At 30.2% G+C, this 140,403-nt stretch overlaps 15 protein-coding genes and 1 non-coding gene across 23 annotated transcripts; 10 read left to right on the top strand and 6 right to left on the bottom strand.

The window, feature by feature from the left end:
* The first annotated feature begins 5,982 nt into the window (after nucleotides 1-5,982).
* Nucleotides 5,983-12,551, top strand: ORP1D (OSBP(oxysterol binding protein)-related protein 1D). Its single transcript, XM_020371420.3, has 8 exons — nucleotides 5,983-7,130; nucleotides 7,766-8,122; nucleotides 8,376-8,463; nucleotides 8,786-9,255; nucleotides 10,189-10,344; nucleotides 10,545-10,853; nucleotides 11,319-11,663; nucleotides 11,950-12,551. The coding sequence occupies exons 1-8, from the start codon at nucleotides 6,570-6,572 to the stop codon at nucleotides 12,130-12,132; spliced, it is 2,469 nt and encodes an 822-aa protein (XP_020227009.1). The 5' UTR covers nucleotides 5,983-6,569; the 3' UTR covers nucleotides 12,133-12,551.
* Nucleotides 12,552-13,102: 551 nt separating this feature from the next.
* On the bottom strand, nucleotides 13,103-18,758 carry LOC109800438 (ARM repeat superfamily protein). Its single transcript, XM_083071435.1, has 15 exons — nucleotides 18,293-18,758; nucleotides 17,374-17,550; nucleotides 17,131-17,255; nucleotides 16,901-17,036; nucleotides 16,199-16,348; nucleotides 16,047-16,100; nucleotides 15,813-15,908; nucleotides 15,669-15,728; nucleotides 15,467-15,541; nucleotides 15,330-15,383; nucleotides 14,930-15,031; nucleotides 14,187-14,822; nucleotides 13,984-14,100; nucleotides 13,732-13,839; nucleotides 13,103-13,561 (listed from the first exon to the last, which is right to left on the bottom strand). The coding sequence occupies exons 1-15, from the start codon at nucleotides 18,695-18,697 to the stop codon at nucleotides 13,409-13,411; spliced, it is 2,448 nt and encodes an 815-aa protein (XP_082927561.1). The 5' UTR covers nucleotides 18,698-18,758; the 3' UTR covers nucleotides 13,103-13,408.
* Nucleotides 18,759-19,969: 1,211 nt separating this feature from the next.
* LOC109799338 (Pyridoxal-5'-phosphate-dependent enzyme family protein) lies at nucleotides 19,970-23,916 on the top strand. 2 transcript variants are annotated; one of them, XM_083071434.1, is made up of 7 exons: nucleotides 19,970-20,095; nucleotides 20,179-20,454; nucleotides 20,729-20,771; nucleotides 21,341-21,688; nucleotides 22,289-22,418; nucleotides 22,542-22,712; nucleotides 23,366-23,916. In XM_083071434.1, exons 1-7 carry the CDS (start codon nucleotides 20,000-20,002, stop codon nucleotides 23,610-23,612), a joined length of 1,311 nt encoding a protein of 436 aa, XP_082927560.1. In that variant the 5' UTR covers nucleotides 19,970-19,999; the 3' UTR covers nucleotides 23,613-23,916. The 2 variants fall into 2 exon arrangements, with proteins under 2 accessions (XP_082927560.1, XP_082927559.1); XM_083071433.1 differs by having other exon boundaries at nucleotides 20,179-20,490.
* A 7,325-nt stretch (nucleotides 23,917-31,241) lies between these two features.
* On the top strand, nucleotides 31,242-34,629 carry LOC109797196 (protein terminal ear1 homolog). Its single transcript, XM_020357155.3, has 5 exons — nucleotides 31,242-31,824; nucleotides 31,942-32,380; nucleotides 32,580-32,699; nucleotides 32,786-32,927; nucleotides 33,860-34,629. Exons 1-5 carry the CDS (start codon nucleotides 31,368-31,370, stop codon nucleotides 34,127-34,129), a joined length of 1,428 nt encoding a protein of 475 aa, XP_020212744.2. The 5' UTR covers nucleotides 31,242-31,367; the 3' UTR covers nucleotides 34,130-34,629.
* An 11,419-nt stretch (nucleotides 34,630-46,048) lies between these two features.
* On the top strand, nucleotides 46,049-53,979 carry LOC109818629 (putative multidrug resistance protein). Its single transcript, XM_029268796.2, has 7 exons — nucleotides 46,049-46,710; nucleotides 47,856-47,910; nucleotides 48,236-48,420; nucleotides 49,086-49,543; nucleotides 49,975-50,515; nucleotides 50,713-52,649; nucleotides 52,969-53,979. Exons 1-7 carry the CDS (start codon nucleotides 46,519-46,521, stop codon nucleotides 53,336-53,338), a joined length of 3,738 nt encoding a protein of 1,245 aa, XP_029124629.1. The 5' UTR covers nucleotides 46,049-46,518; the 3' UTR covers nucleotides 53,339-53,979.
* A 43-nt stretch (nucleotides 53,980-54,022) lies between these two features.
* LOC109803446 (sieve element occlusion protein) lies at nucleotides 54,023-63,140 on the bottom strand. The gene is made up of 7 exons (XM_020365064.3): nucleotides 61,994-63,140; nucleotides 61,778-61,885; nucleotides 61,255-61,700; nucleotides 60,981-61,093; nucleotides 60,757-60,884; nucleotides 55,128-55,616; nucleotides 54,023-55,035 (listed from the first exon to the last, which is right to left on the bottom strand). Exons 1-7 carry the CDS (start codon nucleotides 62,114-62,116, stop codon nucleotides 54,433-54,435), a joined length of 2,010 nt encoding a protein of 669 aa, XP_020220653.1. The 5' UTR covers nucleotides 62,117-63,140; the 3' UTR covers nucleotides 54,023-54,432.
* Nucleotides 63,141-64,084: 944 nt separating this feature from the next.
* Nucleotides 64,085-70,547, bottom strand: LOC109803375 (glycosyl hydrolase 5 family protein). Its single transcript, XM_020364947.3, has 4 exons — nucleotides 70,087-70,547; nucleotides 69,463-69,710; nucleotides 65,187-65,707; nucleotides 64,085-64,615 (listed from the first exon to the last, which is right to left on the bottom strand). The coding sequence occupies exons 1-4, from the start codon at nucleotides 70,507-70,509 to the stop codon at nucleotides 64,179-64,181; spliced, it is 1,629 nt and encodes a 542-aa protein (XP_020220536.1). The 5' UTR covers nucleotides 70,510-70,547; the 3' UTR covers nucleotides 64,085-64,178.
* A 2,658-nt stretch (nucleotides 70,548-73,205) lies between these two features.
* Nucleotides 73,206-81,145, top strand: GLE1 (nucleoporin GLE1-like protein). 2 transcript variants are annotated; one of them, XM_020371608.3, is made up of 15 exons: nucleotides 73,206-73,432; nucleotides 73,530-73,709; nucleotides 73,788-73,940; nucleotides 74,288-74,408; nucleotides 74,560-74,708; nucleotides 75,172-75,334; nucleotides 76,035-76,275; nucleotides 77,612-77,721; nucleotides 78,015-78,085; nucleotides 78,362-78,443; nucleotides 79,499-79,573; nucleotides 79,680-79,763; nucleotides 80,322-80,453; nucleotides 80,546-80,668; nucleotides 80,740-81,145. In XM_020371608.3, coding segments are annotated over exons 1-15 (1,911 nt in total). In that variant the 5' UTR covers nucleotides 73,206-73,430; the 3' UTR covers nucleotides 80,965-81,145. The 2 variants fall into 2 exon arrangements, with proteins under 2 accessions (XP_020227197.1, XP_020227273.1); XM_020371684.3 differs by lacking the exons at nucleotides 73,206-73,432; nucleotides 73,530-73,709 and having other exon boundaries at nucleotides 74,326-74,408.
* Nucleotides 81,146-81,183: 38 nt separating this feature from the next.
* On the bottom strand, nucleotides 81,184-86,528 carry LOC109808675 (E3 ubiquitin-protein ligase RGLG5). 3 transcript variants are annotated; one of them, XM_020371965.3, is made up of 13 exons: nucleotides 86,410-86,528; nucleotides 84,759-85,052; nucleotides 83,672-83,756; nucleotides 83,451-83,591; nucleotides 83,233-83,346; nucleotides 83,063-83,160; nucleotides 82,649-82,728; nucleotides 82,469-82,574; nucleotides 82,260-82,387; nucleotides 81,946-82,129; nucleotides 81,759-81,815; nucleotides 81,509-81,644; nucleotides 81,184-81,417 (listed from the first exon to the last, which is right to left on the bottom strand). In XM_020371965.3, the coding sequence occupies exons 2-12, from the start codon at nucleotides 84,984-84,986 to the stop codon at nucleotides 81,564-81,566; spliced, it is 1,302 nt and encodes a 433-aa protein (XP_020227554.1). In that variant the 5' UTR covers nucleotides 84,987-85,052; nucleotides 86,410-86,528; the 3' UTR covers nucleotides 81,184-81,417; nucleotides 81,509-81,563. The 3 variants fall into 3 exon arrangements, with proteins under 3 accessions (XP_020227554.1, XP_020227402.1, XP_020227476.1); XM_020371813.3 differs by lacking the exon at nucleotides 86,410-86,528 and adding an exon at nucleotides 85,296-85,496; XM_020371887.2 differs by lacking the exon at nucleotides 86,410-86,528 and adding an exon at nucleotides 85,137-85,289.
* Nucleotides 86,529-90,024: 3,496 nt separating this feature from the next.
* LOC109799420 (protein-tyrosine-phosphatase MKP1) lies at nucleotides 90,025-95,207 on the top strand. Of its 4 annotated transcripts, none has more exons than XM_020360133.3 (2): nucleotides 90,025-92,459; nucleotides 94,763-95,207. In XM_020360133.3, exons 1-2 carry the CDS (start codon nucleotides 90,543-90,545, stop codon nucleotides 94,775-94,777), a joined length of 1,932 nt encoding a protein of 643 aa, XP_020215722.1. In that variant the 5' UTR covers nucleotides 90,025-90,542; the 3' UTR covers nucleotides 94,778-95,207. The 4 variants fall into 4 exon arrangements, with proteins under 4 accessions (XP_020215722.1, XP_020215665.1, XP_020215800.1 ...); XM_020360076.3 differs by lacking the exon at nucleotides 94,763-95,207 and adding an exon at nucleotides 92,587-92,818; XM_020360211.3 differs by lacking the exon at nucleotides 94,763-95,207 and adding an exon at nucleotides 92,582-92,818.
* On the bottom strand, nucleotides 94,426-101,651 carry LOC109799680 (sphere organelles protein-like protein). The gene is made up of 13 exons (XM_020360323.3): nucleotides 101,364-101,651; nucleotides 101,139-101,203; nucleotides 100,771-101,028; nucleotides 100,184-100,375; nucleotides 99,397-99,433; nucleotides 98,318-98,413; nucleotides 97,326-97,497; nucleotides 97,177-97,214; nucleotides 96,308-96,502; nucleotides 96,010-96,081; nucleotides 95,773-95,925; nucleotides 95,244-95,427; nucleotides 94,426-95,144 (listed from the first exon to the last, which is right to left on the bottom strand). Exons 1-13 carry the CDS (start codon nucleotides 101,553-101,555, stop codon nucleotides 94,957-94,959), a joined length of 1,842 nt encoding a protein of 613 aa, XP_020215912.1. The 5' UTR covers nucleotides 101,556-101,651; the 3' UTR covers nucleotides 94,426-94,956.
* Nucleotides 101,652-108,890: 7,239 nt separating this feature from the next.
* Nucleotides 108,891-115,502, top strand: LOC109797091 (O-fucosyltransferase family protein). Its single transcript, XM_020357009.3, has 11 exons — nucleotides 108,891-109,393; nucleotides 109,739-109,789; nucleotides 109,883-109,973; nucleotides 110,474-110,550; nucleotides 111,113-111,201; nucleotides 112,764-112,883; nucleotides 113,546-113,662; nucleotides 113,743-113,886; nucleotides 113,978-114,101; nucleotides 114,197-114,388; nucleotides 114,748-115,502. Exons 1-11 carry the CDS (start codon nucleotides 109,097-109,099, stop codon nucleotides 115,105-115,107), a joined length of 1,662 nt encoding a protein of 553 aa, XP_020212598.1. The 5' UTR covers nucleotides 108,891-109,096; the 3' UTR covers nucleotides 115,108-115,502.
* A 1,822-nt stretch (nucleotides 115,503-117,324) lies between these two features.
* LOC109803966 (uncharacterized) lies at nucleotides 117,325-123,683 on the top strand. The gene is made up of 14 exons (XM_020365685.3): nucleotides 117,325-117,483; nucleotides 118,227-118,386; nucleotides 118,489-118,746; nucleotides 118,953-119,127; nucleotides 119,435-119,496; nucleotides 119,600-119,763; nucleotides 120,356-120,453; nucleotides 120,796-120,854; nucleotides 120,937-121,071; nucleotides 121,157-121,404; nucleotides 121,499-121,658; nucleotides 121,923-121,998; nucleotides 122,117-122,167; nucleotides 123,197-123,683. Exons 1-14 carry the CDS (start codon nucleotides 117,362-117,364, stop codon nucleotides 123,409-123,411), a joined length of 1,983 nt encoding a protein of 660 aa, XP_020221274.1. The 5' UTR covers nucleotides 117,325-117,361; the 3' UTR covers nucleotides 123,412-123,683.
* Nucleotides 123,684-126,493: 2,810 nt separating this feature from the next.
* Nucleotides 126,494-130,087, top strand: LOC109800459 (large ribosomal subunit protein P3-like). Its single transcript, XM_020361265.3, has 2 exons — nucleotides 126,494-126,832; nucleotides 129,756-130,087. Exons 1-2 carry the CDS (start codon nucleotides 126,635-126,637, stop codon nucleotides 129,912-129,914), a joined length of 357 nt encoding a protein of 118 aa, XP_020216854.1. The 5' UTR covers nucleotides 126,494-126,634; the 3' UTR covers nucleotides 129,915-130,087.
* A 3,154-nt stretch (nucleotides 130,088-133,241) lies between these two features.
* On the top strand, nucleotides 133,242-134,142 carry SUFE2 (sulfur E2). Its single transcript, XM_020357807.3, has one exon. The coding sequence runs from the start codon at nucleotides 133,402-133,404 to the stop codon at nucleotides 133,921-133,923; it is 522 nt and encodes a 173-aa protein (XP_020213396.2). The 5' UTR covers nucleotides 133,242-133,401; the 3' UTR covers nucleotides 133,924-134,142.
* Nucleotides 134,143-134,798: 656 nt separating this feature from the next.
* On the bottom strand, nucleotides 134,799-134,871 carry TRNAR-ACG (transfer RNA arginine (anticodon ACG)). The gene has a single exon. It is a non-coding gene; the product is annotated as a tRNA-Arg (tRNA).
* Between the last annotated feature and the right edge of the window lie 5,532 nt (nucleotides 134,872-140,403).

The raw sequence follows: 140,403 nt of genomic DNA, 5'->3' as shown, positions 1-140,403 counted from the left end.
TTTGATATACTTATAGGGAACAAAGTGTTACATGCTTACATATAGGAGGTCTAATCACCTTAAGGTGATTGAATATTCAGATTTTGATTTTGTTGGATGTGTGGATTCAAAAAATCCACTATTGGCTATGTATTTCTTTTAGCTGGAGGAGAAATATCATGGAAAAGTGTAAAACTAACAATTGTTGCTTCATCGATTATGGAAGCTAAATTTGTAGCATGTTTTGAGGCTATAATTCAGACTAATTGGTTGCAGAACTTTATTTCAGGGCTTGAAATTATCGACAGTATTGTCAAGCCGCTGAAAATGTAATTTGATAATTCTGCAGCAGTATTTTTTTTTAAGAATGACAAGTACTCTAAGGGTGCTAAGCATATGAAATTAAAGTACTTTGTTGTGAAGGAAAAAGTTCATAAACAAAGAATGTCAATAGAACAAATTAGCACAAACCTTATGATAGTTGGTCCTTTAATAAAGGAATTACTGCCCAAAACATTTATTGAGCATGTTAAAAATATGGGCATTATTGTTACTAATGATTGTTGAGTATTATGTTTATTTGATATTAAGTGATTGACATTTTGAGCTCATTAATGATATGTTTCTGAGTACCTGTTTTTTTATGGTTTTATGCATATTTGTGTTAGAGTAATGTAAATAGGTGTTATCTTGAATAAAGATATAATGTTGGACCAATTATGTGCTCCTTATTAACGATCATATTAAGAAGAAGACTCGTTTGTAGTACATGGAAGGGACTATGTCGATTAAACTGATGTACAACCGCCATGACTCAAATTAGTTCATATTTTTAAATATGAAATTATGATGAACCCAATGTAAAAAATGATTTAGTCATTTTAATGCGCATTATGTTAATTTAATTAATTTATTTATTTGTCCATTGTGAGAAATGTCACATGAGTCAAGTGGGAGAATGTAAGATAATTATGTCTCATGTGAGAAATATGTAATATATAAAAGGACTAATAAATAAATAATTAAATAATTAAAGACTAAACCATAAATGAGTTTAATGGAGCATTTATGAGAATAATTGTTATTTGATGGAAATAACAATCTTTAGGGGTTATAAATATCCACTAATGTGAGACAAGGTCCACACCCTGACAGTATTCTCTCAAACCCTAGCCATCACGAAAGATAGAGAGTAGAAAGAAAAGTCAAAGGGAGTGAAAACTTGGTTCTCTTCAAAAAGATCAAAGTACTCTAAGGATCAAAGGAGTTTTCTACTATGGAGAAATGTACACACTTTCTTATTATTATGTGAGTATCATGAATTTCAAAGATCCTTTAATTTTCTATAATTGATGTATTAGAAAATCATAGAACTTACAAAGGTGTGAGAGCCTAATCGAGTACTTAATCAAGTACCCCACATATCATATTTCTAGAATAGGTCGACATTTATTTGACTCAAGACCTATATCTTGAAAAAAAAATACCTTGTCTTTAATAATCATGATCATACATCAAAATAAAGTACCTGATAAATGGGTAAAGATAAAAAAAATCATGAAATTCTCATAGCCCATGAAATCATAACGTTCAAGTATAAAATTTCAACCCTGGGGTAAAGATAAACATAATACATTTTTTTGATGTTGTCTTTAGATGAGTGACTATATTAACCATGGTATGTTCTTTAGACCAAAACAATTTTAAATAAATGTACGCATAAATCATTATACAAGTACAAAGAATGGTACAATGATCTATTAAAATGTAAAGATAAAAAATCATTACTAAAATAACTATTTGTTTTTTACAAATTCGATCATAGATTATGAGATATATTAACTAAGTTTATAAAAATCATAAATAACTTAGATATGTTGTGAATGAGATATATGAGTCTGTTAATGAGCTTTAACCTAGATGATGGGCATTGTTTTTTAGTGGTAACTTATCACATGATGATAAAGAATGAGGAAGCTTCAAGGGAAGATGAAGGTGACTTCAGGTGAAATGAATCACCCTTTGTATATTTTGGCTCATCAAGATCTTTTAATTTTGTTAGAGATTTATTGGCCTAGAGATAGATTTGTACTTGTCATCATTTTGTTTTGTAATTAATAATGTTTAGTTAGTAGACCTAATTATGTCTTGTCGTGTATTAACTAATTGTAGTTAGTTTATTTTGTTTGAATGGGGGCTTAATGAGACTAGTGAGCCTTATGTTTGTATGATTAGCTCGTAGATCACACTTTTGATCATTTTTTAAACTAGATAAAGCCAATCAAGAAAAAAAAATTAGTTTACTTTTTATTCTTTTTATGGAACTTACATCTCTATTGAATAATCCTTATTATTTGTGGTATCATCATCAACTTATTAATCTTTTAAGGGTTGTAACATTATTCTTTCATACTCCTTACCGCAGACAATTTTTTCTTTCATTTTCTCAATTTTTTTTGTGAATATTGCTCAACAAGTTTATGTGAGATTGATGCTAATATGTCCCAACAGAGTTTCGTTCCTCAAAATTGGGTATCAAGAGTTTGTTTTATAATCAATTTGAAAGCATTTGGCAATCACATAATTATATCTAGTTGAAGAAATCATTTGAAAAAAAAAGGATAATGCATAGTGATTGATTTTGAGAATTGATACGACAAATTGTAAATTTTTGTAGAATTAGAGATTCTCAATCTAGTGATAAAATATTCATCATACATGCACACGTTTTTTAATTGAAACTAAATTGAAATTGAAATCAACTTATTTTTTGGTTAAAGTATAAAGGATTTCTCAAATTGAGTATTGAGAGACAAGGAGAATTTTGCATTTTGAGTTACATTTATTCATATTTCAAGTGTTGGTCTAACATGCATCATTGTTCAAATATCCATTAGATCTCTACAAATTTGCTAAATCCTTCATTAGTTTCTAGGTGAATCCAAGGATGACTTGGGTCTTAGTAATAAAAAAAAATGTATGTGTTAGATCTTGATACTTTGAAAAAGTGCATATCTTGACACTTTGAAAAAGTGCATTTCGACAACACGTGATTATTACTTTATACTTAAATGTTACAATCAAGGTTGTCAAACTCTCAAGTTAACTATTAAATTCTTTTGAATTTACGATTTTAAATAGAGAAAATAAACTAGTTCTAAAATAAATTCTTATAAATTCTCGAGTCAATAAATGAGTCAACAAGTTTGAAATCAAATGTAACTTTTATTCCTATTGATTTAACAGTGACAATATTTTACTATGCCTCAAATGATTTGAGAAAATCAACTTCTTTTGGAAATAATTTCACTTTTGTAAACTATGTTTTTATAAAATTACTCATTTACATATTTTAATAATTAGTTTAGTACTTTTGACCTTTTATGAAATTGAAATGTTAAATTATTGTTGTATTAAGTGTATTATGATATGTATACATGCTAACAATAATTTTTTTAATATTATTTTTTATAATAAGTAAACTTTTACGCGTTTATAATTTGAGCCTATGAGTAAGTTTATAAAAGTTTCACAAGTTTATGTAAAATCTCAATTTTGACAACCTTAATTACAATAAGATAGATACTACTTATAAATTATAAAAAAAACAAATACTTAAAATATTCTGGAACAATATGCTTTAAAATAAAAAATCACCGTTTACCATATATAATATTGTGCCTTTAAAAATTACATCATAATTTTATGCATAAGAGTTTTATCACTGTGTAAAGAAAATAATATATAGACATTTAGTACAACTAAGTTGTCATTTTTTCCCCTAGGATGTGTTTAAATATATATATATATATATTATTTATTTGTGTTTCCTTTAAAGACAATGTTTAATGAGAGGAAAAAATATAACTTTTTATTCGTTCTTATTTAGTGAAACTAAAATATGTCATTTTTTTTTTAATTTTAAAATTCAAAAAAGAAGGAGTAAAAGCGTAACTCATTTCATTTATGTATCGTTTACCACATACCAAGCACTACCAAAGAATAGGAGTAATTATAATTAGAAACACATAAAAATGTTAATATAACTAGATTTTTTTTTATATAACTAAAAAATAATATTTCTTATAAGTTGTAAACAATATACCAGAATCTTAGCACAAGCATTACGTAATTTAAATATTTATTATATATAATTAAAATTTATAATAAATTATATATCAAAACAAAGAATATATTTTTATATAAATTATATTTAAAATTTATATAAATAATATTTTTAAACATATAAATTATATTTAAAGTTTATAATAACTAATATATATTTTGTCATAATCTCACGTTAGATTTAACAAAATCTCAGCGATAAAAATAATATTATTTTATTATCATTTCTCATAATTATTATTATTTTTAAGCATAATCGCAACAAAACTATAACCAAACCCTATGCATTCTCATAATCATTTTAACCAAACCCTATGCATTCTCATAATCATTTTTGCCATACATGTGCATTCCTCTTGAATATTAACTAATGTCTTGTAATAAAAAAAAGTATTGCTACACCCTCCGAAAATGGAAGCGGAAAAAACGTTCCGAATATTAAAAAAATATTATTTTATAATAAATTTATTAAAAAATAATTATTTTATAATAAATTTATTAAAAAATAATAAAATTTTAATTATTCAGACAATTTTTGGGCCTCCGTTTTCGGAGGATACAGCATTTTCCAATAAAAAAACAGTCAGAAGGTACAAATACGAATTTTTTACTGGAATAATATTTTTTTAAAAAAAATTTACAAGAATGATCACTATGCAGGATTATTTACCAAGATAGAACCATTTATTGTTCAAGCTCAGAATTCGGTTCCCAGGGAACCGAATTCTGAGCATCAAAATGTAATTTTTTTTGTTTTTTCAACTCAGAATTCGGTTCCCGGGGAACCGAATTCTGAGTTGGTTTTAAATTTTTTTTTTTTCGTGTCTGGGGTAAATGTGGGCTGATGTGGGAAGCGGAACGGCCCGTTCCAAAAGCAGAACGGGCCGTTCTGCTTAAAGAAATAGAGTGCAAATTCTTTAAGCAGAACGGGCCGTTTCACATTCAGAATTTGCACTTTGTTTCTTTAAGTAGAACTGCCCGTTCTGCTTTTGGAACGGGCCGTTCCGCTTCCCACATCAGCCCACATTTGCCCCATACACGAAAAAAAAAAAATTAAAACTAACTCAGAATTCGGTTCCTCGAGGACCGAATTCTGAGTTGAAAAAACAAAAAAAATTACATTTTGATGCTCAGAATTCGGTTTCCGGGGAACCGAATTCTGAGCTTGAATAGTAAATGGTTCTATCTTGGTAAATAATCCTGCACAGTGATCATTTTTGTAATATTTTTTAAAAAAAATATTATTCGAGTAAAAAATTCTACAAATACACAAAAGCAATGAGTATGAGTAGGTTTGGTTGAGTAAGTGACATGAGGTGGAGCAATTAAGGCCTCTTAATCTCCATCCACCGGTGCCCCTCTCTGGTCCCACCCAAAAGCAATTGCGCATTCAAAGTTCCAAAAAGCAATTGAATTTAATTGAAATATAGTACATTGTTTGGTCATTAAATCCAATGCCACTTATTAAATTTCAGACAGGTCAACGCAAAACAATGTCTAAGCTGCATGAATAATCGGGTATTATCCATTGAACAAACCCAAACACGACATTAGCCACGAGGTCTCAGCAGCATAGCACATAGCATGATGCATGATGCATGATGCATGATGCATGATGCATGATGCAGCATCAGGAATCACGATCTGTATATCTTTTTACGAGCACAAAAAGTTGGACCTCAAATTGACCCCAACGGATATTACCCCATGGTTCAACAATCGCTTTCGGTAACGCGTTATTACCCGGGCACCCTCGTTCCCATCGCTTTCAGAAAGAGAAGGCAAGGGTAAAATCGTCATTTGAGTATTCTCCCTTGCTCATCATGGCCATGGGCCTGGCCCAAAGAAAAAAGGAGGCGTTTTCCCCTCACCCAACGGACACAGGCTCCCCCACCCCCCCTCCTCCTGCGCACAAGTGCGCACGTTAGCTGTCTCCTCACACAATCATAGCCTCACTCTTTCTCTCATGAAAGGGAGAGTGAGCGAAACTTAAAAGAGTTTACGCAGGATTTTTGATCTCATTTGGCATGCATTTATTATGAAGCATGTTAGAGTTTAGAAAAGAGGACTTTGGTGGAAGTGAGAGAGGGTAAAGAGAAGAGAACACAACACAACACAACACTGGTGGCATGTACTGACTGACTAGTGCCATAAATGGATGTGTGTGGCCAGTGGTTCAGCTCTTTATAGCCTGCCACAACCACAACAACAACTGTACCTCACTCTCTTTCCATCTATATCACACCGCACTCATTAACTTCAAAACTATTGAAATTTGAATCTCCTTTATGCGTTCGTTCATGCTATTTACACCAAACCACGCTTCCTTTCGCTTTCAGTTTCCGTTTCAATTTCCAATCTCCCATCGCGTTTCGATCCGAATCGGATCCAGGCGGCGATTCGTTTCGTCTTCGCTCAGTTCTCGATCGATTATGTTGTTTTTCATTGAATCGTTTGCATAAACGATGAATCCTCTGTGCTGCATTGCTCCGGTTTCGATCGATCGGGACCGGCCGAACTCGGTCGTGGCGAAATCGCCGAGTCAGTGTCAGTTAGGGCTCGATGCGTCCGTCAGGACGGTGAACTGCGCCTCGAAGGCGAGTTTCTCCACGCAGGAGTCGTCGGTCGGCGCGGATTCCGCCGCGGCGGCGGCGAATCTGGAGGAGGAGGAGGAGGCGCGCGATTCGAAGGTGTTCGGCGGCGGGAACGGCGGCGGAGTGGCCGGGAGCGTGGCCGGGATACTGTACAAGTGGGTGAACTACGGGAAGGGGTGGAGGTCGAGGTGGTTCGTGCTGGAAGATGGCGTGCTTTCGTATTACAAGATTCACGGACCGGACAAGATCTTGATGAGTCCGGCGAGGGATAGGAGCGTGAGGGTGATCGGAGAGGAGTCGTCGAAGTACGTGAAGAAGGCGAATTGGAATCTGAATCTGAATCTGAATCGAGCACCTTCCGGAGGAGTTGGGGGTAACAGTAACAGTAACAACGGCAAGCAATGCAAGCCCTTCGGTGAGATACATTTGAAGGTTTGTTGTTCTTCTAATCAAATGCCGACAAAAGTTTGTATATATGTTTGGCTTCACTTACCTTAACCGTAACCTCCATGATAGATTATGCTCTTTGCACTCCTTTTTTTTCTGGTCCCAATTACTTGCACTAAAATATTGAGATGCCCTTTTTTTTGGTACTTTATGAATTTCCTGCTGTTTTGTGTATCACATCATATCATAGCATGCAACCGTTTTTTATTTTTATTTTATTTGCTTTCTTGTTTTAAATTGTATTTTAACGATTTCGTTTGGGAAGACTTCATCGAAGTTTAAATATGCGCTTTAGTCATGAAATGTACGTACGAAGGGAGTTTTATGGGTTTCTCCATGCTGTTTGGCGAAACATGCCGGAAATCTGCGAGAAGGGAGTGTGGGGAAAGGGTTACCTGGTTAGAAAACTAGGACATTGATTGTTTGTATGTCAATTGACGCACACATTGTAACTGACGCATACATTTGCATTTGCGTGCAAACAAGCATCCACTCTGAAATTTGTTTTAAAATGTGTATGTGTATTCTCCATGGTTGGATTTTTAATTGGTATATCAGCTTTCCTTGGTTGTCCTGTCTACTCCAGTGAGTGTTTAAGTCTAAACATGTCTTGTTCGCAGGTTTCATCTGTTCGTTCCAGCAAGTCTGATGACAAGCGGCTTTCCATATTTACTGGGACAAAAACTCTTCACTTGCGGTGTGTATCTAGAGAAGACAGAGCCATGTGGATTGAGGCCTTGCAGTCTGCAAAAGATCTTTTTCCTAGAGCTCTGACAAGTAGCGATCTTGCAACTTCAGAAGATATTGTGGTTTCAACAGAGAAGCTGCGATCACGATTGTCACAGGAAGGCATAAGTGAAGCAATCATTAATGATTGTGAGTCTATTATGCTTTCTGAAGTCTCTTATCTTCAAAGCAAGTTGAAGTTTCTTCAGCAGAAACATGTTATGTTGCTGGACACCTTAAAACAACTAGAGGTATCAGTCTTTCCTTTTGAAACACATTCTTTACTTTTATTATGGATAGTTAACACAATAATGGTTATATGTCCTGACCTTGGAAGCAGTTTTAAAGTTTTCGTAGCTCTTGTCTCAGTTGTCTGGTTTACGATTTTAAATACAATTGTAGGAATTAATAGCCTAATGATGGAAATGTTGGATGTTTACGCTTAGATGCTAAAATTCTTGCAAGTTGAGATTGATTTTCTCTTAAAAAAAATAATTCATGCAGACAGAGAAAATAGAGTTGGAAACTACTGTTGTGGATGAAACAAAGGAACGTGAATCATATTGTGGACAAGGAAATAGAAGGTTTAGTGGTGAGTATTAATGTCCACTACATGTCTTTTGCCTTGAATTACCATCATAATATGTACTTGCAAAGTAGGCAATACTCGATACGAATGTCATTTTGGAATGTTGTGTTAAATCTGATCATATATTTTAATTAAAATCAGATATTTCTATGATAATGTTATTCTGAGATTGAATAATTACCGATCATCTAAAGCATTTTTTTAAAACATTTATTAATGGTGGTTAATGAAGTAACTGTATCCTGTTTTACAAACTGGTTCTTTTGGTTAGAAGTTTTTCATTTTAGTGGCAGTCCACTTACTTGTTGACCCCTTCATGTCTCAGATTTCTATTCTGTCATGTCGGAGGGCAGTGCTACTGATTCAGTGGCCGATAATGAAAGTCAAGATGGAGCAGATGTTGAAACAGATGATGATGATAGAACATATTTTGACACAAATGAGTTTTTGTATTCTGATGCCCTAAGAAGTGCTTCCTATCGAGGTAGAGAAGGTATGGGCAATGCTAGTATATATGATAGAGATTATATTTGTTATGATGGTGTGCATGGGTTTGAGAAGGAGATCAAAGATGTAAGTTATCCATATGTCAAAAGAAGGGATAACTTACCAGAGCCAAAAGAAAAAGAGAAGCCTGTTGGCTTGTGGTCGATTATTAAAGACAATATTGGGAAGGATCTTTCTGGAGTTTGTCTCCCTGTTTATTTTAATGAACCACTATCTTCATTGCAAAAGTGTTTTGAAGACCTAGAGTATTCATACCTTGTTGATAGAGCATTGGAGTGGGGAAAGCAGGTCAGGTCCTCAGCTGTGCTTTCTTTTGTCACAAAGCAGTTTTAAAAGCATGATCTCCTAGGTTCATTTTATCAAGGTAGATAATATGCTTGGTTAATTTTAGGAAATTGCTGCTTATAAAGATTTCAGCACTTCAATAGCTTGATAGTTTGCACTTGATCAACATGTTCTAAGATAGTATAGTTGGAATTCATCCTATCTAGTATTTAGGCCTGAAAAGTACTTTTTTGTTCTGTATTTGTTGTAGGTTTTGACTGCCCATAAAATCTTTAGTTTCAATAAGAAAAATAAAAATAAATGTCATTCAATATAGTTTCAAAATTGTCCTCAGCTGCTATACAGCCATAACATTAGGAATTTAGGACTAATGGGTGTGGTTTAGGATTTTTCTCAGGTAAATTAATGGTATAAATGTGTTAATTATGGGTTATTTGTAGATGGGATGGGTATTGGTTAGCTTCTTGGCTGCGACCAGTGCCATCCAAATTATACTCTTGGCTTGATTGGTTTATGAAGAAAATTAAGCTCAGTTAATGATATAATAAAGTATTTTGAATATTACAACTAGGCCTGTAATCATAACTTATAAATAAGCCACAATGCTTGGACAATTGGATCTTTAAATTTCACAATGCCAATTCATCTTGCTAGATACTCATGTTAAAGTTACCTGTCGTTAGATTTTTATTTTTTATTTTTTTTATTTTATACCTTCAAGTAGCTCAAGCATGTGGAATAGGTTTGTAAGAAGCAAAATATACTTTTGTTGCATTGTGTTGGGTAATTAGATCCCCAGGAGAGTGCATCGATATGAAAAAGAAGCAAAAACATTAACCATATGCATGTATAATGTGGGGTTATAAACTGCTACTGAACCTAAAAGAACTTAAACAATTTCTGCAGCTTTTGAAAATCATGTTTTGCATTGTGCAGGGGAATGATTTGATGAGAATTCTAAATATTGCAGCTTTTGCTGTGTCTAGCTATGCATCAACTGAAGGTCGACAATGTAAACCTTTTAATCCTTTACTTGGGGAGACTTATGAAGCTGACTATCCAGATAAAGGACTTAGGTTTTTTTCTGAAAAGGTAACTGGAATTTTCCTTTAACTTTTCAATCAGGTTGGGTATGAGTCAAATTTACAGGCAAAGTGGCAAATGTAGCAATAAATAAACTTGTAATTTTGTTGATTCATTGTTACTATTTGTCACTGAATCTGAAAAATGGAAGTGTGATTTGTTTCTAATCTTATTCTTCTAATTTTTATCTAACAAGAAGCTTGCTCCAGGTTAGTCATCATCCAATGATTGTTGCTTGTCACTGTGAAGGAAAGGGATGGAAGTTTTGGGCAGATTCTAATTTGAAAGGAAAATTCTGGGGGCGATCAATCCAGTTAGATCCTGTGGGTGTCCTCACTCTTCAGTTTGATGATGGTGAAACATTTCAGTGGAGCAAGGTCACCACTTCCATATACAATATCATACTAGGTAAAATTTATTGTGACCACTATGGTACCATGCACGTCAAGGGCAGCGGCGATTATTCTTGCAAACTAAAATTCAAGGAGCAATCTATTATAGACAGAAACCCACATCAGGTAGGATTATGAATGCAACTAGGACATAGATACTGCATCATTGTTTGTTGTTTACATTTAAAAAAATGTAAAAGTTTATTTTCTTGAATTATATTATGTTTTCATAACATCACTTTATCCTTTTTTCTCCCCAACTTTTTCATTAAACAATTCACTATCAAAATTCTGTTTGTTCTTTGTGATTAAGTGGAAAATAAAGCAGTACCTTGTCAGTTGTCATCCTTAAGAACTAAATCTAGCAGGGTTTTCTTACCCGCCGCACTTTCCAATTCAGTTGGCACATTTACCTTGGCTAGTAGAATTCATATTACTTTTATTTTATCAGAGCAAAAATGTATTTCAATTTAAGTTTTGCCTATTTTGTGTATTAGAAAATAGGTTTATTTAGTAGTTTGGATTGATCAATCTGCTTTTCTTCTTCCGAGTGTTTCAAGACTGAGATAACTGTTAATCATATATTAACAGGTTCATGGGTTTGTTCAAGACAACAGAACTGGAGAGAAGGTAGCAATGTTAATTGGGAAGTGGGATGAAGCAATGTACTATGTACTTGGGGATCCAACCACCAAGCCAAAAGGTTATGATCCGATGACAGAAGCTGCATTATTGTGGGAAAGGGACAACCATGTATCCAAGACAAGATACAACCTCTCTCCTTTTGCAATTTCCTTGAATGAAATATTACCTGGTCTATTAGAGAAGTTGCCTCCAACTGACTCGAGGTTGAGACCAGATCAAAGACATCTAGAGAATGGAGAGTATGAGCTGGCAAATGCAGAGAAACTAAGACTTGAACAGTTGCAGAGACAGGTAAATCACCCACAACTCTCAATTTTTGCTCCATTGAATCTAGAGTGTATTGGAGACGATTTTTACATAGCCTTGTATTATATTTTCCCCACCATGATATAGTTGCCATTTGTTCGCAAATAATCACCTTTTACTTTCCATGTCTCCTTGGATCTCCCATACTTGTTTGGTTTAATTTTATCAGCAATCTGTTGGGAGAATTATGGGTGCCTAAGAATCATGATTTTTAGTACATGAGAAGCTTTTATTGAAAATTCTTGTAACTTATGGTTGATTCATAATTCAGGCAAGAAAAATGCAAGAAAGAGGATGGCAACCGAGATGGTTTAAGAAGGATGAGGATGGTTGTTATCGATATACTGGTGGCTATTGGGAAACAAGAGAAAAGAATAATTGGGATGGAATCCCGGATATATTTGGACAGAGTTGCGATTTACCTTCATGTTCGGAAGAGACTGTATCCTACTGAATACTGGTTTTCCTTTTCACAGCCCTTAAAAATCTCATGTTTTGTTAAATGTGAATTTGGTTGTAGGTTGTAAGTTATAAAAAGATCCCTTCCAAAAAGTGTCCATTCCTTTTCTGGCTGCCCGTTTTGGGCATTTGTCATTAATCTTCCCAAGTAATTTAAAGTTCTGAGAGTAAAATGTCTTTGTCGTTTCATCATCAAAGAATAGATGAGAAAGAATTGCACTCATCCTTTTTGTCACCAGGTAAATCACAGAACATGGCTAATCATCATGGGACAAGGGAACCGATTGATCTTAAGTGAGTTCCATTACAAATTGTGCGTGTCGTCTATATTTTTACAAATTTTAATGTAATTATTCTATCAAGAAAAGAGCTATTTTACATCGAGTTTAATTTGAATATATAGATTTTATCGGATATTTATATTATTATTCAAATTCAACTACAAATAGTAAAATTTGTTCTTTTATAATAGTTATTAAAGACTGCCATGATAATATAAAATTTGTTCTTTTATATTAATTATATAATGTTGTTGCTTTTTATCGCTGATAATAATTTTTTTTACACCAAATATGAAAGTTATATTATAATTATTTAAAGTAATGTTCAACGTTTTTTTCTTGCTAACAATATAAAAGTTTAGCAGAGATATTGATTTTATAAAATGTTACATAAATATAACATTTAATATAATTTTAACATTGGTATTTAACCAAACTATTATACATAATAAGTATGTTAATTTTATAATGACCAAATCAAAATTGATATATCTGATTAATCAATTTAAAAAGCTTTTTTAATTGATAATTTTCTCTATAATACTTGGTGATTTTCAACAACTAATCAATTTATTATATACATGAAAATAACTAAATATTTAGATTGTTAAGTACTTAAATTAACAAATTTATTCTAATTGATGGACAGAATTTTTTAATACTGATAATTATTTAATGCGTAAATAAAAAAACACAAGAAATTTTCAATTTAACAAACAAATACAATGGTGTGATTCGTACAAAATAAAATAAAGAAATAACCCTTAAAAGAGTAAAGTCAAGGTAGGCTAAAATCATTTTCCTGAATGCCCTGCTCAAATGCGTAATTATCGCCAAATCAATTTCTCCGATGAAGGGGGAGAAAAGAAACGAAACGCTGTAACAAAATTGATTATAAGGAATAAAAAGCAACCATGGATGAGGAGGGAAATGAGTTTAAGAAAAGAAAAGGGAGGTTAGGCTCATTCAAAATAAATAAAAACAACATATTTACTGCTTCCACGCTTTCCTCCCCCGGAACTGTTTGCCAGATCGCGAATTTTTCCTCTTTTTCTCAATCCGAGTTCTCGCTACCTTATCTCTCTTTGCAGCCAACGGCATTTTCTTCTTGTGTTCCTTTTGTCGGTTGCTTAGGCCACCCGTCTGTTCACACCAAACAATACACCTCCATTATATCATATACTCGTTCTTTCCACTTCATATTCACTCAAATCTATATATATTATATCAAGACCGTAGAATGCAGAGTCTACAATTAAAGTAAAATTCCATAACAGTTCAAAGATTGAAAAAATAAAAAGCAACTAACATACCTTTTTCTGTTTTACAGCAGTTCGAGCATAATATTTTCCTCTTTCCTCCCTCCCTGCTCTAACCAATGCCAACCTCTCATCCTTGTTCAACTTTTTCCTTATATGAGCCTACAAGTTGCATACATGAATGGATCAATTTCATTACTGACGTGTATAACAAATAATTTTTAGATCAGATCAAGAAATGCATCTCGTTTAATCAGAGGCTTGTATTTCTTCCTCTTGGTATGAATTGCAGACTGAGATACTTACTTCAAGCATGGCACCATCCACTCGCTTAAGACTTAGTTGATCAGAGCTTGGAACCTTAATTGTTGCTGACTTCCCTAGCCCTTGCTGAGCCAATGCATTTTTTGCCTCTCTTTTTGCCTATATAAATAACAAAAATTAATTCGACAGACAAAAAAGCCACAAATGTTAGAAATTCAACTTACTGAATAGTAAGCCAAACAAACCTTTAGTTCTTTGATCCTCTGGAAATCTTCATTAGAAAGAATTCCATCTTCAGGTTCTGGTAGGACATCCCCCATTTTTGTACCTGCCAATTTCTTCAAAGCTCGGAGACTTGTATCCGCAGCTATAAGTTGACCATTAAAATCAGTAAACTTCCTCTTTTTCCCCGAGTCTTCCAATGTATTTTTTAGCTTCACATTCCCATCATCATCTTCATGTTCTGAAACATCATCTTCTTCATCAGCTTGTTCACTATTTTCAATGTCATCGTTGTCATCATCATCATCACTAACACCAATTTCGTCTGAACTTCCCTCATTTTCATCTTCATCTCCTGATATAACATCATTATCTTCAGCTTCGTCATCACTTCCAGTATCATCACTGCATAACTGGTTCTCATTATCACTGTCATCATCATTTATACTCATCAGATCATTTTCCTGGTCATTGTCAGAGACGCTATATGCAGAATCATCAGATTGACCCATGTCTTGTTCATCATCATTGTCAACAATATGCAATAACTCAGCGCCAGGAACATCAGATGCAACATTGACCTCCCCAAAGGCTTTTGGTTTTGCCTTAGGGTCAATAGGCCGGCCACGGTCTTTCTTAACTAGGAGTGAGGGGCACACCTGCAAATGAACAACACTAATTAAATATTGTGGAAGATGTTTGAGCATGATCTTGTTCTTAAGCACACTAGGAGACACCGCTTCATAAAGGAGCCAGGGATAACCACCTCTCTGAATAACCCAATCAGAGATCGAGCTGCTACTGAAACTGCCTTCTCACGTGACTTCTTATATAGCGCAAGGTCTTGTAGTAAGTCTTCATTCATTAACTACAGTCCAAAATTAAAATATCAGAATAGCACAAAGGAAAAGGGTTTGGGAACATAACAAAAGCACAGGATACAGGTTATAAAAGTTTAGGATCAAAGGAGGTGGTCCCATTACAAGGTCCATGCCACAAGCCTATTATTAAATAAGGTGCAAACAAGGTGCTCACCGGTAGGAATCAAATTATATAGTTTGAATTTACTAGTTAACCAGCCTAAACGGTGGCACATGATACATTTTGTGGAAACATAAATCAGTAAGATGCAGATGTCCAAAGGATAATGAGATTGCAGTAGTTACCAACGGCATGCGCATGCATATCTCCCTGACTGCATTTATTCCAACCGTAATTGCCTAAAAATAACAATCAAATTCATTGAGATAGTCAGTTGAGTGCCATCTAAATAAAAATATAGTGAGACCCAAAACAAAAATACCTCTGGTCGTGAACGGTCATGCACAAATTGATTTACTATTTGTTTGAACAAGGGCTCAACTGCATCGGGAGGAACCTGAACCCAAAAACGCCTTGAATGAGATAGGGTAGAGAGAAAAACATAGTTTATATCTACTAAAGAATCAAATTTTGAAAGAAAAGCTATTTATTAATATTTAAAACAAATCACAATTATACTGTACCATATCATGGCAAGCCTGAACCGCTGCTGCAAGCAAATTTGTAATGTCACGCTGATGTGGCTGATAGCACAATGCATATATGACAATTGTCACTTCAGTTATAAACAGAATACCAAATTATACCAAACTTATCAAAAATGATACCTGAATATATTTCTGAAGAAAAGAATAGAATTCTAGCAAAATTAAATGGTGAAGTCCAACAGTTCGAGCAATCAATTTCAAGATCATCATCTTAACCTAAAAATTACAGAGGGTAATTGTAGAACCAAGTAAATATGTAATTCAGAATAACCATAAGAAGATTTTAAAAGGAAATGCAAGTCTTCATTTACAACATTATAGGACTGCTTCTTTAATTTTAATTAGAGTATGCACCTCAAATCGTTCATTACAATTCTTAAGACGTGCAAACAGCTTCTCAGCAAAACCCTGCAGATCATATGTGGAATCAAGACAATGATTTGATACATACAACAAATTTCTAACCCAAAATGTATCTATGACAGATGATAGAAAACTTTACAAACCTGAGCATCTTTCAGGTGGTTAAGTGGTGAATAATAACTGTTATTTGTCTTTTCAGTCGACAGGCGCTGCTTCCTTTTCATGCTGCGTATGGCACGTTCTAGTTTTGCTTTCTTTTTCTTTTTGCTCGCTGATGTACCTTGGTGGCTTGCCTAAAATTATGTAATAATGACCAGTAATTATAGACGAACTGCATGCAAACTTGAACAAGTACTACCCGAAACATGACAATGGATGCAGCTACAAAAGGTAGCTTAGACCATTGTATGGGAGTTTTATTAGTTAAGGAATGAAATGTTTAAGAACAAGATAAACTCAAACCACTTTATACTGATGAAACCTACCAATTTCTGTACCACCCAATTTGGTGGGATTAGTATGAATGTTAATTTACAATTTTAACCTTAAAGGTCTTTTGTTTGAGAAAATATCTTCATCTTCATTTCTAGATACAAAAATGCTACATTGTTTCCATGTTATTTTCTGTTTTCAAATAGTTGTAATGAAATAATTAAAAACAACGAGGCATTCCCTCACTAGTAACAGACTTCACTCCACTAGCTCCCATGTCATTTCCTATTCTACCCCTGTTCCTTTTTTCCCTTCTGTGATACACCTTGAAGGGATGCCCATCAAAATATATATGAAAGCCACTGATTAAAATGTTACACAATATCAATTAAAAGGTTATCATTTGACCTCACCTTATAAACTGTCTCCCTGCTAAGAACAACTTGAGGTGATTCAGTCCTTTCATCATCACTGCCTGAATCATCACTATCATCATCATCTTGAATCTTCTCATAATCAAGCAAAAATGATAAAGCTGCTATCATAATCCTGAGAGACACACAAAAAATCACAATTCTTAGGCCTATTATAAAATTTTGCAACGGTAACCCAACAAATACAAAAAAGGAAAGAAAAAAAAAACCTCGATGATTGATGGAAGGAAGCAGTGCAAATTGCATTTGCTGTTCTCTCGTCAAACCACACTTTTCTCCTGTGAAGCTCACATAGGGTAACGAGTGCCCTCTTGGCTGGCTCTTCATCGTCTTTCTGTTCAAAAACACAAAAATTCACTAACCAGTTAGAAGAATTTTGTATTTCAAAACCAAATAAACATGCAGACAGAAAACCTCAAATAATAAAACAAAGAATGAGAAAAGATTCAAACCAGAAGAATGTCAAACAAGATATTCTGAAGCACTCTGTTCTTGGCTTCGTTCTTATGCTTTTGGTTCATGCGTCTTATACTGTGAACCACATGATCAAACGCTAACTTCTTCAATGTCCTGTCACCTAGGGTTTGAAGCTCCATGAACAACGCCAGTGTTTCTCCAATATCAACAATCTACACAATGCAACATCAATCAAAACCACGACACAACTCTTACAAAACAACATTGACTCGAATTCAACGCTACACTACTCTCACAAAACGATGTTGAATTAAATTTTAAACTACTCTCACAAAACGACAATGAATCAAATTCGACACTACACTACACTCACAAATCAGCATTAACTCAAAATTGACACTACTCTAAAAGAAACAACAATCTACACAATAAAATTGAATGCAACATCCATCAAACTCCTTTAACAAAACGATATTGACTCAAATTCCACACTACTCTCCCTAAACAACATTGAATCCAATTCAACACTACTCTCACGAAATAGCGTTAACTCGAATTCAGCACTACTCTAAACGGAACGACAATCTACAATATAAAACCGAATGCAACATCAATCAAAACCACGACAGTACTCTAATGAAACGACATTGACTCGCTGAATCGAATTCCACACTACTCTCACGAAACAACATTGACTCGAATTCGACACTACTCTAAACGAAGCAATAATTTACATAATAAAACCGAATGCAACATCAATCAAGATTCAAAAACCACGACACTACTCTAACGAAACGACCTTGACTCGAATTCGACCCTACTCTCATGAAACGACACTAACTCGAATTCGACACTACTCTAAACGAAACAACAATCTACACAATAAAATCGAATGAAACATCCAACAAAACCACAACACGACTCTAACGAAACGACACCGAATCGAATTCGAACCTTCCGATTGGCGAGGAGTATGAGAGCTTGAGTAAGGTTGCAGCGCAGGCCCGAAGGCAGCGTGCGCGCGGCTCCGCGAAGCAAATCGGCGAGTTTGCGCGGGAAATCGGCGAGGTGTTTGGGGTAAAAAGGAGTGACGTGGGAGAGAAACGTGGCTCTGTCGCCGAGATCCTTGGAGACGGTGGGATCGCTGCCAATGCCGCTGACGGAGGCGAAGTTCATGTCGGCTTGTTTCTGAAATAGGTCGAGCGAGGAATTGAATTGGTTGTAGAGAAGGAGAAGCTCCGATTCGTAGCCTTCTGGATCGCACTTCATCTTTGATTGGAGCAATGGAAGGCTCAGCTTCTCGGAACTCCGTCCTGACGCCAGAAGCGCCTCCGCCGCCGCCGCGCCGTCGAGACCCATGCTGAGTCTTTTCGTTCGTTTAGTCTCTTTTCGTTTCCCACCACCGAGTAAGGGATGAAAGAAAAACCTACCATAAACCCTTATTATTTATTTGTTTTGAATTTAAAGATTAAAAAAAATAATGAAAAGTGTATATTTTATTTACTTTTTAAAACAACAAATTTAAGACAGACTTTAACAAAACTATTTTGTACTTATTTTTCAAAACATTTTTATTTTTACAGTAATTTGTTAGCTTAATTGTATTTTCCTCTCCTCATTATTGTTATTTTGCAAATTTAGTCCTTTCCTTCTATTTAGTTACCGCTGCTTTAATCGTGAAATTTTCATGAATTTATTAACTTGATATTTAATATATAATATTTAACAAAAATGTTGAATAATATTGTATTATTATTTTAGTTTTTTTTCATATATTAATATTTTAGTTTATATAATATACAAGATAACTTTTATTTTATATAACTAAAAAATTTATAATATATAATTATATTATAATTAAAATTTATAATAAAAATAAATATTTTGCTCATATAAGTTATGTGATAAATAACTTATATTTTGATATAAAGTTGTTACTGATATTTAAAATATCAAATTTCAATTCAAAATAAAAAAAATTAATAAATTAAAATATATAACACATCAAAAATAATTAATAATTACTTTTCTGACCTATGTTTAAGTTGACGTGAATTGTAAACAAACATACATTAATATATTGGTAAAAAATTTGGGTTAACTAAAATAAAATTGATGAACAATTTTTATCAAACACTTGATTTTGTTTTTATTATAAACATTAGATGTTAGAAGTTAAGTACTTGAATTAACACGTGAATTTATTTTTTTTAATAGTGGACAAATAGGTAAAAAAAAATATAATTAAGCTAATTCTTAACCAGAGTTAATTGGGATCTTAAATTACATTAAATATTCTAAACTTTTTTAATCCTACCCATTCAAACAAACAAAAATTATTAAAACATTAAAAATATGCATTTATTAAAACAATATATATTCATTAAATAGAAAATATAATAGGTACGTTTACTTAAATTAAAAATTAACAATTTTTTAATGAAGTAAGTAGTTTTCTACCTTTTTATGTATTATTTTAAAAAATTTAAAAAATAAATTTCTTTTTTTTAGTAAACAAATTTTTTCTACTTTATTTAAATTTTTTTTTATTGAAACACTTTTTAAATTTAATTTAAATTTTAATAAAATTTACTTTACGTTAATGTAAGATTCATATATGTGTGTAAAAAGAATCGTAAGTTCTTATATCTCTTGGGTTACATGTCAGTAAGAAACTCAAAGGATGTGTTTCTGATAATGAGGCTTCGACTTCCCAGTTCAGCCGCCATGATTCGTTGTAACTCACTTCACAACCAGGTTCTCTATTTTTACTTTTTTTTTTTTCTGTTGCCTTTTGCTCTTCATTTCAATCCATGTTAACTTACTTCAGTTTAACGTAGATTGTTTCAAACCTTGGAAGTGAAGAGTTTACACAGAAGGTACTCAACAGAAGATGGACACTGCCAAGCCCCGAAACAAAAATTCACCAACTAATCCACACACAAGCCCCTACTCTTTTATTGAACACCCATCCATCTTTTGGTGTCCATGATAAACAAAGCAAGTACTTTTACATCGTTCGGGATGATTTGTTGCACCCTCTTGTTAATGGCAACAAAGCAAGAAAACTCGATGCACTACTCCCTCTGCTTCACCATTCTTCTGTCACTGATGTGGTACAATACAACACAACATTCCACCAACTCATTACAGTAATGCTTTCACAAATAATAATTGTTGTTTGGTGTCTCACTTTATTGGCTTCTCTACACCAAGATTAGATTGTTGTTTCCTGCAGCCATATAGATATATAGGGTATTAATATTATTCACTTGCAATCTTCTTGAGTTGTTGCAAATTATTGTTTTGGTAGTACTTATTTTGTCACACAATTTTCTCAATTTTAGGATTTTCTGAGATTAAATAACATTCAACAGGGTCAATTTCTAGGTTACATGTGGAGGTTGTCAGAGTGCTCACACAGCTGCTATTGGTAGGTAGCTTTATTGGTTGTGGTTATAATTGTGCTGTGAGTTTTGAGAGGTGAAGTGTACTTTTAGTAGAGCTTTATTATATAGTGAGTGTTAAGTGTTGAGTCATCTAAAATCATGTTGAAATATTGGCTAATGTGATTTTAGATAAATGCTCGCATATTTGATATTTGGTTCACATGTTTGGTCTCACGTTAAAGAGTTGATTTAAATCCAGAGTTGATTCTGAACTGAAGTAATTTTGAGTAGCCTTCGTGTTAGATAAATTTTTTTATACCACTTATTACTAACTTGCTTCAAGAAAAAAGTAGCCAAACATAAATCATTTCACTGCAAAATAAATTCTAACCAAAGTGTGTGATAGGAAATTGGATTAGTTGTGACTTGCGAGTTAAACTCGCCATAATTTTTATAAGTAACAAATAGTTGCTTTTATGGTGAACTTACCATCATAGTTTTTTACCACCAAACCAAACAAACTAAAATCAAAGTCACTTTTGCAAATGCTCTTCCAAACACACATTTAATGGTAATACTATTCTTTCTAAACCATGATTTACTTATTTTGCAGCTGTTCTGTGTGCTGAGAGAGGAATTGTGTCACATCTGCTTCTACGAGGAGAGCAGCCTGAAATCTTGACTGGCTATAACTTGATGTCTACTATGTATGGAAATGTCACATATGTTCCAAGAACTGTTTATGCCAACAGGGAAGAGATGCTAAAGAGCTATGCTAATTCAGTGGCTGGTAACAATGGTTCTGTCCTATGGTTCAGTGATATCATTCAGGCTTCTTCAGCATCTGAATTGTCCACTTCTCCAAATTTTATGCAAATGGATGTAAGTAGAAGCGAGGGGAACCATCTACGAAAGATTTTAGTTGTCAATGAAGGTGCTGGTGATTCTGTTGCTCTACTAGGTAATAAAAAGATGGAGTTTGAAAAACAAAAATGAATATCTTCAGGAACATTCTCTTTTAACTAGGTAAAACTACAGATAGAATTGGGATTGAGCAATCAGAAGTCTTGCTTAGGTAGTACCTATATGTTTTCCTAGATAAAAATAATTTTGTTTGCCGATGTACATACTTCTGGATGTTTCATGAACATGTAATAAAGCCTTAAGATCAAACATCAAGTAAGGTCTGAATCCTATTATAATCACAAAGAAACAAGCATCTTATTTACACACCATATTCTTAAATAACAATAAATCGGTTTAAAAGGACAGCAAAATTCATATGCAATTATGCAAGTAATAATGTGAAACCTTTTTTCTGCCTGACATGTATTTTCATGTGATTTAGTTGTTCATAGCACTGTATTGTCTATACATGGCCATACTTTTTGAGAATTTACATATCGACATGTTTTCATGTTCATACTACTGGCTTTTGTTCTAAAAGGAAATATTTCTCACTTTTATTTGTTTCATTTTTCTCTAAGCTGGTGATTAAATTTAGTTAATTTTAATGGTTGGTTGTTCAATAACGTTATGAAAATATTTCTTCCCTGTGTAGGTGTTATTCGTTTAGTGCAATACTTATCACAGGATCATTTACTTGGAAAACAAAGGCCCATAAAATTTGTTGTAGATGCTGGTACAGGCACAACAGCTGTTGGTTTAGGACTTGCAGCTCATTGCTTAGGGTGCGGTTCAGCTTGTAGAATGCCATTTTAATTGAAAATATTTTTGAATAATTTTACCACAATTACTTATGTCTTGACTCTTGAGTTTAAATTATGGTAAAAGTATTTGTTGCTTCCATACAGACTCCCATGGGAGGTATATGCTGTCATGCTGGCTGACAAAATTGATGGGTATAGAAAACAGGAGGAGCGTTTGATTTCTGAATTCAAGAAACATTTTAACATTGAGTTTATTGACTTCAACAGAGAAGGTGCGGGGATAGTGAATTGGGTGGAACGTGGCCGTCCAAGAAAGTAAGATGTTACACACTTTTTTTATTGGTACAATGATGTTTTGGACTTTACTGGTACAATAATATTAGAGTTATAAAAAATAAATTTTGAATTATGTCATATAATATTAATAAACCGTTTGCATACAATTACAGACTATTGATAATGTCAAAGATTTAAATTTTACATTGTTTGTAATTTTGTATTTTGTATTTATGTCAGAATTTTACACACACAATCTTGAATTGGATGCAACACATTGTGCACTTCAAGAATGAACAGCTTGCACATAATCACATTCATGGGCCCTGCAAAAGTCATAGTATACATAAAATCTCAAATTAGACTTAAAAATCTTAAAAATAAATATATATAAATGCTAAAATATGCTAATTAGACTAAGCAGTAGGCACCCAGCAATATAAAGACAAACGGCTCCTTTTGTTAGCGGCTACATGACTACATCAATAGTTTATAAAATGTGCACTTATGCTCTCCTGTGAGTAACAATAGCCAGGTGACTTAATTCTTCTGCAGCCACATAACAGGAGTCATGGCCAATGCAAAATATCTTTATACAAGAGAGTGAAAATAGTTGTTGTAACTTGTAAGGAATCTTGTGATGAGAATTTATAGTTGGTGTCTCTGACTCTTGTTTTGTTTGCAAATTCTAGATTTGGCAATGTTTTGGAAGGGGAAGTGGAAGCATGTCAGCAAATTGCCCAACAAACTGGGATTCTGGTGGATCCTGTGTATACATTAGCTGCTTGGGAAACAGCAATGCTTCTCTCTAGCAAAGAAGCTGAAGAAGGACCAGAAGTTGTGTTGCTTCACACTGGAGGCACGTTGGGTATGTTTGGGTTGGCTCAGAGGTACACAAATTATTTTGGCATGCTCAAAAAAGGACCGGATCAATTTTAGAAACGTGAGGTTGTAGTTTAGATGACAGGGTCAGCTGCAATCTTGTTGCAATAGAAATGCATTGATAGCATTCCTATTCCTAGTGGCCAGAGCTTCAGCCTGACATAAATTTCTTTATTCGGAAGAAATTGAACTTCTATTGATGCTTCCAATTCATGGTGCTTATTCTAAGCTGACACTGATGATGTATTTTATTGTAGTTGGACGATGATAGTATGAAAAGTTGTTTTGTAGATTTTTTTTCGTTCATATATCCAACAAATAAACTACTTTTGTATCATTCAACATGGGGTTTATTATTGTATCTGTATGTTTCTGGTAATTGGTAACTTATTCAGCCAAGTGACAAGTCAATCTCCTCAGAATAATAATAAATATGGATAGCTGGGAAATCTTTTCACTTAAAGAAAAAACACTTTGTCAAGGGCACCGTTTTGTGCATGTTTGATTAAGTTTGTAAAAACAACTCTACTTTTTCTTCCATTTCAAATTAAGTTTGAAGACAAAAACTTGGTTTATAGTTGAACCAAATTGAAAAGCAAACGAGATTTTTTAGCTGTGTAAGTTGGAGCTTCGCAATTGAAAATGAAACATGACCTTCGTTATCTGGTCACATTGATTTTGCACAACCGTCATGTGCTACTTGGTTCTGTAAATAGAAAATCTGAGAAAATAAGAAAGTTGTGTTATATTGGGCCAAGAGAGGCAATTCTAGGAGAGTGGTTCTAATTGATAAAGGAACATTCTATATTGCGCAGCCTTTCCATAACAAGAAGAAGGGCCGTTGGCCCAATAAAGCAAGCAAACCTACCTTGAGCCCAAACCAAACCGGTAAAGTTATCGGGTCAGCTCACCATCTAATTAGCCAAATAAATTAGAATTTTCAGTTTAATTTTAACTCATTAACTCAGCAACTTAGTTATTGAATTATTAAGCAATTGAGTCAGTAATTAAATATTCGCATTAAAGCCATTGATGTTACATAATCGAGTCAGTAATTAAATATTTGAACCCATTGATGTTACATAGTTGCGTATCTATCTAAAAATTCATTGATGTTACATAATTTATTTGTCTTTGTTTTTGATTAAATGGTACAAAGAGCAGAGAAAGTGCAGGTGGGAGTTTAATTAGAATTTGGTAGTTAAAAGAGCTTTTAGGAACCCAACACGTACGTGGAGATTGCGAAACGATTTGCCACAGTGACCCGACAGACATGGCAATATCTTGGTCCGTGGTCCCGCATCACGCCAACACACCCCAAGGATCGTTGAGACTCGAGACTTGAGACTTGAGACTTGAAATCTACTACTATTACTATTACTCTATGGTTTTACTTGTTTTTATCATCTCATTACTATACAAGCTAAAATATATACTTTATAGACAAAAAAGATGGTTAATCACATTTTACTTATATATAATTTAGAGAAAAATTTTAAAAACATATATTGTCCCTTTAGACCTAATCTCATGATAAAATATATGTTTAAAGATGTTTCTAGTATTTTAAATAAGAACTAAATTTGTTTATCTATTAAATTTAAAATTAATTTTCCTTGTCTACAATTTAAAAAAGAAATACTAACAATACTCTCTTATACTTGAAATCACAAATTTTATAATTCTTACACCTTATTTAATGATTTTATAATTTAGAAATAAAATTTACTAAAATTTGTGATTTTAGTATAGAGACTATCTACAAGAAAGTGCTAGAAAATGTCTCACAAACATGTCTCTAACTTAAAAGAAATTCTATCAATCTCTTTATTTAAAGGTGGTAAGTGAATTTGGTTTTGAAGAGCAAATTTTTTTATACTTACATAGACTAAAATAAAAATATTTTCCATTTTCAAACACAATGTAGATATGATTGCATATTTACACACATTGTGCGAATTAAAATATAAACATGTTTGTAGTTGATTAAAATTGAATTCATGACATAAGCATTTGTCTTATTGTCACCACTTTTGGTTTCAAGTTATAGCCATACTTGGAGCAGTGAGTGGAGGTAGCAGCAAACATTCCTGGTAACAAGGTCCGGGGAGCAAAGAGGGATGGTTCCTTCCACAGCTGTTCAAATCCCACTTCCTTTTGTCTCTAATTAACTCTTCCTACTTTTCTTTTCATGCACTGAACTTCTTGTGCTAAGTGTAATATTGCCCAACCCTACCCTCACACACATTCTCTCTCTTCTTTAGGCTAAAATTGTCATTGTGCAAAGTTTATATTAAATAACATTTTTTTTATAATTACCATCAATTTGATGATGGGATAATCATTTAGATGATATAATTGGTAAATAACTTTTAAAAAAATATGTAATCAGATATTCGATCTCTGATTATTTTATATGAAAAAAAAATGTTAGAAAATGTCAAATTTCAAATACATCTCAATGTTTTAAAAGATTGATCTTTTAACTTTTGATTAAATAATACAATAGTATACCAAATTAAATAACAAATAGTTATGAGTTTATACCCACCATAGTTTATTACCTTCAAACCAATACACTTTATCACTCTCTTAAATATCACTTTATCTTCTATTTAGTTCTTAAATAATGAAATTATATAAGTAACCCCTTCAACATTTAGTATATATTAACTTAGTCTTCAAATTGGTATATTTCATTAGCATATATTCCAGAACCAATGTGATGAATTTTTTAATACTTGAAAAATTACTTTATATATATATATATATATATATATATATATATATATTAAGATAAGGTAATGCTTTGAAATGAATTTAAGATTTTACTCAATTTTTTATATAAAAAAAAAATCCACTCCAGTTAAATGTAATATTTAGTACTCCTACTCCCGCAGCTTAATTATGATAATTTGGTGTAAAATAATTTTCTTATCAATCTAATTATTAAATTATAACTATATTATTTTGATTGTAACGAATAATAAGTAATTTATTATTTGTATATATTAAAATATACTTGTTATGTTAATTTTAATGTATATTCATCTTATGACCATTTGGTTATTACGAGAAATAAAAACTATAAACATATTAACCTCAACCTTATTCCCCTTAATTTAAAGTAATGTCACTTCTTCTCACATTAACCTCAACTTTTATTAAGAGAATTTAACTGAATTAATTGGATAAAATGTTTGAATTGTTGTAATTTCTTAATACCAAGTTTAATTCACACAGATAAGATAAAATCTCAACCTTTTTACGATGGCAAAATATAACTTCTTGTAATAATTTAATTTATTATCTCTCACAATTTAACACATTGGAAAATCTAAACCTCATTTGTGAGAAAAATGTTGAGTTCTCAATATTAAACATTACATTTCAGTAACATATATATCACTTCACCTATACCGAAATGTTTCACCTTCAATCATTAAAATCAATTTAATAATAATAGAGTTTGAATAAATCATATGAAATCTTAAATTTTATCTTATAGTCGTTGTTATAATAAAAAAAATTACTTTAATTAGATGAATTTCATATTTAGGAATTTAAATCAATGTATAGAACAAAAAAAACACTAATCATTTGGGGCTGTAATGAATTGTAAAAGAATTTGGTGAAGTATATGTGGGTGTTCATACTTCATATAATGGTAGTGGTGTTAGGTGTACAAAATCGTTGTCATGCCTATCTAACATATGTGCCGGCAAGTGGAGAGGTCAAAGCTCGTACGAAGTACGACCACTGTGGAAAAAGAAAGACGAATCATATATCTTCCTAGATCATGCATTTTCAAAATTAATAAATTTAAATTCATCTATAATATTTTCTCACTTTTCTTTTATATGAAAGCTAATATATTCTTACTTTGTTTTATACGATAAATATTGAATTATATATATATATATATATATATATATATATAATATTAAAAATAAGTACTTATTTTTCGGATATGGTCACCTTGAGAAGAAAATAAACAAAAGACGCAGTGTACTTGAATTTAGCTGGAGTACTCTAAATGCTAAATTACACACTGTACAGAGATACCTTTCTTTTATTGGCAAAGGTTCAGTAATTGTTTAAATATCACTATTTGAATGAGTGGTGATAAACATGGTATACGAAGACAAATAAAAGAAAAAGAATGTAATAAATATGACAATTAACAGGATAAAAAAAATAAAAGTTATATATACATATTAACATGTCAAATATATTTATTTTTGACTAACATTTCAATTTTTTTTAGAGATGATCTATGTAGTATCACTCCTAATCAGTAAATATAATTTTTAACGATCAAATATTATTTTGTTATTTTATTTGTGTATAGAAACTAAAGAATATTTACTTATAATATTTTTTTAAATTTTATTATTTGACCATAAACTAATATATATATATATAATAAATTTGTTAATTTTGATACGAATAACTATCTAAAATTAACATCAAACTGATTATTAACTAGTTGATAGAATAAATTTTTTTACATTGACATATATATATATATATATCAAGTATTAACCTCTCTCCTCTTCCCCAAAACAGAAAAAGGAAATAATTTGCGCATTACAGAAAATAAATGTTTAGTTTTATATAAATAAAATTTATAAAATACAAATGTATATACCATATTATTATTAAAATTAAATTTTATAACAATAATAATATATTTAAATGTGTAAATTATATTTTAAATTCATAATGAATAATATAAATTATAATATAAGCTTATTATTATTCTAATTTATAGTACACATTTATTATAAAATATAAAGAAGACTTATAAGAAGACATGATATATGCAATATTATTATTTTTAATTATTGTATTTTATCAATTATCATGTTTAATTATTTTGAGGTAAAATATTGATAGATTTTAAAGATTAAAGAACTTTTGTAAAAATATTAAGATTTTTAAATAATTTTTCTAGACAAAAGTTCAATTTAATCTTAAAAGAAAAAGTATATAAAAAAAATTAAAATTAAGTTTCATAAATTCATATTTAAAAAATCACAAAGAGATAAAATAGAAAAAATTTCGAGTCTGTAAAAAAAAAATCTCTAGATTTTATCTTAAAAAGGTAATCTTTCCCTAAAAATCATTGATTTGATTGTGTTTTTGTTAATTCATATTTCATTAAAAATGTGATCATGTTGAAATTGCATTTTTCATACATACAAACGAAGCTTAACTTGTTGACAAAATTAAAGATGGAGGGAACAAGAAAGAATAAAGAGGTGGATCGATTGATGAATTGCAAAACAAATGAGAAAATGGTTTGCTATAACGTAGTCCCCTTCTTAAAAATGGTGAAGAAGAAGCATGCAAACATCGCTTTCACTTACTTTTTGTGGCACATGAAACGGGTTTTGTTTCGTTTTCGTGTCAACAAGAGAGAGAAAAGGGTAGAGAAGTCATGTAATGGTGGGCTACTATGCCCTGTGCATACGGTACATTTCTGAAATAACGAGGATATATTTAATTAATGTTGCAAATCTCTAAATTAACTATAAAACATGTATTAGGAAAAAAAATGTGTGACAAATTAATGAAGGAATAAGAAAAACTTGCATGGAGATTAGAAAAAAAGACAATGAAAGACGTGGAAGATGGAGACAGTGTCGTGCAAAGAATCAAATGCTCAGAATAAAATACCTCTGATGTAGAGGCAATGAGAGCTTAAACTATTGTACTAATTTTTTTAATTTTATTTTATTTTATTGAGATGAAATATTACAACAAAACAACTCATTTGGATAGGAGTACTATTTACTCAATTTGCATTTATATAATTTAATACAAATTATTGAGTATTTTATAAGGGTCAACAAATAATACAATAAAAATTAATGTTACTATTAATAATGAGAGGCAGGGTAAGTTATGGACTTTGTTTTGGGCCGAAATGAAGTGAATAAGGTGAGAGTGAAAATAGTTAAGAAAAAGAGTATGAAAAAATTCAGAGGGTGTAAGGAAATGTTGACAGATAAAGCATTATGAGCAGTGGAAAATACAAAAAAATATGAAATGGTACGGAACCCAAGCACAAACAGGCGTTGGAGCCATTTATTGCTGTCCGCTTTTGGCATATGTTGTTTTTATACTGCATTGTTATTTCAACGTTGAATGGAAAACAACCCAAATATTAATTATTCACTTTTGTTTTATAATGTGAATGAAAAGGTGTTATATATAGGGATATCATATTTGCAAAATTCAAATGGAAGATATGACCCAAGTCAAACACTTCATTTACTGGATTCTGATTTAACTATTCGACTTGTATAGGGAAAAAATATCTTTATAAAAATTAAACTTGAGAATAAACCAAATCTTAAACAAATATCTATTATCTATTTTCTTTAAATTTTAAATAACTTGATTAATAAAAAAGTTAAGATTAAATTTTTAAAATATTTATTTTATATAAAGGTTAGATTTAGACTTATAAAAAAATATTTTAAGATTTAGTTTAATTATTTATATAATAAAACAAAAATAATATATATATATATATTATCAAGATATAAATAAATAAATAAATTTATAAAATAAAAATAAATTATCAATATTTTATACATTTATTTTTTTTATTATAAGTTTATAAATTTATGATTTGTACATAAATGTACATGAATGAATTGTCCTTTCAATAAAAAATGATTCAATTTTTTTTAATATTTTTAATATTTTAAAATTTAATAATATTGATTAAATTAAATTTTAAAAATATTTTTTTGAATTTTAAAAATTAGATTTATTAATCTAATTAATATTAATAATTTAAATAAGTTAATTTAATAGATTATATTTTAAAAAGGTTAGATTATAATATATCAATCTGAAAAAGAAATATTAATTAAACATTTAATTCCTAAGATGTGTAATATTCTTAGTGAATCAAGTGATGTAAATGGATTTAAAGGATATTATCTCTCATGAAGAATATTGCTCATCAAGAATATGTGGTCAAAAGGAAAAATAATATTTAAAAATATAACATTGGATATTAATAACAAATGTATTAAAGACACTGGTCAAAAAATATTAAATACACCTCATTTAATGTTTGTATAAAATAGTCTAAATTATATAAAAAGAAATAATTATATCTCTTAAAAATGTCTTTTCAAAAGTTAACAACACTATAAACTTTCATGTTTTTTTTTTCTTTTCAAAATGAGGTAACGCTGAAAACATTGACTTTTTAAAAAATAAATAAACAAGTATTAAATATGATAAATTATTATTGCTGTTGCATTAAAATTATTTTTAAATTAAACGGGGATGATGGATGAAAACCGAAAAAGCAAAGCGAAAGTTATTTGTGGCGAAGCCAGCACAGCATGAGTGGCGAGCAACATGCAGATTGCTTAATTTAAAATTAAAGTAACGGAAAGCAAAGACAAACTTATTTTGGGTGAAGCAAACACAACAGGCAGTTAGATTTATGCCTGGGTAAGCTTTCTTTCTCTCTTTTATTTATTTATTTATTTAAATTAAAAATAGTATTGATTAGATTATTTAAAATATAAAATTATTTAAAAATATTGAAATTAAGTTATTAGGGTGATCTGTCTGATGCAGATTGCAGACAGAGAGGGGACGGGGGTAATAAGGTAATTTAGGTGGGAAAGTAGTACATTTTTAGCAACATGGGGTTGGCTAGGAAAGTAGAGAATGAGGAAAACAGCGGAGTGAGTCCCTGAGTGGTGAGTGGTAAGTAGTGTCTCCTTTGTCCTTCTTTTCTTCTTCTTCTCTCTCTCTCACCAGATAGTGGGAGTGATGGGAGTCCGGTTAGACCCCAGAGCGCAGGAGTTCAGACCCACCACCTCCATACAATGGTACCCTCTCCCCCCGCCGCCGCCGCACCTCTCCCTCTCCGCCACCTCCACCCGCTCCCTCCTCCTCACCCCGGTCCCCCCCGCCTCCGAGTCCGCCCTCCTAAGCCACCTCCAGCTGTTCGGCCAAGTCCGCGCCCTCCAAACCGAAGCCCTCCGCCACGGCATCCTCACCGTCCACTTCTTTGACCTCCGCCATGCAGAGTCCGCCTTCACCGCCATCCGCATGCACCACTGGCCCCAATTCCCGGCCCGGCCCATCTCGGCCCACTACGTCCTCCCCTCCTCCAACTCCATCCCCATCCCCATCCCCGACGCCCACAACCAAGGCACCCTCGTCCTCTTCAACTTAGACCCCTCTCTCTCCGCCCAACACCTCCGTCGCCTCTTCCAACCTTTCGGTATACACACACACACATATTCCCCTTTTTATTATTATAATAAGTTAATAACACATGACTTTTTCTATAATCCAAATAAATGTCTTTGTCTCGCCCTTTTTGTCTACCTTCTTTTAGGTCCCATAAAGGAATTGAGAGATACTCCATGGAAAAAGAACCAAAGATTCGTCGAGTTCTTCGACGTCAGAGACGCTGCCACCGCTTTGAAACAGATGAACGGTAAGGAAATTCACGGGAAGCCTCTCGTTATTGAGTTCAGCAGACCCGGTGGCCACACTCGCAGAGTCTTCACTCCTCCTCCTCCTCACAGTACCAACAAATCCTCCTCTTCCACCCGCCAACTTCAGCTTCAGGAGGAGCCTCAGCCTCAGCCTCAGCCTCAGCCTCAGCCTCAGCGGAGCCCCAAGCAACAGCTTCCTAGAACTAGGCACTGGAAGGGGAAACAAGCCAAGAAACACGAAACTCGCTTTCTAATCAAAGAGGACGCCATTGTAGAGTCTGCTCCCAAAGATACTAGAACTACTGTCATGATCAAAAACATTCCCAACAAGTACAGGTTAGCCTTTTCAATTTTCGTTTTTAATTTAATAAACCTCCATAGCTACCACAATCACCACCAATTCTGTTTCCCTTTCTCATTCAAAAAGTGTAAAAGCTAGCTTCAAGAGAGAGAAAGAGAGTATAATAATGTTTCTTTTTTTTTTAATATTTTTTTACAATTTTATATTGTGTGTTTTTGTTTTGACTTGTTGCAGTCAGAAGTTGCTATTAAACATGCTGGATAACCACTGCATACACTGCAACGAGCAGATTGCAGACGACGACGACCAGCCTCTATCCTCCTATGACTTCCTCTACCTTCCCATTGATTTCAAGTATTTTTCCATTTCCATGCACTAATTACCCCACAAATGCCTCAATTATTCTAGTATATTATTATTGTTGTTGCATTTTGAAACAGCAACAAGTGCAACGTGGGATATGGCTTCGTCAACATGACATCCCCGGAGGCAACACTCAGGCTCTATAAGGCTTTCCATCTCCAACATTGGGAGGTCTTTAATTCAAGAAAAATCTGCCAAGTCACCTATGCCAGAGTTCAGGTAAAATATATAATACCCATCTGAAATTTTCTCTTTTCAATAATCATAAAGTCATTTATTATATATACTAGTAGTCACCATCAACTGGAACCACTAGGATGTTTTAGTAGTGAGGGGTACATGCGATCTAACGTTTCATTTGGGGTTGTTGTAATTTATATCCATGAAGAAAAGTATGAGCCCTGGTATTGAAATTTCTATCGATAAAGAGAAGTATGAATTATGGTGTTTTCATTGTGATTTCTATTGATAAAGAAAAGTATTGTAATTTCACCAGGAAAAGCAGTTACTAAATTTAGTTTGAGTGACACTAGATTTGGTTTATTTGAATGAGTTATTCGGTTTGCTTCATCTGGGAAACTGGTGTGCAGATTGTAAATAATATAGATATAGATGTAAAAAAAATAGGGTTAAACATCTTTTTTTTTTTTCCACAAAAATGTGTAAATGTTTTTTTTTTCCCTTAATTTTAAAAAGTCTACTTTTGGTTCATTTAACCCAATTTAATGATTATCCTACGAATACGGGAACTCATTCTCCATGGTCGTTTCAAGCAAAAGAAATGTTGAATACTAATGCGACATGAATCAAATCAATAAGGAACCATTAGAAGAAGATTAGAAGAAGAGAAAGTATGGGAATAAAATCCCTTACATGTAAAGCAATGGAATGTTATGTTTTTGGGATTTAAAATATCATAAATGAGCCTTGGACCACTTAAGTATATATGGATTTCAAGTAGAACTGTGTAATGACATGTATTTTCTTGATTAAGATAATTGTTAAATGGAATTATATATTTAGAAGAACGAAAACGATCTTTAAACAAAAAAAAAAAAATACTAGTAGTGTGCCATGTATATGTTTGATTTTTATGGATAGAAGAAATGAATGATACGAGTAACATTAATAATGAATGGTTGTTTTTGTAGGGGTTGGAAGCATTGAAGGAGCACTTTAAGAACTCAAAGTTCCCATGCGAGATGGAGCATTACCTGCCAGTGGTGTTTTCACCTCCTCGAGATGGGAGGGAACTGACAGAGCCACTTCCGATAGTGGGGAACAAGCAAAACCATGCCGTTCCCATTATTCCAGATCCAAGTGGCGGTGCTGCTTCTGATGATGACGTGTCCAGCATCAAAACCGGCGGCGAGGGTGATCATGATCATGATGACACAAAGGAAGAAGTGGGTGGTAACTAGTGAGGAAGGGTAGTAGTGTTGTGATAGAGAATGTTAAATGATGATGATGACTATGATAATGTGAATGTGATTATTTACTACACCACACAACACAGCATTTAAGGTCGTTGAGCAACGAGCCACACCTGTGTTCTACCGTAACCAACCTACAACTGCAACCATTTCAATATCAACTGAATGAACCTCTTGCTGCTCACTGCTCACCTTTCCTCCAATATCTTTATTTATTTTTCTTTCTTATCTCTTTTTGTTACCTGCTTTTGCCTAGTGAGATGGAATTTGTAGGGTCTTTTTTTTTCTTTTTTCTTTCTTCTCTTTTTCTTTTTGTACCTTGGATCACTTGTAGACTTGTAGCTAGGTTCTGTCGCTTTTGGATGTAGTAGTGTTTAGCTCACCTTGGAATTTAATTTTCAAGAATTTCGATGTATCTTTTATAGCATAGAAAACTTGGAAAAGTAGAGAAAATATAAAGTTTAGGCTGCTCTTGGCAATAATTACTATATGCTGTGTTGTTGAATGACTGAGCTAATTAAGCGGAAGTGATTGTGTTGAGGCGCGGTTAACGAGTGCACTTCTCGAGGAGTTAATACTGCTAGATAGGATTTAATTAAAATGTATTGTTTGTTCTCAAAGTATATATTGGAATTTAAATCAGGTAAGGTCAAAAATTTTATGAAGGTTTCGTTGACCCGAAATAATAAACAAATGTACAGTCTTGTAAATAACATAAGGGATAAAATAAAATCTGAATGAAATGCTTATATTGATTTGAACTGAGTATTGAAGTTTTCCACAGTATCGTTAAACATAACAGATTTTATTTATATGCAACGGGTAAAGGTTAATTGTACTAGGGTCAGCTTAGTTCTGTTTTCTTTAAGGTGGAAAATGAGGGGAGAATTCTTTCATATAATTTTTCTCTTTTTTAATGGTTGACGAATTTAATTTTTTTATCTACATTCTTCTCTTCTTCGATATTTGAGGAATTTGGAATTGAAGCAATTCAAATATTGTTTAAGTATAATGTCTAAAATATGTTACTTATGCTTCGAAATTTAAAATTATAAGAATATAAAATAAATTAACCTTTTAAATTTCTTTCGTATACAAGGAAAAAAAAACTCTTCCTCCTTTCTTTCTTTTGAATAAAAAAGTCTGTAGGCTAATTGAAAATTGTCGAATGGTTGAGTGACCAAATTCTTAGTTTGATTATTGAGTATGTTTCTAAATTATTTAAGAATATTTAAATTTAATCTGGCACTTAATGAAATTGTAACAAAAGGATGTTTAAATAATTGTTTTTGTGTGAAAAAAGAAAGGAATTATGTGGCAGAAGTGTTAGGCGAATGCATGTAGTCATGTACCGTCTGAATTCCCAAAAGATGCAGAGAGGACAGTCACAAGTCACAACCTTTAGAATAACGATGAGTGATATAACAAATTAACAAGTGTACACTTTATTTTTAGTAGGCAGAGGAAGAGTGATCTCAAGTAGAATCAACATCTTTATCTAAAATTTCAAATATGAGAAATGTAAATAATATATATTTATAGTTTAGCAGGAATATTTTATTTTATTTTTTTTTAGTAAAAATCAATCATCACTAATTTGATATATATTTTATATCATTAGGATAACAAGAAAATGCAGAGAAAAAAAATGAGGTGATAGAGCATTTATTTATAAATAAAACTTATATATTGTTCATTAACAAGGTGCTTTCTATTAATCAGCAACTCCAATAAAAGTTGTTTGTCTTATAAAATAACTTAAGTCTCGATTTCTTGTCATTGAAGAACTCTGACGTGATAATATGAGTTGCTTGAAGAAGAGAGAGTTACTTCCTCAAGTAATTGTTTCTTATCAGATTTTAAGCAGATCTTATAAAACATATTTGGGAACGTTTTAGAAATAATAATAGTGAAAATTAATTTCGTATAATGTTTATGTATTTACTATTGTTTTATTTTATTTTTAATATCTATTTATTTTGTATTTTTTCTCGTAATTTATTTTCTTTCATTGTAGTGTAATTATCCTTTTTAATAAAAATTTAAATTTGATTCATAAATGATTAGAAAAAAAATTCTAAAAATTGAATTTTTTAAAATTTCTTATCATTAGAATAAATTTGTGTTTGAGTTGTTTAATGCTAACATGACACACTGATGACCACTTTTTTCATTTTTGAATACATGAAACAACTCAAATGAGTTTGCTTTCATTAGAGATGCCCTAATTAAAGTTTTTATTAGTAACATGCATGAAAAAAATTATTAAATGTGAATACGTGTTATTATTGAGCAAGTTATTTTCAATTTTAATATTATAAAATTGATTTATATCATAATAATTATTTTTTATTTATATAAATTAATATATTTATCTTATTAATCAATGTAAAATTTTCATTTTTAACACTCTTACGTCAAAGATTGAACAATTTAAATACAAGATTTACATAATCAACTAGATGTTAATAATTTAATAATAAGTAGTATGATAACCACAAAATAAGAATTGTTAGGAAGGATTTTAATAATCTTTTTTTATAAAAAGGTTCCAATTTATGTAAAGTTAACTTTTATTTATTTATAATGTATAGTAATTAAATAGAAGAGCATGGAGAATGTAAGTGAAGTTAGTGTTAGTGAGATTGGTTTTGTTGTGGACCATGATATTCTTTCACACCACACCTGTCTTCCTGCATTTAATGTAGTGCTGCTATTTCGTTCTGTAGCTTTCGGCTGTCACTGTGAGGACAACCCGCTTCACATCTCTGTCAGATCCATTTTCACCTGTTCTTTTCTTGATGCTCTGGGGTTTTGACACGTGGACCACCTGATGCTTCCCACCTCACCAACCCCAACCTCGTATACTCTCTATCACAACTCTAAATCTTCCCCATTCCCCTCTCTTTGCTTCGCCATTTTCTCACCCCCCCACTTTAACAAAAACAATATTTCCATCTTTTAAACTATATATACTTTTATTTATAATTAAATAAATTCAACTGCATAAACAAAAGTGACAAAACGCATACTACTTTATTTTTAATACTCTATCCTTTCTTTTGTCGGGTGAAGTAAATATTCAAGAAATATTTCCTAATATAAAACTAAATTTAATGATTAACTTTTTTAATTCCACCGATTATTGACAAGAGGTTTTAATGATGTCACAAGAATGAATACACTTCTGAAAAATTCTGTTAATCACAATCACATGGTTGGTGGGTGATGAAGAATTGCCTTGGTGAAGTGACACGCTTCAGGGAGTCTCATATCGAGTCATATACATGGGTCTGTTATATGCAGAGTCAACTTTTTTTTTTCTTTTCTTTCTTTCTAATTTTAGTTTTATATGATGTAATAGGGTGTGTTTTTCCAATTTGCTCACATGGAATGCGAAGTGCAAAATATCAGCATGAGTTGAACAGAATATTTTCTATGGTGAGTCCAAGGTCCTTGTAAATGCTACTTGATATAAGGGACCTTAGGGTCGAGGGAGAGGCAATTTTGCTCAAGGTTCAAATAACAGAAACTCTGAAAAGTGTGCAGCTACTTTTGAAAGTTTATGATTTAGGATTAAGGGTTTATGATTTTTTGCATTAATAGTGGGTTGTATATATCTGATTTTACCTTAATTTGGTTTTGTCTCTAATCTAATCTAATCTCTGCCTTGAATTGTGTTGTGACATTGAATGGGACAAAATGCCTTATACAGGAAGAGCAGAGCAGGAGGAGGATTGGTTTGGCTGAATGTTTTGAGGGGCTGTACTCCCTATTGGTTGGTGCCAAGGGAGCCTATGTTTCAACCACTCAAGCCATTGGATCAAATCTGCTGCCACAAGAACCTTTATGCCATTTCAAATTAGGACAGTTGTCCAATGATATGTGAGGAAAATTTTGATCATTATGACTATAAATAACCATAATAATTAAAATTAATTAATTTTAAAGTATTTAATCATTAAAGTTATAATGATCAAATTATTATATTTTTATTAAAATTAATATTAATTATATTTTAATATCATTAATTAATAAAATAATTATTTTAAATTTAAATTTTAAATAATTTTATGAATTAATCAAAATTTTGAAATATCTTAAAATATACAATATATATAGACTCAGACTTTAAATGTATATGCATGTGAGTCAATCAATTTCAACTATTGTTTGAGAACTCAACTATTATGTAAATAATGTATGTATCACAAGACTCAATATTTTATCACAATGCATAGATATTTTACATTATCATCTCATTTATTCATAGTATAAGAATCAGATTTTCTGCTGACATTTTCCCAATTGCATACACCCTTAATTTAATATTTTATAATTAAAATAAAAAATAATTAAAACCAGTAAATTATGATTGCACAACAATTGCTAGCTTTTCAGTTTTCAACATAAGTGTTGTAGTTGACGAGGTTCATGTCTTTATTTGCCATAAATTAATTAATTTGCCAAGTTTTTCTCTTTTGTTGGTGTGAACAGAAATTTGGAACCAAACAGTATGCAACAAACTGTATGCTCCCATGTTTGTAGAAGAAAAGATGATTACAAATAGAAGAATATTGAGACGTGTCACTTGCAATGCATTACCTCCCTTTAAAGCTCCTTCTCTTCTATATATATGCGTACGTACTTAATACCTATCAATGTATGCATTCTATCTATCCCATGCAATTTAATTTTATGCTTTGTCCACTAACTGTGATTGTTAAATTTCTCTTCACGTTGTGTTTTAACGAGTGAAATAGCGAAGAAAAAGAAGAAATAATGGATAAAAATAATAAATTTACTGAGTTAATAAATATGAATTTTGTTAGATAAAAAATTTATAGACGTGAATATTATATTTGTAAAATTTCTTCACGAACATAAGAAGAAATAGAAAAGAAAAACATGTGTCGTGTAATTTATTCAAATAATCAAGATTTTCATTCGTATAATGAAAGACTAATTACAGGTGATAATAAAAAATTATTTTTTAAAAAACATAAAAATCATCGAAGTATGTTTTGACTTGTTCTTTTAACAGTGTTTTTTTAATACAGTAAAAAATAAATAAAACTATTTTCATCATATTTAAAAAATGTCCAACTATATGTTAATTTTGTTTGAACTATTGATTAAATTCTATCAATTATAAGAGCAAATTGTTTAATTATGTAAAATAAAATAAAACTATTTTATTGAATTCTTTATTCTCATACCACCTTTAAGCAACCCATTAAATTTTTATTCAACACAAGTTTTTATCAAAAAAATTACTTGTCTCATAATTTATTTTTTCTCTTTCAATATCTCATATTTTCTCTCTTATATGAACACAAAAATAATAAGTAACTCATAATAAAGAATTGCTTAGAACATTCACAATGCTTAATTTTTTTTTTCTATATTGGAAACAATTTAAGTGATAACATGAATTATTTATTTTTAAGTATTATGTATCTCGTGTGTGTGTGTGAGAGATACGGTTGCTTAACTTTTTTTTTTTTTTTTTTTTTTTGTGTATCCAAAATCAAACAAAATTGTGTACGAATAAAAAAATATATAAAAATGAGAATATTTTATGAGTTGTTTAAAATTTTATTATTAAAGTGAAAGTGTAATGAATTACTTATAAGTTACTTAAATATAATATGGTAATATGGAACTCAATAAAATAATATAAAATACATGTAAGAGAAATATTAATTTTTAAAACATGAAGTGCTACAAAGTATCTATTTTTCTTATTAGTAACCTATAAAATAATTTCATTTTTATTATTTTTTATTAAATTATGCATATAACCAAGTCTTTTAATTATGTGGTTGTAAGACTGATATAATAATACACGAGAGTTTAATAAAGTATTTTCAAGATTTATTCTTATTAATATTAAAATAATATTTAATCAATAAAAATGTAAAATAATCATTACTTATGATTAATTTTAGTACACGGACGCGGATAATATGCGTAGAGAATAAAAACAAAGTTTCAGAAGAATTATGTACAATTAATATAAGACCTAAAGCTAAGAGCATAAACACACGTGAGATTTATATACAATTTTTGTGTCCATCATTTGTCGAACCAATAATAGAAGAATCCAGTCATATGCTGTTTTTCATAATCCATGTAAATCGTTCCTTCCATTGTCCAACATATCAAACACAGCCTAAATAAATTGATTAGTCATCATTGGATTCTTTGGGGATTCTTAACCAAAAGACAAGATGCTGATCAAAGTATGGAACTCCATAACTTCTCGAAAAACAGGTTTATAATTTCGGTAAAAGAATCATGACCCACAAAGTTAGACTTAGACTATCACATTAGTCTTGTAAAGAATAATTTTAAATCCTTTTATATTATTATTATTATTTTATTAATTTTCTTACTTAATTTTAAATATTTTTATATTTTCAAGACATCAAATTAAATGAATTTGGTTTTTAATAAAAATGAATACAAAAACCAAATAGGTGATGACTTTGGAAATAATTAACAGAATTAATAGAAAATATTTTCATTGAAAATTAAGATAAAAATGTTGGTAATATAATGTAAAAAACTAAAAAGGTTACTACACTTACTATTGTTGAGTAGTAAAGCAATGGAAAGGTAAAATTTACACAATTAAACTAGAGTTCTTATGTAATAATTGTCTAAATATTTATGCAATTAATACATATATAAAACATAAAAAATAATATTGAAAATCATAAAGTCCTCTCACATGATTATATACATAACATGTATATACAATTTACATCAAATACATAATTGTATACAAAATAAGACTCTACTCATTAACCAAATGTTTATATAAGACATTGCTGTATTGGAGTGGAAACAACACAAAAAGAGTCATCACCAGCATGATTTACTAGCATCTAGACAAGTCAACTTTACTAATTCTCTCTTATTTTCATACAAAGTATAATCATAACATTTTTTACCACAAGAAAAAGAAGGATAAGCCCGTGAAAAAAAAATACATTGTCAACATTAAGTAGAAATTAAAACAACTTAAATCAACATTCACTTCACCATGCAACCTTCAACTTGACAACACATTTATCAAATACTATATAATAACTTCAATATATTACAACTTATCAACTTCAATTTAACAACACATTCAACATAATCAACAATAACACAACTGTCTTTTCAATACTTAGTTAAGGACTAAGTCTTCGGCCTTGTACTTTACTTGTTTGTCACTTTATACATATATACATTGACCTTGTTCACATATGGGTTTCACATAAAGCATAGAGTAGACAACTTAAAACAACTACCTATTCCAAAATCAACTTACTCACGTAAGGATTCTCAACTGATCTTTCGAAGTAGCACAACTTATATCTTTAAAGATCAAATAATTACTCAATATTAGTGAAATTGAGAATATTTTAAATAAGTGTACACCAAAAATCATTTTATAATGTAGATCAAAGAAATTATTAAAATAATTATTTCATTTCAATATAATACCACATATAAGTGATTTTTTATGTGATTTAATCTAATATATTTTAAAATAAATAAATAAGAAAATAATACCTTTAAATTATTAATTTGAATATTTAATACTTTCATGGTTGCATAGGGAAGTGCATGTTCAATAGGTTTAAATAAATATTTAATTTTTTAAATTTAAAATAAATTTATTTTTTATCCCTTAAATTTTAAATTTTTTTTTTCGAGTTTTATAATTTTAAAAATCTTATTTTATCTTCCAAATTATTAATAACATAGTTAAAAATAATAAATTGAGACTATTATATCAATCAAATTTAATATGATATTTATACTAATAAAAATATTAATAAATTTTTTTTTGATAATATTTGATAAATTTTATAACAAAATTTGGATATAATGATTAAGATAAAATTTTTAAAAATTACATGACAAAAAAACTTATTAAATTTAAAATACTAAAAACAAATTAATTCAAATATTGGGATTAAAAAAATATATAACTTATTCATGTTTTTATACTTTGTAAATAAAAATATTAAATTTTGTTAGTTTTGTCTAAAACTTGTTTGATAAGATATTAAAAATCAATAAAATATTATAAGAAAAATAATATTATTTTAATAAAAATTCTTTAATTTATTATGACGTGTTATTATTTCCTCATCCACCGAATCTAACTCCATGACTATCAAATCAAACTAATAAGTAATAAGACATTTTGTTCATTCCCAAGAATTGGAACTGCGATAACTGTGACAATAAAAACAAAGAATATTTTCATAACCAATGTTCTCAATACTCCATTTTATTGTATACAATTTTGCCAATAAGAAACGGCTAGGATTCATTTAATTGAAAAATACCTTTTTTTTAATGCAAACAATTGTTATCAATAATTGTTTTTATTTATTTATTAAGGAGACTCAACTCTTTTATATTGGGTCGGTTTTTATAAAAATAAAATAATATTTTTATCATAACTTCATATTTAAGAAACATAAATGTTGAACAATTTTTAATTTGTTTATTTTTTTTCTTTTGCTTTTTAAAGTTTGCAACTTCTTCTAAGACATGATGAAATCACTATTTCTTCAATATTTAATATAGTTATATTATTCTATCTGTATTATTTGTTTGACATTTAAAATTTTGAGACGAGGCATGAAAAATATAATTAATATCTCAAATTTGTATAATTAAATTAATTGATGTATGATATGGGAAGTGTGAGTGAAGCATGCGTGGGTGTGCTTTTGATGCATTCAAGAGCACACGGTTGGCCACTTTGACCCATTCCTTAAAAAATAGGTTACTTTATAGAATCCCATAAAAATAGTAAGTTTAATTAAAGCTTTACATAGTTAGACATTCAACTACTTTGGAACACACATTTTGTACGGATACCCTGTCTCTTTTGTGCCCTCTTCCATTCCATGTCAAAAATTATGTATTCTATTTAATCATTTTCTATTATAATATTTGCAAAATGTCTCAAAATAAATAATTCTTTATTTTTCAATATGACATTAATTTTTTTTAAAAATTATTTAATTATCACAAAATAATGTATTTATTTAGATAATAAGTGATTTTAGTAAAATCATATTAAAAAGTAATATATATATATATATATATATATATATATATATATATATATATATATATTAGAGTTAATTATTCCTACACTGTCAACTAATCATATCTTTTATAGTTACTTATTTTATTATTATTTCATTAAATAAGCAACTGCCATATCACTATTAAAAGATATGATTGATTGCCAATGTAAAAAAACTTTACGCTGACAGTGTATAGATGATTAACTCTATATATTAATTTGCGTAGAAACTTAAATTATATTTATTGTGAAACGAAAGAACATTACAAGAAATATTACATATAGTGACATACAAAAAGTGTCACTATAGGTACAATATATGTAGGTATATTTCTATTTGACATATAGTTACACAATTTTAGTGTTGATTTTGAATAAGATTTAACAACATATTTCGTGTTTCACTATAACCTATACCTACACTTTTTTAATAATATACCAACATATATTATAGTTATTGTGTGGGTAAAAGTAATTTTTAGTGACATGTATAGTGTCACTATAGGGTGTGTGTCACTATAGGGTGTGTGTCACTATAGGGTGTGTGTCACTATATAACAATTTTCGTGTAGTAAAAGCATCATTTATGCTATGTTTTCAAGATTAAAAGTATTTGAAGGAAAAAAAAGGGAAATAAAAGAAAAATAAGAAATATAATAAAAAATATAAAGGAAAAATTGTAGTTGTTTATTATGATAAAATATAATAAAAACTATAAATGATAAAATTCAATAAAAAATTGAATAGAGATTGTACTTATTTATTATGATGATATTAGATGAGAAATATAAAGGAGTTAGAATTTTTAAATTGTATCTTAAAAAAATAAAATATTTAAGTAAAATTAAGTTATTTAAATAATCACATCTTTACCCTTTTCTCATTTTACGTATACATAAGTATTTTATTTTTAAAAATTATAGTTGTTATATATATAATATGTAATAAATTAATTATAAAAAGTATTTAAAATTTAAATTAATGCATAAAATTGTTATTTTGCAATATGTTATTAAAATGCATAAAAATGTTGATGGTGTACAAAAGTCGAATGAGAAGACAAGGTTGATGATGCTGAAAATTTAAAATAAAAAAATTGCACTCATCTTCCCTATACACACTTTCCCTTTAGTTTCTAAAAACCACTCACCTCTCTTGTGTCATAGTTAAGGTGAGAGAAGAAAAAAAAAGTAATTTATATTCAGCTAATTATATATGTGTTATCATTATTTTTGAATTATATATAGTGTTCTATATTTAAGTTATAATCTTAGAGTTAAAATTGAGTAAATGATTCAATGTCATTTAATTTTTAATACTTGCATTAATAATACACAAATGATGTTATCTTATATAAAGAATATTACGTATTACTTAAATAAATAAATAAAAGAGGTTAATGTTCACTTAAAAATTAGAGAAGAAGTTTGTGTCATTTAAATAAATCTCAGGAGAGATAAGTACAGTTTTTCCAAAATTAAATGTTCTAAATTTACACATTTTATCTAAAATTACTCTCTACAAACTAGTTTTTATGTCAATTAAATTGTTAATAATTAAATTTAAGTTTAATCTTCGTTACAATAATTTAAGTTAGCGAGAAGGGATTGTAATAGAGGCATGAAAATTTAAGTTTGATAATTATTGCAATAATTAAATTATTAATTGACATATTTTTATGCTTATTTTTAAAATAGTGTTTGATATCTGCCTTGTCTTAAAAATTAAAATATTGATAATATATATAAGTAAAAACCAATTTATTTAATTCAAAATAAATCACCAATTATTTTAATATTTAAATTAGATGACTTTTAAGCTGAAAATTAATCTATATTAATCGCATAATACTCCTCTCCCTTCTGTCAATATTTTTCTCCCCCACTTTTTCCCCATTTTCTAGTTTCTTCTACCTCAATCTGCACCATGGTTGGTTTTTTAGGTTAAGATTTGTTCTTTGTTTGGTTAAGATAAGATTTGTTGACTAAGTATAATTGTTTGGAGGAGGAGAATGATTTGAAAGGAATGCAAAAAATATAAATAATTTATAGAAAAATAAATAAAAAATGAAGTGAAAATTACAGTTTTTATAGAATGAAATTAAGCAAAAATGAATAGAAACCGATTTTTTCATTTATATAGTTAAATATTTATATAGAAACAAATTATTTAAATAATTATGTTTTTACTCCTTTTCCTCTTAAATAAATATATAAAATTGCTATTTTTTAATTTATTATTATAAATTAAAATTATATTTTTAAAATAAATAAATAAAATTTAAATATATGATTTATTTATTTAGTTTATAATAATAATTGTTTTTGTTTTATATTTTAAATTATCTATTTTTTAAATAAATAAATAAATATAAATAATATAAAACAATTATATATAATTTGGATTATTTTTAAAATAATTATATATATACATGTAACTTAAACTGACCCATGCAATACCTCTCATAATGGATTATGCGTTCTTTGATTTGAAGTGATAATCAATTATATCTTAAGGAGTTTGTTCTTCATAATTCATTATTGTTATATCTTAAGGAGTACTAACAACATATTTTCTAACACATCTTTCTTAATACACTTTTTTATTGGTTAAAATTTATTAAAAATTATAAAATTAGGAAAAAGAATCATTAAATAAAGTGTGAAATCCACAAAATTTTATATTGTTTTTGATTCATTTCAATCAAATAGAAAAAGTGTGTTTAAAAGAGTTTATTACTAACGTTTAAAAACAAACAAAAAGAGAGTCGTCATCGAGAGTGAGATTTTATTAGATTATTCATTAATGTTATTATATCCAATGTAGTAGTATCAAAATAATGTAGAGTACTACAAGGCACTTACATGTATGCACTTCGATGGGTTCACTGATCATGATTTTTGGTAGATTCCTTTTCTAACTTATCTTCCTCGTCGTTCATGTTTGGACATTATATTTGTTTCTGGTGATCAAAACTACACAAGAGTAACACCAAAATAACATATGCAAGAAGAGTGTCTTGTTCAAACTACAACGATGTCGCACATAGTGACAGGAATTGATGAGTCCACGATTAGGAAACAACAAGTGCCGGCAAATGTTAAAATCATGCGTTTAGTTCAATGCATTTGTCAATAATAATTCAGCTCCAAGTAGACGGTTATAATTAATGACTTAAAAGTTAAAACAAGAACATAGGTACATATTATAATAAGGTGTTCAAGACATTATATGAATTCTGTGGCATAGAAATTCTACCTGTGTTGATATGGGAAACAAAGGTGGTTTTTTCCGTTATGCAGATGGTGTTGACAAATTGCTATTACTGTTGGGGAGTTTGGGTTGCATTGGAGGTGGCCTACAAACCCCTATCACAATGCTTGTTCTTGGTAATTTGATAGATGATTATGCTGGTGGTGGTGGATCAGAACATTCTGTGCCAAACCATGTTATAGACAAGGTAATTAATTAGTGTTAATTAGTATTTGGGTTAACTTTTAAGTATACCAAAATCAATTATAAAACTAAGTTAAAGGCCAAAACAACTATTAGTTGTATTACATCATGTTTGGTTTAACGTTTAACCAGAATGAATATTTTGCCCTAGTTTGGAAACATCATGAAGTATGCTTGATTTGAATTTTGTGATGTGATTTTTCACATCAAGTGAAAATTATTCTTAATAACTTCTACGTGCCTGTTTGGGTTTGTGTTTGTAGAATTGATTTTCATCATTCATCAACGTTGGCCAAAATCAATTCTTCAAAACGCAGAAGTAATTTTCACTAATGTTAATCAAAATATAGAAATAATCTTCACTAGTGTTAACCAAAATTGATTTTTATCGGTAGAATCATGTGAAAATAAAAATTTCCAAACATGTATAAAGATGAAGAATCACGTTTTTTAAGGAAAAAACTTGCATTACCTTACTAAAACGTGTTTCCAAACACACGCTACATAAATTTAAATGCATGTTCAATTCTACATTCATAATCCACATTTGAATAAAAATCTCATCAAAATTGATGCAAAAGTAATCCAAGTCAACACCTGCATTTTCAAACATACTCTAAGTGCGTGTTTGATTTCACGTTTGAAACGTAAAAAATCACGTTTAACGTGGAACTTACAATGTGTAGCTTCACGTTAAACGTAATTTTTCACGTTTCAAACGTGAAACCAAACACATGCTAAGATTTGGAGGTGAAAAAATTGTGCAATCTGCTGCGTATAAAACGTCCAAACAAACACGCATATAGTGTAGATTTTACGTTTTTTTTTCAAATTTTTTATGTGAAAAAATTGGTATACAAACATAGAAGACCCTGTATATATACATGCACTCAACTTTTAAAATTTTTCACCATTATTTTGGAAGTTATAATTTAAGGAGTTATTCAAACATATTATTAGTTGTAAGGTCATCACGTACTGAAGCCATTCTAGATAGACGATGATAACAAAATAAACGCAAAATTTTCATCCTTTTCTGTTGACATGGTTTCTTATTTTTCTTGCCAGTAGTTATTATTATTCAACAATATAAATATAGTTTTTTATGTTCCAAAAGCATCTGACAAAGTTCTGTCATCATTCTTTCAGTACGCTCTAAGGCTGCTAGGTGTTGCCATTGTGGTTGCTTTATCGTCCTTTATAGGTAAAGATTGCTGCAATTCTGTCCTTTTTTCTGTCTCCTCTACCAAATCATGGATATGTGCAACATTATTAATGCATTTTTTCTTGGTGTAAATACATGGAAAAATTCCTTGTCCACCTAAAGTAATTATTCCCTTTTTAATTTTTTTTCTTTGGGTACATTGAAAAGAGGATATCATGACCTGACAATTGACTAAATTTGTGCCCCACCTTAACCAATTGAGATTTGCTCAGTTGGCACAATAATTACTTCTCGTGTAGTAGTAGTAGTAAGAGTTCAATATTGATTTCAAGAGAATGAATGCATGCATGACATTACCTTGCAGAAGGGGTATGTTGGACAAGAACTGCAGAAAGACAAACTTCTCGCATGAGAACTGAATATCTTAAGTCGGTCCTAAGGCAAGAAGTTGGTTTCTTCGACAACCAAACTGACTCTTCCACAACTTTCCAAGTTATTTCCACCATTACTTCTGATACTCAAACAATCCAAGATACCATGGCTGATAAGGTATGATATACGGTATATTTAATGATATAGATAATAGATTATATATTTGATAATATAAAAATTTTATATTATCATCTAATTACGTGCATGTCTGGATTCACATTTTCAATTCACGTTTTACAGATTTGACGCAGAAGTAAAAAATCATAGCGTCTTATTTTCGCGTCGTTTACGTGAATCAAGCCCGGGAAACGTGAAACCAAACACACCGTACAATTTATCATCCATGATAAATTTATTAACTTTTATTATGATAAATTTATTAACTTTTATTATAATTATTTTAAAAGTCATATTAATAATAATTTCTAATTATATGACACTGTCAGTATATGATCAATTAATAAATCTTTAATTATTAATAGAAGATTTAATTAATTATTTAATCTTATTATTTTAAGGTCAATTTTTTTGTTTAGTACTTGTGTTTCAATTTGACGGTTTTACACCGATAACATGGACTAAAATAAAAATAAAAAATAAAAAAATTGTTCATATAAAGACCATATAGAGTTATACAGTTGAGAGTTGTTAGGTAGAGGGACTAAAATGAAAAGTTAGCGTGGATATTTTGGAACCAAATGATTAATTAAGCCTTTATAGAATCTTCCCCCTTATTCTTTTGATTTCTTTGTGGTAAAATCATTTGTATGTGTTTTTTGCAGGTGCCAAATTGTCTGGTTCATCTCTCAGCATTTTTCTCTAGCTTTGTAGTGGCATTCTTCCTTTCTTGGAGGCTTGCATTAGCTGCTTTTCCATTTTCAGTCATGATGATCATGCCAGCAATCATATTTGGGAAGACCATGAAAGAACTGGGACATAAAATGAAGGATGCATACGGAGTTGCTGGTAGCATAGCTGAACAAGCAATCTCATCGATTCGCACTGTTTATTCATATGTTGGTGAGAAGCAAACACTAAAAGCCTTCAACTCAGGTCTTCAAAAAAGCATGGAGATTGGCATAAAACAAGGTCAAACAAAGGGAGTAATAATTGGTAGCATTGGTTTGCTATATGCTACATGGGCATTCCAATCATGGGTTGGTAGTGTTCTGGTCAGGACAAAAGGAGAAAGTGGTGGCCCTGTGTTTTGTGCTGAGATATGCATCATTTGGGGAGGACTGTGAGTACCATCAGAATTTTCCCCATTTCTGATTTTTTGGCTAAGTAATAAATATTTCAAGTTTCAAGATAAAGAGTGTGTTTGGATTCTCATCCACAAATCTCATACATGGATCAGAGAAGCTACTATTAATAACTTTTGGTGTGTTTTGATGTAAAAAATTGATAAACATGGATCAGTAGTGAGAATCCTAATACGCACAAAGGCTCTTGGGGGGAACATGTTGATATTACTAGGGAAATTGAGTTGAACACACTCAAATAGTCTAACAAGTTGTTGAATCCAACGTATTTTTATTTTTGAAGGAACCTGATTTTGTTCTTGTTTAGATATGAAATGAACTAGTATTGAATTGGTGCAAAATATGTGCTTCTTTTGTCCATGGGACTTCACACTAACTATGACTGTTAACTTCAATTTAAAATGCACAGGTCCCTGATGAGTGCACTTCCAAATCTTGGTTTCATATTAGAGGCAACAACAGCTACTACTCGGATTTTCGAGATGATTGATCGAGTGCCAGCCATAAATTCTTATAAAGAAAAAGGAAAGGTCTTAACACATACAAGAGGAGAGATCACATTTAACGATGTTGAGTTTAGTTACCCATCAAGGCCAGATCAACCGATTCTCCAAGGACTCAATCTGAAAGTGCAGGCTGGTAAAACAGTAGGCCTAGTTGGAGGGAGTGGTTCTGGCAAATCTACTATCATCTCTTTGCTTGAAAGATTTTATGATCCTGTGTATGGTGAGATATTGCTTGATGGATATGATATACAGACACTCCATCTTAAGTGGTTAAGGTCCCAAATGGGACTGGTAAATCAGGAGCCAATTCTCTTTGCAACATCCATAAGGGAGAACATTCTATTTGGCAAGGAAGGAGCTTCAATGGAAGCTGTTATAAGTGCGGCAAAGGCAGCAAATGCTCATGATTTCATTGTTAAACTTCCTGATGGATATGAAACTCAAGTAAGCTTTGAGTTCTGTCACATTCCATACTTCTTATTCCCCTAACTTTAATTAGCAAGATCCTAAACAGACAGTGATTTTGTTTGTGATTGGATAATGGTGTAAAAACTATTTGGACTATCAGTGTAAGGAGACTCTTTAGCCTAATTTTATATTGTACTATTAGATTTCTTACAAAATGGCAATTTGTTTTTTAGGTCGGACAATTTGGAGCTCAGTTGTCTGGAGGGCAAAAGCAAAGGATTGCTATTGCAAGGGCTTTAATAAGAGAACCTAAAATCCTACTACTTGATGAAGCCACAAGTGCTTTGGATTCACAGTCCGAAAGAATAGTGCAGGATGCCCTTGATAAGGCTTCTAGAGGGAGGACAACAATCATCATAGCACATCGCCTTTCCACAATTCGCAAGGCTGATTCAATAGTAGTTCTTAAATCAGGAAGAGTGATTGAATGTGGTTCCCATGATGAACTACTCCAACTGAACAATGGACAAGGAGGGACTTACAGAAAAATGCTGCAACTACAACAAGCAACAAATCAAAACGAAAATGCATTGCCACAAATAAACAAGAGCCCCTTAGCGATGGTAAATCTAACAGGTTCAAGTACAAGCCGGCAAAATAGCCCAATTCACCATGCATTTAGTTCAACACAAGCATTTAGTCCCATATATTCAATCAGTGTTGCAGGGTCTAGTTGTGATGACTACAGCAGCGAAAATTTGGAGAAATCTTCACATGCAAGTTTCTCCCAGTGGCGTTTACTAAGAATGAATGCCCCTGAGTGGAAACATGCTTTGCTTGGGTGTTTAGGGGCCATTGGCTCTGGAATATGTCAGCCAATTTACTCCTTTTGCTTAGGAATAGTTGCATCAGTTTACTTTATAAAAGATAACTCTGTCATCAAATCAGAAATAAGGTTGTACTCCTCCATCTTCTGCTGCATAGCTGTTGTCAACTTCATTTCAGGCCTCCTTCAACATTACAATTTTACCATTATGGGAGAGCACTTGCTAAAAAGGGTGCGAGAAAATTTGCTGGAGAAGGTGCTGACTTTTGAGATGGGATGGTTTGATCAAGAGGAGAACAGCAGTGCAGCAATTTGTGCTCGTTTGGCAACTGAAGCCAACTTGGTTCGATCTCTTGTCGCAGAAAGAATGTCACTGTTAGTTCAGGTTTCTGTTATGGCTTTGTTGGCTTTTGTACTCAGTTTAGTTGTCACATGGAGGGTGTCTATTGTCATGATTGCAATGCAGCCTTTGATCATTGCATGTTTCTACTCAAAAAACATTCTCATGAAAAGTATGGCAGGCAAAGCAAGAAGGGCTCAAAGAGAGGGTAGTCAACTAGCAATGGAAGCTACCACCAACCACAGGACTATTGCTGCATTCTCATCTGAGAAAAGGATTTTGAATTTGTTCAGAACTGCTATGGAAGGTCCCAAGAAGGAAAGCATCAAGCAATCATGGATTTCTGGTTTCATATTGTCAGCTTCATATTTTGTAACCACAGCATCTATAACTCTGACTTTTTGGTATGGAGGCCGGTTATTGAATCAAGGACTGGTGAAATCAAAACCTCTTTTGCAAGTTTTCCTCATTTTGATGGGCACTGGTAGACAAATTGCTGAGACAGCTAGCACAACTTCTGACATAGCTAAAAGTGGAAGAGCCATTAGTTCAGTATTTGCAATACTGGATAGGAAAACTCAGATTGAACCGGAAGATCCTAGACATAGAAAGTTCAAAAATACTATGAATGGCCATATAAAACTGAGAGATGTCTTTTTTTCGTACCCGGCAAGGCCAGATCAAATGATTCTCAAAGGCCTCAGTCTTGATATTGAAGCTGGCAAAACAGTTGCATTAGTGGGACAAAGTGGCTCGGGAAAATCCACCATCATTGGATTAATTGAAAGATTTTATGACCCCATGAAGGGATCCATATCCATAGACAATTGTGACATAAGGGAATTTAACTTGAGAAGTTTGAGATCACGTATTGCCTTGGTGAGTCAAGAGCCTACCCTCTTTGCAGGAACTATACGTGATAACATTGTGTATGGCAAAAAGGATGCATCAGAAGATGAGATAAGAAAGGCAGCACGTCTTTCAAATGCTCATGAGTTTATAAGGTACACTTTCTAGTCTCAAGATGTAAAAAATGGATTTAGTTCCTATATTTAAAAAAAAAAGGTGGTGGTTTTGGCCATTATATTTTCTAAAATGTGGTGAATTTCACCTTGGTCAAGTCAACATGAAGTATAGAGTTAGAGATCAAAGCCACAGCATTTCAGAAAGAGGAAGATTAAAATCATTAAAATGTAGAGACTAAAACAAATTTTGACCAAATCTTGAAGTACTTAAAACACATTTTTATCTTTTTTTAGTTCACTTTTGCAATAGGAACATAGAAAAGTTAGTTGCATTAGTAACACAACTTGTTTGATGTAGTTCAATGAAAGATGGTTATGATACTTACTGTGGAGAGAGAGGAGTGCAACTATCAGGAGGGCAGAAGCAGAGGATAGCAATTGCTCGAGCAGTGCTTAAGGACCCTTCAATCCTTCTGCTAGATGAGGCAACAAGTGCTTTAGACAGTGTGTCAGAGAATCTGGTGCAGGAAGCATTGGAGAAAATGATGGTTGGAAGAACGTGTGTAGTTATAGCTCACCGTTTGTCAACAATACAAAGTGTTGACACCATAGTCGTGATTAAAAATGGGAAGGTGGTGGAACAAGGCTCGCACAAAGAGTTATTGAGCATGGGATCAAACGGAGCTTATTACTCCTTGACTAGGCTACAACATGGCCACCTAACTTGAGGTGATATGTACAAATATGCGTATTATTTTTGGATTACAATATGCTATATCACCAATGTACCCAGCATTAAGCAATTTAAAATATCATAAACAATTTTGTACCCAAAATATATTAAAAAAATCAGTAGTTTAAGTTTAAAATAATGAATGCTTATTTGTTGATATGAGCTAAGGATATTTCTCCTAACAAATAGTCGAAGACTAATTCTTTTCAAAGTGTATAGATTATCAAATTGAATTTTGTCTTTTTCAATAAAAATTTTAGATTTCTCTACATGCACGAATCAAACTTCTGATAACATATTTAAGGAACTCAATTGTTTGATTAATGCTGAGGGTTATTCATTTGGAACAAATAGACATGCTTCTTATCAAGTGACTATTTTATTGGTCTTAGACTAGAAGCCCAAAATACTCCAATCGTATCAGATCTTTTACCTCTCTCCCTACCAAATGGCTTGACATTTTATATAGAATCTAAAATCTACATATATATATATATAATTTGAACGAAATACTATTAAAAGAGAAAAGTTAGATATATAGTTTATTTGCGAACAAATTTACAATAGTTGGCATAAATTCCAAAGGCCTGTTTTTTAAAATGTATCGTTGTTTATGAATAAAGGTCTTCACCAAATAGAAAAAACAACACAAGTAATAGGGGAAAATGCAAAATTGTAATGTTTTGTCTCGGTGCACACTTGGATTTCAGATGGAAGAGTTCCAGTATTTTTACTCTCGGAAACAATATATTCTTCGTTCTTCATTTTATGTATTTGAATTCACAACTTTGCAACAAAATTTGCGAAATTACTTTCCATCTTTATTCCAAAGACTGCCTCAATTGTTAGGATGTTTACATTGACATTCATACAATTCCCAGACTAAAGTACTCATCTATTAATATGAAAGGAAAGAAACAAAATTGATTCAAAATTTCAAATAAAACAAATTTGAGTTGGTTTTGTTTCTGATTAGAAGTTTCAATACGATTATTGGCCGATTTAAATACTTGACACTCAAAATAGGAGAGAAATTTGGTGGCAACTGGTTACACACACAGCTCAACTCATCTTTTGTATAGGTCCTACTCATGGCTGGTACACCACGAACTTCTTCATGGGACGCTTGCACTCTTGACAAATTACAGTTCCTTGACTTAGTCTTTCATTTTCTCTTGAGGGAACAAAGTAAGAGTGAGTGCAACTCCCTACAACAAAATCAGGGTCTAGTTGGAAGTTTCTTGGAGCACAAGAAAATCTCAAGTTGACTATATTTTCTCTCAAGAATTCCATCACCTGCTGCATCCCTTGAAGCCTGATAACATCAGTTGAACCCCCTCTTCCAATCACTGTCCAACCTTCCTCTCCGTCATCCATGTCAAGCAAGGCTGACAACTCAGCTAGTACATAATCAGAACTTGGTGTCTTCCCTAGTCTGAGTTTAGACCTTCTCATACTCTCCAACCGAAGCCAAAAGAATTGTACACTTGAGAAGGAAAGTGGATCACTCAGATTTATTTCACCACTTCTTGCAATTATTTGCTTAACATGTTCACCTATTTGACGATTACCAACATATATTGTTTCCATCTGCAGGCCTGCTCGTTTGAGCTCAGTTATCTTATCATTGAATTGTTGGATCCAAACCAAGTTTTCACTCCCATAAAGGCATATATTTTTGCCTTGTTCAACCTGGCACACAGTACAAGGTAAAATCTAGGCATGTTACTTGCAATTAAACTGCTAAAATCTGCATGAAAATATGCTATGAATCAGACTCCTACCCAATAAGCAAGGAGAGGATTGATATCACCCAGCAAAAGTTGCATTGTCAAATTCTGATCTTGCCACAGCTCTTTCTCTTTTGAAGATGAAAATGGATAAGCTTTGGCTCCCCAAATCTTGATCATATCAAGAGCATTGTAGTTTGTGATCTTCCCTTTTGAATCTAGAGCTACCATGATTGGCTCATCCTTATAGTTCCATTGTTCCCTTATGTACTTCACCACTGCTGTGGTAAGTAACATTGGTTTCCGAACAGCATGCCAAGGCAAGGAATCTGACAGAAAATTAAAGCTACTCTCTTCAGCCTCAGTCCATGTATCAGAAGATGGAAGGGGAATCCACACAATCTTATAACTCTCCCTCAACCTCTCATTCAGAGGATGATCACGTGTTTGCTGGAACAGTAAGAATATTTCTACCGGATTGAGCAGTTGCGGTTTTGAGATCAACAACAGAACTATATTATTTTTCAGTTCAGACACACCAACCTGTGGATGACAGAAGATTAAGTTTAGTGGATTGTCAAGGATGGAAATAATTTATAAACAAGTCTCATTTTTAAAAATATTTTAACAAATTTAACCTTATAACTACTGTCATACTTCTGGAAAACAACCGTGTATTAAAATATTCTATATACGTGTGATTTGTTCAAACCCTATAAAAAGTAAATATATAATTCTAACGTGTAATTATCTTAAGTAGGCTTAGTGGTGGGAATGGGGTAGTATATGTAGAATTTTAGGTTGGAACCTTTATGTACAATTATATGTTATAGAATTAAGTCTTACATGTTAGAATAGGAGGAGAAATAAATGTTTATAAAATATACATATTTTATTGATAAGAAATATTTTGAGTGAAATGATTAAAAATAAAATTATGAAAGACTTATTCTATTTAAGTATTTATAAGATGCTATCTTATTTTAAAAATTACAAATTAAATTTTGATTGAAAGTAAAATAAAATATAAGCAGTAATAAAATAATTTTTAAAAATTATATTATACATCACAATAATATTAAAAATGATAAAAAGAAAATACTAGTCATCATTCACCTAATTTTAATTTATAAAAAATAACATTAATAATAAAATATGATAAATCAATTATATATATAATCATGATTAAAAATTAGGATCCATAAATTTTAAAAATTAAAAAATCAATTCTATGTATTTTATAAAATAATGACTAAAAATTATTGTATGAATATCAGCAAAAAAATTATTCTAAATGTGCTATATTTTAGAGAAAAAATAAAGTTAAGAGTTTTTTTTAAAATAAGGGAATGTGAATTTAAGGGGGAAAGAGATAGAAAAAAAAATTGAAGAAGAAAGAGAAAAAATAAACAGAAACGAGAACTTTTGGAGACAAAAATGAAAACTTTTGGAGAGAATAATAAAAAATATAAAATTGGTTTTTAGTAAAAAAATGAAAAAATAAAAATAAAAATTATTTATGCTGATGGCATGATTCGAACTTAAGTATTTTTTAATAAGTTCTCATTTAAATTAAACAAACTTTGTCAAATAATTTATCAAAATAGACTCAAAACATCTTATGAATTACTCATAAGATATCTATCTATCTATTATATAAAAGTCAAGTTATACCTTATTACATTGACACATTATTATAAAATTAATCTCACATGTTATTATGTCAACATATTTGTATGTGTCCAACTCTCACTCTTATATTATTATGTTGACACATCATTATAAAATTAATTTCACACATAGCCATGTTAGCATATTTTCACGTGTTAATTTATTTACACTTTATCTTCTATTTTTATATTTTTCTTTTACCCTCTATATATTATTACATCTCTTCTATCCATTATCTTGTATTGTCTAAATTTCATCCCATTACAATCATCATCATCAGAAAACATCTTCCTTATACAATTTATTCAATCATAGTCTCACTCTTTTATTGTCTAACTTTCATCCCATTATAATTATCATCATCATAAAAAAATAGTATTTTTTTTTCATTTTTCTCGATTCACTCTTCTATTGTCTAATTTTCATCCTACTATAACCATCATCATTAGAAAGGTACTATTTTTTTCTTCATTTTTTTTCTTAATTTTGATTACTCATAACTTTCACTCCTTAATTGTCAAATTTTCATCCCACTATAGACATTATCATTATCATCAAAAAAGTACTATTTTTTTCTTCATCTCTTTCTCAATTTATTTTTATATTGTCTAATTTTTATCTCACTACAATCATCATTATCATCACAAAGATAATACTTTGCCATTTTTTTTTTCGCTCTCAATTTTGATTACACTCAACTCTAAATCCTCTATTGTTTAATTTTCATCCCACTACAATTATTATCATCAAAAAGGCACTATTTTTTTCATCCATTCCTATATTTTAATTACATATAATTTGATATTTGATGATCCATTTTACGTGTCAACTTTTCTCGATCTTTATCTTCTATTACATATTTCCTTTACCCTCTGTATATTATATCTTCACACTCTATCTAATTTATTTCTTATTCCCTTTGTTTAATTTTCATCTCACATGACAATCTTTGTCAGAAATAGAAGATACTATTTTTTCTTCCTTTATTTTCAGTATTCTCAATTTTTCACACTAATATAGGATTTGATACTCATTTATAACAAAATTGAGTTTATGATGTTTGTTTTCCAATGTGTGTTTTGTTTCTGTATGCACACGATCAACATATGAAGAGTGAAAATCTAATAAAGACATCAAAATTAAGTAAAAGAAGATATAAAGACAAATGCTTTAATTTTTGTAATTTCTTTCTTATCGTGGATTTGATATATTAAACATGAATTTTAAATTATTTTAATATAAAACCATTAATTTTACAGAAAAATGGTGGAAAAATAAATTACTAATGCTGAATTGGACTCTCACTTGCATGTTCATTATCAATATAACTATTTATAATATTTTCTTTAATATTAATTTTGTCATCTTTCTGTATCAAATCACTCAATATTTTCTGAATTTTTTATTTTTATTTCTTATTTTTCTTCTATTTTCTTCTTACACCACTCACATTTTTTTATTTTCATGGATATATATATAATTTCATAACTAAATAAACAACTTAGTTCTTCCTTTCCTTTTATATATTATTATTATTATTATTAAATATTAATAATTGTGATAAATTATATAAATCATTATAATTTGTATTAAATAACTAATAATTTTAAATTATATTCAATTAGTAATTATATATTAATAATCATATTAATTAATAATTAAGAGAATAAATTTGATTAAAATAGTTTTTATAAAAATTAAAGACAATAAATATAATGTAATTATTAATTATAAGAAAAAAACATTTTTGTTGGTCAAAATAATTTGAAATTATATTTAATTATTAATTATATATAAAATAATTAGTTTATTAATTAAGAATTAAATTTCATTAAATTCCCAGTTTCAAACAAATAATAAACAGTATAGTCATTAACATTAATTATAAAAAAAACAATGTAATATTAATTGTAAACTAAAGTATTTGTTAATTTAAAATTAATTTAATTAGTATATGTATCATTAATTTTATTATTTAAGGAGTTGAATTTAATTAAATTCTCTGTTTTTAAAAAAAGGAAATAAATATTATAGTAATTAATATTAATTTTAATTTTAATTATATACAATTGTTAAACAATTTCTTTTACCAAAACCCAATAATTATTAATTAAAATAATATAATATTATTACAATTAATATAGAGTAATTGATACTTTTATCAGTAATTATATATATTATTAATTACATCCAATAATCATAAATTAAGAGATTAAATTGGATTAGAATGTCAGTTATAGAAAATATTAAATAATAATTGATTATTGTTAATTATAAACATAAACATAAATAACATATAATTAATGATTATTAATAATTAATAATTATTACAGATAATCTCATTTATTAGATAAATATCATAATTAAAAATACTAGTATAACATTTTATTTAATAGTTTAAAAATAAAGTCAAAAAGATTTTATTAAAACTTTATAAATGTTAAAATAAGAAATGTACAATTATAAAATTTGCCCAATATAAGAAAAAATTGTTTATTAACAGTTTAGAAAAATGATTAAAAGTAAGTTTGATTTCCAATAACATTTTGTATTATACTTTTTTTCTCTACTTCTTTATTTATTTTTATTTTTACAAGTTAGTTTGAAAATGATAATCGAACTTCACACACAATAATATATAATTGAGTTTGAATTAAATAACTTTAATAAATATACTAATAAATATTATTCTATAAAAATTATTATATAATTAGTTTTGATTGAATTGTCTATAAATTGATGCAGGAAAATTGCATAATTACTAAAATTTAGCCACAAAAAGGATTAGAATGTCAATAACTAACATTTATCTTTGTTATTGTAAAAAAAAAATTCAGTTTTTTAAAAATATTTACTTAACTTTTATAAGAATATTTCTTAACTAACATTGTATAAGATTTCATATGATTGATAATAACATAATCCTATGTGGTAGTGAAAGGAGAAATTATTATACTAATTTTTATAAAATGTTATTTTAAAATAAATGGCTGAAAACTTATAATGTTGATTTTCATTGTTATTGTTATATATATAAAATCTAATAATTTTTTCTTTTAAATTTTCATTTTTATTGTATATATATATATATATATATATATATATATATATATATATATATATATATATATATATAATCTAATAATTTTTTCTGGTGTCAAAGTGACGATAGTTGTTTTAATTTTTTCTATTGTAATGTCAAATAACATGTTCATTAGTTATATCTATAATTTTGATTATCTTTTAATGTCTCTTATAATTCAATGATAATCAAGTTATTTAATTTGTCTAAAAAATCATGTTAACAATACAATGAACTTGAAAAACTAAAACCACAATAAAAATTCATATCTTACTATCTATATTTGTTATTTCAATTTTTTTTTTACATTTATTAAATATAATATAACAATTTTAATTTCTTTAAAATATATATATATATATATATATATATATATATATATATATATATATATATCTTTCTAATATGTGTAATGTACGAGTGAACATCTAATTTTATAAATATATTTAAACACTTATAAAATAAGATAAATATAAATAAGTTGTTCATAATTTTTTTTAAACAAATCCTTAATTTCAAAATAGACAATATCTTTTTATTATAAAATTATGTACAAAATCAATAAAAATAACAAAATATATTATCTTTCTTTTGGATAAATATTATCCCTCAAACAAATACAAAACTCCAATAATCCTAAAAGTTGGAAAGACTTTAAACTTGAATGATTTTTTTTATTTATAATATTTTTCTTTTAGTTTCTAATTTATCCGTGTGAGATTTATTCTTGTAATATATATTTGTGAATTTGTTAATATATACCACTTATTTTTTTTAAGAAATAGTATGGCAAAAAAATCTTTATTTTCGTAAAAGTAAGTGATTGTAGTTAAGTCATATGTGTGTAATATCTATTGATTCAACATTCTAAACTCTTCCAAATATAAAAAGGCAAAATATGTTTCCTAGCACAATATAAGGGTATATTACCTTTACTTCTGTCGAGCAATCCTTCAATGGCAAGTAATTCTTGGAAGAAAAAAATAAAGTGAGAATCTTCTGATTATCAATGTGCTCCTCACGAGCAAGGTTCAACAGCTTCTCATACAAGTTTTTCTCTGAAACATTATTATAAATCATTGATGTTAGTGCATAACTCAGAAGCCTTCAATAAGCCTATCATTCTAAGCACAATCATGAAGCCGAAAAGTAACCTATTTCTTGGTGACACTGATCCACCTGTCTTCTGAGATTGCTGCATATGTTACTTAATCTATACGCCAAACTTGAAAGCTCCCAAGCAGCAATTATTGTTGAATCAGAATACCTGAAATGACCGAATACATCAAAATGGCATTCCTAGTCAAAATTTTTACATGCATTTGAGACTAGCAATAATTTTAAGCCACTATGTCTAATAAATAATTTTTTTTATGAATTTATATGTGTTTGACATTATTAACAGGAGCCTTAAGGGAAGGAACATGCACTTGCTCATGTTTCTTGGTTGTGAAATCGGTGACTTGAGAAAAACATGCTAAACAGCTTCTGGTGATCCAGTATGCAGCTTCGTATATTTGAGACTTTGTGACAATGAGTACATCATTTCCGAGCTCTACATGTTGAAGGGGCAAGTTTTCAAACTTAATGATATACATAGCCACATCCATCATAATCTTAACCAACAAGCTCAATGCTTTGATTTGTAGCTTCAGTGGCTTTAAGTTGCATGGTAGCAGCTTAATACTTGAAATTAAAGCTGCCAAAGTATTACCACGATATAGCTGCATAAGTTGCCAGAATTCACCATATCTCACAGCAAAAGCAGCAAGCACTAGAACTACTTTTGCATCCCAACTATACTCCCCTATCAAATCAAACACACTCGTGATCCTTGAGTTAATATCACCTTCACCATAGCATTTGCATAGAATCTGCCAATAAAATAGATATGTTAACTATAAGTGTATGTGCATGCACCAAGATTGTCAAAACAAGGAATATGAAGTACCTTGCCTATTTTTGTGATGACGAATCCTACTGGTTCACTACAACCAAGCGTTTCTATTTCAGTTATGTCATTCTTCTGAAAGGAAGCAGAATATAAATTAGAAGCCACCTGAAACAAGCCAATAGAAATCATAATCTGAAAACTTCAGTGCAGGTGATATATGCCACATTCAGTTTAATGTATTTAAAAGATAGTATGAGACTGCATGAAGTTTACTATTATTGAGGAAGCATGAAACATAATGTTGCCAACAGCAAGAAGCATGGTTTCAGAATCCAGCCTGCGACCATCTGGATCGTGTGTGAGGAGGAGCTTCTTTATAAGAATATCATTTTGCATGTTTGGAACTTAGGAAGGAAATGGGGTGTTTCTTAAGGCTGAAAAAACTATGGTGAAATGCACCACATTAACATGTACGTCATGTACTCATGCTATAAAAATTACGTGGTTCTACACTACTACTTCTATCAGTGGATGATCCTGTTTCTATATTTATATTCTTTTGATCTGTGGAAGCAGATAGATGAAGCTACTACTTTGGTTCATCATCAATGGGGTCCATCAATTTGTCTCTGATATGCAAGTGAAGTATTCTTATGCTTATGCTAATTTATATTTATAATATGGTCTGAAAAAGGAACGTGCCTCGTTACTTTTTCTTTTTCTCTTTCTCTTTCTCTTTATTCTTTTTTAATTTAAATCCTGGACTTGTGATGTAAATGTAATTAATTAGCCTTATTAAGAGGAAAGGACGGTGCGAACCTGATAATTGACATTACATATCCCTCGGGGCCATATTTTCTCCGATGTTCATGTAAGATTATAAAATTTGAATTATGTAAACAAAGAAACAGCATTATCAAAAGGCAATATTCTACAATCTTCTTTTCTCTTTTTATGTGATAATAGAATAAACCATCAATTATTTGAAGTATCACCTGCTTTCATAAATAGTTTTAGAGAAAATAGAATAAATAGTTTTAATAATTAAGTATCTTTTCCCCTTAGAAACGCCCCTTCATCATTACAGAATCCTCTAAGCCCCAAAATTATGCTTTTCTCTGATCATAAGGCAAGTAAAAGTGCTTTGTCTGCTTTTCTGAAAGATTGATTCTGAAGTTCCTCACCACCACAAACTTAATTTACTCTTCGTGAAAAGGCATACATATTGGTGCACATGATATTAGTGCATTACCCGATTTCAGGATAAATATTTTTGGATTTATAAAACTTTCCATGCATAAAGCTGATTATTCTTCCATCCTCACTCTCGATTTCCTTTGAAATTTTTCCTTTCGTTTCTCCGATTTCCCATAAGGATCTTTCATCTTAGTATTGTAATAAAAATTTCAAAAATTGGTACTGTATTTAGTAAATTTAAATTTTCTGTGACACATTTAAAATTATTATAAAGGTCTGTTTTCCACTTTGTTGTTGACTTTGTCATTAGAAGATTATTATTAGGGAAATTACTGATTTGTTTTGTTGCAGTTATTTGTCCTATTATCCTTTAGACAGTTGCATAGAGGCGGTGTTAGTGGCACAGTTAATGGTTAGATAGATAAATGCAGTTTTATGTTTTTTTACATTTGACATCTGCAGCTTAATTTAATGCATGAACAGTTAGGGATGAGAAAAAAAAGTCATGACCGCTTCCTATAAAATCTATTATGAATTACTGGTGAAAAAAAAAGTCACTATCTTGTTAATGTTGTGAAGCGTGAAAATTACAAAATGGTTATGAGATATGTAATTTATTTTTGGTAAATAATATTTTTATTTAAATTAATAAAGTAGGGATATTGAATTACCTTACAATAAAAGAAAGAAATGTGCACTTACCATAATAAATAAAGAGTAAAAATATCTTAAAAATTATATAAGATCGTCTTTATGTATTGTTATAAATAAATAGATAATCAAATAAGTAATCAGTTAATAATTGTGCGTTGAGATAGTAAGTATTCGATACTGTAAGTACTTATATTTTAAAAATATTAAAAACATTTTTAATTATATGTAAAATAATTTAATTTAATTTATTTTTGCTATAAATAATGTGTCATGATTATTTAAACTAGTGGGGTTAAAATATTTTGTGTCTCTATATTTTATTTAATGAGAGTATTTAAAAATTAATTAATATTTAGTAGATCTATTAGTATTGCATTTGATCTTTAAACTTAAAAATTTTAAATTTGAATTTTATTTTTATAAAAATAATTAATTTTTAATATTATTTTTTATTATTTAAAAATTTAAAGATAAAATTGTTTATAAAAAAAATATGTATATCAAATAGGAGAATATAATAGATGGATACACACATTAAGAGAATGGGCAGAATGGGCAGAAGAAACCTCTTATTGACCCCATTGCCATCTTTATACACAACATAGTATTAATATAATAATGTTGATGTTGATTTTCTTGTGTTGTTAACAAGTTTGAACCATTGGCTAGTAGGGTCGCACCTCTTATCATCGCTCAAGCATTTGCATGCATTGGTGACAATGTTGTTGTTGGCATCTACATCCAGACACACATCAGAAGCATTGTTGATTTTACTTGAGAGGTGTAACTTGGAATCAGAGATCATTTCCCATATTGAATTGGGACCTAAACATTCATTTCCAACTTTTGCTTGCTTCCCTTCTCCATCTGCTAATAAACAAGTGCTATTTGCACCCTTGAGTGATAGCACCTTCTGGATTGTGTATTCCCATGCCTCAGAATTAGAACAGGATCCCAACACTAATTGTTGTGACTTTATTAATATGCAAAGACCTGTCAATGGGTGAAAAATCACTTTGTGTTCAGCTTCCAGTAATCCTGGCCCTGCAATATGTCAAGAGCAATACAATTACTTTGACAATGATAATATATATTTGCATGTGATATGAAATATGAAATATAGCATTATATATATAGAGTTTAATGTTGATTATATAGAGTTATCACTTTATGTTTATATGAGTTTATTCAAAGGAAATGAGTTATACCTCTCTCAAACCAAAAAAATATATTATTATTGGTACAATTTCTTACTTATTTATTAAAAAAGTCTATTTTTTACTATTAGTGTATCATTTATTTTGTGAGATTTTTAACATATTATTTTTGCGTCTAGACAGCTGAACTTAAAGTTTGCATGTAAGATTGATATATGTAGGTAGTTCAATAACAATTTGGTCATAAATGACACAATAGACTAAGAATAGATCGACTTTAATATTATCTTAAAAAATAATTATAAACCTAATTTAATCTTACGAAATCGACTTGTAAAATTAAGATCATTCCTTATTTATATACACTATTAAGATCATATCACTTATCTCCATCAAGAATGTAAATATATAATATTAAGAAAATACATGAAAGCATATCTTATTATGAATTGTCATACCTTGATAGGGAAGTTGAAGAGCAGCTATCCTTTGCAAGAAACTTGGGTCAGTAACTTGGGTTGTGTTAACATTAAGAATACCATAAACCTCGATTTCTCCTAAAATCCCTTCTCTTAAGTAATAACTCCCAATGAGTGTCCACAAGGCCCAATCAAAGTCAAGATCTGCTGCAACTGCCATGAAGCAGTTGAAGTACCTATTGTCATTATCATTTGTGCCTCTCAAGTCTCTCCCAAACTCACTCACAAACAGTGGATATCCTTGCTCCAAAAGGTATCCTGCTCTTTCTATCATGTTCTGTGTGACTTGGCCGCAAACTTGGTTTAGGTTCTTTAATATCCATGCTGAGCCGCTGAAGAAGGCATACCAGTGCAACTCAAATACTAGTTTTCTGTCAAAGCTGAGTTTCACTCCCTGGTTTCTAAGAAATGATAGGTCACTATCATAACTTAGGCCAGATAGAATTACAAGAACATCTGGATTTGCTGCATGCACGACTTCTGCTCCTCTTGGCATGTACCTATATGGTATATTTATATACATCATGACCATAGATTTATAAATCTTTAAACATTAATGTTGTAGGAAGTTTAAGTGACTAATATCCTTTAATAAAGTTATTCAAGATTCAAATTTTAATCTTAATGTGTGTCCATAATTCTCAATCAAAAATTACTTCAAACAATATGAAATATATTTCATATTAATATCTTAGTAAAAAAAGAAATGCTCTAGCAACACTAGGTAAAGGTGTCAAAAAAATGTCTAGATAATTTTTATCATACATTAATTACCAAAAAAAAAATAAAAGTCCAAATAAAATGGGTTAACTCTACGTTATATTTTGGGGGAAAAAAATTAGGTCACTTGGTTTTGGCCAATAGTCTAACGTTTGGTCACTAATCTCCAACTCTGAATTTTATTCAATCTATTTTGCATGATATTTTTATTATTTTTTGTCAATTTTAAATAAAAATAAAATAAAGTATAATGAACTAATTTAACCTAACCTAAAGAGTCCATAGACAAAGTTGAGCTACAAAATAAGTGGTCCATAAGAAGTTTATCATAAAATACTTAATAATTTCTCAATTATTAAGTAATGTTATCAACGTCTAGCAGTAGTCGTTGCAGTCATATGTTTAGCATCACGAAAATATCAGTAAGTGCACTGGACGTGTCTAGTGAATGGTGACTGTACTTGAAGATAATTAGTTTGCTATTTTTTATGAAGGTTTTTACGGTACTTTGCTAACAAGTTTCTTATATATTTTTCTACCTTGTACAGGCACTATACTTCTGTGTTCCATTTTGTGAACAATTACTAGATTATTATGGAAATAACAAAAAGCCTAGATGCACAAGAAAATCTTTTAACTAGCTTAGCAAACTTATTTTCGCGGGCAATCAATCTGTAGTTTGGAACTTTCTTGGCATTTTGCATGCTTGATGCCTCTAAGCTTGCTCGTATCTGATTAGGTCAAACATGATTCATCATTTGAATGTTGTATTGTCATAGTTAGTTGTGACTATATTGCTTGTCTTGGATTCTCATCAAAGAATAGCTGTTGATTTCCTAGCTTTATTTGATTCTTCGTTCATTTTATCATTTGAATGTCTCACTGTGGTTCTTGTTATCTTTAGTTTTGGACATATCCAAAGAATTTGAGAAATCCATGTTTTATACAGATCTAGCTTTCACCAAAGTTACTGAAGAATCTAGACCATGGTGTCTGGCATTGGGACTTAATAAAAATAAAAAATAATTGGTTACTTTATATCATGAAACAAGTTTTGATTACCAACTTAGTTATATGCAAGTAAACATTAATTATTATAACTTGTCATTGGATGCATTTTTTATGTGTGTGTGTGTTTATTGTCTTTGTAATTTTTTTCTGTTGTAATTCATGACAAAAGAAACTCATCATTTTTGTCAAATTATTTTTTTTCTTCAGGAAATAGAGAATAATTAAGTCACTCGAAGCCTTTGTACATTTAGATACTATATCAATGTATGATATATCGTAAATAGTTAATAACAATCAATTAGAAAATTGGATATGTACTTATTAACAATTTGCTGGTAGCAATTTGTTGATCTATTTTAGAATTGAATTGGCCAAAAAATTAAACTTAATTGCTAGAAATTTATTTAGATATAATATTTGTATTATTCCTTACTTTTTTTTTAATCTAAGTCAATTTTAGAGGATCTTGATTTATGTAGTTAGAAAATTCAAATTGAATATGCAATTAATTTTTTATTTTTATTTTGGAGAGATTTACCCCTATTTCAGTAAAAAAAAATAGTAAATAATTTTATGTTAAATAAATTACAAAAATACATTTTTAATTATTTTATCCAAATAATATAATTTATAAATATTTTTTTTTTGGTGATAATAAAAATAAATATTTTATAATGAATAACAATATCTTATAAATAAAATAAATTTAATTATTTTTCTCAAATATGAAGTTTTAAAAACAAAAGATTAGTTATTTATTCAAAATAAGAAATGAAGAAATATAGTTGTTTTGTCAAGAGAATATGAAAATGAAGGATTTTAATTGCTTCATAAAAAAATTTTGAGGATAGAGAAATGTTAATTAAAGCAACTGAATTTCTCAAATCCTTTATCCAAACACAACCCAAATCTTAAACTCTAGATCATAAGCCTAATAATTTATTGTTTTGAAAGCTCTATATGTTATCTGTTAAAAATTATCAAAAATCACAAAAAGCTTGTAGGTCCAACATGCTTTTTAATGACCCATGTAAATGAAACTTTTAATAAATTTTAATTAATAAAACAATACATTAGAACATATATATTAATATATGATTAAAAGAGGAGACCGTTAAAAATAATTAATAATTTTTTTAATAAAAAATAGTTATTAACAAAATTGATGAATACTTAATATAATAAATTTTTTAATAAAAATTAGTTATTAACAATTTTTTTCAATAAAAATTAGTTATTAACAAAATTAGTTATTATTATTATTAGAGAGAGTATATGCTTCTTCAGAGTTGATTGTAGGGGTGAGCATAAAATCGAGACCCGAACCGAACCTGAAAAACCCGATAAAAAATATTACTTTTGGGTGGGTTCGGACGGGTTTTACGGGTAAATCGGGTTAAAATTTTGATTTTATACAGGTTATATTGGGCGGGTTCGGTTTTAAATTTTTAAACCCGCTAAAAACCGAACCCAACCGAAAATGAGATAAGTTTATATTTTTATTATTTTTGTATAACTAAACAACAATGGTCCAAACTCAAAAGTCTTTATTTCAAGTATAATATAGCCATCAATTTGTAATTTTTTTTTCTTTTTCTCATAACCTAGATATTTCTTTTGTCTTCTCCTTCCTCATTCAATTTCTCAATACACTAGTCTACTTTTAGATTTTTCTTTTTGTTTCTTTCTTTATCTTTCTTTTCCATCTTCCTATCTCCATTTTGAGTACAACTTGTGTGACAGTGGTTTCTTATAGATTTTGTAATCTAACTTTAGATTTCTTTTGCATGTAACAATTATGAATTTTGTTATCTTTTATTTTTGCTTCTTTAGTTTGTAAATATTTTATTTACGAATCTACTTACATCATCTATTGTTACCTTCATTCTATTTTTGTACACTGTTTTAAAAATATTTTTTTACCGTTTTAAGCTTCACCTTCGTTAAAATAACTTGGTCCACAGAAAATCTAAAACTTGATTGTACCCACCCGCCCAAATCTGAATCCGTTGCAACTCGAGCAGCCTCAAACCGAAAGCTCAGTCGGTCGGATATGGGTCACATTTTTTCAAAGTCGATTTACAACGGGTTGAACATTTTTCACCCGAACCCGACCAAACCCGCCCGTTGCTCACCCCTAGTTGATTGAGCAAGGTGTCTAGGTTTTTATTTTAAACTCCTTTATAAAGTGTTGGATCTGGTATTTTTTGATGGGTTATTTTATGGTATTTGTTTGATGAAATATTTTATATAAGTTATTTTTTTATAAAGTTATTTTACACACAACTTCATAATTATGAGATATTATCTGCTTTGGACTTAAGCCTTCACGATTTTATTTTTGGTCATTACTCAATAGGTCTCTCTTTTATTGGAATATGAGTATGTTTTATAAGTTGTTATTTTTTTTATTTTATTTTATAAATGTGAGATTTGTTTGTATTTCAATATTTTTGGATTAAGTCCTTGAAATGAAATGAGATAAAACTTTAACATGAAATATTATAATTAATTAACTAATTACCTGAACCAGAGTTTGGCATTTTGTGTACGACCTCGTAGCTCGTTTCTCAAGCTCATGGCTACGACATTAGTGACTCCTTTGAAAAGGGTGGCCATGTTGGTAAGGCCCGTAGTCCATACCTCAGGGTCCAAATATTGGTCCCCAAAGAAGCCATTGCCGTCGTTGCCACTGCAGCACCACTGTGGCTTCGACACGTGGTTGTCCAAAACCACCATCACACCCTTCTCTCCTAAGCCTTTCACCACTGCCTGAGGACTCGCCACACACAAATTATCTTTCATCAATCTTTTTATTCTTTCAACTTTTAACAAGGACAATTAATTCTTAATTCAAGGATATATCATTCTTTCAAGATTCACTCTTTGTTTCATTTAATAATTTCAAGTTTAAAGTTAATCAAATATATATATTAGCAACAATCAATTAGGTAAGTTAGAGTAAGCAAATGATGCAGTGTATACCTGGACAGACGGACCCCAACTCATTAGAAAAAAAAATTTATATATTATATTAAATATATGATTATATTAAAAAAAAAACTATTTTTCAGACCATATTAAAAGATTTATTATTAAAAAATGCGAACCCTTTAATAGGGCTCTGATTTCATCCCTACATATATACCTGGTAAGCTTTGATGAGGGGAAGATCAATAATAGAGGGGTTGTTGGCTTGTACACCAACGATGGCTTGAAACAAGCCAAAATTTTTGAGAGATTGTCTCACAGTAAGAGAAGCAAGAGAGTTATTGGTGACCAAAAAAGTAGGCCATGTGAGTCTAACACAGTTGAAGCCCATGGATTTGATTTCATTGGCTATCACATCCAAAGGTCTCTCACCTAAGCCCTCAGCCACTATGGGTTCCAAATGTGACACCCAATTCACACATGCTAGCTTCACCCTTGACCCTTTTTCATCAACTATCCACCGATTTTGAGTGAATAATGGAAAAGATGTCACAACCATGGGCTTGGTTAGGAGTGTCACACCCAAGAGGAGCACTATTGTTGTTACTAGAGGGATATTCAATGGAAATGAACAACCCATAATGTGTTTGGTTCTTAGATGTGATTTTCTTGTTTTGATGGCTAGCAACAATGAAAACTTGAACACTATAGACACAACAAGCCTTCCATTTATAATATGATGTACACACCAAACCATGATTAATTAAGATCCGGTGAAGGAATTTAATTTTATATGGAATATTGTTATATTATATATGAAAACATTTAATTATATTAAATATTATTTAAGTGATATTCAACTTCCACTCATAAATAAACTCTCATATTCAAGTGTTATGATAAATAAAACACAATAAATAGGAGAGATTGCATTAAAGATAACTAGCTACATTTTATAGTAAAAATTAGTCATAAAAAATTGTTGAATACTTCGTAAACACACTATAATTATAAAAAATATATATATTAAATATTAAGCTGTATTAATGTACTAGTGTTTGAAAATATTATTTCTTTGAATTAATTGGAATTTGATAAGAAAGTTTTTTTTAAGGAAGAATTGATAAGAAAGTTATTTACAAAAATAATAAATATTGTATACATTTTTTTGACCACAACTATAATGTTGTTAGAGTCATTATTGAATAATTGATATTGATCATTTGAAATCATGTTTCTTTATTATGTATATGTACATTAGTGATTTTATTATAGAATTAAAATTGACTAAATTCTCAGCTAAAAGAATAATAAATAGTATAATAATAATTATTATTAATTATAAAAAACAATAAATTAATATTATTATTAATTGTAAAACAAAGTAACTGATAACTTGAAATTACATTTAATATATATATATATATATATTAATATTAATTAAGAGAATATATTTTATTAGACAGTTATAAAAAAATAATTAATTATATAGTAATTAATACTAACTATAAATAACAACAAAAAATTTTTTAGTTAAAAGTTTATAATTAATTATAAGGAAAAAAACAAATTTATTAGTTAAAACTATTATACAATGTTATTACTACAATTATAATTAGTACGTAATTTCCTTTTACGCATTAGGACGGAGTAGTTGATAATTTAAAATTTTATTTAATTAGTCTATATTTATATCTATACTAATATAAAGGAGATATTATTTTTAATAATTACTTTTAGTATATGAATTATTTTATTTTTTAATAACTATTATTTTTTATGAGTAACTTTTATTTTTTTATTTATATTTTTTTTAATATAATACAGGTACAGAGCCTTTCTCCAGCTAGTATTAATTAAGAGGATTATGATAATATGATATTTTAATGAAATAATATATTTTTAAAAATTAAATAGGATTGGATTATAATTTATTTGTATATGTGGCTGTTAAAAGAAAATAGTATACAATATGCTTCTAAATTTAATTTGTAATGCATGATGATAAAATAATATATAATAATTTCAACAATTCAATATTTACAAAATAAAAGATAAAAATAAAAGGTTAATTTAAATTATAGTTATAATTAAATATAAAGATAAAATAAAACTTAAAGTCACACAACACGTAAAATGATGAAGCAAAATGTTACTTTAAATTAATTCATTTATTTAAGTAATGATGTATTTATTTTTAAATAAATTATTGAGATAAATTTCGTTTTACCGTAACCAGTTAAATTAAAAGTTAATGAAAATAATATTGTTAAAGTTGTTGATTTGTTCGCAAACTTGATCCACCATTTTATTAATTTGTGAATATTTTATATTTTATTTTATATTTAATAAATATTTAATTTATAATTTAATAAATATAAATGTGATTGAGAGAGGTGATTTTACTAAAATGGTTAATTAAGTTTTGTGTCAGAAATTAATCTATATCTATTATAAATGAGATATATTTTGATAACCATCATTGGTCTCTACTTTTTAATAGATCATCATAAAAAAAATATTTTAAATAATTATCTACAACTTCTAATATTTATCTATATATATAATTATTAGAGGCACAAAATACCTCGATCTTTCTAATAATGAATAAAATTAATATATATTTCATTTTAATATATAATTATATATATAAAAAGGTCTTTTTCTTCTATAAATGAATAATTGAAAATAAACTACCGGAATATTCTTTAATTAAGTTATCTTATCTGTCTTAATTTTATTTCTTTAGCTTTAAAGTAAAACATCGAATATCTGTCTTAGTTTTTTTTTTTAAGTTTTATTAAGTCGTGCCATATGAAAATATATCTTTTCTATCTCAATTTCCATTTTTTTTCCCGTTTAAACTAAGACATCGAATGTTATAACACATTTTCTGAATTTTCCAAATCCTTTTAACAAATTCGGTCCAAAAAAAAACTTCTTACTGTCAAGAAAAATCTACATAAAAAAAAAAAAAACTTTCTTTTAAGAAGAAAATCTTCTCTTAAAAAAAGCTATAGATTAAAGAGAAGAAAAGAAAGTCCTGTCTAAGCCATTATATTATCTTAAAAATCTTCTTGCAATTTGCAAACTCTCTCAAAAAAAAAATCTTCTTAAAAACTTTCCCACTTTTTATTAAAAAAATATATTAAATAAAAAATAAAAATATTTAATATCTTAAAAATATAAAATATATTTAACGTTTAACTTGTGAAAAATTAAAAAAGGATATAAAAAATATATAATGTAAGTAGAAAAATTAATAGGAAGATATTAATGAATTTACAATTATTGACTAAAAAATATTGCAGCGACTGAATAGTCTCGATTATCTTAGATGGAACAGTCGTTTCCCAAAAATTTCAAAACCTATTCAGTAGAATCTCTCGTCATTTGCTGGAAAACGACGCCGTTTGCTATGTTCAGTTCCATTCCCGCGTTACCCTAAAGTGAAGGTCCCATTGCCGGAGTCGCTCTTCTTCCGGCGGACGGTGCGGTCCCTCTAACTCCCTCCGCTCAGAACACCGAACCCTAAAGCGTCGTCGTTTCAAGTAACGTACAATGTAAATTCTCTTTTCCTTGCGCTTTCACTAATTTGCGAACATTCTCACAAACGCGTGGTTGTGAGAGATGAATTTCAATTTGGTACGGTATTTGCAGGGGAGCGGTGAAATTGAACCTTCGTTGTTCGCAACGAGTGGATGGCATTGCTGATGATCCCGAACCTGATTGGAGCTTCGACGCTCTTGTTTCGGAGCTCAACGCTTTGGAGGCGAAGCTCGCTACCAACGCTTCTTCCACCTTCGAACGTTCTTCTCCTTACACTAAAACGATATCGCGGTACTTTCATTCCCTCTTTCAATTTTTCGTTGCTTCTGTTTTCAATTTGAATTGTGTTGATGTTTGAGGCATGTTTAGTGAGAAGAAAATTGAGAGAGGTAGAGCTTTCGTGCTGCGTGCCGATGAGTATGAGATGGAGGACACAGATAGTGAGGATGATTATGGTGATGACAAAGCTTTAGTAGCAGCTGGCAGTGGCAAACGGTTCACTTGCGATGAACTTTATCTCAGGTGCTCTTTCTTGAACCCTAGATTTATTTGCAAATTTGAATTTTTTAACTGGGAGAAAACTTAGATACAGTTGGTTGTACTGTTTTCCAAGAGGATATGGAATTTCACCTTGATAATCCGTATAATAAAGATTTATATATTAAAGGATTACTCAGATTACTGATGTGAAACTCCAATTCTGATTAGAGAATTGTACAAATAGTTCCTAAGGAACAGTATATAAGTTTTGTCCTTTGAATAATGAAAATGTCAATTTGGATCTCTTTTATTTTAGAAAAATTGAGGTTGTCTTTGTATTGGGTTTTTTGAGAGTAATCAGTAATGTTTGAATTCCTTTGGTGTTTCAGTGACAGTGATGATTCTGACATTGTCTCTGGTTTTGAAGTGAGACCCTACTTAATGGATGAATTGGGAGAGGTAGAAGGTGCCTTGTTTGAGTTGACACATGAACATCAACTTAGGGTTAAGGTGAGCCAGGTGTTGATGTCATTGTCAATGCACTTGTTATGTGTTTGACTTAGCAGTTACAAATTGAATAACTTGTAATAAGATTCAAATCAAACTGATAGTTTGCTTTATACTGTGTACTGGACTTGTTTCTAATCTTCTGGGTTGACAGGATGAAATTAGGAACAAGATTTCAGCCCTGGAGACAGCTCTGGTGAACGAAACTCAGAACTCTACTTCTTCCCTTCTTCGAGTTGAGAAGTATAAAGAAACAAGGCAGGAATTGGATAAAAAGTTTGACACTCAATATCAGCGTCGGATGTAAGATTTCATTGCCTCCCCTCCCCCTTTTTTCTTCCCAGGCGTTATGATTCTTTCTTTCACCTACATATCTGTTTTGTCAAACTTGGAAGCAGAAACTATGAATTTTAGGCCACAATAGTATTGTGTTTACATTTTTAATGTGTTGTGCGAGAGCTTTAAACAGGGGAATATTTGTATGACAATTTTTTTTTTAATTTGTTTGGAAGGGGGCATATAAATTCAAAGCATGGGAATCTGATTTTATTTAATGATAATTGAACTTAATTGTGCTTTGATATTAATGCTATTTCTTATTTATTGTTATTTAATAACCAAAATCCCCCCCCCCTCTTTGCCCCCAAACCACCAAAAAACCATTTTTCTCTGGTTCTTTTATACTTCTGTTAGATAATTGTTTGTTTGAAGTTGAACTATTTGAAAATAAAGAAACTGATTTTTGACATCTTGCAATTTTTTGTAGTGCAGAAGCACTTGATAATCACTTGACAGCTGTTCAACGGGACCGTGAACTAAGATCACAAATAGAAGAAAGGAAAATAAGAAGTGATGCAGCTTATGAAGAGGCCAAGAGAAAGGTTGCTTTTGAAAAGCAGCAGCAAGAAAAGGCTAAAGCTGAAGCAGAGGTACCATAACCTTTATAGTTTAGTTGATTGAGTCATTTGTGATAACATATACATATGTATGTACATACATACATACACACACACACACACATATATATATATATATATGTATGATTTCAAATTACATGTGACATTGTAGTCGAAAATGCTTAATGAGGTTAGTTATCACCTGTTTTCAACCTATTGCTAATTTTCTTGATAGAAACTTTGGCCTATATTGGGAAAAATCCAAGTCCCACATCGACTAGAGATTAGGCAATTGAATAGTATATAAGTGGAAAGCAACCCTCACCTTACAAGCCGGTTTTGTAGGGTTGAGTTAGGCTTAATCTACTATTCTAAGATGGTATCAGAGCCATTTAGATCCACTTTAAAAATGGGCCACCCACCATTGATGCATGCCTCATAGGCATGAGGGGGTGTATTGGAAAAAACTTAAGTCCCGCCAATCCTATAGATCATTAAAAAAGGGTCACCCACCATTTATCCACGTACCAAGCCCAATAGTGCTAGACGTGAGGGGGTGTATTGGGAAAAACCCAAGTCCCACATCGACTAGAGATTAGACAATTGAATAGTATATAAGTGGAAAGCAACCCTCACCTTACAAGCCGGTTTTGTAGGGTTGAGTTAGGCTTAATCCACTATTCTAAGAGCCCAAATGCCCATTCATTCTTTATTTTCAATTTTGTGGGTGCAGGCCAAACTTAGAGCTGAGGAAGCAAAACGAGCTGCATTGGAAGCGGAGAGAAAAGCAGAAATGGAAGCCAAAAAACAGGCAGCAATGGAAGCTGAAAAAAGAGCAGCAGAAGCTGAAAGGAGAGCCGAAAAGGAATCTACTGAAACTTCCAAAAGGGTTACTCCTGGAGGGACCCAACCATCTGCTGGGCATCCAACAGATACTGCATCAAACCTATCAAATGCTGAAAACAAGGAATCTGGTATTGCTTTTATTTTTTTGTAGTATATATTTCCAATGCCACTGCTAGTTGTTGTGGCTTTCTTGTTTTCCAAATCTAATATGCAAGAATACTTAGCCTTCTATTTTGACCATCAGTCTGTCACTTAGTTGGAAACTTGCTTTTTCTTTCTATATTTACTAATGAAATTAGTTTTCTTCGTCCTTGTCTTATCAAACATTGGTTTGATGAGGCTACGTGCTTAGTTTGGTTTGATTTAACTCATTTAAGACATTTGAATCTTCTATTTTATCTTCGGTCACCACCTTGTTAATTACAAAAGTTCCTTTTCATGCACTTTGTGATTCACCCCTCCCCTTTTTAATCCCTTGCTGTCTTTTGTTCTTGGTTTGATGCTTTACTGTGGGGGAAAAGAAAAAGTTGATGCATTGAACCACTTTGTAAAATTGTAAGGCTTTGGTGCCATCAGCGTTGCATGTCAGTGTATTCCCTTGCATGCAAAAGTACTATATATATAGCCTTTTAAGATGATTTATTTTTCTTAATAGAATACACAAATTTTAAGAAAACCTTAAACTATTTATTTATGTTTTCAAACATCATAACTTTTTTTTTTTAGTCATTGACTTGTTTATATCATCATTTATTTTGTGTCTTAAAAAGCATATTTAAAAGTTGTGAAACTTCCATAGCAACTAACATGACATCAATGATAATGAAAGCTAATATTTTGTACTCAAAAGGTTGAGAGATCATGTAAAATAAATGTTCCTTTTGTTGCAAAAATTATAATGAAGTTGTCACTCTTGCATTCTCTCATATCTTAAATATACATAAAACTATATCGAGCTTACACTTTTCAAACTCTAAATTTTTATATATTTATAAATTTGAAATTGTTGCATATCTCAAATATTGAATGGTCAAGCATAAGTCAATAATTTTGGTTATGTTGAATGAACGGACTTAAAAAGAGTAAAGACTAAAGCTAAGTTGATACGCGATTTCTTTATTAATATTCTATCTAGATATACAAGCAATTCAATGGCTCTGTTTACCTTTTTTTTTTCCTTTCTGTAAATCAAAAAGTTCACCTAATTATTGTTGTATTGTTTTTATTGTATCAAAAGTGTAGGGGCTAAAAATACTTTACGAAACTAAATATGAATTAAATAATAATTTTCATATACTGTTAATTAAATGTTGGATTGATTGGACAAGGGGGGCAAGGGGTGACAGGTTCTCCAGCTTGCCCCCAGTAGATCCTTACCTGCTTGATTGTTTAGATGTATGAATTATTATTTAGTTTTTACATGTTTTATCATCTGAAAATTCAACTGGCTTACACAATCTTTAGGTAATATGTATAGAGCTGCAACAAATGCTTTGAATCTAGAGCATGGGAGACTGCAGAAACTGAAAGAGCTATTTGAGAAAAACCAAGTGATAAGATCAAGTTATAATAAGGTATTTTTGAAATTAGTTGGGGATGTTTATCTTCAAAGTTTTTTTTATCTTAATGCAATAAGCCTACCAACACTTTTTGTTGATTTTGTCGTTATCATATTTTTAACTGAATATTATTTCAGATAATATAATGTTTATTTTTCATGATTTTTATGAGCACCTTCATATGTGAGGCTTGAAATTTCTTCAGCACAAGAAATTTGCTTGTCTTTCATCTCACTTTGACAGCTAACTCCTCCTCTAGCTTACTGTGATTTTAATGATGTGACTTGTTTGTGTCAACATCTGTTCAGGATTATACCCGCCATGAGGGTCATATTTCCCGGAATATTAGGCAAATAAGGGGCATAAGAGACAATGTTAGGTGAAGTGAATATTTTAATTTTGCTAATGCATAATTCTATTTATTAATTAATTATTGTTCCTTGTACCGTTGACATTTTTTAAAGGGACAAAATTTTATGTTCTATCTGTTTCTGTTACTACACTGTTCAAGAAATGTTTCAACCTGCCCTAAGAAATAAGAATATGTGTGCGAAATAGATTTTTTCCAAGGGTTTAATTTCAAATAAAGGAAATTGCTATCCTTAAACAGGATATTAGTAATGCGTGTATGTTTACTCTTTTGAATATTTTGTAGGTCAAAAGCAAGTGAACTCATTAAACTTTTGAATGATCCTCAATGTCCTCAATCAATCAGCATTGAGATATTTGCTAAAAAGGTAATTTCATATCATTGACCATTCTGTTACAGTTTCTTCTACTTTATTTGACTAGAACAAAGAGCATAACAAAAACAATTGAGTAATATTAAAATAGGTTTAGTCTATGTTATTTTCCCATCAATTAGTAGTATAAAGACGGTTAAAATATTACCTATTAAGTTATGATTACCATTTTTTTTAAATCCATATAAAATATATTTCTATTTTTTTTGTTGATATCATTTTCAGTATTAATCAAATTTGAGAATGATTAATGATAAAAGTAAATTAATATATGTAAAGTGCCAACTTTGTTGCTTTTACATTTTCTAAAATTTGATATTAAGCAAAATAGTGTACACCAATAAAAACCTTATCCTACTAGGTGAAATTGGCTACATGCATTACTAGACGTTATTTGACTCGATTAAAGACCAAACTTCGAGAGATATTATTGGCCATGAGATCCCTCTTAACAACTTCCCTCATTGTCCTTCTTGGTCTCTCTTTCTCCTTTTTCACATGACTAAATTTCATGCAATATACTTTCCTCACAAGCCTCTAATGACCTTTGTACGTGGCCAAACCACCTTAACCTGTTTTCTGTCATCTTTTTCTCAATTGGTGCTACACTGCTATCTCCTTGTATGCTATGGTTATCTTGTCTTATCTTAACATACATCCATCTTAACATACTCATTTTTGCTACACCTTTCTTTTTCTCTTGTCCCTTTAAAGCCAACATTCACTAATATATTGTATTAGCATACATATAGTAGTATGATAAAACTTGCCTATGAGCTTGGTAGGTACTTTGCAATTACAAATAACTCTGTTGCCTTTCTCCATTTTAGCCATCCCACTTGTATCCTTTATGTAACATCCTCATTAATTTTCTCATCATTTTATATTATTGATCCAAATATTTAAACTTTGACCTTTGGTTTGACATCTTATCCCATCTTTACTTCCAAGTTATATCCCTCTTGTCCCTTGCTAAATTTTCAATGCATAAACTCAGTCTTACTCCTACTTAACCCAAGTTAATTGGCAACTCACAAGATACTTTACAGGTTGTTTCATACTGTGAAAACCCCGGTAATGCTCCCTTTGCTAGTGCCTACGTCATTGTTCTCGTTACATCTCAGGTACATGTTTAATTCGTAGCCTCCAGGGAAGCATATAATGAATATAGATTTTTTTTCAGTAATTTATTTAAGTTTTGGGTTCAATTAATTATCATTTGTGAGGCAGGTCCCACATGCTATGGATATTTTTCTAGCTGAGCTTCACATGGCTTGCCTATATACCGTCCCAAAGCACCTGGTTTACAAGAAGGTAACTTGATAGAACTTGAAAACATTACTGAGCCGTTTATTCTTGTGTAGTTTCCTATTCTCGTTATAGAGATTATGGTATGGCTGTGTTGCTGAGGAAACAGTGAATTTTGTAAATTTGAACTGTCTTTAAAGTCAATTTGAAGGGGGGGAAAATTATTTTCTACGTAAAATTCGTTTGTTGGTCATTTAGATATCACAATTTGCCTAAATAATAGGCCTGAGCCCGATTTTTCTATATGAAAGAAGCAAAATGGTTATACTTTAACTGCTACGATGTAAAACATTAGCTATCCAATTTTTCTGACGTAACAATTACATTTTCACAGATAATGATTAGTTACTGCAGCCAGAAAGTATAATTTTGCAATGTTTGAGATAGATATAAAAATTATATCTTTTAATTCTTACCTGTCCTTATTCTTCACTGTCTCAAATATTTCAAACTCAAATTTTATAACATTAATCATTTATTCTTATAAATGATCAAACACGTGTTCTTCAAATATAATTTTAAATATTGGCGTTGAATCTGCATTGATAATTTTTCCCTGGTCAGTCCGCTTTCCAATCAAAAGAGGCATACTTCAAAAGTATTGGTTATCGAGAAGATGAAGGAAAGATAGAGAGTACAGAAGATTATTTAAAGCGGTTAGAGTCATACATGAAGGTGTATGGTGCACTGGTTCAGGTCTGTTATGAACATCAAATTTTGAGAGATTTACAATGTGTACATTACTTAACTGATTGACAGTTGAGAGTTGACCATGCTTGTTTCAACAGACTGAAACTACAAACGTTCAAAATTTGCACGGCTTGAAAGAAGGTTGGGCATGGCTTGCAAGGTTCTTGAACACACTCCCAGCAAATCAATACACAGCTGTTTCGCTCAATGCATTCTTGCAAGTAAGTAATGCAGACCGTTGAGATGCTTTCTATATAGATTTGTTAAGGTTAACAAATTTACTTTTTCTCAGATGGCTGGATTTGCTCTCTATAAAAGATATAAATTTCAATTCTTGAAGATGCTGAACGTTGTCTCGAAGAACTTTTTAGTTGATCTGAAATCACGGAATATACCAGAATTAACGAGGACGATTACGGAGATACAGACTTACATAGAAGATAAGAAGTTCCTTCAAGAGCCAGAAGGAAGGAGCCTGCAGTCTAATTTGTTATCAAATGTATATGTTAATTATTGAAAGTTGAAGAATTTTATTGCTTATTTTTTGGGTAAAAAATAAAAAGAAAAAAGTTCAGGGAGATTAGCGATTGTTTACTTTTCATTTTAAGGTCAGGCATTTGTTAAACTCACTAGTTGAGGCAACTTTCCATGTATTTTACTCTGATAAGTGAATAAAAAAAAAAATCCCTTTTTCCCAAGGAGTATACAGATTCATGCTTTGTAGAAAGACAATCTATAAGACCAAAACAATAAATGCTCTTCAGAACAATGTAAGCAATTTTTACAGAGTTTATTTTTTAACATGATGATGCCTTCACGACACACGAAGTACATATATACAAAGGTGTAAGGCCAATTCTTTCTGCAAACAACCCTTCCTTACTGGGCATACAAGCTTCGCCTCAAAATTGCCAAAGCTGTTTTTATGGACAAAAAAAATCCGTGGAACGTGCCAGACCTTTTTGCAGCCCTGCGTATGAATCAAGTTAATTCATGACTTAATGCATCAATAGAACATTGAGTTTCTAACGTTCAAATATTATCAAACTTTTATGACTAACCTTATTCTGGAAAGGAACGAAATTTCCATTGAAAGCACTTCTGCAGCCAAGCTAACTAGTAAAGCTTTATTTTAGTATGGATTGTGCTCCGGCAAATAGGACAGAATTGGAGGTCTTCTCCACACTCACAACAAGTCTGCCACGAGAGGAAATGCATGAGAGGGAAAACCTTAATATATGTTTGACCCTTTGCAACCTTAAATACTAGAATCAAGACTAGTAATTAGTAGCATGTAACTTAATTGGTTACCTGATGCCCACAACCAAAGGCCATATCCTTTCCATTGGTAAGACAAATGGGGCATACCTGCAGCCGACCAAGTCATATGTGATACAAAAATGATCATGAATCATTATGATGACATTAAGGGAGGAAAGCTAAACAGTGTTAATTTAATAAGAAAGACGTTTCTTACATTAAAGCATGGACTTAATACCTTATTATCATATAAAGAACTTGTAGATGGCTCTGTGTGAACGCCACTGTTATAGCCAGTATGTGTAGGTGCCCTCTGCTGAAAACTGTTTGACCCTGAAGATTTTGTGCTAATGCTGGAAGAAGTCCTATTATAAAGAGGTGGGGGTAGAGCAACCCTATTTGGTGAATGTCCCCTCCGTGCACTGCTCATATCAATGAAGACGAGATTTTCAAATTCAGTTTATGGTTATTGCACCAGAAAAACCCTCTTATAACAGGCTATAAATACCATATTTTAATGTAATGAAATGATATTGACTATTGAGTTAATACCCCAATATTCCAAGCTCAATGGTTGCCTTATATTGAGAAGGTATCTCCATCAAAGCTCCAAGGGCAAATTCAGTCTCTTTTCTCATTGAATCGACATTCCTTGCCATTATTTCAGTAAAATTCACAAACTACATCCATCCAAATAAAAATATCACATTTTAGTGATTTAAACATGCCAAGTAAAAAGGGCCAAGTGAAATACACCAAACCTGAAAATTGTCAAATGCCCGAGAAGGGATGTTATCATCAAATTCCCTCATCATATCCCATGGTCCATCTCCAACTCCCACCAAAACTATTGACAGTGGATACTCACTGCAATTTTAAAAGAATTTAAGAATGCAGAATGGTACTCCACATGAGAGAAAATCATATAACTAAAAAGTTACCTGGCTTTTACAATTGCATCTACTGTCTTCTGCTCCTGTGGACTAAAGTAGCCACGCTGTGTGTCAATGCTTCTAGTCACCTGTGACAACATGCCGAATATGAGTTTTTGAAGCCCTGGCACAGAGCAGAACAATGAATATCTACAACAAATATGAATCATTTAATTGAAAGTGTTTTTCACATGTAGTTTACTTTTACAATTGATCAGATGTAATGTGTGAGATAGTGAAACTTATGAGATAGTGGGATACAGTACATATTAGCATTTACAAGAAAAACCAAATGAAACTATGCTTGAATGTTACAACTAGAGCATTGCATTTCCTCATTTATGATATGATACTTAAGATGACTGATACAAAGTACTTAAAAGTATTCATCTCTACAGTGTGAAATATGAATTAAAGACTTACCTGTCCATCTGCAATTATTAGCAAGACATGATATTGGCCACCAGTTTGTTCAACAATAGTCATAGCCATTTCAATAACAGGAGCAAACGAAGTGGGTCCTGTCACATGAATGTAATGAGTTATAATGAGCCTAATTAAAAAAATTATAAGATAATAGTTAAAGGCAACACCTGCTAGTTTGAGGTAAGGAATAATTTGTCTGTATCGCGACAAAACTTCCTCAAACCCATTGCAGAACCTCTCTTCTGAATAGAAACTAAATACATCTTGATCATGTGTAGATGCTGAAAGAAAATGGACAAAAGAGAAACACAAATCATGATTGCAATCTGGAAAAAAACTAGAACAACTTCATTGGAAAAACAGTTAGTTTCATATTTGGCATTACCATCTCCAAATCCAAAACAAGGAATCATGTTATCTTCATCGAAAGCAGATAACGTTTTCCCAATAATAGAAATTGCTTGTTCATAAGGGTTTTGCCCACTTCCAATGTCATGTAAACTTTTTCGATTGAATGACCTCTTCCCTGATTTCCAAATTAACATATATATTTAGCATTATAACCTATTACAAATGATTCAAGCATCAAATTGTAAGAGATAACACCTGTCCACTCATTGCTCTTTGTGAAATCAATGCCAACAATGAGATTAGAAGATTCCAGCCCAGCATTAGCAAGTGCAGCAGTAACCTGTATTCATTACTTCATTATTTCATTATTGGACAAGTATTGAGTATTGTCTCTCTGGAGTTGTAAAGCTTACATCAATTTTAACAGTAGCTAGTATGAGACATCTATAATTCTTTATGGGTTACTTGTACAATCAGTAGTGAATATTAAAAACTGATATATTGAAACTTGAGAAAAGAAAAAAGTATAAAGAATTTAAGCAGTTGGCTTCATCCCTAAATCTCAAGACAACCTCACTGTACATTTGGATTAGTTTGCTCACAGTAACATACTGACATAGTGTTTTTTTTCCCTCTTTTTTCCTCCCTTTTTAATGTACACTGACAGTTTTCCTTGACAGCAAAAGCATAGATACATAATAAGGAAGCAAGAAAGAGATGAAACAGTATTCTGTGCAGCATCCTCTCTTAAGCCACTTCTTTCGATTAAACTTGTTTGTGTAACTACTGTCAATGTTAAAATAATGTTTGCCTAGCAAAAGTTACACTCTGTGAGTGTAAATCAACTCCTGGTTGTCAGTTTTAAAATATTGTGCAGATAATGTTCATAAATAAAAAGAAAAAACTTGTTTACGTAATTTCTGTGGCTTGAACCCTAAGTCCATATCTCGTGCTTACCATTACACTAAATTGTTATAATTATTATTTATTAAAACCAATTAAGAGCTTAAATATTTCAACTCTCATGGTAAAAGGAGGCAGAAAAGTAGACTGATTTTGGGCAGAACAATTCAAAACATATCCTTTTAGCCAATTAGATGGATTAAATCGATTCCCTTTCTTTTATCTCACTTTCTATTTTCCTTTGAACTTTATCCAAACTGCATTCACACTAGCATAGCAGGGCAGGGAGTATACTTATTTAAGTCAATGTGGTATGCAATTAAATTGTTACCCCCAATTAGACAAGAGTCAATGATAACGACAACGAGCAAAACCAAAGAATAATTGCTAACAATATGCAAGAAAACCAAAAAACAGTTACATGCAATGATCCAATTACCTCATCCAGAGAACGGTAATTATCAGCTATCCTGGAATATTTCCTATCCAACTTCCTTTTTGGCTGTGCATAGTCATGAAATGGAGCTGATGGTGGTGCTGGTGCATGCTGGTGCTGAGGTGTTTGGTACGATGAAGGGTATCCACCATGGTTATTCCATGAAGATGAAGAAGCACCATAATCATACTCATACCTCCTACCACTCCCTTTTGAACTCTTCCCTCCCATAACAATCTCCTTCAGAATAAAGACCAAGATGCACAGAATGGCAACCAAAACTGTCCAAGTCTCTATCTGCAACTCCAAAACACACACATCATGAATATAGAACTTGGTGAGGGAATCAAACTATAATAACCAAAAGGGACAAAAGCTCACAACTCTGACTATCCACACCACTGAGCAAACACTAAATTTTCTGGGAAAGTGAAAAAAACTTGAGGGTATGCAAAATTCAACCCAAAATTGGTGAACGAAATTTTGAGGTCACAAACACCGACAGAAGACCAAGAAAGACAGCGATACTTGTTCATATACCTCTAGGGACATGGTTTCAACATGAATTGCAAATGAATTATGACAGAGAGAGGAAGAGTGCTATTGCAAGGAAACTTGCAAGGTCAAATCAACTGAGTTCACCCCTCTCTTCCACTTCAAACAAGTTTCTTTAAGATTAGTTTATGTTGACAATTATTAAAAATTGAATCACTCTACCATACAACAAGTATATAATACATAATAGAAAAATGAAAGAAAAGAGAAAATAGATAATCGTATAAAGTAATTTAAAACCATGATCTAATAACAAATTTTATGATAAATTATTAACTTTTATAATAAATAAAGATATAAATGATAGTATCTGATTGATTGTATTGTAAAATTATTTTAAACTGAATGTTAAACTCAAAATAATATACACGATGTAAACATTAATTAAATGTGAAAATGCAAATTTTTAGTGGATAACGAAACCTGCATTTTTCCTACATGTTAAATGGTTTGTTTAAAAGAGGTATCATAAGTTTATACATGTAGATGTTTTGTGTCATGTCGACAAGTAACTACTGATTGTAGTTATTAGTACTTTTCAATCATTTCACAAAGTTGACACGAATTCCTATTTATTTATTCTATAAAAAAAATACACAATGCATTGTATTTAAATTTTCCCTTGGATCCTTCCTAGTAAATACAGGTGTAATATTATAAACAGCCCACTGTTGACAAGCATATCACGCCCACAATCCGAAACATCCTGGAATAAGAGCATGTTTGACATTATTTTTGTTTTTGAGAAAATAACATGATAGAGACACCATTCTTACTGTGTTATTCAACAAGGGTAGAGATGTGAATTACATAAGCATGTGCGTATGGATAATGATTCATCTTATCTAATATCTATACTCTTGTTTTGTTTCATCTTTTTCTTTTTGTCTTCTTCCTACAAGGTAGGTTTTGAGTTTGGTAAAGATTTGTTTGGATTTAGTAGTGGTTTAGCGAAACCCAATTTATAAAATTTAAAGAAAAATACTGAATTTGCTTATAAGCTTCAAAAGATACCACTCTCACGTAACAATAAAGTGTCTTCGTAGGATATTAATTCAATTGAATCATGGTACAAAGATTTAACAGTGATAGTGCATACCTGTAAAAAATGAGAGACGATGATTAATTTAGTGCGCTAAAAAGAGGTGAATGATAAAATTGAATGGCTAAAAAGATGAATCAGAGTTTTGGGGTTCTAGGTTAAGAAACATTATGATTAAGGTTTCTTGGTCAATGGAATTAAAAGCAAGTTGCTTGATTTTTTTGTTTGTTCAGTTCCACTATTTTAGTGGTGTAAATTGACGTAGTAATTAAAAAACCGTTATTATCTTTTCAAGCAATCGGTGCTTAGAAAATGAGTTCGGTCCAATTCACATAAACTTTATCGTAAATAAAAAATTAAAAGAAAATTAAATGTTTTTTTTTTAAAAAAAATTAAGCTTATATAAATTAATTTGTAAAAAAATATATTATTTTTAAAACATATTTAATTTATGTATAAATTAATTTTAACCCTTGAAAAAATTATTTTATTCTTCCTTCTCTTAAAAATGTTCAACATTTTCATCTATTTCTAATTTATTTTATATCAAAGTAAAAATTCAAATTTTAAACAATTTAATTAAGAAATACAAGTTTCTACCACTTATTCTAACCGCTGTTAATGTCATGCCATATTTTTACCTCATGATTCCTCTTTTCTTTAACATTGTAGACTTTGTAAATGACATTTTTTCTACGGAACTTTGGCTAAAAAGATGACATTTGTTCCATCATTTAAAAAGGAGCTTTCATAGCCTTTGTCAAGGATAACATTATTTCAAAGGAAGGTGTAGCTTTCAAATTTAGTAATCATCTTGAAAAAGTTGCAGCCATAAGCCATTGTCAAATGACTAGTCCGGCACTGAGGAAGAAGAGAAGGGTCTTGCCATCATTTACTTCATCTGGTCTAAAATTAATTTTGATCATTTCAATTTTTAAAAATTAAATTATTATATTTTGAAGATAGGTTTAGATTATATTTCAATTCATTTAAACTTATTTAATGTATTATATTATTTCAAAAACATATTTTTAAATAATTTTGTATTAGTGATATTTTTTGGCTTAATAGATAATATTTTGTTATTTTTTATTTTACTAAATAAAAAGGCTAAAAGACAATGATAAATTTAGAAAAACAGGAATTAATATGTTATTAATTTTTAAAATAACAAATAATTGATATAAATGAAAAAAATTTAAATGTTAATTATTTTTTAGACCAGTATGAGTTAGAATTGAATATACGGTAAGCACAAAGATCCATCCTCTTTAAAAAAAAAATTATTATATCATCGACAACTCTTGCATCCTCTTCATCAAAGCCCAACAACAAGCCTTATCTAGATTTGGTTGATGATATATACACCTCCTTTTTTCTATAAGTACACCTCCTTTTAAAAAAAAATTTAATTTAAAAAAAAATTAATTTTACACCTACAACATTTTATTTAGTATCTTTTTCACACATTTTTCCTTTTTTTTTTGTTTTTTCAATTTTTACATATACTCCCTTACCTTTCTTTCACCCACCTATTTTGTTAATATGTAAAAATTGAAAGAGAACAAAAAGTATATGAAAAAAAGAAAGTAGCAAATTAAAAGTTGAAGGTGTCAAATTAAAAAAATTAAAAAAAAACTACAATATTTTATAATTTTTTTAAAAAAATAAAGGAGGTGTACTTGTAAAAAAATGGAGGTGTATATATCATGATCTTCAAGATTTTTTTTGTGAATACAGGCCTTATCCACATGGCCCAGTACAAATTAAATTTCGTAAGGTTCCGTTGTTCACTTGGGCCTGTGGTCTTTTCTCCAAGCGGCTTTTAAATTGTTTTTAAAAAAAAAAAGAGGTAAACTACCAAATGCTTAAAAAAAATGTAAATATTTTTTTAAAAGCACCAACAGCCAAGAGGAAAATAGATTAATATATTTTTTTTTATTGAAACCTAATAATAATGTTCTTGACTGGGGAAAAAACATAGGACTCTAAAGGTTTGACACTTTATTTTTTAATTCATTCATGACTCACATTATTATTTAATATGAAACCCCACAATTCGAAATGTGTGAATGCCCCGATCGCTTTTAAAAAAATCCACAATCATTTAAATTTGTCTAAGCACAAGTAATTTAAAATTTTTACACATTTACCCCTTTATAATGTTCAAACAACATATATAGAGTAAATTGATCTGACACCCACCCCCTAAGACTTCACAAAATTACACTATCATCCTTTTTTTTTTTTTAAGATTTACAGTAATATCTCTTATAGAGGGTTACAATATAATATCTTTCAAATAATTAAGGGGGTTAAAAACTTAAAATAATATATTTAAAACGAGATAGTATAATATTTTTTAAACAATGGAGTTATTATAGGGATAGAAAAAATAATGAGTGAGAGAATAATTTTGTAAAAATTTAAGGGGTATCCATGTAATTTACTTTATCTTATAATGTAACAAAAAATATTATAACAATATTTATCTTATTAAATAACTTTATAATCATAAAAAAAATTTGAAAGAAGAATTAATTTATTTAAACATGCATAAATTACTTAATGCTTATAATTGACTTCAATAATGCAATTTATACTCCTTATTTCTATCCACTCCCATCTGCATCTAAGCTTGGGATAGTTTTAAGGGCACCAAAGATTGTGATAGAGAAACTAAGCTTGGAAGTGGACAAACATTGAGTGGTTGGGAACTTTTCTTAAAAAACCATACATTCTTATTTAAACTGAAGAAACACGAATTTAAAATTATTAATTAAATAAAAATAATTTTCCGCTAATTGGTTCATAGGCTGATAATATGTAATGACGTGCTTACGAAGATAATTCTAAGGCGCCTAGTTTGGACAAGTCTTCCCTTGCGGACAATAAAGTTAAGCAATTGGCTTCTACTTGCATCGCCACCCTTTTTTGACCCATTTTTATTTTTAATTCTTTTTCATTTACTAATTTGCAATAACTATTGGCGATTTCCTATTTCACAATTAATATTATTCTCACGTTCAACAAACAAAAATATTCTCAGTCAGAACTCACAACCCTTCCTTCGACCATTATATAAATGGCCCTTTAATATACATATATATATATCTCTTCGTGTGTGTATGGTTTGGCCGAAAAAGCTAGACTAATTAAAAAGATTGAATGGTAGAATGTGCATGCTTTGCATTAACATATAATATAAGCTATCTACTTCATTTACTTTAAACCAAAAACAAAGAAATTAACGGGTATAGTATTAGGGTAGAGTATGCTTAGTCAATCATCTCAACGCAAAACTAGTTTGTTGATTTTTGTGGTTCTGCTAAGTATATACGTATACTAATTACATCTCAACGTGACGTGAGTGTACTAAAGTAGAGGGAAAGAGTTACATATTTCCATGTTTTCATTTTTCACCTCATTATTTATCTCTTTCCATTTCAGAATTTCAAATACCAAGGTTAAAAAGATCCAACACATGTTAATAGAAAGAGAAACTCAGCTTTGCCACTGGTCTTGCTGATAAAGTAGTTAGGAAAGAAAGATATGAATAGAAAAGTGGTGATGATGACGTGGCGGTTTGACTGATTCCCTCGTGGTCCAAGTGTAAGACCAAGACTTGTGATAGTGAGGAATTCTTAGGTGGCAAGCTACTTGCTTGGTCTGCCACAACTAACCAACTAAACTACAAACAAACAACTATTGAGCCAAATACAACACAAACACACTCTTTGCCCTCTGTCATGTTCTGTCACGGACAAGGTTGTCTTGTGTTGTGTTCGTGGTTTGTGATTACATAGGATCCTAAACCTTCCCTTTAGGACGGCGAGATCGGCCACTCTCTTTCTGTAACCACCTTTTTCTGGCTTATTCTTCTTTGAATTTTCCTTCTCCCTTCACTTTTATCAACATGCACACACATGTACCAAAGAAAGAGTCAGAGACTTGGACAGGGTCAAGCGTTTTAGGTGGGAATATGGAACACAAGGGGTAGACTCAGAAACTGCAAATACCTCCCATTTACCACGCTTCTCAACTTGAATTGAATCCCCCTTTTTATCATCTATCTATATTTCTGTTTTACTTTTCCCTGTACTCAAGAGTGAGTTGCAATTCTTTAATGGGTGTGGATCAAGTTTGTGTCTTTTTCATCCTATAGCATACATACCCTTTTGGTTGGAAACATGTTGGGGGAAGAAGGGAAGGAGAAAGCCACCGGTGTTGCATGGAAAACCTATTCCCGTTCGGTTTCGTGGACTGATAGGTCTCCTAACAGCCGCAAGCCACCAACAAATAGCAAACCAAGATCACTTTTGCCACCTCTTCAGCCTCTCTCAATCAACAAGCGCAGCGTGGAGGAATGGCCTAGTGCTGGATCTGATGATCTTGGAGTTTGGCCACTTCCTCAGACTCCAAGAGGCTCCATCAGAGCTTATGATTCAAGTCAACCCACCAAGGATTTTCTCTTCAAGAGGGACAAATTGGCCTTCTTTGACAAGGAGTGTTCCAGAATTGCTGAGCATATATACTTGGGGAGTGACACAGTGGCCAAGAACCATGAACTCCTCATGCAGAACGGAATCACTCACGTGCTCAACTGTGTTGGCTTTGTTTGTCCCGAGTATTTCAAAGGTGATTTTGTGTACAAGACCCTTTGGTTGCAGGATAGTCCAACGGAGGACATCACAAGTATTCTCTATGATGTGTTTGATTACTTTGAGGATGTTCGGGAGCAAGGTGGACGTGTCCTTGTCCATTGCTGCCAAGGGGTTTCTCGATCTACAACTCTTGTGATTGCTTATCTGATGTGGAGAGAGGGACAAAGCTTTGAAGATGCTTTTCAGTTTGTGAAGACTGCAAGGGCTGTGACCAACCCAAACATGGGTTTTGCTTGTCAACTTTTGCAGTGTCAGAAAAGGGTACATGCTATGCCTGCAAGTCCAAATTCTATTCTCAGGATGTACCGGATGGCTCCTCACTCACCCTATGACCCTCTCCATCTGGTCCCCAAAATGGTAAACCAGCCAGGTGCACAAGCTCTTGATTCTCGTGGGGCCTTCATTATTCATGTTCCTTCTGCTATTTATGTTTGGAAGGGGAAACATTGTAACAAGGTGATGTCATGCAATGCAAGGAGTGCAGCCTTTCAGGTGATCCGTTATGAGAGGGCAAAGGGTCTGATTCTGAGCATCCAAGAAGGTGAAGAACCACCAGGGTTTTGGATTGCTCTTTCTGATTCTGAGAAAGGAGGGGTCATTGAGGAACCAGTTTTGTTGCCCTCTGAAGGCATGGAGAGTGCTGAGCCAGTTGGTTCAAGAAAAGTTGATGCATATGATTTGGATTTTGAGATTTTTCACAAGGCACTTGCTGGTGGGGTTGTTCCACCTTTTTCCTTGTCTGATACAGTATCAGAAACTTGCCTTCCTGCTAGAGAACACGGTTGGGCAAAACTGAGGCGAAAGTTTGCTAGTGGATTGCTCACATCCCCTAAATGGAACTGTGATGATGCTAATTCAGCCCCATGCAATGATCAATCCAGTGCAACTGTTGAAGCTGAAAAACAACATTCTGCAGATGAGCCCTTGTCACCATCATCAATTCATCCCTGTGGTTCGCCGGATTCCTTTGAATGCTATCCAGATGAAGCCATGAATTTCTCCATTCCTGCTGTTGCTTCACCACTGCCATCGAATCCTTTTCCATGTTTTATAAGCTGCAGTCCAAAATTCAATTCCAAGTCACCAACACTTTCACCTTCAAGTTCTGATTATGCCAGTTCATTTACTTTTTCACCTTCCTCTACCAACTGGTCCGACTTGTCTTTCGTGTCTTCTCGGCAGCCATCACCATCTGGCCTTGAATCAACTGAACCCTTTTATGCTAAAGATGCATCTTTCTCAGAAAGTTCCTCTTTACTTCACAAAGAAGTTGTGTCTTCACCCTCGGAGACTTTGTCGGCTAATCACACATTCGGAGGGACAAACTCCAACTTGCAACTGAAAGGTTCTTTCCTCTCCATTGCTGAGCGAAGAGGGAGTAATCCACCACCTCTGAAGTTGCCATCCTCAGCCAGTGAATCCTCTCACATCCCCAACAACCTGGTAAGATCACTGTCTTTCTCTTTGCCTGACTTAGATCATAATGTGGTGAAGAATGATAGTTGCAAACAATATGATGGTGAAAACAAAGAAAAATGGCTGATATCAGATCACTGTATCATTAGTTCAGGTGATGAACCGCAGAGTGAGATTAATGACACACAGGATCTTGATACAGAGTTAGGGAATATTATGGCTGAGCTTGAAGTAGAGGAGAAAGCTAATGCAATGAGTGGAACCTGAATTGTGTAAATTTTTGTTATAAATACTTGCACTTTGCCTCAGACTGTTGTGTTGAAGTACATAACAATAATTAAACTTGGTTAATACTAGATAGTAGATAGGACTCTCATTTACTTTTACGTCTTCAGCTATTTTTCCCCTTCTTACTTATTTGGAGCACCAGCATCTTTCTATCTATTAATAATATAAAAGGAAAGAAATTATGCAACTTCTTCTTTTCTTTCAAATCTCTTTCCATGTTTTTTTTTTATATATAAATTTTATTATAAAATAAACTAATATAAAAAATAATCATAAATAAATAAATATATCAAAATAATTAATATCACAATAAATAATAAAAATATTATAGGTTCTACCTCTATAATTAATTAAAAAAATTATAATGCAAATGATGAATTGGACAAAATAAATGAATAAAATTGAATAAAAATAATTAAATATTTTGTGTCAAAAATAAAAGAATTAACTATTTTTTAAAAAAAAAATTCTACAAAAACAACTAAATTTAAATAATTGAAATCTATAACATTAATCAAATTAATTTCTTAAAATATATTTTTTAAATCAAATTATTCTCTTAAAGTATATATATATTTTTAAAAATCATGTAAAATATTTATATTAATTGTAAATATTTGACTGAAAAATTAACATAATAGACAATTTTATAATACAAGTAATTTAATTTGTGAATAAAAAAAATATTAATGTAAAAATAAAACTTATTTAAAACTTTTTACAAAAAATACAAAATATTAATTTAAAACATATTATTACAGTTTTAAAATAATTGTAAATGAAATCACATAATTTGATTAAAATCAATTATTGTGTTAAACTTTATGTAAAATATTTATACTTATTAATATTTGACAGAAACTTTTTTTTATTTATTAAAAATCATGTTATGGATAATTTTAAAATACAAGTAATTTTAATTTTTCATCAAAAAATACAAAATATTGATTCAAAACATATTATATAATAAACATATTATATAGAATTACTACTACTACTGTTATTATTATTATATAATAACAACACATTAATATAGAAAATTGTAACATCATAAAATATTAACTTAATTAATTATTACAGTTTTTTTTACTGCTTAGTTATTACAAATTCAAAGTAATTATAAATAAAAAAAAACCCACATAATTTGACTAAAATTATTGTGTTAAACTTCATGTAAATTATTTATACTAATTATTAATATTTGATGGAAAATATTATTAAAAAATAATGTTATGTATTGATATATTACTTTTCCAAAAATTTTCACCAATTTTTTTTATAAAAGTCACATAAATATATAACAAATTATTAATATAAAAAACTATAATAACATGACATAAACAATTAGTTATAATAATTACTAATTATGAATGGTTTTAAATTAATGCAAATAATTATGCATATTCTTAAATTAATATAAATAAAAAAAATTCATGATTTTTTCTATCAAATTATTAATAAAAAAAATTCAGGAACCAAAATTGAAACTCGCTTATTTTATAAAGACTAAAAATATATCTAAAATTTAATTATATTAAAATAAAAAATAATAATTTTTGCAAATTTTTTAAAAATAAAATAAAATATTCAAAAACTAAAATTGAAACTCCTTATTTTATAAACATTAAAAATATATTTATATTATTATTTATACACAAATTCGTGCATAACACCAACAGATACAGTTACTAGTTAAAGTGAAGAGTGAGGCGAAAGCAGGCCTTCATCAGGAAATTAGGAAATAATGTTTAAATTGAATGCATACAAGTTGGTAGAATTATCTAACGGTGTTGTAAAATAATACATCATCTGTCATTAGTTACTGCTTCCATTTTAAAAGTAACTAATGACAACTTTCAGTTTTCAGGTTTTACATGCAACACGATTTACCAACTAACAACATAGAATTTTAAGAGTTAATTGAGTGAAAAGTCGCGCTTTTATCTATGGTCATAATCTTCATCTTGGCACTTAGGATGGTGAGCAATCGTGTCTCGCATATTTTGTCCGGCAGTTGATTCAATTTTCTGTTTGGTTTTCAGGAGGAGTGCAACTAATAACATCGTAAAGATGGATTATAAGAATAAGCCTTCAAATATTTTGCTTGCCTATAATATTCTGAAATAGGACGTGCAATGTCCATTGCAGATGATTTTTTCAGTAATTTGTTCATATATACCAAAATACTGCAGAAAGGTGACTCACAGCAGACATGACCCAAATGTAGGCTTGTTTTTTAAAGTCCGTTATTCGACCTTAAAAAAGCCATTGTGGGACCCAGCGCACTGCATCTCATGGCTCTATGGGACCATGACCTGGTGCTTGAGCTCTCTCCTCTACTCCAGCCATCCTCCTGCGACAGCTTCGCCTTCTTTGCTTTTAATGCCTCGTTAATTTCGTCCCACACGTTTACTTCCCCATTTTCTGTAAAGAAATCCACATGTTCAGCACAACAAAATTACAAAATGTTTTCATGTTTCTATACTACACCATACACTCCAAGAATCGTAAAATGTACATTACCTTTAGCAGGGATATGAACTTCCCTTTCAGGCTGGCAACTTCCCACGGTAGTTTGCTCACTCGCAATTTTTTCATCAGTTGCTTTTGTTAAATTGACCCAACCATCACTAGAAACAACTACAGTTTTCGAACCAGAATGACCATGCTTAACCATGCGAATGTCAGCAAGCAATGCATAATCTATCTGTAAAAGGAAAACATTGTCAATTTCATGCAAATAAGCAGCAGCCTGCTAGTTCTATTAGAAAGAAGTTTTTTTGGACATGAAATTTCAATTAAGGTTTTAACGCTTCGTCATGATATTAAAGTAAGATAAAATTAAATACACGTATGCACCAACAGGTGGATATTAGTTTCTTTTTTCTTTTTTCTTTAGTATACGTGCAATCTATTAATTCATCAGATTAACATAAGCCAGGCACCTCTTGGATATTGTTTACCATAGTGGATACATTAACTTTCCCCCGTCATATAAGCTACAACTCAAATTGAAATAAATGGGGAAAAGAATAAAATGGAGTAACTTTACCTCTAAAGAACCATCTTCCCGATAAGGGTATGGATCAGACTGTACAGAAGATGCATCCTCGTCTATTTTTTTCTTAAAATCAAATGGATATTCTGAAAGTGCTTCCAGCCAAATCCTGTTGGATTTAGCATCATACTGAGATATTTTCCCAACCTGCAAGGACACATGTAATCCGTATTAAACTTATAATGCATAGATTTTTTTATGATGTAATCCAAAAGCAGACTTGATATGTACCCTAAAGGAGGAAAGTTCAGGAGACCAAGATTCTGATAGCTCTATCAATCGATACGCAATTACGTCACCTTCCTGAAATGAACAAGTTATTATGCAGAACCAAATGAGTACCATTCAACAAAATATACAGATTCTTAGAACAGAGTACAGATAAGAATTTTAATGGTATAAGTATAACCAAAGACAGCGTAAAAGACTCCTAACACATTGATGCGGATTAATTAACTTCCGGGATACTTAGCAGAATGAGAAATGCCATAAGGACACATTAGGGGGAAGGGAAAAAAAAAACAAACACCTTAGGCAAGCTTGTATAAGGTTTAAGCTTATCAAAATCTCCTGCCTTGAATGTGAATTCCTTTTCAACATTCTGAGATGTAGGATACTCTATATTGGCATGTTTGTAGTCATCCTGTTTATGGGATGACATTCTCTCTGTACCCCATTTTTGGCCCTTCTTCTTGTTGGTAATTCCATTCCACTGAAATGTTTCCTGAAACATTCAGATAATATTTACAAATCAATTGAAATATCATGACAAAAATAATAGCATATCACCTGATACTCAAAACACCCAGAAGATGAATCCTCACCTTCTGCAAGGTTTTGACCACATTACAGAACTGAAATGGGATTAGCAATTGTGCACCAAACTTATGGAATTATTAATCAACCTAGTAAGTTCTACCACTTCAAACTATTCTTAGCCCTTTAGTGAGAAGCAAGATATGGATTACATGAGCTGTTGAAGTGCCATAAAATTTATATTAACATTGACTCCTCTCGGAGTATCTCCCAAGAATAATCCTAAAAGAATTTTGTTAGCTACCTCCCACCTGTCTATGTTACCCATCACATGGACCTAAGAAAGAAACTAGGAGTGAAGAAAAGGATGTACTGTAAAATTTGAACTTTCCAATCCCAAATCACTTCTAACGGGAACATTGTTTATTCTCCATTAAGACCTATAGTCTAAGAACTCAAATAAAACATAACATAAGTAGTTCAAATTCAAAAAAAATAATAATAATAATAACAACAACAATAAAGCATAGTACACTTCTCTGCACTGCAGAAGTAACAATATCACGTATTTGATATTGAATATTTATGATGGAGAATAAAACAAGCATAAATTGTGAATCTTTAAAAGAAAATCAAACCAACCACTGGAAATTTATTCTGTGGCACTGCCTGATCCAGATCTGCATCAAATAGACCATGTACATATATCAGATAATGAAAGCAATTAATTCTAAAGCCAAAAACACAAGTGCTACTTTAGAAATATTTATAGCAGAGATCTGCATTCAAACCTTTTTTAAGGGGCTCAAACCGAATGTGCCCTGGCCTAATTTCCACAGGAACAATATCATCCTCTTCTTCACTTTCTTCATCAGGTTGTTGACGTACATCAGAAACAACACAATTGTTATCTTTGACAGATAAATCTTGTCTATCATTTTCAAGCACTGGAGTCTGATGGAGCTGAAAATTTGAAGAAAAGAACATTTCTTATCAAAAAGAATGATCAAGTACATTATGCAAATAGTAAGCAGCTTGGACAAGTGAACTCCAAGAAAACTGATGAATGACTTCAACCCCAGCAATCTTAATAACCAGACAAAAGTCTATTACTCAACTAGTCAACTATATCATATACAGCTAATAAACTGCCATTTATAAGCAGTGTTATAATTGCAGATCATGGAAAATGATAAACAGCCAATAATTCGCTATATCATATAACAATGGCATGCTGAAAAAAAAAAGTGACATGGCAGTTGATATATTATTTATGTGTGTTGTGTATAGTATATGTATAAAATTAAGTTGTATGGAAATAAAAATAAAATGCATAAAAATTGGCATAACATAAACTCAAGTTCAATTGTCCAGAGACTCGTCAAAGATGACACAATGATGCAAGGGGAGATTAATAAATGTTAATGGAGGCCCAAAATAGTCCTTCATTGATCCTTACTTACATGAAGTCATGAACAGAGGTTTAAATATGGGAGAAGTTTAACATGTTTTACATGACTTCGACATTGGGATTGAGTGGGAAAAAAGTCATTTACAATCCCACATCCATCTATCGAAACAGTGATGCATGTCGCAACCATGGCACTCGGTGGCACTGGCTGCAATAGCTGACTGAGTCACAATTGCAAATCCAAGGAATCCCACGACTCAATAGCACTATAGCACTGCTATAGTGGCTATTTAACAACATTGTTCATAAGTGAGAACTTATCTCCATATAAAATGTAAATACAAATGCAATAGCACTACAGAATCAGATTACCTTTTCCTTCTCCTTCTCCTTCTGCTTCTCCTCTAATTTTAGTTCCCTCAGCCATCTTCTTTTAGCTTTCTTCCGCCGAGCACTTCTACTAGGCAACTGACAAAATAAAATAAACCGAATAAAATTGAAGTGTAAATACTTGACATCCTTGCTTCTTTTGTGAAGAGATGGACTATCAAAGGACTGATTATTGAAACATAATAAAATGACCAAGTGATATGAAGTGTCCAAAAAGATTATTCATAAAAATGGATATTCCTAAATCATTGAGCACCAACTAATCTCCAAGGGCTACAGGGTACTATTTTGAACCAAACAAGAAAGACATGTTGCTTTTATTGTCACAGGGCAGGAGTATTTTATTGACCAAATACTCAAATTGCCCCTCTATATACATGGGAGTGGGACATCAATTGGTCCTTTGAAGATTTTTAGATATTAATTTGGTCCTTCATGGTTTAACATGAACATCAATTTAATCACTCAATGTATTGGTATATATCTTCAGACACCAAATTAATCTCCAAATTCACTCTAATTTTATGCTATGAAGGACCAAATTGATGTAAAAAATCTTTGGAGAACTAACAAGATGTCCTATATCTTTGGGGGCCTGATTTAAGTATTTACTCTATTTTATTTCAGCCATTCTAATCAAGGTAATATAATGGCAATTAAATCTTTGGCCGCATCAAGTCCTATTAAAATTCTTCAGCTGGAAATTAAACACGAGTGAACATATCCTGACACAACTTCATTTAACCTTTTTACGGAAGGTAGGAGGACACAAGAACACAGCCATTAGAGTCAATTACAAGAAGTAGCTCCTAAATTGACTTGAAGAAATTATATATTTTTAACTCACTAAGTTATCATACCTCAGCGTTGATTAGCCAAAGAATCAAGATTTAAGCCTTAAACTGAAAATATTCTCCAAATGTTTACAAGTGAACTTTGGCAATTTTATAATGAAAATCAAAATGTTAGAGTCGAAATGACAACATGGAACTTTGTCATATTTAGTTCAGTGCAAACAACAACTATATGTGTATTAAAAACAAGTGCAAATAAAGTATTACCTTTTTAGTTTCACTTTCATCTTGAGGCTGAGCAAACCTATACAACACATCAGAGGAAAAAAAGGAAAAAAATATTAACTATTTATGATATTCTGGAAACAAAAATCATAAGGGGCAGGGATTTAAAACTGGATGGAAAGAAAGGGTTTAATTGGAGGAACTCAGGAATCAAACAATCTACACAAATTAAAAAGGCATATTGATTTTTACTCCATCAAAGCACACCTCTTAATCTACAAACAGAGACAGACAAACCAAAAATAAACAAGATAAAAGTAGTGTTATCAAATGCGGATTGCTGAAAATGGCGGAAAGCCAATAATATGCTATATCATATAGTGAATGGCGGAAGTTGCATAATAGCTAAAATATATGAAAAATATCAACTATATATGTAAAAAAAATGTAAGCTGTAAGCAAAAAAATGCTAAAATTTGACATAATATTTACTCAAAAGTTCAATTAATTAGAGACTTGGTAGAGATGACTAAAGGATGTAGGATACATGCTGCAAACATGACACCACAGTGGCCGCAAAGAGACCAGAGTCATGGTCGCAGATTCAAGGAATTCTGCAATGTAATAGCATTATAGCTCCGCTATAGCATCTATTTAACAACACTGGATAAAACATAACCAAACATGCACACAAAAATTTGCCCATGAAAATTTATCAGCTAATTGCCTTGCCCAGAAAGAACCAAATATACACTGCAATGCACAATCAGATAAGGAAAAAATACACCATTGAAGTATCATATGAATAAAAAATGTGATGAAAATGCACCTTGTTTCATCACTTGTAGGACCACTTTTGTTCGACTTAATTGTCTGACTGGATAACTTGGAAGACTTCTTTTCGTTGTTGACAAGACTCAATTGGTGATGAGCACTGCCATCAGAGCTTTTGTTTTCCTCTTCGTGGCCCTCGGGAATGACTGCCAAGTTTTCTGTAGTAGACAACTTGATCTTCTTCTGGCTGAATATAGAAGATAATGGAATCAAGTTAAGAACCCAAATAAAGTTTATATACTCCAATAAATAACCACTAAAGTTTCAAAACAAGAAAAACAAAAAAGGTTTTGAAGATAAAAGGAATATCCCTGGGTAATCATACACCAAAAAACAAATTAAGTTAAAATAAGAGCAGAAAGATTAATGCCTATTTTTCAACTTGTTCCCCAGACAGCTTTGCCAAAATACATTACATAGACAGAACATGTCTCAGAAGAGCATCAACACAAAAGTTACTGAAACAAAACCAGATTCCAAAACACCCAGAAGACAAAACACCCCTTAATAATGTTCAAAAATCTCTTACAACTCTGTAAGCTACGTTGAACAAACAATTCAACATTTGAGGACAAAACAAACCTAGGGCTCTTGAGCTTCTTTGAAGCTTTTCTTTTCTTGGAGACTGCCGTCCCCTCCGATTTAGGTTCCTCCACATAAACTGCATCTTCAAGTTGATCATCGTTATCCCCTGGGGACTCGGTTTCTTCTCCTCCAGTCTCCTCCTGAAGCCCTTCGATTGCAAGAAGCTTCGGAAGATCTATATACTGTTGCGCACGAGTTGCAGGTGGCAGCATTGCAGGTTTATCATCACTTGATATGCTACCCTTTCTCTTCGCACTAAAACATATATATACAAACATTATAACACTGTAAGCAGAAACTATAGCTACAGAAACACAAAATGTGGGCAAAAATCGAAAAATAAACCAACAATTAAACAAACTCACCGGATAATGTCCTTGTCCTTCAAAATGCATGTGGACTCGAAAGGTGGCAAAACAAAACCATCCATCTGCATTCAAAACCCCCAAAAAAAAAAGAAGGAACACAGTTATCCAAAATTTCAATCGTCAAATTGACATACTTAATAAACCAATGGAATAATCAAATAATCAAGATATGCGGATTTATGAGGATGCAAAAGAGTAATAGAGCAACATGCATATGAATACCGATAAGATGATGCCATGAGGACATGTGCGGTGGAGGCGGAAGGTGCTGTGAAGATGAGAGGCTACATCGGAAATGGTGGTGTGTTGGGGTTTAGGCATAAACCAGCAACGCTTCAACCCTTCCTTCTTCTTTGACTTGGTCAACATGCCACGATCGTCAAACACCACGCGAAGCCTCACCGGCTCCGCCATCGTCAATGGCGCTCGCTGACAGGGATTTTCCGGCAACCGCTGCTCGCTCCCCTTCTTAAACCCTCGTTAAGCCTGTAAACCGTGAGTCAATCACCGTCAGTCGGGTCTTGTAGTTATAGGTGTTTTTATTTTCCATTAATTTAGTTCTCTATTAATCTATAATTAAAAGTTTTTTATTTTAGTCCTTTGTATGTATTTTTTTTTAGTTTATATAGTGATATTAATTTTAGTTTATATAATTGTATAAATTTCTCTTATTTATACTAATATATAAACAGAATATTTGAATATATAATTATCTTTAGCCTATTTATACTAATATATAAACAGAATATTTGAATATATAATTATCTTTAGCCTCTACTTTTTAATAGATATTATACCTTTCAAATATTAAAAAAGAAAATTTATATATTTTTTTAAATAATTAGACACAATATTTTAATATTTTATTTATATATAATTATTAAAGACACGAAATGTTTCGATCCTTCTAATTTTTATAATTATGTTAACCTTCTCTTTTAATTCCTATTAAAAATATACGACTAAGAATAAAATGAAAAAATAGTATATATAGAAATTTAAAATAAATATTTTAATAAAAAAACTAAAAAAAAATAGAATTTGCAAAACTTCTTGAAATTTCTTTTTAGTTCATATATTTCTAGCTCAACTATTAAAACTAAATAAAAATTGTTAATCGTTTAATGTTAGTTTATTTTTATATAAGTTTAAAAATATTTTTGAAAGCTTTTTTATTAAGAAAAATATTTCTTATTTCAATAAATAAACTCTCAACAATACTTCTAATTTATATTTAAGTATATTTTATATGTCAATGTTGAGTTTTGAAAAAAAAAATCTTTCTTTAAGTTTAATATCAAATATAAATTATGTGAATTATTTTTTGTCTCTTGTTTATTTTTTATGAGTTTTGTCTCTTGGTTTAGGCTTTTTGACCTCAGTAAATTAAAAAAATTAAAAATACATGAAATAAATTAAAAAAAATTAATTACTGAAATATGTAGTTTTGGACAAGTCAGCATACACGTGGCACTGAAAACGCCTGGGAGTGGGCGTTTTTTAGAAAAAGCCTCCCCCAGGCGCCTTCTATTGCTGATGTGGCACGGGCAGATTTGAACTGAAAACGCCTCCCCCCAGGCGTTTTGTTGACGTGTCAGATTTAAACTGAAAACGCCTCCTCCCTAGGCGCCTTTTATTTTTAGAAAGAGCCTCTCCCAGGCGCTTTCTATATATGGCAAATTTGAAAATATCTGTGGGGTAGGCGTTTTCAAAGCCACATCTCCCTGAGAAACATTGTGTTTGATTAAGTTGTTTTTTTATTTTTAAAATCATTTCATAAAATAACTAATATTTTAGTTTACATATCGCAAAGAGTAAATGTTTATTATATTTAAAATTTATAATAAATTATACATATAAATAAATATTATATTTGAATATATAATTTATATTTAAAATTTATATAAATAGATATTTTTAAATGTATAATGTATATTTTAGATTTGAGATAAATAATTTATATTGTAGCACAATATTATTTTTAATTATTTTGACTTTGTTTAAAAAATAAAATTTAACTTATAAATAAATATGATAAATAAAATTAAAATATAATTATTTATTAATTAAATATTAATATTTTAAATTAAATTATCAATAAATAGTGTTATAATAAAATGATTTATCATAAATTAAAATATAATTTATATATTTAAAAATATTTATGTATACTAATTTTAAATATAATTTATATTATCAAATATAGTATTTATTTATATATAATTTCTTATAAAATTTTAACTATATATAACAAATATTTAGCATATATATTGCACAGATTAAAATATTAGATAAAAAATTATAGGAATTTATATAAAAAAAAATATTATTAAAATAAAATCTCTAAAAATGTTTTCATACAAAATAACCGATTTTATTTTATATGTAAGGATGAATTTTTGAAAACTAATTTTTAGATAAGAAGGGTGAGGACATAATATGAGACAAACCAATAGAGAATATGAGTATCAGAAAATTGAAAAGCAAAAAAATGATATTTTAAATTTTTTTAAAGAGATACAAGTAGTTGTGATTTGCTTATATTCAAGACATTTTTTTTTACTTATAATAGAAAATAAAAGGAGTAAATCTTTATTTTTAAAAGCAAGAAAACATGTCCTAATTTTGAGAAAATATTATTTAAAATCAAAAAATTAAAAAATAATAATTCACTATTGTTTTAAGTACTAATTCATTTAGTGAAATAAATTCAAATAAAATTATATCTGAGTGGTGTATGACTCAATTCTCTAAATTTAGAATTCAGGTTTTGTGTAAAAAAAATATATTATTGAGAGAAAAGACTCAATTATTTTGTATTAACAACATAGTTACTAAAAAAGTTAACTTGTATTTTAACATTTTTTTTTACAACTACTTTCAATGTGTTTTTTACAACTATTCTCATACGTGATGTGTATAAGATAAATCTTCATTTTATATAACTAAAATATCAGTAAATAAATATTTTGTATTATATAAATTATATTATAATTAAAATTTATAATAAATAAATGTTTTTAAACAAATAAAATATTTTAATTTGTAATAAATAATAATATTTTTATACAAGGTATGTTTTTAACTGTTAACAATTTTTTTAATAAAATATTGAAATTTAATTTTGAAATAAAAAAGAAAAAGATAAATTATTATTTTTGAAAATAAATTTTCTAAAACAGTATCATTGAAAAATATATTTTAGAAAAGTCTTATTAAACATAAATATTTATTTTAAAGAAAATTTAATTAAGTACGTTTCTCAGTGAGAGATGGCTTTGAAAACGCCTACCCCACAGATTCTTTCTTTTCAAATTTTCCATATATAAAAAGTGTCTGAGGGAAGCTCTTTCTAAAAATAGAAGGCGCTTGGGGGAGGCGTTTTCAGTTCAAATCTGCCCGTGCCACATCAGCAATAGAAGGCGCCTGGGGGGAGGCTTTTTCTAAAAAACGCCCACCCCCAGGCGTTTTCACTGCCACGTATGTGCTGACTTGTCCAAAACTACCTATTTCAGTAATTAGTTTTTTTTTTAATTTATTTCATGTATTTTTAACTTTTTTTTAATTTACTGAGGTCAAAAAGCCCTTGGTTTAAGTTCATTCGATGAGGATGATCATAAAGGGAGAAGTGGAACAGTAGAACTTGAATTTTTTTTTCATGTGACATTTTTGTCCAATAAAATCTTAGACCTAATTGGTTTGGCTGTTTTCTATTTTCACTTTAAGAGAAAATGAAAAATAAACATGAAAATATGTTTATTCTAATTATAAAGAATATTTTCTTTGAAAATATTTTTCTAAAAAGACTCAAATTTGAAAATGCAAAATTGTGATTTTCTGTATTTTTGAAAATAAATTCTTAAAAAGAGGATGGTACAATAGTAATTATGAGAGAAAAATTGCCTAACTCCCTTTGAATCCTATGTCACTCATAATTCAGTGAATATATTTGTTTGACTGATACCTAATACACATAACTGAATTACTTGTCCTCTACATTTTATATTTTACTACATAATTATGATATGTATTTGGATTTATTTTTACATAATTATTCTCTATAATTTTAATTAGGTATTCTTTTACATTTTATATTTTTTGATTTTTATAATTATTTTCTAGAATTTTAATTATATATAATTATTATAATTAAATATTAGTTGTTAGTTATGTTCAATATTTAGTGTGATTAAATATTAATTGTTTTCTGTGTTTTTAAGATAAATAATATTATATATTTATGAAAAATAAAATATAATCTTAGTTATATTTATATTTATTAACATTTTAATTTGTGCAATATACAAAGTTATTATTTATTTTATATAAATAAATATTTTTATTATTTACATTATATTCAAATTTTTAATAAATAAATAATTTGAATATATAAATTATATTTTAGATTTATGATTTTTTTGTGTGTCATGATATAAATTAATTTGAATTATCGATGATTTTTTTAAAAAATGAAATAAATATAAAAACGATATATGAAAGGAGACAAGATTTTAAAATAATATTAAACTAATATAAATGATATTTAAAAAAGATAAGGTTAAAAAATATTGAAGTAAATATAAAAATAGTGCATAGCGATAATATTTAATTTTAATATTTAATTTTGATACTTAATTACTACTTGTTAAATAAAAGATAGGTACTTTGGAATAAAAAATATAAAAAATGATTACGTATTGCGACATTTGTTTTTCATGTAAGAATATTTAACTAATAATAAATGTAAGTGGATTAAATAAAACATTTGTAAAATAGATCATTATTGTAATAATTTATGTGTATATATAGTTAGATATTAGTTGTAGATAAACAATATAATAATTTTAATATTATTGTTAATATATAATGTAAATTTATTATTTAATTTTTTATTGTAAATTTTGTATCAAAGACATTTTATTAACTTTTATTGAAGATAATTAAATTAAACATTTTTTAAAAATTTAAAATTTTGAAAATGAAAATTATTTCCTGAAAATAAAAAATAAAAAATAAAAAAACGTTTTCTGAAACCAAACAGAGTGTTAGTTTTTATTAGAAATAAGAGATATATGAGATTAGACTCCGAGATTAGCTTCTCTTTTTAAACAAGCAAATACAATTGCTCGTGTTGAATTTCAATTTGGTCTGGTTTGACTACAGACATCTCCTACTTGGATTGTATTATCAATGAATTTCGGTAATTGTTATTTTTTAAAAAATATTAAATATATTTTTAATCTCTTAAATTTATGATACTTTTTTTTCTTCAAGTTTAAAATTATTATTATTTTTTTATAATTTGAAAAAAAAAATATTTTAATTCTTATGATCAAATTTTATTATATTGTTATACAGAATTCGCCTTTCAATATTTTTATTAGTGAAAATATTATATTAAATTTAATCAATGTTGTATAATTATCTTAATTTATTACTGTCAAATATATTATTCATAATTTACGAGACTAAAATAATTTTTTTAATATTACAAATAATTAAAATGTTAATTTTAAATTTGAGAGATCGAAATTTAAATTACTTCAAATTTTAAAATCTAAAAATATATTTAAGTCAATATTTAAATAATGAGAATAAGAAAGTATGGGGTTTTAATGATAAAAAATTTCATTTTAGAGAATTTAATTATGTGAGAAAAAAAAAGTGATTAGAAGTCTACTAATAATATACCAATAATATAATAGTCACTACAATAAATTGGTATTATCTCATTTAACTTTTTTAAGTGTATTTAAGGTATACTTTTAATAGTTATTTTTTATATATTAAGATTCATTTGAGAGATTTATCTATTTTTAACAGTTTTTTTTTTTATTGTATGTGATATTTTTAATCACTTGCTTAATTGACAAGTTTATTTATCATTTATGTTATATCAAGTTTGTAGCTGTCATATCCTTTATTACAAATGTATGAAATATATTAAGATTTATTTAAAAAATTAATATCTTATAACATTTTTTCAAAATACTTGATTTGAGAATTAATACTACATAATTAAGAGACAAGTTTATTTTTCAATTATGTCATATTATATTTGTAGTTATTATTATTATTGTTAAAATTATTGTTATTTCATTGTCAAAAATTATTATTGATTACAGTAAAATTTTTTAAACATTTTGTTTTGTAGAATATTTGATTCAAATTGGTTTGTGTTTGTCAAACTAAACCAACATTTTATAAAATCCTATATTCCATTTAAACATCCTTCTTATATTAATCACTCCATAGCAACTCGACAACATTTTAATTTTCAATTTTCTTATTTTTCACAACTTATGACATTGCATTGGTAACTATAAATTAATAGTAACATTGTAGAATTTAGGTATCACTCTTACTCAACATCAAAGTAATAACCTTTAGGTTAAGATGATAAGTCTTTTGTATTGGGAAAGTAACAACAATAAAATTTCACTTGATCTCACTTAACTTACTTTTCATCTTTAAACTTTAACTTTATGAGGAATCTTGTAACCAAAGCCCAAAAGCTAAAACTATGTAACATAATTGGTTCTCATTCACATAGTTTGATGTAAGGATCATATGAGAGTTCTTGGATTGTTTCGAATGAATCATTGAATCATAGTACATAATTTGTTAACTAAAAATGTTTCATTCCTTTAATGATCATCTTCTTCATATAAACATAATCACTTTTCGTAAGTGTTTATTATTCCTTTCTTAACAAATCATTATTTTGCATTTAATTTTTCTAGTGAAAGAGTTTTTTTTTTTTTTTTTTTTTTTTTATCATCGTCCCAATCAAAATGTTTGATGAAGATTATCTTAAACTTATTACATGCAAGAGTTTTAAATCGAACGAGTATTCAATTAATTGACTCTTAATGAATAAAAGTTTCAATCTAATCTATTGAATATCATTTGCATAAATTTAACAAGAATATTTTATATCATGTAAAGAATATTTGATAAAGCAAAACTTCTCTTAGAATTATATAAGAGTGTTATGTCCCTTATAATCTTGTTTAACTTATCTTTCAAAAAAAAAATCTTGAACTTATTGAGATACAATTTATAGTTCTAAATAAATAATAAATAAAAAAATACAATTTGTACATGCTTAAGAGTTTGTTATTCATTTCCAATACGTTCATAAACCAACAAGAGTACAACGACTCATTTCAAGGCAACTAATTTTTCTTCATTTAATCTATGTTTTGCTATAGGGGATGATGTTGTGAGTCTGTCTAACTTTTTCATTAGGCTGTGCAAGAGTTATACTGGAGTTCAACAACAATAACCTCTATTGGGACTTAAATACATGCACTTTGCTCAATTTTTTTGTCCATAGTTTTTTTAGCAATATCAAGAGTTACGAGGTTTGATGGTTATAATTAATTAATTATTCCTTCTCTCAAGCCACAATATATATTATATATTATCTACTATAAATAACATTGTTGGAGTTAAATAAAATTATTACAGATGATAAAATAAGTAATAAAATATTATAAAAATAATAATTGATTATATTTATAGTTCCTAAAATATAAAAATATTTTATTCACACTCAATCAATTCTTAAAATAAAAAAAAAAAAAAAAAAAGAGTAAACAACAAGGCTCCACCTGCAGGCCCAGGGAAGAGAGAGGAGTGTCAGTAGTGAAATGACGATCATGCCCTCACGAAGCGAGTGGAATTACATCACAGAACCGAAGCCTAAAAAACACGATAACATTACATTTCAATAATGCAGTGTGTTGCTCCTTGTGGAAAAGAATATAAAGAATCGCGCAAACAAGTGGATCTGAGTTCACATGGGACTCGCCCACAACAAGAAAACGTTGCTTTCTCCTGTGCTAAGCCAAGCAGTAATCGTCACTGCTTCTTAGTTTTTTTTTTAGTGATAGAAAGAGAAAACGCGAAAAGAGAAAATAGAGCGAGAAAACTCCATCGCGAATCGGAGCATGGCGGAGCTCCGCCACTCCTCCTCCCTCGGCAGCCGCGCCTCATCCTCTCCGATGAAGCGCGACGCCGCCGGCGCTGCCGTCGCCGATTCCTCCCCTCTCATTCCCGACAGCCACCTCGCCCACGACGACGACGAGCACGATCGCCACTCCTCCAAGGACCGCGACCGCCACCTCTGCTCCTTCTTCACCGACGACCCTAGGGTTTCCCCTCACTACTCCAGGATCTCTCTCTGTTTCACCTTCCTTCTTATTCTCGTCGGTTTGTTCTCCGTCTTCACAATCTTCCATAAACTCGTGAGTGCTCTCTGCCTGCATTTTGAGATTCGCTACTAACGCATCGTTATTCGCCTCTCGCCACGTGGAAAACGAGACTCCTCACGTGTAATGCGTGGTGTTATTTTGTTTATCTCGAATCAAATTAAATTATGGTGGAATTTGTATTTGGAATTGATTTCTTGTGTTTTGATTTGGTAATGTTCGGCTATTGTGTAACTTAAGTGATGAGTAGCTGCATTAGTAATTTATGGAATTTTGGTTATATTTGAAAGAAACAGTTCAGCTGATGCTGTCATATGTATTACTTACTCCTTTGTTTTAGCTGGTTCCCATAATTGAATTCCTGTTCAATTTATATTGTAGAATGCGCCTTACTTGTGTAAAAAGGATGGGATTGTTCTTCACTGCCCACATGTAAGTTTTGGTGCTTCATTTCCTCTTTCTGTATTATTCAATGCCACTGGTGTTATTTTCTCATTCACATGGTCTCTTTCGTGGTATTTTTAGGTTAAAGAGTCTCCATCACTTTGGGAAAATCCTTTTTCATCCACAACATCTTGGAAGCCCTGTGCTGAGCGCCGGGATGGTGATATAACAGGTTCCTTTTCTTTTCCTCTCCCGTTTCTTAGTATATTTACATATTTAACATCTCATCAGCATTGCAAGCCATGCCGAAACATGGTATTAACAAATATACTAAGAATATCTTCATCCAGAAATTATGACAAATGATAATTTAACATATTTTGCATTTGTGAGTAGTATCAACCAAGATCAGTTGTAATTGGTATCTCAAGACTGTTTGATGATACTATTTAGTTATCACTGGCACTGCAACTCAGTTCTTGATAATGGACTGAATGAACTCTAACTTTCTTATCACCTCGGCTTCTCCCTTCACTAAGTTTGAATCTTTTTAGTTTTAACAAGGGAGTTCTGTAAAGCGATCTAGAAATTATTTTTTTTCATTTCTTTCTTGGTGTAATATTCTTCATTCATCTCATATATGTTATCGAGGAGTATATTCGTATTAGTGCCGTGCATGTTGTTTCTAGTTCTACTGCTATTATTGATAGTACTTTTTGTACCTCCTTGTAGAACTTCCCCCTGAAAATGAAACAAATGGCTATATATTCATCCATGCTGAAGGTGGTTTAAATCAGCAAAGAATTGCGGTATGAGTTATGTTCTTTCATTTGTGATATTCTCTAGTTAAGACTGTTCTTTTTCTGGAATTTACCTTAAATTTGACATTTTACTGTTTGTTTGTTTTCTCTCGTATTTCCATCATTCTCTTGTAGACTGCTGCATTTTAGTTGGAGAATTTCCTTCCTATTGTAAAATATGTGAAGATAATGTTCCTCGAACTGCCTAATGTAAATTAAAAGAAAAATAATAAACCGAGAAGAGCATTTTCTGCACTTAAATTTTATGATGCACTTTTTAGATAGAATCAACTAAGGAGACTGATGTTACTGTTAAACTGCTGTCTGAATACTGTACTATATACTACTTCCAATTTGGTGCACTAGCAAATAGCAATGCTACTAGAATTAATGTTTAAAATTGATTTTGATGCAAATTCAATGTTGCAATTGATCCATGGTAGTGATTTTTACTGTCCTGTATTGTACATTGAAATGGGTATTATATGATAATCTATAGAAAGTTTCATAGGATTATTATATAATATTTATTTTTCAAATGATTCACTTTTGCACACCTTTCCTAATGCAGATATGCAATGCAGTGGCTGTGGCAAAAATAATGAATGCCACTCTTATTTTGCCTGTTTTGAAGCAGGACCAGATTTGGAAGGACCAAACGTAAGATCTCATCCATTTTGTTATGTTGTTTGGATAAGTTAAATTAGTAAGATGGTCCCTAGCCCCTACAGTTAACACTTTTTTTTTAATCCTTGCGTGATAAAACTCTACAATTTGATTCTCATGAAAAATCATTTTTGTATTTGTCCCTGCTCTGTATTTCTGTTATCATGGTTTTAGTGGGATGTCGAGTTGTCTAATGATGTTCTTGCATGAAATTGAAAATTACATTCGACAGAAAGGAAAAGGCGTAGTTAATGAGTCAGCTTCTTCTTCAAATTCAAATCCCTAATCCATTAAAATCTAATCAAGAGTAAAGTTGGTGTGTTCTTGTAAGCAAAACAATCTTCCACACTTAAAGTTCTAGCAACAAAACTTCTTTTATGAACTTAATAACCTTCGTTCCAAATTGTAGAACCACACTGTCACAAACCAAACCAAATCAATCCAACCCTGGCATCCTACTATTGGTTTTATGGCTCAAGGATGCAAACTATGGCAGTGTGTCTCTGTATTGGGTCTTAAAGGAGTATAGAAGCACCGAGGCAGTGTGATTGTCAATAATGTAATAGCAATGAAGATTAGCTGCCTCAGTGACTGTTTATGGTTGGGTAATTTGGAGACTCTGACTGTGGGGTAGATGCTACTAATCCGGCAGTTTGCAGGTGATTTAGGGTCATTTGATGTGTTGCTCTTATTGGGAAAATGGTGAAATGTGGCTTTTGTTCAAGGGCAGAGATGGAGGTTATTATTATAATTATTAGTTTGAGAATTGCTAAGAGGAAAAAATTGCTATTTTCTGGGTTATGGGCTTTGGATTGTTGTTGTTTTTCTTTGTTTGTAGGAGTTGTGGAGAAAAGTATCATAGAGGTGTTTAGGAGTTTGGTTAAGCAGTGAATTGCAGAAGTTTTCTGTGTGATGTTTGGGATGGTATTGGTCTAATTTAAGATGTTTGTGGGTATCGGTCATGATTTGGAGAACTTTGGTTGATGAATGGCTTGCTATTTTTCTTGGTTATGGATTGGGATAGTATTTGATGGGTGTGGTGGATGCAGAAAAATCACGCATTTGTTGGAGAAAAGTTTTTCATGGATTAATTTAAGGTTGAAGAAGAAACTGACTCATTGATGTTATTCTTTGCTGTCAACTTTAATTGCCAGAGGGATACTGTTAGACAACTTAGCATCTCACTAACACTGATAACTGGTACAAATGGCATGAACCAATGTGTAAATGATTTTTTGTATAAGAACCAAAACAGATTTTTTCATGTAGGGACTAAAACTAAAAAAGTTTTCAGCTACAGGGACCAAATTCCTAATTAAACTCTTTAATTTTAATTACTACCACCATTTTGCTAAGCATATGTACAACATCAAATCATCAATATATTTTTCTTTAATCAATTAAGTCGATAGTTCTTGAATTTTTACTCTCTCATGTCTTTTATCACTCCCCCAGCTGTACTTTCCTCTTTTCTCCTATTAGTTTTCTTGCCTTGTCTGGTAGATTTCAATGATAGTCCTCCTTGCTGACCATGGTGAAGCATTTCATGATATCAGGAAATTTGAAGACATTTTTGATGTGGATCACTTCATTGACTACCTGAAATATGATGTTCGTATTGTCCGTGATATCCCAGAATGGTTTACTGATAAATCAGAGCTATTTACTAGCATAAGGTTTGATAGATTCTTGTGATTTTATTAATTAATCTGTTGAAATATCCCAAGCTGGTATGAGAGATGGAAAAATATATCTATCCCCCCTTAAAATTTAGATATGGAATAATATGTCCTCAACCAGTATCTTTTTTATTTATTTTTTCACTGATTGACGTCATGTTTGATTGAAGTGCTGGGTTTTGTGACCAGATAGCATGATAATTATGAATTTAATGTTTGAGATTCCTGGATACATATATCAAGATTTACTGACTACTTGCCTTTTGACCATAAGTTATAGATAGCTTTTTTGTTGGTTTTCTGTTTCACCCATAGACTTACTGGCTTTTGGTTTTGATGGAAGTCCCGGGTTTTATGACCGAATACCATGATTATTATGAAATTAAATTGCTTGTTAAGTAAACATGTCCTAAATTGGTGATGATTATTTTTTGTTCGGTAGGTGGATTGCTTATTGCCAGAGAAGACAAAAACAGAATGTTCTGTCTATATTTCTGTCTTTCAAACATCAAACTTCTTACATGTTTCTCTTAGCTTTAGGATATTGTTACCAACAATGTCAACCAAGATGTTTCCAATAGTTGTTTTTTGTTATTGATGCCTTTTGTGATTGGATACACTTGGCTTGACTAACAAAGCAAAAATATATTGTCTTTCAGGCGGACTGTAAAAAACATTCCAAAATATGCACCGGCACAATTTTATATTGACAATGTTCTGCCCCGAATCAAGGAGAAGAAGATTATGGCTCTGAAACCGTTTGTTGACAGGCTGGGGTAGGCCATGGATGATATATATGCTAGATGCCAGTTTCTAATATGTAATTGATGTTGTCACAATGTCTTGGTTGTTTCAGATATGACAACGTTCCACCTGAAATCAACAAGTTGAGATGTAGAGTCAATTATCATGCTCTGAAATTTCTTCCTGATATAGAAGAGATGGCTGATTCACTAGCATCAAGGATGAGAAATCGAACAGGCAGTTCTAATCCTTATATGTATGTGACATTTGTGATCAAGATCTTGCTGTAGCTGAGTTTGGGTGTTTTTTTTCCACTGTCAGTGATTTAAGAATTATACTGTAAACAGGGCTCTGCATCTTAGATTTGAGAAAGGAATGGTGGGACTATCATTCTGTGATTTTGTGGGGACAAGAGAGGAGAAGGCTAAAATGGCTGAGTATAGAAAAAAGGAATGGCCTCGACGGTACAAGGTGACCATATTACTTTTTTTTATTAGAAATCAATATGAACACCAAGAACTTTCTATTGGAGCATTTTGGTCACATTGTATTTGTTGAAAATGCAGAATGGTTCCCATCTGTGGCAATTAGCTCTGCAGAAGCGAAAGGAAGGAAGATGTCCTCTAGAGCCTGGAGAAGTGGCTGTTATTCTTCGTGCCATGGGCTATCCAAAAGAAACTCAAATTTACGTAGCTTCCGGACAGGTGTATGGTGGACAGAACAGGATGGCTCCGCTAAGGAATATGTTCCCTAATCTGGTATGGCCTCTTTACGACCACATGAATTATAAAAAATCTGCATGATGCTTCCGTGAAGTCCTAGAGATTTTGAAGCTTTCTCTTTCTTTTTGTTTTTGATGAACTAAATCAAGTGATTTCATAACATGAAATTCTAATGTCAATTGAGGCTATCAAGCATTCAGGCTATGATGCAATGTTTTTTCTCTTTCTCTCTCTCCCTCTCTCTCTCTCTATATATATATTTATATATAAATTTATTTATCCATTACAATTAAGTAAATGTATTAAGTTTATTCCTCCAATGTCACTATTCATGTATGAATTGATGATTTGATTCTTATGCAATGTGATTAATCTTTTTCCCCATTTGATAACAGGTTACCAAGGAGGAGTTGGCAACTAAAGAGGAGTTAGATGGTTTCAGAAAGCATGTGACGAGCCTAGCAGCTCTTGACTTCTTGGTGTGCTTGAAATCAGATGTATTTGTGATGACCCATGGAGGCAACTTTGCTAAGCTGATCATTGGGGCTCGTAGATACATGGGTCACCGTCTAAAATCAATTAAGCCTGACAAAGGGCTAATGTCCAAGTCTTTTGGGGATCCATACATGGGTTGGGCTACTTTTGTAGAAGATGTTGTTGTTACGCACCAGACACGGACGGGATTGCCAGAAGAGACTTTCCCTAACTATGACCTCTGGGAGAACCCTCTGACTCCTTGCATGTGTAGAGCCTGATTACAGCAATTTTATCGATGACATTGGGACTTTACTCGAGTTGCGTTTGGGAGAAATATGCGATCTAAGTTATGAATTCTATCTATCTCCAGGGTAAACAAACGTCGGAGTGTGGGTTGCTTTTAATGCAAGCTGAGGTAGGAGGGGCAGTAAATAGAAATTTAGAGCAGAGATAATGGCTTGAAGGGAATGGGATTGGATTGTTGGTTATCATTTTAATGAACAGAGTTCCTATTGAGTATATTCTCTTTACCGAGACACCAGGTGAATTTTGTCTTTTCTAACATGTAGCAATCCCCGTCCACTTTTCTTCCAGGAAACAAAGTGATTATTTTTTTGTACTAAGAAAAATGTGCAAATCATTAATGAATTACATGTTGCTAGGTTTCTTGTAATTTTACTATGCACAGAACAGGCAGGATTTGGCTCTATAAAAGTGCAAAGATAGAGTGGAGTTTAAATGCATTTGAAAATTTGAGATAAAATAAATGCACGTGTAAAATGAATCAGAAAATGATTAAAAAATTGACTATTGATTATATTGTTTAATTTGCCTCTTAAAGAGAAGGTAAAAAATATGAGGTATGTTCTCAAATTACGAGAAAAAGTCTGATCATTCAGTTGATTGTGAAGGAAAACGGTGCAGTTACCTCTTCTCTTTGCATAGTGATTGGAAACTGGAAAACAGAAGAGGATTAGAACGTGAATAATGTGATGGTCAACCCCAAAATTGCAGCCTTCGATTCTGATGCAGTCTTGGGTATTAGATTGAAAAGGAAAAGGACAGACAATGAAGAAGTAATCGGGAATATAACAACATTTATGTTCGAAAAAGAAAAGTTTCGAGTATAATAAGAAGAGAAATCACTTTTTAAGTATTATGTTATCGTGTGTCTACTGACTGAACTTTTGATTAAAGAGAGCCGAACCAAGCCAAATATGAAAGGTTCGTTTCTGGTTGTTGGGTAAGGAATCTGCGGGGATCGCAGGTGCGAAACAAACCAAATATAACGCACCAAATTATATATTTAACTAGTTCGCGACACCAAAAATGTAGTTAACGAGTTATCACACCAAAAACCCACCCCAGTTAATAGAGAGAGGTATAAGGTTAATACTTAATTCTGTGGCCTTTTCCATTCACAGTTTAGGAATTTTGGCATATCACCGAATCTCTCGGCCAATTATAGTAACTAGATATAGAATCGCCCGTTGTGCGGTTTATTGAAATTTCTTATTTTTTATATAATATGTTAATACATGTAAATTAAAATTTTGTAATATAAAAAAATGATATTAAAATGAATACAAATCACTATTTAGATGGATATTTAGTAATTTTCTTTCTCGGTATTAGGTTGTTGAATTATTTTTTCTTTGGTTTATTTTTCTTTAAATTTTGAATTAGAATTAACTCTTCATCTGAGAAATTGTCAAACAATTTGTATAGATGTCTTTCTCCTAGAATAAACTTTTTTTATTTGATGATGATCCATCTTTTGACTTCTTGAATAGTTGTTTATTTGTACTTACAATGAGTTCTTCATCCAAGGAAAATATTGACTGTGGTGATTTAGGCTCATTGTTTGAATTTTAAAAAAATAGTTAGTGAAGAATAATATTGAGATTCTTTAAGATAAGTTTTAAAGGATATAAGATTTTTCAATCCTTTTTAATTCTTTTAGTTTAGGATATATCTTTTTAGTTTCTATACATGTAATTTTTCAATCTTTTAGTCTAAATTAATAATTTTTTCATAATGTTCTCTTTCGTATTGACGTATCAAATATATTAATTCAATTTTGTATATTTGATATCAAATTTAATTAGCTAAAATTATTCTAAGTTAAATTTTTTTCGATGCTTTATGCCTCTTTTATATCGTCACTTGTGATATTCATTATCGAGACATAAATTATTTACTCTCACAAAATTAAAAACTTCAATCACGTCAACACAAAATAAATAATATTATATAAAAAATTAACTATAAGAACTAAAAGAAAAACTGTAAAATATTTATTTTAGAATATAAAAATTAAAAAGGATTAAAAATAATAAATATTAGGACTAAAAAACTTATTTTAATATAAAGATTAAAAAGTAAAATAAATGAAATTATAAAAATTTAAAAATATTTTAAAAAAATTAAATATTCAATATACTCTGTTAATTATTTAATTTAGTATTTATAATAGTTTTATTTAACGCAGACATTAATAAAAGTCTCTGTCCCAATTAACGAACTAAAATAATGGAGATTTTTGTTAGTGTATACACTGCGTTTAACTCTGTGGAAACAGCTAAAGCAATGATGAAGTGTTTCCTCTTATCATTCTTCTCTCTTTGCTTTCTCCTCTGTCTCTGCTTTGAAAGGTATGTTGTCTTTGCATTGTTCTTTCTGTTGCGACCATTTAGTAGATTGTGTGTTTCACTTGCATGTTTCCTAACCGAACCCTCTCCACATTGGAAGACTACTCTGATCAGTAATTGCATCGCATATCTCATCGTTTTTGTGTTAATTGCACAATTCAATTCAAAACGCAAAAGGTTTTATGCTGTTTCTCCAAAGTTTGATCTTGTGGGTTGCTTCAAAAGTTCGAATGTAGTATTTCATCACTGCAGGACAAAAGCTGCTCTGAATGCAGTTTTTGGCTAGCATATGCCTATGATAATTCTTAAAATCAGCATCTCAATGTCACTTTTGCCTTAGGCACTTTCCTTGCATGAAGTCAACTCCAGGAATCTAAGGCTTTGATTGATTTGATGAGTTTAGCGAGGTTGAAAATCACTACTCTATACACATTCCAGCATTTATGTTGATTATCATAAATATTGTTTTGAATTATTATGACAAGCTTCAATTTGGAACCGTGTATGTTAAATATATTTGAAATCTTATAATCAGGCTTCAATTTTGTACTAACCGAAGAAAGTAGTAAAGATAACTAGATTAAATTAAATAGTAATTAGCTCAATCACATCTTAGCCAACCTCTGGATGCCTTAATAATCTTTGTAACCTTGTTCAGTTGTTCTGTCATTACTTGTGAGATATTAGACAAATTAGTAGATTATAGAGATGACTTCTATATAATGTATCTAAGCCTGTCATTTCAGCGTGTCCTCTCAAAATGTGTCGAGGAGTGACCAACAGCAAGCTACCCTCCCACCAAGAGGTTGGAACTCCTATGATTCCTTTTGCTGGACAATATCTGAAGAAGAATTCTTACAAAGTGCTGAAATAGTTTCACAGCGTCTCTATGATCATGGATATGAGGTATATTTTCTGTGCGGAACCATAGCTTATGGATGAGTTTGAATATGTTAGTAGTATTTTTGTTAGATATAGACATGATAACTTTCCTTCAAACCCTTGTAGTATGTTGTGGTGGATTACCTTTGGTATAGAAGGAAAGTCGAGGGTGCTCATCATGATTCTTTTGGGTTTGACGTGATTGATGACTGGGGGAGGATGCTTCCTGACCCAGGAAGATGGCCTTCTTCCAAAAATGGGAAAGGATTCACTGAAGTAGCTAATCAAGTACATAGCATGGGTTTAAAATTTGGGATTCATGTCATGAGAGGGATAAGCACACAAGCTCTCCACGCAAACACCCCTATCCTTGATACAACAACGGTATTGCTTTGTGTTTATGCTATAATGTATAATCTGGTAATATTTCTTTTTCTTTTTTGAAGAACAAAAATCAGTTGTAATGGATGCACCATGTATTCATGCAATGCATTTTATCTAAAAATATAACATTATATGCAAGGGATGAGGGTGTTGTTATACCTTAATCCATAGTTTCTTATTGATCTCCTCCTCTCTTAATTTCTTAGGGAGGTGCTTATCAAGAATCTGGTCGAGTGTGGTATGCAAAAGACATAGCAATCCCAGAAAGAGCTTGTGCATGGATGTCTCATGGTTTCATGAGCGTAAATACCAAATTGGGTGCTGGGAAAGCTTTTTTGAGATCCCTTTATGAGCAGTATGCTTCATGGAATGTTGATTTTGGTAATTGAACTACGATTTTACATTCTGTTTATAGTGCTCTATCACAACGAATTCATGTCACTGAAAGCAGTCATGGTGATTTTTAACATTTTATTGCATCATCTCCACCAAGTTTGGGTAAGTGAAGCATAAGTGAAGCATGTTATTGCATCACATTTCTATAGATTGCCTATTTGTTCATAATTTTAATTTAGGGGTTATGCCAAAGTAGAAAAGCAATAAAAGTACTCAATGGGATGTAAACTATAGTAAGCAGTTCTGCCTTTCATTCAAAGTTATTTTAACAGCTTTTCTACTTTCCATGCAGTGAAACATGACTGTGTATTTGGGACGGACTTTGATTTAAATGAAATAAGCTATGTGTCTGAGGTATTCTGCAGTTCTCCATCCCTCCTTCTTATTCTCATATTGAAACTGAGATTGTTAATATTATGGAAGACCCATGGGAACTACTGATGACATGTCATTCCAGGTTCTCAAGGAGTTTGATCGCCCCATTGTATATTCTTTGTCTCCTGGAACCAGCGTGACACCAGCCATGGCCAAGGATGTCAGTGGACTGGTCAATATGTATCGTATAACAGGAGATGACTGGGATACATGGAGGGATGTCAAAGCTCATTTTGATATAACTAGGTGGTTACATCATAATATTTTAGTTCATTAGTACCTTTCTTCAGGTCCCATTTGATTCATCGGAGGGGAGAAATTTTAAAGGAGGAGAGGGGAGGGAAGGGGAAGGGAAGGAAGGAGTTAGAAATTTTGTTTGGTTGAGAGGAGGGGATGGAAAGTTATTTGGTACATAAGTAAGCATTTTAAAATCTCTTTTCTTGTTTGGTTCACAAGGGAAGAGGAAACATTTTAAAAGTGAATTTACTTTTGTATCCTTATAATTTTAAATTTAATAACATAAATAAAGATATTTTAGACATTATACTAAAAATGTTTTAAAATCCCTCTTCTCTCCTTCAAATCCATCCAATGTTGGTGGGGAAGTTAAAATTAGGAAGAGAGGTTTTGCTCCTCTCCATTCCCCTTCTCCCTTCTAAAAATTGAACCAAACAATAAAAGTTTTTAAAAATCCCTCTCCTCCCCTCCCCTCCCCTCTATTCTCCTCCAACCAAACACTATATCAGAGTACCTTGCAATTATGTTGCTTCTCAATAACTGATCTGTTATTCCATTATTATATTATATCATATAAATTTAGTTCATTTGATTGAATCAGGGATTTTTCAAATGCTAATATGATAGGAGCAAAAGGTTTATTGGGGAACTCCTGGCCTGATTTGGACATGCTACCATTTGGATGGCTAACTGATCCTGGTAATGAGCCTGCACTGCTTCTTTTCTCTTTCCTGTATGATATCCCTCATCCTTTTAATCGGTTAGCTATCAGCAATGTACTTATGTACTGAATAACTTCACTTTTCATTATAAATAGTTTTTTATGTGAAGAATCTTGTGGCATTGTGAAGTACTTGTCTCCATATATTATTCTAATTAACATGAAGCATTGCTGGTTCATTGAAACTGTTTGATTAGAAAACTTGATAGACGTTTTGCAATCTTTTCATAGAAAATTGCTGCAAGCTGTTTGAATTCAAATTCATAGGAAAATGTATTTTGAAAAAAGACAATACATTTTCATCTCCCTTCTTTTTGAAGGTTCAAATGAAGGTCCACATAGGTATAGTAACCTCAATCTAGAAGAGAAGAAGACACAGGTATTCATAAAAGCACAACTAAGTTGTTTTACCATATATTCATTGGTTAATTTTGACATGTGAAAGTGTTCTTATTCCACAGATGACTCTGTGGTCTATGGCAAAGTCTCCCCTTATGTATGGAGGGGATGTTCGGAAGATTGATCCTAGCACATATGATGTTATCACAAATCCTACCCTGCTGGAGATTAATTCTTTTAGCTCAAATAATATGGAGGCATGTGAGCCATCTAACTTTTTTGGGTCAGAGGGAAAAATATGTTTGTCAAATTAATATCATATTTCTTTTATTGCACTGGCAGTTTCCTTATATCACAAAAGTGATTAGTGAAGATCAGGATCTTGATGGGCAAATGAGAAGAAGCAGCAAAGAAATGAAAACAACCTACACTCATTCAATAGGCCTCACAAGCTGCACTGAGTCAAAGGCAAGTGGTTGGGCTAGTGAAAGTCTTAACCAATATCTTGAAAGAATATGTTGGAAAAGAAGTTTAGAAAACAAGCATCTTGCCCCCTTCTGTGTGCACAAGAGAGAACTTTACTTCCCATTGTAATCTGGCTTTATCTTTCTATGTTCCATTTTCCTAACTTTGATTTGAGTATTAATGTTAACAACAGAAATTGTTATTTCGATACTGATACAGAGATGAAGTGACTATGTATGAAGAGTATCACCAAGGGAAATATCATTTAGTTGCAACCAACAGAATAAAATTTTGCTTGGATGCTTCTCCAAAACGCAAGCTTACTTCTGAAGAGTTTGAGAGAGGGACATTTTCTCCCTGCAGGTGGGATTCAAATCAGGTATGTTGTAGTCTCTTGTCAGGCTGTGCAAGAGTGCATGTAGCCATTGTGTAGTTTTTGCGTTTTTTCTCTGGGTTTATAAAATTCAAAGATAATGTTTCTTGTGCACATGCACACCACTACTTATATTCCAATCATAATATCATATGCCTTGACCAATTCTTTTTTTTTTTTTTATATGAAATAACCTTTAGATATGCATTTATTTATTTATTTATATTTTTGTGTATTCTGTTATAAGTTGATCTTTGGAGTCTTAAACAGATGTGGGAGTTGAACCCTAATGGGACCCTGGTGAATAGTTATTCTGGCTTGTGTGCAACAGTAGAGTATAGCGAAGGTGAAATTTTATAATTATGTACCCTTTCTAGAATGATGTTGATTCATGCAATTTGTTGTATTAGTCTTGTTTTTTCTTCTAATTTAGTATTCATGACGCTGGTTGTTCGTTTATGCAGATACTAGTAATTCTGATGGATTGCGCTCTTGGATTGCTACAGGAAGAAAAGGTCCGTTACTTACAAAAACTACAGATAAATCTCGATAGTTTTCTTGTTTTCTTCCGCGACTGCATCCAAACATCAGAAAATAATTTGACTGATCATAGGCATTTAAGTACTTAAATAGAAAACAAATTGTATAATGGCCTATCTTCCAGAAAACAGAACCATTTAATTGGTCTAGTTTGTTCAAATTTAGAAAAATATTTCAACAAATCCAAACCTACCCAATGAAAAACAGATTGATATGGTTTGGGTTATTGGGTTGACAATATCACAAATAATGAGATATTAAATAAAGGTATTATAGTCTAAATACAACACTATTTTGCATCCATTAAATGTTTCTCAATATGTATGCATTAACCTTGATATCAATAGATATGGAACAGAGGTGAAATGGACGTAGAATAAAAAAAAAATACATAAATCTATAGTGAAAAGGTTAATAAAAGTCACTCAAATTAGAATTTCAATTGGAGTATATTTGTCAAGGGGTGAAAAAAAATATCAAATTCTAGAAAAGGTAAATAAACATAGAAGTATAATAATTGGATTGATTTAGTTCGAATTGCATTCAATACAATTGTTTGAAGAAAAAAAAAGTCAATTAATTTGGTTTAATTTGTCAAGTTCATGGGATAATGAACACTCCTGAAGACTGGGCATGTTATCTGTAAAGTTCTAGCAAATTCAGCCAAACTACATTTGTGTATATTTGTGGGACATTGAGCGTGAAGTAGCACGCCACAATAAGGACCTGTTTGGACAATTTTTTCCAAAAATATTTATAGGAGAAGAAAATCAGAAGAAAAAATGAAATAATCTTTTTCAAAAACTAAAATTAACTTGTGCATAAATTAATTTGTAGAAATTTTCTTATATTAACTTCTACAAAATATGTTTTTTAAAAAGTTTATTTTATTTTTTCTTATTTTTTTTCCTTAAAAGTACTTGAAAATTTTATCTAAACAGAAAACCTTTATAATTTTTTTTAAGTTATTCTTTTCTAACTCCTAGAGTTGCATCTGTGTGTAGGAGAAGTCTATGTTGCTTTCTTCAATCTAAGCGAACAGAAGACGGTGATATCTGCGCAGACATCGGACCTGGCTAAGTTTCTTCCAGACAGAAACTTCGGTTCTTGTCAGGGTAGTGAAGTGTGGAGTGGAGATGCTATAGAAATAACTCAGGGGACGTTCTCAACAGCAGTGGAAATACATGGAACTGCACTAATTGTTCTGGATTGTAACTAGTCCCCTTTTTTTCTCCTTCCAAATAAAAACAGAAAGAAAAAGAATGGCATCGCAGTTGCTGGCTTAATTTTTTCTATCTATGTTTGAGGTGGATGAAATATAAATGTAAAATGGGGTGTTGTATGCAACTATTTGACCTGCATTTTGTAAGACAAAAGAAGTGGGTAATAGTTGTGCTAGTGGGGGTGATGATGGCTTGGCTGCTGTTAAAATCACATTCTATTAGTTAACTTAAAATAAGTGAGTGGCCAAATAGGCACGCACTAAGTGAACGTGGAGGTACCAAATAGCTCAAGTGTGACAAGCTTTTCGAAAAGCGCTTCTCCAGGAAGAAATTAAGAAGAAAAAATTCTTTAATAGTCAAAATTAGTTTATGTATAAATAAATTTGTTGAAACTCTTATTATTATTTTTAAAAGTATAATTTTTAACTTATGAAGAAAAAAAATATTTTATTTATTTTCTTATATTAGAAATGGTTTATGAAGAAAATATTTGACTGGAGTTGCTATCATATCATAAAAAGATCGCACTAACAGGTTATCTTAATTATGGTGTGCTTCGGTCCAAAAAGACAAGATGCACACTAATATCTCTAGCCACTAGCCCAAGAGGGTGGGACGGAAACATTCAACTGCAGTGTTTTTTATGTAACTAACTTTCAGTATAAATTCTTTGATAAAGAAATACTACATGTGGTTTTAATTATAAGCACCAAAATAGTAACTGATTTTTATGTTTAGATTCATTACAATCGCAAAAATGATGGGCACTCTACGTATTTGAACACATGGTGGATTCTTCCGTGGAAATGTTGAACAAGTGGTGCATAAGTACATAAGAAAAAACAGCAGGTAAATGTAAATTAAAATTTTATAAAAATTATACTTTAGTTCTCTTACATCAACAAAATTGAGTTTTCCTTCACCTTCTCCATCCGCATGATTTCAATCTCCCTTCATCTCCATCTTCATCTGTTCCATCCTAACAAATTCATCTCCTAGAACCTTAATCATAGACACCACTTTCACTATAGGATCTCTCTCCTTCTTTTTCCCAAAATTAGGGTTAGGGTTCTGATTCAAATTGGGGTTGAATTTCTGATTACTTCCAGGTTTCCCAAACACCTTGGAGGTGGAGCAGGAAAGTCATTCAGATAATAAGTGGAGCAAGAGGACATCAACATCGACGACAATGACAACAACAATGATCAAGATCTCTACCACAATAGCTTTCCCTTTTCTTAAAATAGTAGATTTAAATCTAATTCAACCCTACAAAATCGGCTTGTAAGGTAAAGGTTGTTCCACTTATATATTATTTAATTATCTTATCTCTAATCGATGTGAGACTTGGATTTTTTCCAATACACTCCCTCACGTCCGGTATTATTAGACTTGGTACATGGATAAATGGTGCGTGACCCTTTTGAATAATCTAGGATAGGCGACCCTTTTTAAGGATCTAGGATAGCTCTGATACCATATTAGAATAGTGGATTAAAAATCGATTTTGTAGGGTTGAATTAAGTTCAAATCCACTGTTCTAAGACCTTTATAAGCAATCTAAGAGGGAAAAAGAAGAGGGAAAAGTAGTACTGTGAGGGAAGGGTGAAAATAAGAGGGAGAACGTGAAGGAAGATGGAAGTGTGGTTTGAAGGGAGAAGGTGAAGGAAGACTCAAATTTCTTGATATTGGAGGACTAAAATATAATTTTTATAAAATTAACTTTTCCGCATTAATTTACCTTTTATTTTTCCTTGTGTATGCATGCACCACTTCCTTAGTGGTCCTTCAAAGAAAGTATCTTAACACATAATTAACGATGGAACACATATTATCAAAAACTAAAAGTTTATCTACATTAAATGTGTCATATCAGTAGCTTCTGTTAATATTTTGATCAGAAATTAATGGAAGGACATAAATTATAAAAATTTAAAAAGTTTGGAAGCACACTTCATGAGAAAAAAAAAATGGGGTAAGATTTGTAAAAAAGCAAAAGTCTGAAGCATAAATTACAATTAAATCTTAATAATATGTATCAAACAAATTACTCTCTATATATTATCCACTACTTTATCCTATATGTATATACTTTCTAAACTATCCACTACATTATTTTTTTCTCTCTTAACTATATTAAAGAGATATCCTATTTTGATCATACTTTTTATTAAACTATTATACTCTTTAATTATTTTATAAATTATCTATTCATTTTAATTTATCTATTTTTTTTTACAAGAACTATAATCTATAACCTATAACTATAATAAAGAGGATATCTTATGTTGGTCTTTACTTTTTTATATATAATCCATAAGTCTTATTTTTGAAATAAATAAATTTCTCTCCGTCTATAAAATATATAACTATAATAAATAAAATATCTTATTTTAGTTCTATTTTTTCTTAGATTATTATTATGACCTTTAACTACACCATTAATCATCCACTACCTTGTATCCTATATATAACTACTTTCTAAATTAGTCACTACATTTTCTCTCTTTTATGTTTTATATTTTATTTTTTAAATGAAAGAGGGGCACATTTTTCCTAATTTAAGATATCTATTATAATTTATATACAGAAAACATAACTAGTTTATTTATTTTTTGAAATAATTAAGTAGAAGTTGTTTTTATTTTAACATAGTCATAAACTAATTTTATATTTTACATGGTAGTTATCAATATTTTTTAGTTTAATTTTGGAAACAACTTTACATCAAAAACTTCAATAAATTCACACAAAAAATTAAAAAATGGTTTATAAATGAAAAAAAAATATAATTAAAAATATATTAATAGTATATATATTTTTTTATATGGTTAATCATATGATTTAGTCAATAGTACTTATTATTAAAATTAACAAAGTTATGGTACATAATAATATGCACGTTTATATCATTGAATATTAAACATTGAAACAAATAATTTTTTATAAGAAAAAACTGAAACAAATACTATGATAATTTATTTTTTTTGACGTTGAGAACCAAAATAATAATACCAAATTTAAGCATTAAACAAAATACTCCTAAAAATAAGATAAAATTAAATGAAAATTGTTAAAGGTAAAAACAGAATATACTTTCAGTTTTGAGAAAAAAGAGAGCACTAGGGTTTGTAGTTTCTGCGTACGTAAACTAAACAGAAGCGTTCCGTAGAAGGGTTTCTGTTTTGCATTTGAAGAGAGAGAGAGAGAGAGAGAGCGATGGAGATTTTCACATTCATCCTGCGCAAATCCGGCGACAAATGGACGGCAAAGCAATATTCCGGCGACATTGAGGAGTCGGCTCCGTCCACCTTTGAGATTCAGAGGAAACTCGTTAAGGCTGCTGACGCCGCCGACTCCTCCGCTGCCGTTCGGACCTCTTTCTCCGTCGTTTCACCTTCCTCTGCCATTTTCCAGGTACCACTCCTTTTTCATCTCTATGCATATTTTCATAGTTATTTATATTGATTCTGTATATGGTGCATCCTTCTAAATTTTCCTTGTGGTTGAGATTAGTATATTACTGCGATTGTTGTTGCTCTGGGGGTTGAGACATGAAATTACTATCTTCATTCTTTTATAATAATCGTTTAAGTTTATTTTATAAAAATTAAGAAATTTAATAAAAAAAAATTATCTTTTATAGAATGATTTTTATGTTTTCTATTATATCTTCTTTCGTTTTTAATTTTGCAATAAATATATATTAGTTGTCTTATTTAAATTGATTAAAAGTTAAGAGAAATGTAAAGATATATAATTGATATAATATAACAATTCATGTTATCTTGAAGTTTGAAAATGATAAATAAATAGAAACAAAATTTTATTAAAAATTTGAAAAGTGTAAAAAGGAATAAAGGGAGTATATAATTGTATTGAACATAAACATATTTTTATAATAATTAAATTCTATCAAACTTTTTTTTTTTTTTTTAAATTTTTCATTCCAAATCCCTTTTTTTTTGTTCTCTAGAATGTATCATACACCTCTTAATACTCCAACCAATCATCATTAATTATTTCTCTCTCTTAATTAACTAAACTTATTAGATTAAAAGATTAAAATTTGAATCTATATTTATGTTATTGACAAAAAAAAAGTAGAATAAAATGGTATTGCAGAATTTTCAATGATTTAAAATTACACTACAATTATATGTTATTGTAATTATAGAGAGCACCGCAATTAATAGTAATATTGCGACACCGCCAACACGCAAACCCCAATTTAGAAATAGAGTTTCTCTCTATGCATTAATGCATTTTATAATCTTTATTCAGTATATTTTGGATACTAATTTAAAATCATATTTAATAAAAAAATTATACAATCCCCTACAGAAAAACAAAAATTTGTAAGTATATCTACTTTTTTTTTTTTTTTTTAACTTCAATTGAATTCAACACATCTGTTCCCAAATATAACGTTATTAGTTTTTCGTCGTTTCATGTATCGTATTTGGTGTGTTTTCTTCTCCGTCTTTCTTTCTGTTTTTCGTTCAAATGATTGAAGCTTTTACTTCAGTTTTGAAAATTGAACTGTGTGTTATTGGTGATTCGACTCAGATGAGTTTTTTTTTACTAATTTTACTACGTCCTCCATTACACACTACGATATATGATAATTCATTTATTTTTATAATAAATATCTTAAAATTCGCTTTATAAATAGTTTTTAATTAATTAACTATGTAAAATTATTTTATAATAATAAATGTATAACTATTTTTTTTACACCAATATAAATGCATAACTATTAAACTCTCAAATGATCTATTCCTTTGATTGATTTGTTTGAATTGGTCTCTAAAAATAGAATGGAAAATTACTGTGTAGTATATCTGTTAGACGAAATGGAGTAGATAAATTAATTTTCATATTTAAGATGGAATGCTTAATTATAACTTGTTTGGTTTCACGTTTAATTGTAGTGTGTTTGGTTTATGCGTTTTATAGTTTATTTAATGTGAAATTGACTTTTTATGGGCATTGTGTCTGTAACACTTTGTGAAATTGTTAGTAGTCTCGTATTAAGTAGAATATGAATTTTAATGTGGTACTTAAACTTTGAATCTCTTTCATCTAATAGATTAGTTTTTTTTGGATTGGACTTCTCTTCATGGTTTAAGTTCTAATAATTTGTATTCTCATTAAGTATTGAGTTATGAAAAAGACTATTTATAAATTGAATTAAGGTGTAACAACAAAATATTAATAGATAAGTGAAATTGTTAAAGAGAAAAAGATTATCATTAAGTCAATATCGATAGAATGAAAGTCATCATTAGTTCTTAAAAGAGACGGTAATGTTAAGAATTTTACATTAAGTATAAAATATGAAGTTCAATGTGATACTTAAGAGTTAAGACTCTCTCACTTAATCAACTAATTTTTTAAGGATAACTTCTCATAATTTAAGTCCTATCACAAACACATTGTTATATTCCTACTATAGAAGGAATACGGGTTTTCTTAATTAGCGATGGTCTTTTCTATTTGAATAGTTTTTTCCATTCGTGACCCAACAAAACAGATCATTCATGTTTGCTTTAGTCTTGTATAGTTTGAGCATTCTTGATACTTTAAATTATGATGTATGCAGTGACGACAAACGTTGCTTCAGTGGGTGTGTACATTGGGGATCTGAGGGAGTAAAGTAATATGGTGATTTTTGGGCAAAGGGACACCTGTATCTGAGATATTATGATTGTGGGGTAGAATTTGGTGGCTAAAGACACTTTTTTTTTTTTTATAAGCAAAAGTGATTTAAATTAAAGGGAGTACAGGAAGTACTTCAACATGTTATAAGTGACATAAAGACATAATTAAAATTCAAAATCAAGGTAAAAATTATGAAAAACACAAATTCGAATTATAATATCAACTAATATAACTAAAAGAATAACAGGTGACAGAATTAGTAATTCACTTCTATTAACGCAGTTTAATATTGTCCAACAATTACTTGCAATCTATAATATCTTGCTGAAAAATAATATCATTCCGATGAAGTCATAGTGACCAGATAATAGAAACTCAAACCACCAGAAAACACTGAAAACGTTTTATAAAGTGGTTTCATTCATATTTTTTTCACAAAGCATTTTAATTTTTATAATTTAGTTTGGTTAGTGTTTTTTTTTTTTTCATACCCTTGGTCAAAGATTACACTACAATTGCAATTTTGAATCATTAGAGCATGGGATTTGGCTCTTTTAGATTTCCCAAACATTAGTTCTCTTCAAACCACATATATGGTTGTTGAATTATTATATATGTTAGGGTGATAACCTTGTACTTAACTATTAGAGTGAGTAACGAGGTTGTTTTTGGTCAGGTGGTTGTGGGTGGTGCAGGAATAGTTGTAGGTGGTGTGGCTGCAGCAGCAGCTGCTCCTGCTGCGTCTAAAGAGGCTGCTCCGGCTGCAGAGAAGAAGGAAGAAAAAGTGGAGGAAGAAGAGGATGATGATGATTTGGGATTGTCACTCTTTGATTAATTACATCACTTTACTATTTTCTACATTTTTTTTCATGCGAACAAACAAACATGCATCTTTAGTTTTATAGTAGTAGAAATTACGTATTGGTTTGCACCAATTGATGCTACTTTTCCTTCTCAATAATATTTTGTCTTCTTAACTACTACTATATATTTCAGTTTTTTAAACCACCCTCGTCTCTATATTTATATATTACTGATTTTCATAGCATTCACTCAATACATTATGTAGATTGTTAATGTGGTTGTTCTGCCATAAAATTATTGAATATAAATAAATAGTTTTATTATAATAAAAGTCATTAATTTTTTTTTTTTACAATTTTGTTATATATTATTTTTTCTTTATCTAAAATATCTTATGCAGCCTTCCAACATTCTAACCAAATATTATTAGTTGTCTATCACCTTCTGATCACACTTATTAAAATAAAAGATTAAAGTTTGAGTTTATATTTAATTTTTTTGACAAAAAAGTATAATAAAATGATATTGTGAATCTACTAAAGTTGTGTCGCGACTTGCGAAATTTCTTGCGATTTACGGTTCATTGCAATTAGAAGAAGATATTCGATTATCATTTAGAAGATATTCTTAATGCAAATTAAAATAATAATAATCATCCGTGGTCCTCTCCTCTTCCCTTACTTTCTTCTCATTTTTTTTTAATCTTTCTTACGTTCACTCATGTCATCTCTTCCAAATTAAATGAGATGAAATTGTAATATATATATATATATATATATATATATATATATATAATTTAATTTAAAGTTACTATTAAGTAAAAGAAAAATTTGAACCAAATCTAGCCATAGTCCGTGACGCAATTAGTACGGGCTGTGTGTGAGTAAGAACATAAATTAAAGATCAACAATTCATGTAGTGGTACTGTAAGAAGATAACATTGGCAGAAACAAATAACCTTTGAAAATGGTTGCATTTTGTTCGTGGTGCCCCATTGTCTACAAGATAATCTAAAATAAAAGGGGAGATGACTGTGTAGTTTTAAAAGTGATGTTACAATGATACAATTCAGTTAAAAGCTATAAAAAAAACTACTTCCACATGGTTATTTTTTTTAGTCAAGTAACGAGGATATGTTATTCTAAAGAATTCCCGAAGCCAATACATCAGCAAGAATAATTGTGTTTGGTTTTATGTTTATTTTTTCATAAAATACTAGTTAATATGACTCTTTGCGTAAATTTGTATATGTTGATTTTTTTATTGAAAAATTGATTATGAGTTCAAAATTAATTATGAGTTGAATTAATTTTATATAATTTTTGTGTTGGATTTTTTTTTATACTGAATTTAACTACTATTGGGAATTGTTGTTGACTAAAGAATTAGCTACTTTATTATCTCTTCTTATGTAATAACTTATCATGATCTATTTAACAGTTTAGAGTTTAGTCTATTATTTGTTTTACAAAAATTTTATATTATAAGAATTTTAGTTAATTTTTAAGAAAATAAAATTAAAAAAATCAATTTATATCAACAAAATATAACACGATTAATAGATAATTTTGTATTTTAAACATGTAATTACAGTTTTAATATCTAATCTATAAACATGAAGAAAAAAAAATATTTGTTAAGGAATACTACCTTCTTAATTAATAGATCTCATTGTTTTGCAGGATTGATAGTCTAAACTAATTTTCAGTTGAGAATACTTTGATTTAATAAAAAAATCTAATGAATGTCATAAAAATGTTCTTTTTTTCTTCCAATCGTTTTAAATAAATAGTAAAAAAATATTTATAATTTATTTTTCTATTCAATCAATTCACCTGAACTTTCTTTAAACACAAGCTATATATATATCTTAAAATAAAATAAAATGAAATGAAAAGGTGCACAAATGATAATGACGTATTATATTCGAAAATTTTGATTATCTCACATGACGAACCTTACACGTCATCGATTTTTTATTGTCTTAGTGAAACGATAAAAGGTTTTGTCTTTCTGTTTGACATTATGGCCAAATGATGCATACATGCATGGCAATAATTTTTCTAAGTAGAAAATTTTAAAACTTGGCGTTAATTTCTAATTTCTGAGGTAAATTGATCATCAAGAAAACAATTGAGTAGCCACAGAAGTTAGCCAACTCGATTCGATTGAGTCACTTCAAATTTCTTTAAAACATAAATTAATTCAACTTGAATTATCTTTTAAGAATCAGAAAATACCGAAATAGTCAATTTGACCCATTCTATCACGAATTAATAAGTTCGGTGATACAACTCATCATCAATTTTTTTTTTTTAAGGTTTAGGGTTTAGGGTTTACCAACGTTGTGGCTGTTTTATCACTAATTATTGCTACAGTACTTCTACCAATATTTTTTTTTTAGTGAAATCTATTAAAGAGTTTTGTTCACATTTACCAATTTAAACATTTTTACTTTGTTAATTGATTAAAAAAAATCCTCCTACTACTTAATAGAGAAAATAGTAAAGCAAGTAAAAAAGATAAGTTCATTTAATGCATTCAAAATGTAAAATTACTATATTAAAAAAAATATTATATATTAAGTCTTCCAAATAAAAATAATAATAAAAGTAATAATATTTTTACACGATTCCTATATTTAAATTATATTCTATATTACATGAGTTTAATTGTCGTGTATTAATTAAAAAAAATTATATTCCTATATAACAAATTGATTGTAAACATAAATTATTAAAGTGAATAAATATAATGATACGATATAATGTGATAAGTCAATAATTTATGGTGATCATACAATGTTATATACAATTAATAAAGTAAAAAATTAAAAAATTTGAATGACAAAATCTAAAACATATGAAAGATGACTGATAAAAAATACAATTAAATCTAAATACTTTTTCAAATACCCAAATCAGAGATTAAACTTTTTTCATTACATATTAAAAAATAAAATTATATATGAAGCAAGTGGATCTTTATTAATACGACTTATGGGACCAAGATAAGTGCATGAGTTGAATCGATAATATTTTTATATAAAAATAATTAATAAAAAGATATTTAACATTTATTTATTATTATGAATGTATAAAAGAGCAAATAGGATTTTGGGTGTTATATAAAAGAGTTAATTATTTATATATTATCGGTATAAAAATTTTTACACTAATAACCAATCATATTTTAAAAATTATTATTTTTTTATTTAATTAAATAAATAAATAACATGACACTATTAAAAGATATGATTGATCGTGAATTTTAAAAAATTTTATCCTAATAATATATGAGTGATTCCTTTATATAAAAAGAGACTTTGTGAGGTTTCTTAGTTTGAAATCGAGGAGCAATGAGTGATCCTTACGAAAAACATATATAAAAGAATTGGCGCGGCGGCCATGGCCATGGGAAAAGGAAAACTCTCTTTCTCTCTCTGAATTCCTCATCCTTGATCCTCAAAAAATTTTATAAAAAAAAATCCTTTTTTTTTTAATTTAATTATTTAAAAAATGTTCCCTTCAACGACAACGATGGGAAGCACCACCGTGTTGAGCCTCCCTCTCGGCAAACCCAACGCCAGGGTGGCTCCAAAACTCACCGTTTCGAAGGTGGCCGACAAGCTGAACAACCTGACCTCGGAGTTCAGGTCCCTGTCGGAGCCGATCGAGCGCGTGAAGCGGCTCCTGCACTACGCGTCGCTGCTGCCGCCGATGGGGGCGGCGGAGAGGGTCCCGGAGAACCGCGTGGCGGGGTGCGCGACGGAGGTGTGGGTGGTGGCGGAGGTGGACGAGCGGCGGAGGATGCGGTTCCGCGCGGACAGCGACTCGGAGATCTCGAAGGGCTTCTGCTGGTGCCTCGTCTGGATGCTCGACGGCGCCCTACCCGAGGACCTTCTCTTGCTTCACACAGACCATTTCCAACACATCAACGTTGGCTTAGGGATCACCCTCAAGGCCCAATCAAGGACCAACACGTGGCACAATGTTTTCTTCCACATGCAGAATGCTGCTAGGGATTTCATCATTAATTGAGAAGCTCGACTTATAAATTCACTTGAACGGACATTGAAAATTGCGTTGATGTTACTGCACTTTTCATTTCTTCTATATTAATGCCTCAGACTGTTCTAAGCTTCCTGCTTCATGTCTTTCTTAATTAACTCTCTCAAATTATCTGTTTTCATAAATTTTAATAATATTATGTACCATATTTATCTATTTATATGAATTTTCTTAAACCCTCTTATTTAAGTGACTATTTATATTTTGTCTAGTCGTTGGTTGGGAAAGATTTAAGATAGTTAAAAATATGAGAACTTAAGTTCAATTCTCTGATCATTTTTTGCGAGAAGTAATTATAGTAACCAACACTTTTGTAGTTTTCTAATATCATATGTAATATTTAACAATAATGAGTTACATGTTTATTAACTTTTATGACTTTTTCCAAACCTTCTCGTTTAAATGTCTATTTATATAAAAAAAAATGAAAAATAAAATTTATTAAGTATTTAAATATGTAAAACTAGAGACATCCATGTTGTACTTCACCACACTAAAACATAAGTTTACTCCAACATTGGTAACTAGTAACAAAATAAGCAACACTCTTATACATCTAATATCAAAGGTAATCTTTAACAATATTGTATAACATATTTATTAGTTTCGATGGTTCTTCTCAAATCTTCTTATTTAAATGCTTAATTAAATAAAAAAAATGGAGTAAAAAAAAAAAAAATATATATATATATATATATATATAGTTTATAAAGTATATTACATTTTTAGGAATCCTAATTTTAAGATCAAGTATAATCAGTAATGTTATTAAAAAGAACATTTAAAAACATGTTTCATTTGGGGCTAAAAAATATCATGTGACCTAAATTACCGAAAATGGAAAACGACTCCACTGGGGATCGAACCCAGAGTCTCTGGTTCCGTAGACCAGCGCCTTATCCATTGGGCCATGGAGTCTTGATGTTGCTAAAGTTCCTTAAACACCCAATTTAAATGACTATACAATAAGCACAGGCCTGCAGAGAATTTGTATTTTGTAGTGTAGTGTGGTGATTGGGAAACACAAGTTTGGGAGGTTTCAACACATATTTGGAATAATGCTTGAAATTTGTAAAAAAACAAAAATAAAAAATAAGTTGTTTTTAAACATTTAGAGTTGAAACTTATGATATTTTTTAAACAGTTTTCTCCTCTTAAAATTGATATAAAAACTATTTTTTTATATTCAAATAAAATTAAAATCATTTTTCAGCATTTATAAAACAAAACTCTCTTTAATTAAAATCAATGATTTTAATAAATAGTTATACACATGATAGATTATTGAAATGATTTAATTTTTTACAGTTGAAGATTTATTTTAAACAATAAGGGGTCAAATTTTGTGATATGGTATTTTTTTGTTGTTTCTATTTTTTATTTATTTAATTTGTTATTTTTGTATAAGTGTTGAAGATTTTGATAGTCATAATTCAACTTTCTTTTCTTGTGTTATTTTTACAACATAGTTATGTAGTGCTAAATTGTTAATAACTGATGGTCAATACAAGATTTAAAAGTATTAATGAAAATAAATTCAAAGATCTATAGTTGATAATTTCCTTCTTATATTTCGAAAGTATACAATATAATTATGATCAGTTTGATTCTTTAAATAATTTGACTTCATATTTAGCTATTAATAATGACAATAATATCATAATTATATTTAAAGTTCATTAACCGAGAAACTTATAAATTAAATGATTTTTTTTTGCGTGAATAGTAAAGTAAAATACTATTCATTTCGTTCTATTTAAAAATTAAACTAATAACATCATTATGATTAAGAAATTATAATAAGAGAGTTTAACATATTAATATAAAATAGTTTTACATCATCAACCAATTAAATATCATTATTGATATAACTTTTTTACTTACTTAAAATAAAAAAGTTAATAATTTATTATAAATAATGATTTATGATTAAATAACATTTTATACTATTAGTGTATCATACATATTCTCTTGCAATAATATTATCTTTTATATACTTAGAATTTTACTACAGAACGTACAAATTAACTTAATTTATAATTCTTTCAATTCAGTTTAACATGATTTTGAATTTTAATATTCAGAAAGAATTTTATCGCATATAATAATTTTTATAACTGAAAAACAGATTATTGTAAAAGAAAAATATAATGGCACACTATGATTACAAATCTATTAGGATTGATAATGGTAGAGAAATATAAACAGTTTGTGTAAAGTTTTATATTTGAATGTTATCATTGTTGTTGCAAAAGAAAAAAGAATTACATTTTTAATAAAAACAAAACAAAACAAAATTGCATATTAAGAATTAAATAGAGTGGAAAAGTAGAATTTAGAGAAGGAGAAAAAGTTGAGAGATAGATCATAGATGAGATGTAAATGGCGCATATAATAGAATAGTGAATGGGTCAAATGGCTGCGCTTCAATTACGCCCTTATGACGCGGCCTAATTTCTTTTACTCTTCTAATTCATTTGGCTACGACTCTACATTTTCTTTTATATATATACACAAAGTGATATAAAGCATTAATTGTACATTAAAGATTAATTTATTTCATCTACATCTATTTCTCTGATATCAAATATTATTTTAATATCAATAAAAATCGATCTTGAGAATATAAGATCAAACTCTTATGTTTCAAATATAATTCTTGATCTCTTATGTCTCAAATATAATTCTTGCAATAAGCGATTAATTCAAATAAAATTGAGTTTGTATAAATTAAATAAAATTTTGGGTTTGAGGACAGGTGACAAAGTATGTTAACACAACACATTTGGATCTACTTGTCAAAACTAGCATGAGTTAACACGGGCTAAAAATCATGGCTAACTCTATTTAAAAGTAACTTGACATCATGACAAGTTAATTAGTAATGAAGAATACTTATTTGATACTTAGATTCAAAATCTTGTTCGAGGAAAATAAGTTTAATACCATTTGAAATATAAATCACTATTTTATATGAAAACGTTTTTACGAATTATTAAAGATTAACATCTTATAAAACTTGATAGGGTAATCAACCCAATATTTTTTATATGGAAAAAAGTTAAATGAGTTACCTATGTATCTCCCACCATCAAGGACACTCTTCTAACGAAATTCAACTTCACTACATATTTTCACTATAATAATAATGAGTTATTGCCTCTAGTTCTAATTTTTAGCAACAAGTTAAATTTTTCTCTAATTTTAATTATAAATAATAATTATTAGTTTTTATAGTTAATTAGGGTTATATTTCTTTTTATATCCTTCATTTATTGTTAGCTCTATTTCTTGTACATTAACTTATGACTAACATTAAATACAACTATTACTTAGTAAATGATGTATTTCGAATAAAACTTGAATTTATGGTAAAATAAATTAAAAAAACCATATTAATTATTTTTTTGAACCGGATACTTTGTATTATGTTACTTATAATTAGGATTAGAGATAGTATTACCTCTATTCTTATATATAAGACACAGACATCTAATTTACCAATTTCTTTAAAAAAAGTAGTTAATTTAGTTGATAATAATAAATTATATATATATATATATATATATATATATATAAATATATCCTTATACTACTTTTTTTTCCTAATTAATATTCATATATTTTCTAATCAATTAGAGTTCATGCCTTATACTATTTCTCTCTAAGTTAATATTATCTTTTTCTTAATTAATTAGAATGCATGTTCTTTAAAAGTGTATAATAATACATTTTATCAAATTAAGAGATCACACTTTAATTAATGATATTTTAGTCTAAAAATAATTAATATATGAGATAATATGAATCAAGTCTTATATGAATGAACAAACAATTATTTTAAATTAAGTTCTGTAAATAAGAACGAAAGTAGTATTGTTTAACAATTTGGTTTGATTTTTGGATTAAAAATTATTCTAATTAAATAAATATAGTAAGTGTGGTTTAGTTTGTTTTAATTTGAATGTGTTATGAAATGTAAACAAAACAAAAATATTTGTGACTTGCAATTTTAAAAATTTATTATTTAAAAATTAGCTAAAAAACATGTAATATTACATTATAAATGATTGACATTTTTTCTAAAATTTTGTTTAATAGACTTTACTTATATAATTATAAAAAAGAAATACTAAAGACAAATAATAACAAAAAATCATTTTTTAGGACTCACCCACTAAATTCAATTGATATCGGTAAAATTAGTACCAAAGATGCAAATTTTGAACTTTAAGATATAAAAAATATATATATATTTCGAGACTTTATTAGGACATATCTAATGAGATGGATATTTCTTATGTTAGAGTGAGAAGAGTTAATTTTGATTATCGAATTAAATTTAATTACTCATATTTAATTATTCATTAAACAACTCACATGTCTCTTTAGTTTTCACTTTGACGTAGTCGCTGTATTTGCACAATGCTCACATAATGTTCCTTCCACTTTGCAATAGACACTATATTTGCATGTCACTTTCACCTTTTATCGTTTTCTTTGGCCTATTAGTCACTTTCATCAATTGATGCCAACAAACACTACCATTTTGAATAATATTGTATTTCCTCTAAAAGAAAATGCAAAGGTATGTGATTACATCAAATTGCTAGTATATATAGTAAGTCACAAATTTGATTTTAGAAACTTGTAAAGTATTTTCCTTTTTTATTTTTTTATAATAAGTTTAGTCTTGCATATTAATTTTGTATTTATAATTTTATTTTTCCATTTTATTACGTATTTTGAAAAAAAAAAACTTTTTGGAAAGGTGGGTGTTTCTTTCAATGCCAAATCTCAATTTTAAAGTCATTTTAAGTAATGTGTTTATAATTTAGAGTCATGAGAAAGTATTTGAATTGACTTGGAAGACTATTATTAGTGATTTTCACTTGGAAAAAAATGATTGACTTTTTTAAATATATAATATTTGAAGTATGTGAATTACCAACTTGTTTCATAGATGTATTTATGGGTGGAAATTTGAGAACAACCTTGAGATGAGAAGTCAAAATTTATTTTTTTGGTAATCACTTCAACAAAAACCTTAGCTTGGTGAAATTTTGGATTTGATTTGATTTTGCAATGGAAGCATAAAGATTAAAGACATAAGGAACTACTTGTGGACAATGATACACTACATTCTATTCCAAAATTAAAGTTGCATACAATATAGAGAAGCATGATAGAAAAATTTATACTCATGAAAACTTTTATATATTTCAAAAAGAATTGTGGAATGTTTGTGTTGACTGTGGAATTGAAGGAACAATAGAAAAATGTGAAAAATCAGTATTTTTTATACTTTATAACATTATGGTCAATGGCAACAAAGTAAACAAGCATAAAGAAGTTGTTTATGATCCTTCTAATCACATTGCTCAATGTTCATGTAATATGTTTGAATCTGAAGGTATGTCATGCCGACACATCCTTTTATAATAAAGGGAAAAAGTTTAAATGAAATTCTAAGCCATCACATTCTTAATAGATGGACAAAGTTGGCAACTAGTAGATCAATTTTTGAATATGATAGAAATGTAAGTGAGGAATATTCTAAATCGGAAAGTGAGAGCAAGTTAATTTCAAATGCATGGGCACGATTGTTTAAATATGTGCATATGTTAGTACATGTATAGAGAAATTACTCCTTGTTCTAAATGAAGGATCTAGTATTAAATCTAAATTAGCTAACATAAAGAGTGATGTTGTATCGAGATCCATATATGAATTTAAGTCCTTTATTGGATTTGATATCCTTCCACGTAAACCTTCAAATACTAACGTATGTGGAAAATGAAATAAAGGGGAGAAAGAAAAAGCAATGGAACACACACACATATACATAGAGAGTGGAGGAATCCATTTACTCGAAAAATAAGTTTACTCAAGCTTAATTCACTCAATAATTCATATTGTACAACATATTTCAACGATTAAATTGTTGAATTAAAAGTTCTTAACTGTTACAGAATATAATGTGAACAAAAATTTACTGTTAGTTAGTTTTTTTTTTATAAGAGAATTGATGAAATTTCTTATTACAGAAAAACAGAGAAAGAAGATTACAAAAGTCACAAAACAAAATTACAAGGCTGACTATTTATAGAAGAAAAAACAATGATAACAACTAACTAATTGTAATTAATTACAAACTAATTGAGAAAGATAAAAACTAACTAACAGTAAACTTTTGTTCACATTATATTTTGTAACATTAACACATAAATCCACTTTGCAAATTTTTAAAAAGTCAAAAACTATTTAACACTTCGTTTCATTAATTCAAGTCATATATTTTTTTTTTATAATTATCTGTTAATTTGAATTAATAAAACATAATATTTAAAAAATTATATTATATTTTTAAAATTTTACTAACTTTATCTACGCATTAATTTTTTTTAATTTATTAGTGAAATTGTTTAATTTTGATATATAACGAGTTAT

Source organism: Cajanus cajan, chromosome 3 (genome assembly GCF_000230855.2).
Source record: "Cajanus cajan strain Asha chromosome 3, NIPB_CcT2T_4, whole genome shotgun sequence".
NCBI classification, from domain to species: Eukaryota; Viridiplantae; Streptophyta; class Magnoliopsida; order Fabales; family Fabaceae; genus Cajanus; species Cajanus cajan.
Note: the sequence above shows the minus strand (reverse complement) of the source record. Positions and strands in the feature narration are given on the sequence as shown.

Bases quoted from the DNA above. Each gene is read 5' to 3' on its own strand.
- LOC109818629 (XM_029268796.2), top strand. From the start codon at position 46,519: ATGGGAAACAAAGGTGGTTTTTTCCGTTATGCAGATGGTGTTGACAAA. The intron at 46,711-47,855 runs GTAATTAATTAG...TCATTCTTTCAG, and splicing joins CAAACCATGTTATAGACAAG to TACGCTCTAAGGCTGCTAGG. The intron at 47,911-48,235 runs GTAAAGATTGCT...ATTACCTTGCAG, and splicing joins TGCTTTATCGTCCTTTATAG to AAGGGGTATGTTGGACAAGA.
- LOC109797196 (XM_020357155.3), top strand. From the start codon at position 31,368: ATGGGAGTCCGGTTAGACCCCAGAGCGCAGGAGTTCAGACCCACCACC. The intron at 31,825-31,941 runs GTATACACACAC...ACCTTCTTTTAG, and splicing joins TCGCCTCTTCCAACCTTTCG to GTCCCATAAAGGAATTGAGA. The intron at 32,381-32,579 runs GTTAGCCTTTTC...GACTTGTTGCAG, and splicing joins AACATTCCCAACAAGTACAG to TCAGAAGTTGCTATTAAACA.
- LOC109797091 (XM_020357009.3), top strand. From the start codon at position 109,097: ATGGCGGAGCTCCGCCACTCCTCCTCCCTCGGCAGCCGCGCCTCATCC. The intron at 109,394-109,738 runs GTGAGTGCTCTC...TTTATATTGTAG, and splicing joins TCACAATCTTCCATAAACTC to AATGCGCCTTACTTGTGTAA. The intron at 114,389-114,747 runs GTATGGCCTCTT...ATTTGATAACAG, and splicing joins GGAATATGTTCCCTAATCTG to GTTACCAAGGAGGAGTTGGC.
- LOC109808675 (XM_020371813.3), bottom strand. The intron at 81,816-81,945 runs GTATTAAGTCCA...GGTCGGCTGCAG, and splicing joins GTTCTTTATATGATAATAAG to GTATGCCCCATTTGTCTTAC. The intron at 81,645-81,758 runs GTAACCAATTAA...CTCTCGTGGCAG, and splicing joins CCTTTGGTTGTGGGCATCAG to ACTTGTTGTGAGTGTGGAGA.
- LOC109803446 (XM_020365064.3), bottom strand. From the start codon at position 62,116: ATGCAAAATGATATTCTTATAAAGAAGCTCCTCCTCACACACGATCCA. The intron at 61,094-61,254 runs GCATGTTCCTTC...CGGTCATTTCAG, and splicing joins ACCAAGAAACATGAGCAAGT to GTATTCTGATTCAACAATAA. The intron at 55,617-60,756 runs GTAATATACCCT...TGTCATCCACAG, and splicing joins ATTGCTCGACAGAAGTAAAG to GTTGGTGTGTCTGAACTGAA.
- LOC109800438 (XM_083071435.1), bottom strand. From the start codon at position 18,697: ATGGGTCTCGACGGCGCGGCGGCGGCGGAGGCGCTTCTGGCGTCAGGA. The intron at 15,729-15,812 runs GTATCATTTTTG...TTGTGCTATCAG, and splicing joins TTCTTCAGAAATATATTCAG to CCACATCAGCGTGACATTAC. The intron at 14,823-14,929 runs GTGGTTATCCCT...GTTCATTTGCAG, and splicing joins TGATTGGGTTATTCAGAGAG to GTGTGCCCCTCACTCCTAGT.
- LOC109799338 (XM_083071433.1), top strand. From the start codon at position 20,000: ATGTCAGTAAGAAACTCAAAGGATGTGTTTCTGATAATGAGGCTTCGA. The intron at 21,689-22,288 runs GTAATAAAAAGA...TTCCCTGTGTAG, and splicing joins TGATTCTGTTGCTCTACTAG to GTGTTATTCGTTTAGTGCAA. The intron at 22,419-22,541 runs GTGCGGTTCAGC...GCTTCCATACAG, and splicing joins CTTGCAGCTCATTGCTTAGG to ACTCCCATGGGAGGTATATG.
- LOC109803375 (XM_020364947.3), bottom strand. From the start codon at position 70,509: ATGGGTTGTTCATTTCCATTGAATATCCCTCTAGTAACAACAATAGTG. The intron at 69,711-70,086 runs GTATATATGTAG...GCGAGTCCTCAG, and splicing joins CCCTCATCAAAGCTTACCAG to GCAGTGGTGAAAGGCTTAGG. The intron at 64,616-65,186 runs GTATGACAATTC...GACATATTGCAG, and splicing joins TCTTCAACTTCCCTATCAAG to GGCCAGGATTACTGGAAGCT.
- LOC109799680 (XM_020360323.3), bottom strand. From the start codon at position 101,555: ATGGCGGAGCCGGTGAGGCTTCGCGTGGTGTTTGACGATCGTGGCATG. The intron at 97,215-97,325 runs GTTTGAATGCAG...TATTTGATGCAG, and splicing joins GTTTGAGCCCCTTAAAAAAG to ATCTGGATCAGGCAGTGCCA. The intron at 95,428-95,772 runs GTAAAGTTACTC...TTCCTTTTACAG, and splicing joins GGGAAGATGGTTCTTTAGAG to ATAGATTATGCATTGCTTGC.
- SUFE2 (XM_020357807.3), top strand. From the start codon at position 133,402: ATGTTCCCTTCAACGACAACGATGGGAAGCACCACCGTGTTGAGCCTC.
- LOC109799420 (XM_020360014.3), top strand. From the start codon at position 90,543: ATGTTGGGGGAAGAAGGGAAGGAGAAAGCCACCGGTGTTGCATGGAAA.
- LOC109800459 (XM_020361265.3), top strand. From the start codon at position 126,635: ATGGAGATTTTCACATTCATCCTGCGCAAATCCGGCGACAAATGGACG. The intron at 126,833-129,755 runs GTACCACTCCTT...GTTTTTGGTCAG, and splicing joins CTTCCTCTGCCATTTTCCAG to GTGGTTGTGGGTGGTGCAGG.
- LOC109803966 (XM_020365685.3), top strand. From the start codon at position 117,362: ATGGAGATTTTTGTTAGTGTATACACTGCGTTTAACTCTGTGGAAACA. The intron at 118,387-118,488 runs GTATATTTTCTG...AAACCCTTGTAG, and splicing joins TCTATGATCATGGATATGAG to TATGTTGTGGTGGATTACCT. The intron at 121,405-121,498 runs GTAATCTGGCTT...ATACTGATACAG, and splicing joins AGAGAACTTTACTTCCCATT to AGATGAAGTGACTATGTATG.
- GLE1 (XM_020371608.3), top strand. The intron at 73,941-74,287 runs GTGCTCTTTCTT...TTGGTGTTTCAG, and splicing joins TGCGATGAACTTTATCTCAG to TGACAGTGATGATTCTGACA. The intron at 74,709-75,171 runs GTAAGATTTCAT...AATTTTTTGTAG, and splicing joins ACTCAATATCAGCGTCGGAT to TGCAGAAGCACTTGATAATC.
- ORP1D (XM_020371420.3), top strand. From the start codon at position 6,570: ATGAATCCTCTGTGCTGCATTGCTCCGGTTTCGATCGATCGGGACCGG. The intron at 8,464-8,785 runs GTGAGTATTAAT...TTCATGTCTCAG, and splicing joins AGGAAATAGAAGGTTTAGTG to ATTTCTATTCTGTCATGTCG. The intron at 9,256-10,188 runs GTCAGGTCCTCA...TGCATTGTGCAG, and splicing joins CATTGGAGTGGGGAAAGCAG to GGGAATGATTTGATGAGAAT.